A 144,179-nucleotide genomic window follows, 5' to 3' on the forward strand; every position below is an offset into this window, starting at 1 on the left:
TATTAGTTTTATATAAAATAGTATAGGGTCTTCCTTGGTGGTGCAGTGGTTAAGTATCCACCTGCCAATTTAGGGAACACGGGTTCGATCCCTGGTCCAGGAAGATCCCACATGCCACGGAGCAACTAAGCCCGTGTGCCACAACTACTGAGCATGTGCTCTAGGGTCTGCAACTACTGAGCCTGCGTGCTGCAACTACTGAAGCCCGTGCGTCCTAGAGCCTGTGTTCCACAAGAAGAGAAGCCACCGCAATGAGAAGCCCGTGCACCACAACAAAGAGTAGACCCTGCTCGCTGCAACTAGAGAAAGCCCGCACGCAGCAACGAAGACCCAACGCAGCCAAAAAAAAAGTATAAAAGCACAGCACAATAGACAAATCTAAATTCTTCTTCTTTCTCAAGGGACTTTGAATGGCTCCTGTATCACAACACAAAATAACACAGCTGAGGGGTCAAAAAGACAAAACCAACTTGATGGTTTACCAATATAAAGCAAGCAACCAATATGTTAGGAGCATATCTGAGGCGATCAAAGCCTTAAACTGTGAGAAATTTAGGTTGGAAGTCCAAGATCAAGGTGCCAACAGGGTGGGGTTCTGGTGAGTTCATTTTTTCTGGCTTGTAGGTGGCCGCCTTCTCATTGTGCCCTCGCGTGACCATGGAGAGAACTCTGGCGTCTCTTATTTCCAATAACACCAGCCCTATGGACTTAGGGTCCCACCCTTATGACCTCATTTAACCTTAACTACCTCCCCAAAGGCCCTATATCCAAATATAGTCACATTGGGATGTAGGGCTTCAACCTGTGAAGTTTCGGGGGGAGACTATTTAGTCCATAACGTCTTCCCACATATGCAATCTCACATTTATAATTCTTGGTCTTGATAAGCCATCTGCCACAGCAACACTAAATTCCTCAAATTCCCTGAATTTCTAACATTTTTTTCTCCATGTTTTTGATCACGTTTTATTTTTGCTAAGTTCTCCCTGCTTCTCTCTCTGGCAAACCTGTAGGTCGATCTCTTTTCCCAGGCCTTCCCTGACTTTCTGCAGGAAGAATGACTGTGTCTCCTACATAACCTCTCATACGGTACAGCACTATCACGTTAAACTTTAATTTATGGTAGATGCTCAATACATATTCATATTTTTCAACAAATGGATGATACTAACATTTTTACAAAATCTCCCAATATTGCTCACTATGAAGATAGTTCTCCAGGAAGTTATATTCATGGATTATTGTTATGCAATCATTTCTTTTCCCCGCAATTTTAAGGGATATCTAAAGTTAAGGGATAGGTGTTCTTGTCTCATACTTTTGGGCAAAAATTTAATTTAAAGAAATAACTAATTATAAACATTACTGTTATTTTGAAGACCTGTGACAGCTACGTAATTAGGAAGAACAGTTATGTTGTTTAAAATAAAGAGAAAAAGACAGGTGTGTCTGGGAAACCCAGGACTCCCTAGTGATGTGGAACTCTCTCCAGGTGACATATTAATCCATTGCACCAGTCATTCAAATCTGCCTATTTTCTCTCTGGACACAAACTCCATTTGCTATCAGGCCATGGCTCCAGCGTGTGTGATCATGCCCTGTATTCACTGCCTAGCACCCACAGTTAATTGGAACATATTGTCCAGATAACAAAAAAATCTAGTTGCTACACGTCCCACTAATAAAAGGAATTGTCCAGTGACCTTGATAACATCTCATTGTCATAATAATTTAACCGATCCTTTACCTACATGGATAATATTATTGCCTGAAATAGGCAGCCTGAGCTTAGAAAATTTCAATATTAGCTGTGTAGCCTCGGGCAAATTTATTACCCTGTGGTTGTCTCATCTGTAAACAGGGACCAATGGTAGGACCCACCTCTCAGGATCGCTGGCAAGATTAAATGAATACATGTAAAATACTCAGAATAGTGCCTGACATTTAGTAAACACTCAAATGTTAGTTATTATATTTACTATTATTAAAGTATCACTTAGTTGAAATTAGTCCTACTTAAGTATACTCCATTAAATGAGCTTTTAGTCTCAGAATCCCACATGGACATCAAAGATTACAACCAACCAAGTGACCATACTTCCATATGAGGGGTGCCTTAAAATTCTGTGATCTCTTGAAAATAGAACTTTTCTACTGGTGGAGGTTTATGTACTGTCCAAACTAGATGATCTGATCCAATTGCTTTGGAACATAAAATGAGTAAAGTTAAAAAAAAATGGGGATGGGTAGAGAAAGCCGTGCAGATCACCAAAAACATTCAACCCTGAGTCAGTTATTGTTGTTTTCAAGTTGAAGATAATTGTAACAATGCTATTAGGATTTAAGTTTCTTTAGAAAGGACAGTATATAACCATTTCTTAACCCATACACAGTGACGTCACATTTCTAGAAGTACAAGTTATATATAAATAAATTCTATGAATACTAGGATGTTAATTTTCAAGACCTGTAACTGGGGTCTTTTTCATGGGTGTAATCTTCCTTGACCATAACCTTGGGAACTGTTCTTGGCTTCTAGGTCCAGTTCAGCAGGGATTTGATGAGATGTCTGTGACAATCACAGTAGACAGAACTTATCTTTTCTTCTTCCTCCTCCTGTCTCTATTGACAAAACGATATTATCAAATAGTTTTACTGGGATGCTCACAAGAACTTGGGAACACTGTACTTCAGCCTAAATGTCAGCAGAATTCCGCGACTTTCCCCACTGCAATTAATGACTACTTGCTCCTTCTAAGCGTTCAAGTTAAATTTGGGGAGTCAACCTTCACTCCTTCTATGCTCATACCTCAGATCCGCTTTATCAGAAATACTGTGGCTCTACAGAAACCCATTACACTGTATAACCTCCACTTCTACTCCTGATCTAAGCCATCATAACACTGCACCTTGAATTGTTGCAATACTCAAAAATTTTTAACTCCTCTCCTAGCTTCCACCCTTGCCCACCTTATGGTCTTGTCTCAACACAGTAGCCAATATGATCCTTTTAAAAGTTGTGGCTACTCTTTTGTTCAAAACCTTTGAGTGGCTCCCTATCTTGCTCAGAGGAAAAGCTTAGTGTTTTACAAAAAGCCTGTGTAATCCTGAGCTTCTTGCTCCTTCACCAGCGTTCCTCACTTATCCTCTCTTCCCTCCTCTGTCGACCTCCCTCTGCCACGAATACTCTTCCTCCCTTTCCCTTTTCACTCATCTGTCACCTCAGTGAGGCTTATCCCATCCTATTTAAACGTGCACAGGCCCACACACACCCAGGCATTTCCTATCCCATACTGTGGTTTTCTCCAGAGCATTTATCACTGTCTAATACAGAAGTTCCTGAAGTGTGATTCCCATCCCACGTGACACTGATGCTGGGCGTCCAGGCACACTTCAGGCGAATCTTCCTCCCAGACTCTCAATCTTTCCGATGGGAGTAGGGCTAAACCACTGACTTGAGGGACCACCAGATTACAAGAAGTGTTTTGTAAAGTGTTTCTTAAATCTCAGAAGGCTGGGCCCCACCCTTGGAATTTCTGATTGGGTAGGACTTGGGTAGGGTCTGAGATTTACATTTCTAACAATTACATGTTCAAAACCACTGGTTGAATAGAATATATGATATACTTTTTATTAAGTTTGTCCGTTTCCTTCCCATTAGAATAAAACTCTATGAGGCAGGGATTTATTTTTCTTGTTTTCTGCTGTTTCCTCATGCAAAGGACAATACCAGGCACATAGTAGCTGCTCAATAAATACATGTTGACTGACCAAATGAAAACTATTTACCCTAGTGTTACACCAGAAAATTTCTAACTTTCTCCTGTCAGATTTTATATGCAGAAGCACAAAGCTAAAAAATCTTTATAGTTCAATCCCTTCATGCAAGAAAGCATTTTAAAGTAATGGGCCACAAAACAACTGGGATTTCTGCTACATCACAGCTCACTTCTCAGTGGACTCCATGGTTTCCACAGCATCTTCTCCCTTCCATGTGCTCTCCCAACTGGGAGCAACAGGTAGGGTGTGAAATGAGAGGTGACAGTTTTCTTCCTAGTGGCCAGACATGTTAGGATTTGAATTAAAATTTGCTGAACTGTATTTTACATTTATCTTTTATAACATGAAATATCACCCTAGTCATTTTTCTATTTCAATAAACTTCTATAGAACTATATCAGAGTCCTGGAATTCCAGATGCAAATGTTGAACCCTGCAAATGTTTTAAGAATTCAGCTGTGAAAGATATGAAAATGTTTTTCAGGAGGCATGTTTTTGGGGGGCTTGTTTTTGCAATAATTTAGAACAGTTTATTCTGTCAATATTCATTCTATCGAACTCTATATAAATAACATTACACTTATGCAAAGAAAAATAGAAAGACATAAGAGATTATGAGATAATGATTCATTTTCTTTCAAACAGACTGTCAGAACAGGGGTCAGCAAACTTTTCCTTAAAGGGCCAAGTAGTACATATTTTAGACTTGCAGGCCATATAATTCTGCCATCGTGGAAAGCAACCAAACACAAAACATAAATAAATGGCTATTATTTGGTTTCAATAAAACTTTATTTACACAAATGGCCAGCCCATGGACCATAGTTTGCTGACCCCTATGTTAAAAGATTCCCAATATTAGTGGAATGAATGAAATGGACCAGATAATTTCAGGTAAATCTGCCAAATTTCTCTCTTTATATTCTTATAACTAAAAATAATGACTTTAGAAAAGTGACAATTTTAGCATGCAAAACAGACTTTTGGCTCTGTGATAAACTGAATTAGTTAAAAGAATCCTTGTATTTATTTTTTAAACAGCACAAATGCAGGTGACATAGGAAGTCCATAATTCCCACGTAACTTATAAACTTAACAACTGAGAGTTTATGTTTTTATAATCTTCTGCATCATTCATAACTATTCACTCTATGGAATCCATTCCATAGCAGCAGAGGAGAACCTTAACTCAAAGCACCAAGTGTCCAGGCATTATTACAAATGTCTTGTTTTCATTCTCTAACACATGCAGTCAAACTGCCTAGGAAGCAAATACCAATTCACCTTAAGCGTCAATGAATAAGGAAAAACAGTTAAGCAACCAACATTACTCTTACGTCTAAAACTGATTCTACCTCTTTACCTTATTACATTTCCTTCCATGAACATTTTAACTTTTAATGTAGCTATATTTAATATGAATATAAATTGAAATTTGAACATAATCTCTTTCAGATTCAACAGTTTAGGATGTTTGTATCTGTTTCAGAAGTCCTGAGGAAAACAAAAACATTTCTAGAATATTCTGGCAATCTTTATTAAAAGTTAAATTTAGAATTTTATAGCAAAGTAATATGGTCTGTTTGTCCAAATTATAGATTAAAAAATTCCTTAATTTACGTAGATTAAGCTACAAAGCTAATTCCCAATACATCTTATAGAAGTGTGTTCTCATTTTTTGAACAAGCAGGGTTCAAATGGGCATTTTTAGGACCTTGCTCAAACCAGCCCTATACACTCAGAGACTACTGAATCCACTAAATGGACAATGAAAACTGGTTGAGGCTGCTGATGAATGCTTCAACAGGAATCTGATACACAGACACAGATTCCATTGTTATAGTCAATGGAACTGAAGTCTTCCTTAAAATATGCTCCTGATAGGCTGAAGATAGAGTAGTGGACTGTTAGTTCTTTAAGCCAAAAATGCATGGATGTTGTACAAAGGCTTCATTCTCTGCCTGTAGTCAGTAACTTGAGGGCCTTCTGTAGATTCTGCACTGCAGTGCTGACATCTTCATACTGCAAAGCACTGCCAGCGTATTTGCAGTATTTCTGAGCTCTAGCAAAGTCCTCTGGTGTTAGTCGGATATCTCCTAAGAGAAATACAGAATAATTAAGATATTTATAAAGAATATAGGAAGCGTTCTTTTAGGCTAGGTAAATGCTTATATTCAAGATTACAGAAAATGTTTAAGGTTATATTAAAAACTGAAGGTTGTTTCCCCAATCCCCAGTTGTATTTGAATAGTTTCTTTATGCTTTAAACTTTTAAATTACTAATATAAACCACACAGATGTCAATACATAACAACTTATATGAGCAAGATTTTCCTACCAGAAGTCGTAAACTGGAAGCCTTTATATTTTGGCAAATTAACTGCAAAAAAAATTATATTCTGTATAAAACAAGGAAAATTGCTTTGGTGTGTATGTTAGAATTGCTGAGACTCTCTTCATGGAACAATAAATACACACAGACTAAACCATTCAACCCTCATTTGAACTAGAATATAAATATAACTCAAAAAAAATTAAATAACAAACTTTATGTTAAAAAATTACATAAGTCATCTAACTTTTTTTAAGCAAGAAAATAGTTTGCATTTTTGTGCTGTCCATATACAAAACTCTAAGGTTTAACTAAGACATATTACACTACACAATTTTTAAACATGTAAACAACCCTTACCAATTATTTGTCTAAAATTTTTTCCAGCAAGTTTTCTAGTTACACTATGATTGATATGGATGAGCCCAACTAAATAATTTGGGTAAAAAAAACACACTGAAAACATTTCATTTAATCTAAGATTTGAATATACTTGAATATATATTTCTAAAGGTGAAATTAAAACTGACTTTGTGTCTTTGGAAATAAATACAATTTTCTTTAGAAATTTTTATGAGGACTCTAAGGAGAACTGGTCAGAAGGCTGGGGGCATACAATATAACGAAAAGATAATAAATTTCGATTCTGTTTCTAAATGAACATATATTTTGATCCTGTTTATAAGCTTATAGTTATAAATATAATTACTTTTTTTAGTTGCTTTTAATTTTGCCAGATAGTACAGCATTAAATGAAAACTTTGACATTCCCTAGGCAAGGACTTCAAAGTATTTAGCAATTCCAGGTACTCTGATACTAAATTCTTATCCAAATTATTATTTTCTAAAAATTTTCAAAAAAGAATACTGAAACAATGTATCCTAAAGTTTCTAGCCCAGTGTAAGTGCTGAATAACTTCAACAAAGGAATATAAAAAAGCTGTCTGTACTTTAAATTCTTTCCCACATTTTAAAAGGAATAAAAGTTCACATAGAATTAAACATTAATTAAATTTCAGATTTGAAGATAATGCACTTATGTATCTACATATAGTAACTAGCCCAGTGTGTTACACATACAAAGCCTTCAAATATTTGTTGAATTAATATTATTAAAGCTTATATTAAGAGTTGGTCCTTACTGTTGTGAATCAGAGATTACACATTCCAATTTTAACAGAACTTATTTTAATTTCCCTGAATTCTGGTCTTGCCTAAACGTAAGAAATACAAATGAATAAACTAGTAAAATGTAATTATATACTTAAAAAACAAAAAACAGTTTCTCCACAGTTCTATTTTTAGTATTTTAGTGACTTGGCATTTGTTACCCATTAAACCTAAAAAAACAACTGTCCTGCAGTTCTTTTGACAATTTAGTCAGGCACACTTCTTATTTTTTTTTTACTGAAAGATTCATCAATGTTTTTTCAAAGTATATTGAGAGGCTCTAATCACCTAGATGTATACTATCATCTAGGTGAGTGAGACATATTATCTAGGTGAGTGAGACATCTATGAAAATTAAGTTTACCTTAATACTACTCATTTTGTGCTTTAAGAGTCTATTCTTCTATCTCCAGGCAATGTTTAAATATGTAAGACATCTATCCAGAATTTACTGGACTTGCTGGAGGAAAGCCCTAATGCTCAGGACTAATTTTATTTTTTACAGCATCAGCTTTAACACTGTTTTGCTGACATATCACTTATTTATTAATAAGATAAAAATGTGTATAGTAGTAAGAACTCCATTACTATTTTAGTTTTTATAAACTAAACTTATCTACTAGTGATAAAACTATTTAAAAACACAAATATTGCATTTTTTTATGGTATAACAATTTCAATATTTATAAAATGAATATCTTAGAAAACTATAATTACAGATACATAATATATAGCTTACAGCATGTATGACAAATTATGTAACTATCTTATAAAATATAATAACTAGATGATAAGAACCAACTTAGATTTAGATGTAAAATGTAATTTACAAATTTATATAGATGTTAAGATTTATTTTTACCAATTAAATATATAAATATTTATAAGTAAATATATATTTATATAGAATATATAAAAATATTCTATATAAATATATAATACATATATATAAATATATAAAGAACTTAAAAAGCCATGTCAAATAGCTACTTTTGCTATTTTGTAATATTTCAAGCTTTCTTTCCTTTAAAAATATTATCTATAAGTCATTAATAATAAAACACATGAATTAAAATTCTAAATTAAATAAAATCTGCTTCCTAGTTAGGATTCTTTTAAATTAGCATTTAAAAACTAAATAAAGTAAAAAAGACATAACAAAGGAAAACACATTTCAGGAAGAGAACAACTGTTCAATTTCAGTTTATCTGAGTTTATATTCAAAATAGTAACTATTACTTAATGCACCTAAATGAAAGCTGTTTTTTTTTTCTATCATTAAAATTTACCAGAAGCCATAATCAGAACCAGAGAGAGCACATTGTGGACCTAAAAGGTGTTTAAAGAATTAGAAAAAAGAAAGATCACATATAGCTAATCCAACCATTTAAAAAAAAAAAAAAAGAATTAGAGAAGTTGTCTAATTTAATATCTCTTTTTTGAAATCTGTGCTTATAAGTTCCAGATGCCTTCAAGAAGACTGTCTTTATCACAGAGCTGCTTCTCCCCTTCATAGGGCAGGACAAGAACCGGGCAGAGGAGAGGTAGAGCCATCAGTTAAGTTCTCTATTCCGGGGGAAAGAGCCTGGGTCAGCACTGGATCAAAGGTAACATCATTTGGTATAAAGAGAAATCCCTGCATGCTCAGTTGCTAGAAGCATCTATTTCCAAGGTTGATTTATCTAACCTTGACAGAAGATGGAATACTTAATTATAAATATTTCCGAAATGGGTCTTTAGAGATCTTTTCCTACTTAACTAGAAATTCATGTGAAGGACCTTGGATAATCTGATCCTAGTGTACTCAATTATCCTCTGACTTGAATGGAAAGCATAGGCAAAATCATATGGGAATCATCTGATTCCCTGAAGTAAATCTTGGAGGTAAATATAAAGTACAGTACTGATCCCTTAAATCCAGGCATCACCAGGACACATCACTTAATAATGGCAACAGCAATAGTAATGATTAGGGGCAGAATATTATTATGTCACAAACCATGCTAAATATTTTTCATATATTCTATTTAATTTTTAAAAAACCTTTAAGAAGTAAGTTGTTATTCGCACTCTAATACTATCAGGTATATACAAGTTAAAAAAGTAAATACTGAACTTCAAATACCTACCTTCCCAATTCCATTTTCCTCTTCAGAGTGAGCCACAAATTCACTATAAAAGTGTTTAACCTTTTTTAATATGTGCACAGTATTCCATAGGACAGATGGGCCATAATTTCTCATTAATAGACATTTAAAATTGTTTTCTACTAATACAAGTGATGCTGAAATAAAATATCCATGTAAATACATTTTGTGCTCATGTCTAAATATTTCTCTTAAGATAGATTCCCAAAAGTGGAATAGCTGAGTCAAAAAAAATTTGCAATTCTGACAGTGACAGAATGCTACTGAAGAAGGCTTCACCAATTTATATTCCCACCAACAGCATACAAATCATTCCCTATGTTTATTTCTCTGTTTTTTTTCCCTATTGAGTTAAGTTTTATTTATTTATTTGCAGGAGCTCTTTATATATGCTCTGAACAGTAATTCTTTATTGTTCTAAGTATTGATTTCCTCCTGGTCTATTAGTTGCGTTTTAACAACATAATGGGGAGAGGAAATCTTTTGCTGTATGCAATTTATTACTTTTCATTAGTCTAACCTGTTAAGATACAACCAAATGAGATACAGGAATTAGGAGATAGTATCTAATACATATTTTTTCTAACATCAGTTTTGATGTTTTGTTTTTCTTGCCACACTGTTCCAAATGCCACTTTTGTCATTATTTTAATTCCCATATTGTGTGGCCTGATTTCTGGATTCTTTATTCTGTTTCACTGTTCTCTCTAGTCTGCTTCTGGTATTTTCACACCATATTTTAGGGAGAGCTTTTACAGGTACATGGGACTGTAGAGAGGAATCTGGAAAACAAGTTTAACAGAGGAATATAGTATTTACTGGGCAGGTTATCTGTCTACTAATAGACATTTTCCACTATGTTCTTGGGTAATTTGCTAGTTTATTATAGTTTCTTTACTCTTCTTACCTTAGCACTATGTTCCCCCATGAAACATACACAGACTCTTTTTTTTTATTTTCTTTTTTCTTTTTTTTGCAGTACGCGAGGCTCTCACTGCTGTGGCCTCTCCCGTTGCAGAGCACAGGCTCCAGATGCGCAGGCTCAGTGGCCATGGCTCACAGGCCTAGCCGCTCCGTGGCATGTGGGATCTTCCCAGACTGGGGCACAAACCCGTATCCCCTGCATCAGCAGGCGGACTCTCAACCACTGTGCCACCAGGGAAGCCCCATACACATACTCTTAAACTAGGCCTTTCAGGATTCAAAGGCCATTGCAGCTCTTGATTTTAGGTTTTAATAAAACCAGGAAAAGTAGAATAAACTTAACGTAACTCATACACTTAAATAAGTCATCTACCTTGCCCCTGCCCACTTCACTTTTGAATTATTTCTATTTTTTGTTTTCTCTAGGTTACTTCCCTAACCCCAGTTGATAAGCTTATACCACCATTTCTTGATTTATCAGTTTTTAGGCTTTATCTACTGACACTCTGCTATGAAAGGTAAATAATTTATCTTACTATCCTCTCCTGCCCTGTCTCCTTCTAAATTTATTAGTGCTTTTAAACTGCTTAGTTGCTTACTTTTGTCTTCTATTTCTCATTCCATCAACTCTAGAAAAAAATCACAACATTTCACTTCTGGACACTCATCCTAATAACAGCTTTCTTTTATTCCACCTTTCAACTTCCAGAAATATCTCTCTACCTTCACTTGTCAGTGATGATTTATATTCTGCCCTGAATAAAGTATTCTGTTTGTGATAAGCCTATGCCATTGCAAGGAGAATGTTCTTTGTGTCCAAATCAAACAAAATCCCTTTTCTTATATTTCATAATTCTATTATTGCTCAAAATCATGGCATATTTCAGTTTGCTTCTTACTTGAAACTACTTGTACGATTTAAAATGTTTTCTTGGATATTTTCGTTCTTCTTGGGAAAGGAATTCTACAGCTTCTTATCCATTTCTTTCCCATTCTACAGCTTCTTATTCTATGTATTGCATAGAATCCGCTTGATTTTTCTTAAAGGAGGGGAGCTCTGATGTTCTGTTCTAATTTTATTTTATTTTATTTTATTTTTTTTTAAACATCTTTATTGGGGTATAATTGCTTTACAATGGTGTGTTAGTTTCTGCTTTATAACAAAGTGAATCAGCTATACATATACATATGTTCCCATATGTCTTCCCTCTTGCGTCTCCCTCCCTCCCACTCTCCCCATCCCACCCTTCCAGGCTGTCACAAAGCACCGAGCTAATATCCCTGTGCCTTGCGGCTGCTTCCCCCCAGCTATCTACCTTACTACGTTTGTTAGTGTGTATATGTCCATGACTCTCTCTCGCCCTGTCAAAACTCACCCCTCCTCCTCCCCATACCCTCAAGTCCGTTCTCCAGTAGGTCTGCGTCTTTATTCCTCTCTTACCCCTAGGTTCTTCATGACATTTTTTTCCCTTAAATTCCATATATATGTGTTAGCATACGGTATTTGTCTTTTTCTTTCTGACTTACTTCACTCTGTATGACAGACTCTAGGTCTATCCATCTCATTACAAATATCTCAATTTCATTTCTTTTTAAGGCTGAGTAATATTCCATTGTGTATATGTGCCACATCTTCTTTATCCATTCATCCGATGATGGGCGCTTAGGTTGTTTCCATGTCCTGGCTATTGTAAATAGAGCTGCAATGAACATTTTGGTACATGACTCTTTTTGAATTTTGGTTTTCTCAGGGTATATGCCAAGTAGTGGGATTGCTGGGTCATATGGTAATTCTATTTGTAGTTTTTTAAGGAACCTCCATACTGTTCTCCACAGTGGCTGAACCAATTCACATTCCCACCAGCAGTGCAAGAGTGTTCCCTTTTCTCCACACCCTCTCCAGCATTTATTGTTTCTAGATTTTTTGATGATGGCCATTCTGACTGGTGTGAGATGATATCTCATTGTAGTTTTGATTTGCATTTCTCTAATGATTAATGATGTTGAGCATTCTTTCATGTGTTTGTTGGCATTCTGTATATCTTCTTTGGAGAAATGTCTATTTAGGTCTTCTGCCCATTTTTGGATGGGGTTGTTTGTTTTTTTGTTATTGAGCTGCATGAGCTGCTTGTAAATTTTGGAGATTAATCCTTTGTCAGTTGCTTCATTTGCAAATGTTTTCTCCCATTCTGAGGGTTGTCTTTTGGTCTTGGTTATGGTTTCCTTTGCTGTGCAAAAGCTTTGAAGTTTCATTAGGTCCCATTTGTTTATTTTTGTTTTTATTTCCATTACTCTAGGAGGTGGGTCAGAAAGGATCTTGCTGTGATTTATGTCATAGAGTGTTCTTCCTATGTTTTCTTCTAAGAGTTTGATAGTTTCTGGCCTTACATTTAGGTCTTTAATCCATTTTGAGCTTATTTTTGTGTATGGTGTTAGGGAGTGATCTAATCTCATACTTTTACATGTACCTGTCCAGTTTTCCCAGCACCATTTATTGAAGAGGCTGTCCTTTCTCCACTGTACATTCCTGCCTCCTTTATCAAAGATAAGGTGTCCATATGTGCGTGGGTTTATCTCTGGGCTTTCTATCCTGTTCCACTGATCTATCTTTCTGTTTTTGTGCCAGTACCATACTGTCTTGATTACTGTTGCTTTGTAATATAGTCTGAAGTCAGGGAGCCTTATTCCTCCAGCTCCTTTTTTCGTTCTCAAGATTGCTTTGGCTATTCGGGGTCTTTTGTGTTTCCATACAAATTGTGAAATTTTTTATTCTAGTTCTGTGAAAAATGCCAGTGGTAGTTTGATAGGGATTGCATTGAATCTGTAGATTGCTTTGGGTAGTATAGTCATTTTCACAATGTTGATTCTTCCCATCCAAGAACATGGTATACCTCTCCATCTATTTGTATCATCTTTAATTTCTTTCATCAGTGTCTTATAATTTTCTGCATACAGGTCTTTCGTATCCTTAGGTAGGTTTATTCCTAGATATTTTATTCTTTTTGTTGCAATGGTAAATGGGAGTGTTTTCTTGATTTCACTTTCAGATTTTTCATCATTAGTATATAGGAATGCCAGAGATTTCTGTGCATTAATTTTGTATCCTGCTACTTTACCAAATTCATTGATTAGCTCTAGTAGTTTTCTGGTAGCATCTTTAGGATTCTCTATGTATAGTATCATGTCATCTGCAAACAGTGACAGCTTTACTTCTTCTTTTCCGATTTGGATTCCTTTTATTTCCTTTTCTTCTCTGATTGCTGTGGCTAAAACTTCCAAAACTATGTTGAATAGGAGTGGTGAGAGTGGGCAACCTTGTCTTGTTCCTGATCTTAGTGGAAATGCTTTCAGTTTTTCACCATTGAGGATGATGTTTGCTGTGGGCTTGTCATATATGGCTTTTATTATGTTTAGGAAAGTTGCCTCTATGCCTACTTTCTGGAGGGTTTTTATCATAAATGGGTGTTGAATTTTGTTGAAAGCTTTCTCTGCATCTATTGAGATGATCATATGGTTTTTCTCCTTCAATTTGTTAATATGGTTTATCACATTGATAGATTTGCGTATATTGAAGAATCCTTGCATTCCTGGAATAAACCCCACTTGATCATGGTGTATGATCCTTTTAATGTGCTGTTGGATTCTGTTTGCTAGTATTTTGTTGAGGATTTTTGCATCTATGTTCATCAGTGATATTGGCCTGTAGTTTTCTTTCTTTGTGACATCCTTGTCTGGTTTTGGTATCAAGGTGATGGTGGCTTCGTAGAAGGAATTTGGGAGTGTTCCTCCCTCTGCTATATTTTGGAAGAGTTTGAGAAGGATAGGTGTTAGCTCTTCTCTAAACGTTTGATAGAATTCACCTGTGAAGCCATCTGGTCCTGGGCTTTTGTTTGTTGGAAGGTTTTTAATCACAGTTTCAATTTCAGTGCTTGTGATTGGTCTGTTCATATTTTCTATTTCTTCCTGATTCAGTCTTGGCAGGTTGTGCATTTCTAAGAATTTGTCCATTTCTTCCAGATTGTCCATTTTATTGGCATAGAGTTGCTTGTAGTAATCTCTCATGATTTTTTTTATTTCTGCAGTGTCAGTTGTTACTTCTCCTTTTTCATTTCTAATTCTATTGATTTGAGTCTTCTCCCTTTTTTTCTTGATGAGTCTGGCTAGTGGTTTATCTATTTTGTTTATCTTCTCAAAGAACCAGCTTTTAGTTTTATTGATCTTTGCTATTGTTTCCTTCATTTCTTTTTCATTTATTTCTGATCTGATTTTTATGATTTCTTTCCTTCTGCTAGCTTTGGGGTTTTTTTGTTCTTCTTTCTCTAATTGCTTGAGGTGCAAGGTTAGGTTGTTTATTCGAGATGTTTCCTGCTTCTTAAGGTGGGCTTGTATTGCTATAAACTTCCCCCTTAGAACTGCTTTTGCTGCATCCCATAGGTTTTGGGTCGTTGTGTCTCCATTGTCATTTGTTTCTAGGTATTTTTTTATTTCCTCTTTGATTTCTTCAGTGATCACTTCATTATTAAGTAGTGTATTGTTTAGCCTCCATGTGTTTGTATTTTTTAAAGATCTTTTCCTGTAATTGATATCTAGTCTCATGGCGTTGTGGTCAGAAAAGATACTTGATACAATTTCAGTTTTCTTAAATTTACCAAGGCTTGATTTGTGACCCAAGATATGATCTATCCTGGAGAATGTTCCATGAGCACTTGAGAAAAATGTGTATTCTGTTGTTTTTGGATGGAGTGTCCTATAAATATCAATTAAGTCCATCTTGTTTAATGTATCATTTAAAGCTTGTGTTTCCTTATTTATTTTCATTTTGGATGATCTGTCCATGGGTGAAAGTGGGGTGTTAAAATCCCCTACTATGAATGTGTTACTGTTGATCTCCCCTTTTATGGTTGTTAGTATTTGCCTTATGTATTGAGGTGCTCCTATGTTGGGTGCATAAATATTTACAATTGTTATATCTTCTTCTTGGATCGATCCCTTGATCATTATGTAGTGTCCTTCTTTGTCCCTTTTAATAGTCCTTATTTTAAAGTCTATTTTGTCTGATATGAGAATTGCTACTCCAGCTTTCTTTTGGTTTCCATTTGCATGGAATATCTTTTTCCATCCCCTTACTTTCAGTCTGTATGTGTCTCTAGTTCTGAAGTGGGTCTCTTGTAGACAGCATATATAAGGGTCTTGTTTTTGTATCCATTCAGCCAATCTGTGTCTTTTGGTGGGAGCATTTAGTCCATTTACATTTAAGGTAATTATCGATATGTATGTTCCTATTTCCATTTTATATATTGTTTTGGGTTCGCTACTATAGGTCATCTCCTTCTCTTGTGTTTCGTGTCTAGAGAAGTTCTTTTAGCATTTGTTGTAAAGCTGGTTTGGTGGTGCTGAACTCTCTCAGCTTTTGCTTGTCTGTAAAGGTTTTAATTTCTCCATCAAATGTGAATGAGATCCTTGCTGGGTAGAGTAGTCTTGGTTGCAGGCTATTCTCCTTCATCACTTTCAGTATGTCCTGCCACTCCCTTCTGGCTTGTAGGGTTTCTGCTGAGAGATCAGCTGTTAACCTTATGGGGATTCCCTTGTGTGTTATTTGTTGTTTTTCCCTTGCTGCTTTTAATATGCTTTCTTTGTATTTAATTTTTGACAGTTTGATTAATATGTGTCTTGGCGTGTTTCTCCTTGTATTTATCCTGTATGGGACCCTCTGTGCTTCCTGGACTTGATTAACTATTTCCTTTCCCATATTAGGGAAGTTTTCAACTAACTATAATCTCTTCAAATATTTTCTCAGTCCCTTTCTTTCTTTCTTCTTCTTCTGGAACCCCTATAATTCGAATGTTGGTGCGTTTCATGTTGTCCCAGAGGTCTCTGAGACTGTCCTCAGTTCTTTTCATTCTTTTTTCTTTATTCTGTTCTGCAGTGGTTATTTCCACTACTTTATCTTCCAGGTCACTTATCCGTTCTTCTGCCTCAGTTATTCTGCTATTGATCCTATCTAGAGTGATTTTAATTTCATTTATTGCATTGTTCATCGTTGCTTGTTTCGTCTTTAGTTCTTGTAGGTCCTTGTTAACTGTTTCTTGCATTTTGTCCATTCTACTTCCAAGATTTCGGATCATCCTTACTATCATTATTCTGAATTCTTTTTCAGGTAGATTGCCTATTTCCTCTTCATTTGTTAGGTCTGGTGGGTTTTTATCTTGCTCCTTCATCTGCTGTGTGTTTTTCTGTCTTCTCATTTTGCTTATCTTACTGTGTTTGGGGTCTCCTTTTTGCAGGCTGCACTTTCGTAGTTCCCGTTGTTTTTGATGTCTGTCTCCAGTGGCTAAGGTTGTTTCAGTGGGTTGTGTAGGCTTCCTGGTGGAGGGGACTAGTGCCTGTGTTGTGCTGGATGAGGCTGGATCTTGTCTCTCTAGTGGGCAGGTTCACGTCTGGTGGTGTGTTTTGGGGTGTCTGTGGCCTTATTATGATTTTAGGCAGCCTCTCTGCTAATGGGTGGGGTTGTGTTCCTGTTTTGCTAGTTGTTTGGCATAGGTTGTCCAGCACTGTGGCTTGCTGGTCGTTGAGTGAAGCTGGGTGCTGGTGTTAAGATGGAGGTCTCTGGGAGATTTCCACCGTTTAATATTATGTGGAGCTGGGAGGTCTCTTGTTGACCAGTGTCCTGAAGTTGGCTCTCCTACCTCAGAGGCAGAGCCCTGACTCCTGGCTGGAGCACCAAGAGCCTTTCATCCACACAGCTCAGAATAAAAGGGAGAAAAAGTAGGGAGAATTAGTAGAAGTATGAGTAAAGAAAGAAGGAAAGGAGGAAAGGAAGGAAGGAAGAAAGAAGCAAAGAAGGAAAGAAAGGAGGGAGGGAGGGAGGGAGGGAGGAAGGAAGGAAGGAAGGAGGGAAAGAAGGAAAAAAGACAGAAAGAAAGATGATACAGTAAAAATAAAATAAAGTATAATATAGTTATTGAATTAAAAAATATTTAGAAAAAAAAAAAAGGGACGGATAGAACCTTAGGACAAATGTTGGAAGCAAAGCTATACAGAGAAAATCTTACACAGAAGCATACACATACACCTTCACAAAAAGAGGTAAAGGGGGAAAAATCATAAATCCTGCTCCCTGAGACCACCTCCTCAATTTGGGGTGATTCGTTGTCTAAAGGAGGGAAGGAAGGAAGGAAAGAAAGAAAGAACGAAGGTAAAGTATAATAAAGTTATTACAATTAAACTTAATTATTAAGAAAAAGAATTTTTTAATAAAAGTCATGGACGGATAGAGCCCTAGGACAAATGGTGGAAGCAAGAGTATACAGACAGGATCTCACACAGAAGCATACACGTACACATTCACAAAAAGAGGAAAAGGGAAAAAAATCATAGATCTCGCTCCTAAATTCCACCTCTTCAATTTGGGATCATTCCTTGTCTATTCAGGTATTCCACAGATGCAGGGTATATCAAGTTGATTGTGGAGCTTTAATCCGCTGCTTCTGTGGCTGCTGGGAGAGATTTCCCTTTCTCTTCTTTGTTCTCACAGCTCACAGGAGCTCAGCTTTGGATTTGGCCCTGCCTCTGCGTGTAGGTCGCTGGAGGGCGTCTGTTTTTTCGCTCAGACAGGACGGGGTTAAAGGAGCCGCTGATTCGGGGGCTCCGGCTCACTCAGGCCGGGGGTTGGGGGATGGGGGAAGGAGGGGCACTGCGTGCGGGGCGGGCCTGCGGCTGCAGAGGCAGCGTGACGTTGCGGCAGAGGCCGGCGTGATGTTGCACCAGCCTGAGACCCGCCGTGCGTACTCCCGGGGAAGTTGTCCCTGGATCCCGGGAACCTGGCAGTGGCGGGCTGCACAGGCTCCGCGGAAGAGGGGTGTGGAGAGTGACCTGTGCTCGCACACAGGCCCCTTGGTGGCGGCAGCAGCAGCCTTAGCGTCTCCCGCCCGTCTCTGGGGTCCGCGGTTTTAGCCGCGGCTCGCGCCCGTCTCTGGGGTTTGCGCTTTCAGCCGCGGCTCGCGCCCGTCTCGGGGGCTCGCGCCCTCAGCCGCGGCTCGCGCCCGTCTCTGGGGTTCGCGCTTTTAGCCGCGGCTCGCGCCCGTCTCTGGAGTTCCTTTAAGCAGCGCTCTTAAACCCCTCTCCTCGCGCACCAGGAAACAAAGAGGGAAGAAAAAGTCTCTTGCCTCTTCGGCCGGTGCAGGCTTTTCCCCGAACTCCCTCCCGGCTAGTCGTGGTGCACTAACCCCTTCAGGCTATGTTCAAGCCGCCAACCCCAGTCCTCTCCCTGAGCTCCGTCCAAAACCAAAACCCGAGCCTCAGCTCGCAGCCCCGCCCGCCCCGGCGGGTGAGCAGACAAGCCACTCGGGCTGGTGAGTGCCGGTCAGCACCGATCGTCTGTGCAGGAATCTCCCCGCTTTGCCCTCCGCACCCGTCGCTGTGCACTACTCCGCGGTCCCGAAACTCCCCCCTCTGCCTCCCGCAGTCTCCGCCCGCGGAGGGGCTTCCTAGTGTGTGGAAACTTTTCCTCCTTCACAGCTCCCTCCCACTGGTGCAGGTGCCGTCCTTATTCTTTTGTCTCTGTTTTTTCTTTTGCCCTACCCAGTTACGTGGGGAGTTTCTTGCCTTTTGGGAGGTCTGAGGTCTTCTGCCAGCCTTCAGTAGGAGTTCTGTAGGAGTTGTTCCACGTGTGGATGTATTTCTGGTGTATCCGTGGGGAGGAAGGCGATCTCCGCGTCTTACTCTTCCGCCATCTTCAAGGTCCCCCCTGTTCTAATTTTAAAGCAATTGCTTTTCAAGCCTATGGAAAAGCTGTCAATGGACTTTTTCTTTAGGTGACCTAAGATTAATTTCACCATTTCTTATATCTCATATTTCTTTTCTTGGTTATCATTCTTTTCTTGATGAAGTAACTTCTTCTGATAACTTCCTTAGAAATGGTGTATGGTAGGCAAAACTTCAGAATCCTTACGTATTTAATAATATTTATTTTGCCTTCATACCTGACAGTTTGGTTGGGTAAAGAATTCCAGGGTTCTAGTTCTAGATGGTAGACTAAGCATACATAATTGACTATTTTTCCTTCTGAAACTATATTAAAATGATAAGGTAAAACAAAAGGAAATAAAATTCTAAAACTGAAGGAAAAGCAGAGAAAAGAGTGTAAAAACTGGAAAGGATAATTGACAAGAGATTTAAAGAAACTTCTAGAAAAGTAGAAATTAAGTGAAGGTATGCTGTTAGATAAAACAGTGTCAAAAAAATCCCAACTCAGAACATGTAATATAGGAGGCAACTGGGGAGCCTATCCAGAGAAACTTCAGAGAGGGTCTAGCTGTATGAGGAGTGGGACTGGGGGAATCTTTACTGAGTCAGTCTAAAACAATTATCTGCACTAGTTTCACATCCTTCCCCCCTCTATCGACCTCTGCATAACTGTACACCCTCAGCCTTAATGGCTTCCCATCTCTCACATGAGACCCTAGGCAAAAAAGATAGAGAATGTCTCTCTCAAATTGTGGAATTAACTTCCTGGACAGAACTAGGATGGACAAGGTATGTGTGGTACACCCTTTGCCATCCCTCTCCAAGAAAAGATCTCCTCATCCATGGCTGAGATGCAGGAGGAAGCTGAATGGCCTGTTCCCACTCACAGGGGAGAACAGAAAAATCAAGTGAGAAACAGACCTGCAGACATAGTATCAGGGGAAATTCAATAACATCTACTGAAAATAATCAATCAACATCTTCATTCTAAATATAAAAGGACTAATCTCAGCAGACACATGAAGAAAACTCTGAATAAGAATGACCAAATTAAACAAACAGAACAACCAAGTGGGGGAAAAAAAAAAGAAGTTGAAAAGATTAAAAAAAAGAGAGAGAATGCCTTTGGATTTAGGTATTTTTGATAATAAGAAACAATCTTGGTTTACTGGAGAATCTAGTGAATAAAGGCATTCAAAGAAATGTGTTTCAAATTACCTAGACATTCAAACACACTGCACTCCTAAGATAAAAGTACAAAACAACGCCCCCAAACAGCAGAAACACTATATCTCATAAAACAGCTGACTTACCCTGGGAAACTGTATTGAAAAGTGCAGGATCAATGGCCGGAATAGTCTGTGGAGTAGGCTGGATAGTGTTACTTGCTACACCTGCAAATCAGAAAACCATAAATGGGTATAAAAGTGTTACACCTCTCAATTACATTCTAGGAAAGCGCTCAAAGGATCATGGAGGAATTTCATTACTTCACTTAATTACTTTCTTGAAACCTTAATGAACTGAAATTTGATATACTTATTTGACGGTGGAGGCTGCTATAGGAAATATGCAGAAAAATACATTTTGAGTGTTTACACACATGTATTGGCCACACATTTCTTATTATGTATTTTGCATTTTCTATCATGTCTAATACTTCAAGTTGCTTCTCAAGTAAAGCTTACCTAATATCTGTAGAAGTAACAGACTCCCTTCCTACCTTTTAATTTCTTAAATAAATAATTAATTTTGGGGATAAGGTGGGATATAATTATGATTTAGTTTAACTTATGGGATGAGTCCCATTTCATCACTATGAATGAAATTATAAATTATATATTCCAGTTTATGTTTTTAAGATAATATTTTTATGTATCTAATAAGCAATTAGTTTTGACTTCCTATTAGAACCTGTCATGACTGTCATATTCAGTGGATAACTAGCATTCTTGACTAATACTAAGTAATATACTAGAGTTGAAGATTATTAATCATCTAAAAAATTAACATAAATTGTTGAAACTTCCCAAAAGAGACTTAGGTGATTCAATTAACAAGAAAGCAAATGAAGAGGAAAAGTTGATTGCTCTTGATTAATGGACTGCCCTAAGCTAAGAGGATTCTTCTGCCCTAAGCTAAGAGGTTAAATCTGAATAGGCAATCTGTAGTAAAGGTAAGGTAGGATAGACACTAGGACAAGAAGACGGGAACAGAAGAGAGGGAGAAAACAAATTGTGAAGTTTTCAGGGTCACGGATACATAGCCAATGAGAGTTATAGAGCTATGGTTTCACAAAGGTTGACTGAAGTTCTGAAATATATTCTACAGCTATGAAGTCTTAAGTGTGAAGGATCTTCTCAATCTCTATCCAAAGGAAAAAAAATGGTTTAAATATATACTATTTTATCTCATTTAAGTTTGTCTTAGGACAAACTAGTTTCACTTTACAGGCCTGGTGCTATTAAGTCATGGAAGTCTTACTTTTTAAACTAAAAATTGAACTAACAAAAATTTTAACAGTACAAAGAGGTATGGATGAAAAGTCAAGTACAAATTTTAAATAGTACAAAAAAAAAAAGAGAGAGACAGAGAAAAAAAAACGGTGAAAAGTCTGCCTCTCATTCCTATTCCAGGTCACTTGAGGGCTATCACTAGTTTTAGGATACCCTTCTATGCACATACAAACGTGTGTGTCCAGGCATGTGTGTGTGTGCAAGGAAATAAATGTACTTTGCTAAGAAATTTGTGTTCTAGCCTAAATCAAAACCCTCCGGACAAACTCCTTTCTCTATGGAGAATGCATTATTTGGTATGTATGTTTTGCCAGTGGTAATATGTCTGCATACTGTACTATTCTGTGCATTTTTCACTTAATATGCCTTAGCAATAATTCCAGATTAAATATGTTTAAATCCGCCTTTTTTTTTAAGATTATTTTTTGATGTGGACCATTTTAAAATCTTTACTGAATTTGTTAAAACACTGCTTCTGTTTCATGTTTTGGTTTTTTGGCCATGAGGCATGTGGGATCTTAGCTCCCCGACCAGGGATTGAACCTGCACCCCCTGCACTGCAAGGCAAAGTCTTAACCCATGGACCGCCAGGGAAGTCCCTAATCCTCCTTGTTCTTCTTAATGGCTACATAGTGTTCCATTCCATGCACGAACCACAATTTATAATGCTATCCATTACTGACGAACATTTACGTTGTTTCCAAACTTTTGTTGCTAAAGCTAATATTACATGAATATTTTTATACACTGTATACATATATATGCATGAATATATTTACAGGAAAAAATTACAGAAGTATAACTGCAAAGTCAGGAGACATACAAATTTAAACTGACCAATTCAATGTCTATCTTTTGCTTGATTTTGATAAATACTAACAAACTATATTAAACTGTAAACATATGACATAATTCTCCCCATAAAACTTGAACTTTCAAAGGCACATAATTTACATAACATATATTTTTTAAAGTCAGAATGCAAGATTTGAGAGGGCTCTTGAGACTACCTGGTGAAGTCCAGTGATTTGAAGCAGCTAAGCATAAAAACACAGGTAGGTGACTATATATATTCTTCACACAGATCTTTAGAAAAGAGGGTAAGCTGACAACCATCTCACAATTTGGATATCAGTGCCATTCCTTACTAAGTAATTTGCGCTTCTGCCTAAACTAAAATTCTCCTAACAAACCCTTTTCTCTATGGAGAAGGCATACTTTCTTTGGTCAGCCTCCTGCATTAATTTTTAAATGCTTATTTGTACATCTCCAGATGATTAATTAAGTAGGTAATATTATTTAACAAGAACAAAACAGAATTTACAGAGAAATAATTTACTTATGTAGTAAAATTTTACTTGAGCGATATTAAAAGAAAAACACAGGTAATCTGCATTTTATTAAGAACTCTGGTCACAGTCATTCAACCAAGACTTGAACAGACAGCACAGGCTGCTCAACACGCCTCATGCAGCAGTCAGAAGATGCTGCTTCTCATTTGTTTCCACGCCCAGGGACCAAGGCCTGTGTTCTTGGCAGCCATCATGACATGTTCTCACGGGGGCCTAGCATACAGGTTCAACTAAGTGCATAAATATCTGTTAAATCAGTAAAAATGGTTTTTAGTTTATGTTATTTATTTTTTGAAATGCCCAAATCTAGTTAATTCTCCTTCTTTCTTGATTTGGAAAGATTTCAACTGTCAATTATTGAATGGATTGCAGCCCCCTGGACTACAGTATGTTGGAATGATGTCACCATAAAAACATTCCTGGGGGAAAGCAGAACTGTGTTAGAAATTTCTTTCTTTCTACTACTTAACAAAAAGAAATGTTAACAAGTAACTTCTGGTTTATTTTTTAGTGGATGGTTGTTACACAGGCTATTTGATGAGATTAATATATATTCAAGAATTAAATGCTATATGATTTCTAATTAAGTACTAAATTGTTCTCCTGACTATGTGGTATGGGGATTCTGAAAAGGGAGAAATGGGTGTTAGTTAGAAAACTCTAGAAGATGTTGTAAAAAGTATTAATTAAACAGAACCCTGAAGGTCAGTAGCATTTGAAGAGGCAGAGAAAGAGAAAGACATGCTAACTATGAGGAACACTGTAAGCAAATGTAAGAAGATTGGGTTAAATAAATCTCAGAATAGTCATGGAAAATAGCACTGATAGAAATGGTTAGGCCAGAATATTAACCACTTTGAAAGCTGTACAGCAGAATTCAAATGCAGTACTTCTGTCACTTAAAAGAACAACAATAAAAGAGCTAAGCTTTGGATTTACTTATGAGGTGAGCTGCATTTATAATTAAAAGGCCAGCATTAATTCTAAAATAACTCTTTTAATCTATTTAGATTTATCACTGACATCGTCAATATTTACAGACTGTGAAAAGCATGTTTCAAGAGAAAGAAAAAACCATAGGCTGTATTGCCTCTATCTGATATTACACAGTGGTAAAAGCACAAAGAGGTAAACACTTGGCTGTTCAAACAATCACTATCCCCGCCCTCCTTGCACCCTCTGCTTTTCTGTGGAAGAACTAAAAACTGTATATTAGTACACACTATTCTTTTCAGCTATCTTAAGGATTTCCCTTTGATAAAAGTGCATCCTGGACCTTTATATGAGAGAAAGTAAATCATTCTTAAAGTGAGTAAAAGGGGAAACATCTGCTATATTTATAAACTAAAAATGTTATTTCACTTTCTATTAGGCAACTGTGAACTATTTTTTTTTTACTGTTTTAAATATAATAGAAAAAAAAATCTGCCAGCAAAGAGGAGATTCCCATATCTCAAGCCAACCTTAAGAGGAAAAATATTATGAGAAATGTAGGTTTTGATTTGATAGAACTTTAGTTCCTTGGAAGGGAAACAGAAGGGAGGTGCCAAAAACATGAAATCCAAAAGACTTGGATTCAAATTCTAGTACTGTTACTAATTAGGTATGTTTCTATGTGTATTTTTTTTGGATAACTGCTTAATTTCTTTAGTTTGTAAAGTAGGGATAGCAATATCTAATATAGCTCTGTTAGAATAAGTTTATGAAATATCTATGATAATTATTTAAATGCTAAGTCTATAAGAATGTACACCTGATGCCCTAAAGCAGTTCCAAGGTTTTTAGTTTTATGTCTCACTCTGAAGAACATAAGAGAGTGAAAAAATAAGGCTCATGCCAGATTTAAATGGATCAAAATGAACTGTTCATGCCAGAAAACTTCCTAACAGAAATAGAAGACTACCTCCTGATATCTATCTTCATGTGTGGATATTCTGAGCAGGAGTCTATTAGCTTGAACATATGAAACTACTAATATTTTATCACTTTTGTTGTACAAAAAGACACTTTGTTTGGTTCAATCTATTACAACCCTCCTACTACAAGCATATTTTCCCTCTCATATATACACACAGTATGCCTACATATAAAATATATGTATATGGGCCTATACCACAACTCTGCCCTAAGATACACTGTCTGAGCAATACCCTTAGGCAATCTTTTTGTAAGGTCAATGTCCTACCCCAACAGTGACACTTTTCTTGATTCACAAAATGATTTTAAGTGTTCATTAACTTCCTATTAAATACCCTTTCTTTGGCACAGAAATAGGAAGGAACATTAAAAAAAAGGAAGCACAACTAAGGCACATACCAGGCACCTGTGGAGGACCACGGACAACTAAGGGGACAGCAGGAACCCCCAGCGACCGGGTAGGACGTGGGGCGTGGGGGGGTAGTGAAGGGGGAGGAGAAGTGGAGGTGGGAGGGACTGGCGCCCCTGGGGGGGGGGGCTGGGGGAGGGAAGGGATCCCACACCAGAAGGGGGAAACTGGGGAACCACTGGGAGGGCAGAGGATCAAAAGGTAGCGTGGCCAGGTTTCTCCTGCCCACTTGGGCCCCCAGGAACCTGCTGAGATCCTGGGCCTGATCCTCTGCCCACCAAGGCCCCCTCCAGCCATGCGGGTCCTGACTGAGCTGGAGGGAGGGAAGGGGGAGCAAAAGTAAAGGCTGGACCTCTGGAACCAGCACCCCTGAGGGGTGGCTGGGGGAAGGGAGGAGTTCCTAAACCCAGTGACCCACACACGGTTAGGGGTCCCGTGGGGATGGGGGAGACCCTGGGGGGGAACGGCGGGGGGGTACTCGGAGGAACAGAAGGGAACGGGGCCAGAGCTTTCCCTGTCCACTTAGCTACGGGGGAGCCTGCTGGGCTCTTGGGCCTAATCCTCTGCCCTCGGAGCCAACCTCCTGCCGTGCAGAGCCCAAGCCCCACTCCCACACGCTCACCCAGGCCCTACCTCCAAACTCCGGAACTCCACACTCCAGAGGCCCTCCTTTGTACGTGCTGCCTCTCGCCTTCCCTTCAGGTCCTAAGCAGAGGCCCCGTCCCTAGGGCCTTTTCCAGCTGGGTCCTGAGCCTACGCCCCGCCCCACGCTCAAACGTCACCCCCGACCCGCCTAGGCCCCGCCCTGCCCTAAACCCCGCCCCTGCCTAAGTTCCACCCCCGCCTAAATTCTGCCCCATACAAAGGCTTTTTTTTTTTTATCTCGTTTAGACTGGGGTTCTGTTTCATCTTGTGGATTCAGTGTTGTTGATTCATTTACATTTCTATTTTTCCTAATAAAGCTTTTATTTTTCTAAATTTATTTTATTCTTTATAGTTTATTATTGTTCTCTCTCTTTGGCTTGTTCCCCTGACCTCCCTTTTTCTTTCTTTTTTTTTTTTTTCTTTGCTGTGCCATGCAGCTTGCCGGATCTTCACTCGCAGGCTGGAGGTCAGGCCCCAGCTCCTGTGGTGGGGGCTCCAAGTCCAACCCACTGGACTAACAGAGAACCTCAGATCCCAAGAAATATTCATCAGAGTAAGGCCTCCCAGAGGTCCTCCTCTGAACACCAAGACCCAGCTCTATCCAACTGCCTGCAAACTCTAGTGCTGGACGCCTCAGGCCAAACAACCAGTAAGACAGGAATAAAGCCCCACCCATCAAAAAAATTTTTTTTAAATGGAAATGACAAAAAAATATGTTACAGATGAAGAAGCAAGGTAAAAACCTACAAGACCAAATAAATGAAGATGATTAGGCAACCTACCCGAAAAAGAATTCAGAGTAATCATAGTAAACATGACCCAAAATCTGGGAAACAGAATGGAGAAAATACAAGAAACATTTAACAAAGATCTAGAAGAACTAAAGAGCAAACAAACAGTGATGAACAACACAATAACTGAAACTGAAAATACTCTAGAACGAATGAATGGCAGAATAACTGAGGCAGAAGAACGGATAAGTGAGCTGGAAGATAAAATGGTGGAATAACTGCCAGGGAGCAGAAGAAAGAAAAAAGAATGAAGAGAATTGAGGACAGTCTCAGAGACCTCTGGGAGGGCATTAAATGCACCAACATTCGAATAACAGGGGTCCCAGAAGAAGAAGAGAAAAAGAAATGGTCTGAGAAAATATTTGAAGAGATTATAGTTGAAAATTTCCCTAACATGGGAAAGGAGATAGTCAATCAAATCCAGGAAGCGCAGAGAGTGCCATATATGATAAACCCCAAGAGAAACATGCCAGACACATATTATTCAAACTATCAAAAATTAAATACAAATAAAAAATATTAAAAGCAGCAAGAGAAAAGCAACAAATAACATACAAGGGAATCCCCATAAAGTTAACAGCTGATCTTTCAGGAGAAACTCTGCAAGCCAGAAGGGAGTGGCAGGACATATTTAGAGTGAAGAAAGGGATAAACCTACAACCAAGATTACTCTACCCAGCAAGGACCTCATTCAGATTCGATGGAGAAATTAAAACCTTTACAGCAAGCAAAAGCTAAGAGAATTCAGCACCACCAAACCAGCTTTACAACAAATGCTAAAGGAACTTCTCTAGGCAGGAAACACAAGAGAAGGAAAAGACCTATAATAACAAACCCCCCCAAATTAAGAAAATGGTAATAGGAACATACATATCGATAATAACCTTAAATTGAAATGGATTAAATGCTCCAACCAAAAGACACAGACTGGCTCAATGGATACAAAAACAAGACCCGTATATATGCTGTCTACAAGAGACCCATTACAGACCTAGGGAACATACAGACAGAAAGTGAGGGGATGGAAAAAGATATTCCATGCAAATGGCAATCAAAAGAAAGCTGGAGTAGCAATTCTCGTATCACACAAAACAGACTTTAAAATAAACACTATTACAAGAGACAGAGAAGGACAGTACATAACGATCAAGGGATCAATCCAAGAAGAAGATATAACAATTGTAAATATTTATGCATCCAACATAGGAGCACCTCAATACATAAGGCAAATGCTAACAGCCATAAAAGGGGAAATCGACAGGAACACAATAATAGTAGGGGACTTTAACACACCACTTTCACCAAAGGACAGATCATCCAAAATGAAAATAAGGAAACACAAGTTTTAAATGACACATTAAACAAGATGGACTTAATTGATATTTATAGGACATTCCCATCCAAAAGCAACAGAATACACTTTCTTCTCAAGTGCTCATGCAACATTCTCCAGAATAGACCATATCTTGGGTCACAAATCAAGCCTTGGTAAATATAAGAAAATTGAAATCATATCAGGTATCTTTTCCGACCACAACCCTATAAGACTAGATAGCAATTACAGGAAAAAATCTGTAAAAAATACAAACACATGGAGGCTAAACAATACACTACTCAATAACGAAGAAATCACTGAAGAAATCAAAGAGGAAATGAAAAAATACCTAGAAATGAATGACAAAGAAAACACAACCACCCAAAACCTATGGGATGCAGCAAAAGCAGTTCTCGGAGAGAAGTCAACAGAAATACAATCCTACCTCAAAACAAGAAAAATCTCAAATAAACAACCTAACCTTACAACTAAAGCAATTAGAGAAAAAAGGACAAAAAAACCCCCCAAAGTTAGCAGAAGGAAAGAAATCATAAAGATCAGATCAGAAATAAATAAAAAAGAAAAGAAGAAAACGATAGCAAAGATCAATAAAACTAAAAGCTGGTTCTTTCAGAAGATAAACAAAATTGATAAACCATTAGCCAGACTCATCAAGAAAAAAAGGAAGAAGACTCAAATCAATAGAATTAGAAATGAAAAAGGAGAAGTAACAACTGACACTGCAGAAATACAGAGGATCATGAGAGATTACTACAAGCAATTATATGCCAATAAAATGGACAACCTGGAAGAAATAGACAAATTCTTAGAAAAGCACAACCTTCCAAGACTGAACCAGGAAGAGACAGAAAATATAAACAGACCAACCACAAGCACTGAAATTGAAACTGTGATGAAAAATCTTCCAACCAACAAAAGCCCAGGACCAGATGGCTTCACAGGTGAATTCTATCAAACATTTAGAGAAGGGCTAACACCTATGCTTCTCAAACTCTTCCAAAATACAGCAGAGAGATGAATGCTCCCAAACTCATTCTATGAGGCCACCATCACGCTGATACCAAAACCAGACAAAGATGTCACAAAATAAATTACAGACCAACATCACTGATGAACATAGATGCAAAAATGGAAATAAAAACAAAACTAAACAAATGGGACTTAATAAAATTTAAAAGCTTTTGTACAGCAAAGGAAACCATAAACAAGACAAAGACAACCCTCACAATGGGAGAAATATTTGCAAACGAAGCAAATGACAAAGGATTAATCTCCAAAATATACACGCAGCTCATGCAGCTCAATATCAAAAAAACAGTCAACCTGATCCAAAAATGGGCAGAAGACCTAAAGAGACATTTCTCCAAAGAAGATATACAGACTGCCAACAAACACATGAAAGAATGCTCAACATCACTATCACTAGAGAAATGCAAATCAAAACTACAATGAGGTATCACCTCACACCAGTCAGAATGGCCATCATCAAAAATTCTACAAACAATAAATGCTGAAGAGGTGTGGAGAAAAAGGAACCCTCTTGCACTGTTGGTGGGAATGTAACTTGATAAAACCACTATGGAGAACAGTATGGAGGTTCCTTAAAAAACTAAAAATAGAACTACCATACGACCCAGCAATCCCACTTCTGGGTACATACCCTGAGAAAACCATAATTCAAAATGAGTCATGTACCACCATGTTCACTGCAGCACTATTTACTATAGCCAGGACATGGAAGCAACCTAAGTGTCCATCGATAGATGAATGGATAAAGAAAACGTGGCACATACATACAATGGACTATTACTCAGCCATAAAAAGAAACGAAATTGAGTTATCTGTAGTGAGGTGGATGGACACTGAGTCTGTCATACAGAGTGAAGTGAGAAAGAGAAAAACAAATACTGTATGTTAATACATATATATGGAATCTAAGAAAAAAATAATGGTTCTGATGAACCTAGGGGCAGGAAAGTAATAAAGATGTGGACGTAGAGAACGAACCTGAGGACACAGGGAGGGGGAAGGGTAAGCTGGGACGAAGTGAGAGAGCAGCACTGACATATATACACTACCAAATGTAAAACAGATAGCTAGTGGGAAGCAGCCGCATATCACAGGGAGATCAGCTTGGTGCTTTGTGACCACCTAGAGGGGTGGGATAGGGAGGGTGTGAGGGAGACGATATGGGGATGTATATATATATATACATATAGCTGATTCACTTTGTTATAAAGCAGAAACTAACACAACACTGTAAAGCAATTATACTCCAATAAAGATGTCAAAAAAAAAAAAAAGATAACCAACAAGGACCTACTGTATAGCAAAGGAAACTCTACTCAATATTCTGTAATAGGGGCTTCCCTGGTGGCACACTCATTGAGAATCTGCCTGCAAATGCAGGGGACACGGGTTCGAGCCCTGGTCTGGGAGGATCCCACATGCCACAGAGCAACTAGGCCCGTGAGCCACAACTACTGAGCCTGCGCATCTGGAGCCTGTGCTCCGCAACAAGAGAGGCTGTGATAGTGAGAGGCCCGTGCACCGCGATGAAGAGTGGCCCCCACTTGCCGCAACTAGAGAAAGCCCTCACACAGAAACGAAGACCCAACACAACCCAAAATAAATAAATGAACTCCTACCCCCAACATCTTAGAAAAAAAAAAAAATTCTGTAATAAAATATATGGGAAAAGAAAAAGGAAAAAAGGAAAAGGAAGCTAATTTGCTGAACAATGATTTTGTGTTAGGCATAGTAGTCAACTTTCATACTTCTTCCCCTTTAATAACTGAAACAACTATGAGAAGTATGATTAATTTCATTTTCAAAGAGAGAATAACCTCAGTCGGGAACTGAGTAACAGTTGAGTTTATGGTTTAGCAAGGAGTAGAAACTAATTACTAATACTATGTGACTCCCAAGTATATTTTATTCTCACTTCACGCTTCTGTAAAGATGCTTGTGTTGGAGGCTCTTGGTCAGTTTTTAAACTTACTACCAATAGTATAACTTGGGCAGTATTTATCAAAGGCAAATACATCTAAATATGTAGCTGGTTTTGCTTACTTCATTCTACCCTGGAAATACTGAATATTCCCAAAAGATAATAAAATATTTAAAACAGTGTTCCATGAAATTTTACTTAAAAAACTAATGGGAATTGGTCTATTAATTCTATCACATAGACCTTAAAGCAATGAAAAGTCAGGCAGGGTAAAATATACAGAATGATGATACTAAAGAGATCAGTGTTAAAATTATCATGTTCATCAATATGCTTACAAAAATGTTTGCATTATTTGTAGATGATATGAAGCTGAAAGCTTTAAAATAGGAGGAAAGAAACTAATCGTAATTGCTGCTACAAGGGTCAAAACAGAAAACTCTTAAATGTTGTTCAACTCATGCAGAATAACCTAAATGGTTTGGGTAAACTGAGGCTGAAAATTTGAAAGTCAATGAAGTAATGGTGAATAACCGCAATAGTAGAAATCAAGGCGCAAAGGCAACTTTTATTCTATTTGGAAGTAAGGGTTATACTCTGTCAACAATACAAGTAAACAAGAGTATCTGCAACTTTCAAAAGTTTATATTATGACATTGACTTATTCCTGGAGACTAGTTTTGTCAGATCTTTTTTCTATGAAAACACAGACATATAGTACTAATTTATTCAAAGATAGCAGGTATCACTTCTGTGGTTTATTTTTAGACACGTTTGTAATATTAAAAAACTAAACCACCAAACCCCAAACCCCCTCCTTTCACTTGTCTGTGAATCCACGGCTATTGAGATACTGTGCTCAAAGCTTGCTCCTTCATCAATAATACCCATGTTAAGGGAGGAGGCAGGGTCCTAAGGGAATAAGTCAAGAAAAATGAATCTTGCAATCACAGTGGGAACCTGACAGACACATCCTATAATAAGCCCCACTTACCTCAGTGCTATTCTTGAACAGTGAAGGGGAAAGAAAGGGAGGGGAAGAAAAAGAAAACAGCCACACACACGAAAAGCACAGGAACTTTACTTATTAGTAAAACATAAGGTCAATAGTAACCAAATGCACATAAATATATTTTGTCATTTCTTAAAAAATTAAAATACAACTAACATTAAAACTTCAACGAAAAGGATGTAATTTTTTGGTGGGTTCAAGTGGAACTTAAAGATCTTATCATGCTTTAGGACCATCATTATGAGGCACAAATATGAGAAGCGCACTTGTTATTTATGAAAGGAGAGTTCGAATTCGTTAAGCTTCAATTTCCTACCTGTGCTATGAGGCACTTCTGCTGGGGTATTAGCTGGAGCGTGGGCACCGGGAGGAATCTGTATTCCAGTATAGCTGCTTGATGGCATGTTGCTTGGGTCATATGTTGAAGATGACGGCTGAGGTGGCTGACTGGGCAGAGAGGCTGTTCCAGCATCTTCATTTTCCTCAACATCTATTATATAATATACATGCAATGTTAAATGAGGTCCACACAGTCCCTGATTCATGAGGTTTTTGTACGATGGTGCAAAAGTGATAGGAACTCAGTAGAAACCATACTTCGAATTTTGATCTTTTCCCAGGCTAGCGATATGCAGTATAGTACTCTCCGTGATGCTGGGCAGCTGCAGCCACAGCTCCCAGTCAGCCACGCAACCACAAGGGTAAAAAACCGATACACTTACAACCATTTTATTTTTCACTTTCAGTACACTATTCAGTAAATTACATGAGATATTCAACACTTTATTATAAAATAGGCTTTGTGTTAGATGACTTTGCCCAACTGTGGGCTACTGTAAGTGTTCTGAGCACTTTTAAGGTAGGCTGGGCTAAGCTATGATGTTCAGTAGGGTTGGTGTATTAAATGTATTTTCAAATTATATTTCCAGTTTATGATGCGTTATCAGGATATAACCCCATTGTAAGTTGAGGAAGATCTGTATTTTGAAATAGAAATGCCAAATATTCTTATTTTGCTATATGGACATGACAGACATTTGAATGTAATTCTATTTAATGCAATTGATAAGCAGCTTCTCTTAAAATAATTGTTTTAATTTTTTTCCTTTTCTTAAAACACTTAGTTGTGCCTGGCAGTATGATCAACATTTCTTTAAATTAACACTTTCCAACTCTGTAAAATCTTTGCATATATTATATTTTTCTTAAAAATAAATTTTCTTTAAACCCATTCTTTAAATTTATGAAAAATAGAGGACATTTTTGGCAAAACATGTCACATTTATGCTCTCCATAAGAACTCTACTTTCTGACAGCTGCCTTTTACTCAATATTTATTGTTTACTAGCTATTAAATGATTACCTATGTGTTGTTCAACAAATTAATCAACAAAAACAAAGGAATAAAATTTCACATTGAGCTGTCTATGTAGAAAGGAGTAATAAGAGAGCCACTTTGTTGTTCCATATCCAAGTGGATATGGAAACTTAGAGTTTGAATGTTAACAGATATTCCTTCAGTTGAGCCTAAATTTTTTCTAGAACACTTTTTTGTACCAATCATATGGCTTCCTTAAGTATTTTCTGACAATACGGTGACATAGTACTGTTTTCAAAAATTAAGTATACTTCTTCTTTTTCTTACTCTAAATTAACTAAGGTATAGTATCTATTCTTTTTTTACTAGCTCTACTAGAATTAAATTCCAGAATGACAGAAAATTAGACTTTTACTAAACATAATACCTTTTACACCTAGAATATCTTATAAAATTTAAAAACACAAGAGAATATAATGCTGCATTGAGAAAAAGAAAAATCAGTTTTAAAGAAGAGTTTTTGCATACAAATTCAGATTTAATAACATCCTCTTTTAGAGCCGTAAGCCATTTCTGAGCAGACACTGTTAGATGTTATGACATTAACACCTCATGACACCAGGGTATTTTTTAAATTAACAGGTTGAAAAGTATACAATGAAAATATTCTCCTTTATATCTAAAAGGATTATTAGTATTCTATAGCTAACAATTTTCTACTACCCAGAAGCTCTATAAAAACTGAATGAAAATAATGAATAAAAATTACAAGCTCAATTTAAGCCAATTTTGGGAAAGCAAAATAAAAATTACATAGATTTAATAATCTATAGTATTATAGAGGGCTTAAAACAACCATTTCAGAACAAAAGAGATCAAGATAATAATGAACACTTTCAAGAGAAAAAGGTTAAAAAGTTTAAGATTAGAGAAAGTCACTGATGCTGAAAGAATGCCTGAAAAACAAAATTGATCATTTATTGGTATTTCAGTGTATCTAGAATGATACCTCAGAAATACTACTGAAAAGTAAAATGATATGTTTAAAAGAACAAAGATTTTTTTCATGGTGTATTTTCATACATAAGCATATATAAGCAGTGAAGTATCTTTCAAATCAAATGTTTGAGAGTAATTATGAATATTACATGTATTTTTACATTTACTACACATATGTGTATGTACCTTATATGTAATAAGATAACAGAAGTGTCTCTGCTTCAGACTCCAATGTAATATGATTACTAAAGGTGAAAAAAGGTTGGTTCCACCTTTGGTTTTAATTCTTAAGCAATCCATTCCCCCTGGGTGATCCAGCATTTTACTTTGGCTTCACTTCTTCCTTTCAAACTTACAACTCCAAAATTCTACTTTCAGCCTTGACCTTTCTTCTGAAATCTTGGGTAGAATATCTAATCGCTATTGAACTTCTTCAAGTAGTAATCACATTAGCATCTCGATGCCTTCCCTTGACTTTTCCCACCAACCTGCTCATCCTGTATTAGCCATTTCTTTGAATGGAATCACCATGCCTCTGAGCACAAAAGCCCAAAACAGGGATCATTTTCTGTTTTCTCCCTCTTGTCTCATATTAAACTGTTCCTTGATCCTATTGATTACACTTCCTTAACTATACTTCCTTCTCTTTATTCCCCCCTGGCCAATAACTTACCCAGATTTTCATTATTTATAATTTGGATTACTGCTCCTGGATTCACATTACAACCTGCAGAATTATCTTTCTCCAATTCACTCTCAAAAACATTTTTCTTCTTTTTTTTCCTTTCTTTCAGTTCTTACAGTTGGCCAGTTCTCAATCCGCCTCCCTGCCCTTGAAGATGCTGTTCTCTTCAGTTGTAGCATCCTTCCCTTTTTTCTTTACCTGACTTAATTAGTTCAATTTATCTTTTAAGACTCAGCTCAGGCACCACTTCTTACCAACATGTACTATAACTACTTATTAACCTATAGCTCCCCATGAGAATGTAAGCTCTTACAGTACAGGACCATGTCTTATCCAACCCTAGTACCCAGGTAATGCCAACAAAATGACTTTAAAAAAGAAAAAAAAAGTTTCTTAAAAAATGAATGAAAAAAATGTATAACATTTAAAAAATGCAAGCACAAGGGTATGTCCTAGGAAATGGGAGGTCATTACAAATTTGGGGCTCTATACCATGGCTAAAGCACAGAAGTGTTTCTCATAATGTTGGTACTATGTTCTCAAGGGAAGACTAGATTATGTTAAGTTGATTGGTTGATTGGGACATTTTCCTGGAAGGCTCAATGGGGAAAATATATACGTATTAAGTCTTGTTATCTGGTTGAGGAAAAAATGCATCCACTTAAATGTAGAATAAGAGCATAGACGTTAGAATGATAAAGATTTGGGTTCAAATCCTAGGTTCCATTAACTAGTCATTAGAGCTTGAATAGGGATGCCCAGCTACCAACAGAATTATATGGGGACTAAATTAGATAGTATATGTAAAATGTCTATCACAGTGCCTAACGCCTAGCATGTGCTCTATAAATTATAAATATTATCATAAATTATGAAAATACTCACTTTATTAAATATATATTTTATAAGAAACTATAAATACATAAAATAGCTCTGCAGAAATTCACATGAAGGAAGACTTTTACAGAAAGGCAGGATTCAGACAGGTAAAGAAAGATGAACATTTTAGGAGGGAGAAATGGTTTTAATTAAAGAAAGAGACAAAGGTACTTTCTTGCCGTTAACGTCTATGGATGTAATAAAGGGTTTATATAGGTGTTATGGACTGAACTGTCCCCCCAAAATTCGTATGATGAAGCCGTAACCCCCCATGTGACGGTATATGGAGACAGGGTTTTTAGAGGTAACTACAGGTTAAGTGAGGTCATAAGGGAGGTGCCCTAATCCAACAGGAATGATCTGCGCCTCTCCCCCTCCTTTGCCCCCTCTCCTTGACACTCTACCATATGAGAACAGAAGGAAGGTGGTCCTCTGAAAGCCAGGAAGTAGATTTTCACCAGAAACCAAACTCTGCTGGACCTTGATCTTGGATTTTCCAGCCTCCAGAACTGTGAGAAAATAAATGCCTTTTGTTTAAGCCACCCCGTCTATGGTATTTTGCTATGGCAGCCCTAGTGGACAAAGACAACAGGAGACAGGAGTAGGAAATAAAACTGGTCAGTGCCAGATCGTGGTGAGTCTTGCTTGGTAGGCTAAGGATCTTGGATCTTTTCTTTTGGAAAACTGGAAGTGACTAATGGTTTTGTAAACAGTAGAACTAACATAAAACATGCCTGACTGTGGTCAGTATTAAAGCAGCGAAGGAAGTATGTAAAACATTCCAAAATATTAAATGAAAAAGTGAGAAATAAGGTTGTAGCAATACACTTGAAAAAATCCAATTTCACCGCCATGCTGTAAATAACTCCAAAACTTAACCATGTCTTAGAATAGTTAACTTTAAAGACTTAATAACAACTTAATATTACAGTATTCATGCTATAGTGTTAGTAAAAAGAACAAAGGACTTTGAGTAATAATTCAACTTCTGGTTCTCCTTCTCTGTGGTTCCATATTAGGCAGGTCAAAACCCAGAACCTCAATTTCCTCTTCTGTAAAACAGAAATAACACCAACTATCTCTTGGAGATTTTTGAGGGTATGAGATACATGAAAATGATCTGCAAGCTTTAAGGCATTATATGAATGCAAGGCATTTATTATACGACTGCAAGAAGCATTCTATGTGAAAAAGGCTACCTCAAGATTAAACAAGGATATATCATGAAGTGTCCTTCAGGAATAGATAGCAAAAAATTCACTTGAAATGATGCATAAAAGCTTGCTTCTCTAGGAGAAGAGCTGCAAAAATAGTTTACACATAGTATTTATAGGTAGAACTGTAGTGTTGCTTTTTTACTGAGTGGCATTATAAAATTCTAAATAGTCCTCCAAATGAATGAATAAATCAACCAACCAACCAGATGTAGAACAGTGTGTGTATTACCAATTGTGTGAAAAAAGTGAGGGTATATATTCCTATTTACTAGTAATTTATAAAAAATAATCTCTGTAAAAATACACAAAACACTAAAAACATTATTTACTTATTTGGGTTTCAGTAGAATCTGGGAAGATAAAGGGTATGGTGGAAAGGAGAATTTCACTTCATATTTCTTATATACTGTATGAATTTTTAACCATGTGAAAGTATTACCTGCCCCTCTCTCCCCAAAAAACCCACCTCAGGTATATACAAAATAAATTCAGTGTTCTTCGTGGTTTGGAAACATTTTATAGATTAAAAAAGGATTGCCTGTCCCACGTAGGAAAGAAATCTGATTAGAGGCCAGAGACAGATATTAGAGCAGTTGACACAGACAGATATTAGAACAGTTTGGCCTTAATTTTTCACTTGTCCCTAAGTTTATAATTTTACACCTGATTTCGGACCTGATGAAGGAAACAAAATTGCATCACTCCTTCTAAAAACTCTGAATAATAATATATTGAGCAATTATGATTCTACTAAATCATTTTACTTAGATAAATACATACCATTATCTTCTTCAATTCCAACAGGCCCTGCTTGAGGAGTCTCTCCATTCTTTAAACAATTGTGAATATATGTTGCCTTCCACCTTGCATACTTTCTGTGTTTCACATTCTAAAAGAAATATTTTTATGTCAATGTTAGACTGCAGTAAAAAAGTCAAATAAAAATATACATTATGATGACAATCATACTTCTGTGATAAAACCTATTTTTGCACGGTACAGCTCTGATATATTCTGGCAATCTCCCCACTTTATCATGGGATTCTACCAACTGCCTAGGGCTTGACAGACTTCATGAAAAGCCATCTTCCTCAAGACACATAACTAGTTCTCTTTTGTGGTTTTGTGTTTCAGAAAAGGTCTATAATGGAATTATAGGAGTGTCCTTTCAGCAAAACTGGCAACTTTTATGCACAGGACAGAAATAGGCTAAATTGAATTTAAAATTAAACGTAAAATAACAACATACTAAACAATTTTCACTAAAGAGGGAAAAATTAACCTGTACAAATATATGAAAACAAACAAACAAAAAACTAAGATGCTATAGTGGTTACAGCAAACACGTGAACATTAGACCGACAGCTACGCAAACTTGACCTTTTAACTTATGTTATTTACCAGCTCTAAATCTCAGTTACCTCGGTTCTAAAAAGGGGAAAATAATACATCACTGGGTTGCTGTAAAGAGAAATGGAAAATCAGTGAAGAACCAGCTAGTTGCCTCTTCCTCTTACCTGGCTTAAAATTTATGCTACATGCTATAAAATAAGACAAAAATTTGCTTTAAAAATACAAGAGTAAAATCTGTTAGAATTTTGGATGGACTACTGATTTTCAGTTTATATTTTCATTTGACCTTTATTATAATCATGGACCAGTGGCACTGCTAACACCTGGGAGCTCGTTAGAAATGCAGACTCTTCTAGCCTACCCCAGACTTCCTGAACCACAATCTGCACTGCATCAAGGCCCCCCAGGTGATCTGTATGCACATTAAAGTTGGAGAGAACACATGACTTTATTATGTTGAAAACAACTGTAATTTGCCTTTTGTAAAGATCCACTAAGTCATCAATAACTACAAGTACTGCATACAGTCCAGATACTTAGTTTTCTGTAATGTGAGATTCTCTACATACTACTATAGATAAGTAGTACAACATACAGAAACCTAAAGAAAAGTAACCCTTCAAATTACTGAATTTGTATATTTAACTTCTCTTATAAAACAATCCTCTCATATATTCCATTTTTTTAAAAGTTCCATACGTTGATTTTCATTTTCTTCCAGGTACAATTATATTTTGCTCCACTTCCCCTTACCTGGTCCTTACCACAACCTTGAAATTTAGGCAGGTCATGTTTTACTCACACTAAGGCTCTGAGACATTAAAAGACTGACTCAATGTAAATACAGATTAACCTGGCATTCAAGGCCTTCTACATTGTGGACATGGCTTCAGTCTCATTTCCTACCATTTCCCTCAAACCAGCTGGGATTCTGCCTCACCTGCAGTCTTTCTCATGCTATTCTCCCTGTCTCATACGGTTTCCTCTTCTGCCAAAAGTCTCCTCTTCTCTTAGGTTCAGTTCAAATGTTTATTCCCGTATGAGCTACCCTGACTCCCAGCAAGTCAACAGCTATTTATCATTTACTCAAGTCAGGCACCATGCTAAGTGCTAGAGGTAATGGGATGAACAAGTTAGGCATGAGAATTGGAGTCCAACGTGAAAGCCAGGCAATAACTTCCATCACTAAATGTGACACCTGTATTATCTGAAGTCCATAATATTTTCTTCATCTTTTTCTCTTAGGATTCTATAATTCGAACATTATAGAGATGAGGAAGTGGCATTACAAAAGTAAAATGACTCATCCCATGCCACACTAGTAGTCAACCCAGCCATTCAATTTAGGGCTGTTCTGGTAAGCTACAACTAGCAAACTGCAATTTGCAATTTAGACAGGAATATATACAATAAGGGAAAGTGTGCTTTTTTAAATTATTTTTTTAACACCTTTATTGGAGTATAATTGCTTTACAATGGTGTGTTACTTTCTGCTGTATAACAAAGGGAATCAGATATACGTATACATACATCCCCATATCCCCTCCCTCTTGCGTCTCCCTCCCACCCTCCCTATCCCACCCCTCTAGGCGGTCGCAAAACAATGAGCTGATCTCCCTGTGCTATGCGGCTGCTTCCCACTAGCTATCTATTTTATGTTTGGTAGTGTATATGTGTTGATGCCACTCTCTCACTTTGTCCCAGCTTACCCTTCCCCCTCCCCGTGTCCTCAAGTCCATTCTCTACATCTGTGTCTTTATTCCTGTCCTGCCCCTAGGTTCTTCAGAACAAAAAAATGGGCTTTTAAATGTTACTCTAAATATAATCATTTTGAAAGTAAATGAATAAATTGCTTAGGAAAGTTTAAGTTACCTTCTTTTGGAGTCTTTTAAAAATGAGACAGACTTTCTTTGGTCTGAAATAATTTAACATCGTCGAAAGCCTTAATTGGGTAAGTCGTATTGTAATGACTTTAGAAGGTTCCTTCATTCCTAATTTCATAGTATGAACAGTGTAGAGACATTTAAACCACGTTGGGTTCCTTCATTAGTATGTGAAGTTTAAAAAACATTACTCTAACCTGAAATGGGTTCATTTTAATAAATAACATTTAAAAAAACTTCCCCAAAGCAGATAAATCAACACAACAGTTTAATTTTTATTCCACACTATTTCCAAGACATCGCTAGAAACTGGTGCTTAAATTCTGAGATTCTGGCAGTTGTAACTCAAAACTAATTCACCTTTTCATTGTTTTCTTTAAAACAAAGGATGCTAAATATTAAACAATATTTGAAGAGGAGAATTTCAAGATGTCAATATTTTTGAAATTTTTAAACTTATTTTGGCTGATTAGACATCCTTTCTGGGAAACAGGAATTACAAAAAGAACTTTTACTTTTGTCCCTGGCCTCTATGTTCCTGTTTTGTAACTGGATTGATGAGAGTCACTGACAACTGCAAATTTTGGCCACTGAGTCAGCAGTTAAATAAGAATTTTCATTTAATTTTTAAATCATTTGCACTCGCTACACTGAAGAATGACTGGCCAGCAAACACCAATCATACATTAAAGCAGGGGTTCTCAAACCTGGTGCATGTAAGAATCATATTAGGGTGTAATAAAAAAATAAATTCCTGGGACTTCCCTGGTGATCCAGTGGTTAAGACTTCACCTTCCAATGCAGGGGGTGTGGGTTTGATCCCTGGTTGGGAAGCTAAGATCCCACATGCCTCACGGCCAAAAAACCAAAACATAAAAAAAAGCAATATTGTAACAAATTCAATAAAGACTTTAAAAAAATGGTCCACATGAAAAAACAAAATTCCTGGCCCAAATTATAGAAAACCCGATATAAATCATTCTCCATTAGCATACCAAAAAGCCACCTTGAAAGAGAATGATTTTTATAACATCTTTATTGGAGTATAACTGCTTTACAATGGTGTGTTAGAAAATGCTTTATATTAGCTGTCTCCAATTCTTCCTCTTGAACCCATCCTAGTCAAGTTTTTATCCCTAGCATGCACTGCAACTGCTTTTGTCAAGGTTAAGGATTACTTCTCTTGCTAAATCCAAAGTTTAGATGTCATCTTACTTGCCCCCATTAACGTGGAAAGTTGAGTACTCCCTCCTCCTCGCAACCCCCTTTTCACTTGCTTTCCTGGTCTTCTGGTTTTGCCTCACTGGGTGTTCCTTTTCAGACCTTCATAGTGATTCTTTCTCATCTCCAGGGTGGGGAGTGCCACAGACTTCAGTTCTTAGACTTCTTTTCTTGTTTTCAACACTTTACCTTGACGACCTCTTCCAGTCTAATGGCTTTAAATACTGTGCGGTCAACTCCCAAATTCATATTCTCTGCTCAGACCTCTCTTCTGAACTTCAAGATGTATACATTCAACTCAGCATTTCACTTGTACATCTGATAGCTCAAAACATCCAAAGTTCAAAACCGATTTCAGATCTTCCCGCTACTCAATTCATTCCTCCACGTCAGTAAATGTCTTGTAGTTGTTCAAGCCCCAACCTTTGAAGTCATTTTTGAGCCCTCTATTCCTCTCATATTCTACCAATGAATCTTAAGTTCTGTCAGTTCTACATTCAAAATGTATCCAGTTTCTCACCATGTCTTCTATTGCAATTTCTGGTCTGAGCCACCACTGCCCTCACTTTGATTATTAATAATATACTAACGGTGCCCCTATTTCCACCGTTGTCCATTATAATGCAAGTAATAACACTTTAAAGATAGCAGTCAAATCCTGTCAACTCTATTTGAACTCCCCTTCCCCACCGTCACCTGCCAGCACTTTCCTCACTCTAGATTCAGCCACGTTGTATTCCTTGCTATATCTTGAACTTTAACAGGTACCTGTGCTGTTCACAAATCTTTGCACTTTCTCTTGTCTCTTCCTGGAACATCTGAATGATTCATTCCCTTACTTCTTCAGGGCTTTGCTAAAATGTTGCCTTCTTAGTGAGACATTCCCCAAATACTTTATTTAAATTGACCTTCCTATCCCTACCATGGGATCCCTACCATAATACTTACCATATGACATACTATACATTTTATGTGTTTATTTGCTTATTGTCTGTCTTCACCAGAGGAATGTGATAACCACGAGGGCAGGGATTTAATCCACTGCTGTATTACTACTGCCTAGAACAGTGTTTGGCATGTAGTAAACATTAACAAATATTTGGTGAATGAATGAATGGACAGTAGATTCTGGAATCCATTTTTTTTTTTTTAAATCAAGTACCACAAACGATTCTGAAGCTGGCTGTCCTAGAACGGCACTAAGAAAAATACTGAACTGGAGTGAAACACTTCTTGCCAACAAATAAATGTGAACATTAAACTTCAGTACACAGTTTCACTTAAGCTTGCAGGGAGGGGTCGGTGGATAGGGTGAAGGGTGTCCTTGAAACCCCCTGCATTATATGAAAAAAAAGCAATACACATATGCATGGGAGAGAAGCCACAGCTTTCGTAACATTTCAAAGTAGTTAGTGACACAAAAGAAAATAAGAAGCTCTAAGCTGGTGGTAACATCACAGATAACACATTTATACTCTTAGGCCCTCAATTCTCCCAAGTATATTACACAAACAAGGGCTCTATATAACTCCCAGGAACACTGGACACAGCACAATGAGAACCACTTTAAAAATACATATTCAACAAACTTACTATCATGATTCAAATATTAAAGTGTTATCACAAATAATATGTATTTCCTGGAGACTTACTCAAAATTTTTATACCTTTATATTTTTCAAAGCAACTAGAATTTTGTAAAACAAATTTTAAAAATGAGAGTAAAACTGTACCAAAAAATCTTAACTATAATACACAAATACTTAAATTTACTCTATTTTTATAATATTTGAAAGGTACACTCCAATTAGCTGAAAGATATCCAAAGAAGGTATGAACATTAACTATTTAAAACTTAATCCACCAGGGCAAGAAAAGAAGCCAATGCTATCTTCTGGGGGAGAAAAAAAAAAAAAAAAAAAAAAAAAATATATATATATACATATATATAGTTTTGTGAAGGAACTTTATATAATTTCATCAAGCTTGGAGAAAAGTTTTAACACTAGTACACGATATCTTTCACTCAGATCACCCAATTGCTTACATTTTGTATTATCAATCTACTCATATATGCATGGACTTACTATGCACATATTAATATGCAAAATGTTTACTGCATTTTTTTCTGTACCAATTAAGAGTAAGTTGGAAGTCACTCTGCCCCCTTACCCTTTCATTAATCATTTTCTAAGATCAAGGACAATCTCACACACAATGGTTATTAAAATCAGGAAATTTAACACTTACACAAGAATACCATTTGATCCACAGTCCCAATAAATTCTGTCAATTGGCCCAATGATGTCCTTGGTAGTTCCTCCCCTGGGTCTATTTAACTTAAAAAGCATACATTATTTAGCTGTCATTATCTTTTTAGCCCTTAATCTGGAACAGCCTTTGTTAGTGTTTCTTGACCTTGACATTTCAGTTTGGATTTGTCTGATGTTTCCTCATGATTAGGTTCAGATTATGCATTTTCCACAGGATTTGCACTGAAGTGATATTTGCCTTTCTCACTTCATCTTATTAGGAGCCACATAATATCAGCTGGTCCCAATATTGAATGTGTTAGGTTTGACGACTTGGTTAAAGTGGTGTCAGACAGGTTTTTCCATTACTGGCTTACTATTTTCCCCCTTTAAAATTAATAAGCAATCAGAGGGGAGACATTTAGAGACTAATGTAAATATCCTGCTCGTCACCAAATTTTCTACCCACTAGTTTTAAATCCCATTAATGATTTCTAACTTCATCGTCATTTCTCTATTTATTAGTTAGAACGCTACTGTAAGGAGCTTTCTCCGTCCTTCCATTAATTATTTATTCATTCATTTATTTATTCCATTGTATGTTTCAGTAGGGACGAATGAATTCTTATTTTATTCAATGCATTACCTATTAATATCATTCATATTTCGATAGTCAAATTGTCCCTGACACCGACAGTGGGAACCCTTTCAAGTTGGCTTCTGGATCCTTCTGACACGTTCCTGTGATTATGTGAACCATTTCTTTACTTTCTGGCACAGTAAGAAGATCCAGCTTCATTTAGTACTTTCCCTTACCCAGCCCCAGATTCAGTCCTTTCTATAAGAGTCCTGGTTCCTTTTATAGATGAAGGGTATTTAGAACCCAAAATCAGGCACTAGAGGTGCTCACTGTTATTGATGCATCATTGCTTCTAGGTTCTTTCAGTACAGAGATATAGGAACTATGTTTTATGTGCATGTGTACACACACCTATGTATATATGCTGTATATACAAATACATGCATATACTGTATATGCACACATTTATAGTATACATACATACTGTTTATAGAAATATATTTTGCCTTATTTGTATATTTAAAAGCATGAGTTAATATGGACATCTCCAACGCCAATCCAACAATATAATACAATATAGTCTTCTCCCACCCGCCGCTGTAACTTCTTTCCCCAGAAGTGAGAAATCTGGCTTCCTCAATATATTTACTCATTTGCACAATCCTCGAATATAGAGTAAGCAGTTTTAGAATTGCCAACTCAATATCATCAAGAAAAAACAAACCTACAAACAATAGTTCAATATTTAACTTTTTTTGCAGTAAAACTGATATACCTTGAGATGTATAAATCTTAAGTGTATAGTTTGAGTTTTGACAAAAAGATCTACCTGTGTAAAACATACTCCTATCAAAATACAACATTTCCAGCTCCCCAGGAAGCTCCTTTATATCCCTTTCCGGATCAATTTCCCCTTTCCATACACCAAAAAACTGCTAATTTTCTTCACTAGAATCAAGCTGTCTATTGTAGTACTTTATATGAAGGGAATCATACAGTGTGTATTCTTTTGGGTCTTTTTTTGCTCAACATAATGTCTACAAAATTGATCCATGTTTTAGGGTATATCAGTAGCCTCTTTTTATACCTTAGTAACAGCACAATTTATTTATCAGTTCCTCTGCTGGTGGACATCTAGGTTGTTTACACAGCTTTGGGATATCATGAATAAAGTTCCTATGAACACTCCTGAACAAGTCTTTTCTGGACATATGTTTTCATTTCTCTTGGATAAACACCAAGGAATTGCTGGGTAAAAAGGTAGCTGTATGTTTAACTTTATAAAAATCTGCCAAATCTCTTCCCAAACTGGTTATGACATCTAACATTTTCACCAAGCGATGTACGAAAGCTCTTGTTTTCACACATTCTAGCCAGTATTTGATGTGGCAGCCTTTATTCATTTTAGATAATTTTACTGCTTTTAAACTACTTATCCTACCATGACTGAGAGGGGGATGTTAACATCTCCAACCACTATTATGATTTTTTTCCTGTATTTTATTTTTATCACGTTTTGTTTCATAAAGTTTAAAACTGCTATTAGGTACACAGACATTTATAACTGTGGTACCTTCTTAATGAACTGTAATATCTTCTTGATAACAAAATGTCCCATTTTACCTCTGGTAAAACATCATCTTAAAGTTCACTTTATCTAAGATTAATATGGCCATCTCAGATTTTGCTAACTTAGTATTTCCGTTGAATATTTTTTCATCCTTTCAGTTTCAAAATATCTGTGTCTCTGTATTTAAAGGATGTCTCTTCTAAATAGTATACAGTTAGGACTTGCTTTCTACTTTTAAATTGGAGTGTTACTCCATTTACATTTATAGTATGTACTGATACAGCTGTATGCAGGCCTAAAATTTGCTATTTGTTTTATATTAGTCCTATCTGCTTCTGTTTCCCTCTGTTCCTTTTCCCTGCCTTTTTTTTTAGAGGGAGGGTTACCAAATATATATGTATAGTTACAGTAAGTTTTAGTTAAATGGCATATATATATTCTTAAAGAAACGAATAAAAGAGTAAATATATAGTTTTTAATGTACTTAGTTATACACTGTATCAGTGTACTTTATTCCTTCCTATAAATCCAAGTTGTCATCTGGTATCATTTTCTTTCAGCCTGAAAAACCTCCTTTCTGCTGTTCTTTAGTTCTTTAGATCTTTAGTGCAGATCTGCTAGTAATGAACTAATTTATCTAAAAATGTCTTTTATTTTACCTTCATTATTTGAAGGGTAGCTTTGCTCTACATAGAAGTCTGAGCTGTCAGGTTCTTTTGCTTGTTTGCTTTTTCTTTCAGTACTTTAAATATGCCAATTTCATTATCTTCTTGCCACAACTTTTTTAAAAAATGAGAAGCCATCCATCCTTCAAAGCATTGTTACCTTGTATGTAATGTGTCGTTTCCCAAGACAGCTCCTTCAAGATTTCCTCTTCCATCACTGAACTTTACTGGTTGGACTATCACAACCAGTAAATGCTCTCAGGTATGGTTTCTTTGTATTTATTTTACTTGAGGTTCACTGAGCTTCTTGGCTCCATAACTATTTTTTTCACTCAATTTAGAAAATCTATGGTCATTATTTCTTCAACATTTTCTTTCTAGTCTCTTTTTTGGGACTCCAATTGTACATGCTAGACCTCCAAATATAGTAGTAATAATACACAATACGCCTATTTCTGAATAAATTTATCTTAATATATGAGATTGAGTAGATGAGGATAGTTTCCATTAAAATTTTCATGTATTTTACGTGGATGTCCTCTCTAAATACAGGATATTAGAACATTATCCATCAACTAATAAAAGCAAAATTAATGTTTTTTAGGTTTACTATATGCTAGGTACTTTGTTAAAGGCTTTACATGTATTTTCTCATTTAAAATCCAAGACACCTTGAAGAAGTAGGTGTTACAATTTTCTTCATCTTACAGATGTGGGAACAGGCTTACATAAGTCAAATAACTTACCCAAAGTCACAGTTATGAAGTGGCATATAGGATTTTGAGGCCGATGCCTGCAGTATTCTGAACCACATTATACTAACATTGTATGCAAAAATACTTCATTCATTTACAACTATCTGAAGATCATGTACAAGACACTGTTCTTGGCAATTATTACACAGAAGTGAATACAAGATACATGAAATTCCTACTCTAATAAGAGAGACAATACTACCCTCATATGTTTCTATTTATTATTACAATTACTAAGAATGAGACCTTCAGTGTACAGTGAGAGCATGAAAACTTAAGGTATGGTGTATGTACAAAACACAGTTTTGTAAGTAGATGAATTTCTCCTGATCTACCATGGTTTTCTAGGCTAGCAAGAAGATGTTGCTTAATTCTGAACCTTACAGTGCAAATGAATACCTTAAATAGACTACCTCCTTTGCAGACAGCTATTCATGTATATTATTATTCCAGTTATGTTGCAGCCCTGTTTTTCGAGTAGGGAGAGTCCATGATTGAGATACAAACAGGATTCTCTGGGAGCTCCCATAGAGGGATGTAGATCAGTGCCAATCAAAATATGGTCCCAGAACCAGAGCTGGCCTGCAAACTGTTTACCACTTTTGTGACAAGACAATACAGAAATTGAGAGCATTTAGGAAACTTATAGCAAATTAGGCTTGTATTTTATATGTCTTTTTAAGGTTTTATTTTTCTAGTTAATCATTATTTATATTTTACAAAACAATCAGCTTGCAACAGAATGGAAATTAAGAAGAAAAAAACGCCAGACCTTTATCACACAGAGTTTGTTAATACTGTTCTGGGCCATAGCATCTGGGGACAAGGAACTTTTATTTTCTGATTCTGTTTTCTCACTGTAATTCAGGGTTGTGAAAGTGAAACAAGATATATCTAAAGTGTCTAAGCACAGTGCCAGGCAAATGGTAGGATTGGATCGCGTCACTGTATTTTGTCATTACTACACCATGTATCATCATACTCAGTTATTCTGCTTCCCTTTCCAAGTTGGAACACAAACCTTGTGAGGGCAGGAAAACATACCATATTCATTTGATTCCCCCAAACTAGCAGAAACTCAACAGATAAAGGCAAAATGGTATCTGCTCCTCAAACATTGCTAGAAGTGAAATAAATCTAAAATATGATAAAAGAAAGCCTATCAATACTGGCCAGAAGTAGTTAACACAAGATGTTGAAAGTAGAAAAATAACATTTATATTTTGAACATCACCTGCTTTAAAATACAAAATTAAAAATTTTAATATATACTTTTGGTGACTCTATACCTAAAACTGGGACACTGATTCCAAGACAGTTATAACTGGAATGGTAGAAGTTTACAATGACAACAAATTTAATCAAATTCTGAGATGGAATTGTATATATAAAGCACAGTTAAAAGAGTTAAATACATATAACTAAACAGATAGGAGTGTTCAGAAACAGAATAGCAACAAAGTATTTTATTTTAAGTTGAAGATTAAAGAAAATACAGACTTTAAAAATTTTTGTGAATACTGCAAACTATGAAAAATGACATGAAATTAAAAGGAAAAAATGTCAGGAAATAGACCAAGAAAAATGAGATCTATTACATTTTAGATGAGTTATGAAAGAAGTTCCATGTAAACAAGTCTGAACATCATCTTCAACTATAGATTGAAAAATGAAAAGCTAAACTATAGCAACCTTTGAAATTTCTATAGCTAAATAGCTACTAAATAGCTACTGTTTTTACTCTGAGATTTTACCCAATGTGCAAATTTACAGCTACTGCCAGAGAAGGTGTAAGAGTAAAATGAGACAGTCTCCCCTTTGAGGACTTGCAGTATAATTTACTCCAAAATACGATATATAAAACTTAAGTCAGGGACTTCCCTGGTGGTGCAGTGGTTAAGAATCTGCCTGCCACCCTGAGAAAACCATCATTCAAAAAGAGTCATGTACCAAAATGTTCATTGCAGCTCTATTTACAATAGCCAGGAGATGGACACAACCTAAGTGTCCATCATTGGATGAATGGATAAAGAAGATGTGGCACATATATACAATGGAGTATTACTCAGCCATAAAAAGAAACGAAATTGAGCTATTTGTAATGAGGTGGATGGACCTAGAGCCTGTCATACAGAGTGAAGTAAGTCAGAAAGAGAAAGACAAATACCGTATGCTAACACATATATATGGAATCTAAGGAAAGAAAAAAAAAAAAGGTCATCAAGAACCTAGGGGTAAGACAGGAATAAAGACACAGACCTACTAGAGAATGGACCTGAGGATATTGGGAGGGGGAAGGGTAAGCTGTGACAAAGTGAGAGAGTGGCATGGACATATATACACTACCAAACGTAAAATAGATAGCTAGTGGGAAGCAGTCGCATAGCACAGGGAGATCAGCTCAGTGTTTTGTGACCACCTAGAGGGGTGGGATAGGGAGGGTGGGAGGGAGACGCATGAGGGAAGAGATATGGGAACATACGTATATGTATAACTGATTCACTTTGTTATAAAGCAGAAAGTAACACACCATTGTAAAGCAATTATACTCCAATAAAGATGTAAAAAAAAAAAAAAGAATCTGCCTGCCAATGAAGGAGACACAGGTTCAATCCCCAGTCTGGGAAGATCCCACATGGCGTGGAGCAATTAAGCCCGTGTGCCACAACTACTGAGCCTGTGCCCTAGAGCATGCGCGCTGCAACTACCAAAGCCTGCGTGCCTAGAGCCCATGTTCCACAACAAGAGAAGCCAATGCAATGAGAAGTCCACGCACAGCAATGACGAGTAGCCCCCGCTCGCCACAACTAGAGAAAGCCCGTGCGCAGCAACAAAGACCCAATGCAGCCAAAAAGATAATTTAAAAAAAACAAAAATCTTAAGTCAACACATTTATAGTGTAACATTCATAAAGTTAAGATCCTAAATGAGTTGAGAGAATGGAAAAATGCATATAAGGGCTAGAATAATGGAGCTACGACTCGAAGAGCAGGTAACACTTAGACAAAGCAGGCTAAAAAACTAATGTTTACAACAGTGAAAGCTGAGCGCGGGAGGTAAGCAGAATGGTCTGACAAACATACAATGGGACTGGTAAGAAGTAGCATAGGAAGGAGTCTGGACTTGCAATGCCAGGAAAGGAAAAGTCCCTGTTAGGCTTTTCAATAAAACAATGACAGAGGAGAATAGGTTCCAGGGTAAAAGAGCCTAAAATAGGAAAATTAATTAGGTAAACTGCAGTAGTGTAGCTTGTGAACCAACGACCTTTAAAAAAAAAGGCTGGAATGTTAAATAAAAGGAATTAAATTAGAAGACTCAACATCTTTACGTACAAACGCCATAAGAAGGCCCCAGATGTTCGTCTTGCTCCCTCCCTACACTGACAACCTCTACATTGCCATGTCATGTTTCTTCTCCTTTCTTTTGACTAACTAGAAATTAGTTCTCTGCTGTCATAATTTCTGGTGGCTCTACTTTTCATTATCATTTATATAACTTAAATGGGTAATTTTTCATCCCTCCTTTTGGAGCTTCTAATCTAAAACTATTTTTGCTTCTCTCATTTTCTTTTTTTGTCTGCTTTTTCATCTTTGCTTTTTATTCTCCTTTTCCTATCTCTTCTTGCATGTTTGGAACATATAATCATAGACTGGTAGAGCTGCAAAGGATCTCAGAGATCTGCTTGACCAGGCTTCCCATTTTACAGAAGAAAAACCAAGTCCTGAGAGGTAAAATGACCTCTTGGCTTGGAGTTTAGGCTTGGCTCTGACAACCACTGTTGCTATTCTTTTAAATAAATTTTCAGAACTGACAGGAAAAAACCATACCATTTTTTAAACTTTAAAAAATATAATTTAAAAAACCCCATTATCTTGATTATAAAGATGATAAAATTAAAAGATAATTTTAAAATACACAAATAAAGGGCTTCCCTGGTGGCGCAGTGGTTGAGAGTCTGCCTGCCGATGCAGGGGGACACGGGTTCGTGCCCCGGTCCGGGAAGATCCCACATACCGCGGAGCAGCTGGGCCCATGAGCCATGGCCGCTGAGCCTGCGCGTTTGGAGCCAGTGCTCCGCAACGGGAGAGGCCACAACAGTGAGAGGCCCGCGTAACACACACAAAAAAAACGAAAGCAAAAAACAAAATCTGCCTACCTGAAATCCTTAAACTTATTCTTTTCCCACCTTTCTGTTTCCTGTCTTTGTCTCTGCTAGTGTTTTCAAAGTATAAGATGAAACTAAAGTGAAAGTGGAAAGGAGGAATGAGTTACAATGCTTTGAGCAACCCGTTATACCCAGCTTTTAAAACATGTCATATTTTTAATAGTTATTGTGAAATAAGAAATGTTCTGCTAGTTTGTGTCTTATTTTAGGCATAGAGTGCTTAAATCACAAGTAAATAAATACAAGCCTTAGATTTCCTCAGACAACAATGAGGACCTACCAGAGAGGGTTGATGCCGATGATACTCTGCTTATCTGTTTTGGTAGGAGCTGCGAAAGTCACAGCTAGAGTGCATTCCTCCCTATTCCACTCAAGTGGAGCATTATTTAAAGTTATGACATTTTAAATCATTATTTTGAAAAACTTGTATCTCAGTGATAATGACGAATATGCCACTTCTAGAAATGGAAAATGATGGAACAAAAATCAACATTAAAAGTAAGGGAAAATAGAATTTGAAACTAGGCTGATCAAACTGGCTGGCTGGGGGATTATGTTATTGCTGTATGAACAGTCTTGCCAGTATTTCACTTTCCTTGTCAGCTGCCTTTATTTAGTCAACCTTAGTTCATGGCCAAAAACCAGTTCACTAGTCATATAAGGATAAGATCACTGTATAATAATGGATATGAGAAATGTCAGTATTGTATGCCAAACAAATTATAACTTTTTTTTTTTTTTTTTTGCGGTACGCGGGCCTCTCCCTGTTGTGGCCTCTCCCGTTGCAGAGCACAGGCTCCGGACGCACAGGCTCAGCGGCCATGGCTCATGGGCCCAGCCACTCCGCGGCATGTGGGATATTCCCGGACCGGGGCACGAACCCGTGTCCCCTGCATCGGCAGGCGTGCTCTCAACCACTGTGCCACCAGGGAAGCCCATAACTTTTGATATATACAACTTTCACTGGATGTTATAAACTCTGCATGTTATAACAAGCATATGTAAGTTAGTGAAGAGCACCCACATATAATTACATACTAAATGTGTGTACATACATTTTCTAATTTAAAATGCAGGATTTACATAAAGGTCCAAAGAATAAACCTCAGCCCAATCAAATAATTATAGGGACGTCCTTTCCATGCTGGCCTTACAATGCCTAATTTCTTTTTTCCATACCATTTCAGACCCCTCCTGCTCTCTGGATCCTTTAACCACCAACACAGATGTTATTTCCTACTTTAATGCCAATGCAAGGCAGAAAAACTTAGGTAGCAGGTTGGGTGATTAGACAGGGAAAGAAAAGAGTGTAAACATTTTGGAAAAATGTCCCTTTCACTCTTGGGCTACATGTAGTCTTTAGTATCCTCAGTATCTAAACATCTCTCCCCCAGCTCCTTTTGAAGCCCTCTCATTTGTCCCATTAAGAGTCCCTGCCTTAGCTACTATATTCAAATAACTAAGAAAGCTGTTCTTTGTTAAGGATACCTGTATGTAAACTTAGATTTTTTTTCCTTCTGAAATGCAGATGAATTACATGCTAATTATGTGTGGAGGTATTTATGTGTCCCTTAAGTAAAACAAAAACAAAACAAAACCTACATTACTCACTTAAGACTTCTGGACATTTTGTTCTTTTTCCTGTATCTATTACTTTACCTTTTATCTGGGTTCCCCACTGTTAGCAGTTATAACTTCAAAGAACTGTGTGCTTGCTTCTGAGATACGTGGGCAAAAGCAGCTCCTCTAAGTAAGAAGTAGGAGAGGCAAGAAAAGCCATCTCAGAAGTATCTGGCAAACTGATCTGCTACTGTGCTTTACCAAGACCTTCTCTTCTGATATCTTACATTTCTATCCACTTCTCTAATTGTGTTTCTTTATTCACTTCTTCCTCTAGCCTTTTAAATACAGGTGTTTATCAGGATGTTTACCTGACCATTTTCTCTCTCTTTCTAAACTATCTTCTTACCTGAGGGTTTGTCTAATCTCCTAACTGAACTTTCATCTCTATTTTGCATATTTCTTGTCTTTTTATTTCCAAGAGTCTTGTGGTGATTTATTTTTGTATGCTACACCTGCACCTCACACTTTAAAATTTAAGTCTAAACATATTATTTCTCCTCAGGTCAACGACAACCCACTTTGTATGAAGTTCCACAGTAATCATTAACTAGTTCTTTTGCCAAATGACTTGTAGTTCTTTCCTACCCCAGTTCATTCTATAGAGTCTTATCATACCAAGCACCCCAAAGTAGAATTCTTTATTCAATAAATATAATAAATATAAATCCCCTAATTGAAGATGCCAGGCCTTTCATCATCTGTCTGATCTGGCTTATGACTTACTTTTCTAATCTGGTCTCATTATTCTCCTTCAGCCACCTGGTACTCACCAAAACCCTACTACCTATCTACAGCTTTCCATAATATCATGCTTAAATCACCTCTATGTCCTCTGTATGCCCTGTTTAGTATAGAGCCCCATACTAGTAAAACAGGAAAAAAAATCCAGATCAGTAGTAACAGGAGACAGGAGTAGAAAGGGAGCGAAACAGTGGATCCACAGGGCCTCTAAAATGCAAAAAAGTGAGAAGCATTTGTGGTTTTCACACTCCAGGCCTCAGTTTTCTCTGATGTTTCTCTATTTCAAGAAAAGTTAACAGCAGTGGCTCTCAATGGGCATTGCCCCATACCCTTGCGGGTGTTTGGAAATATCTGTTGGTGGTTTCTAGTCATCTGACTGGGGAATGCTGTGTGGGCAAGAGACAGGATGCTTGATGTTTTGAAAGAAAAGGGACAGTCACACACAATAAAAAAGTGTCCCTCATTTGGCACAACTTTGAAATGTCCTGCACATCTCTGCCAACTCAAAAACTCAGCTTATGATCATCAGGCCTCGAGCTTAACTACATTTTACATATAAACAAAGCATTTATTGCACAGTTTTGATGTACTGTTTTATGAACATGTAAAATATCGCATAGATAGATTGTACTTTGTTTTGTTTGGAATGATACACTGAGCTGCTCACCATTTTGAAAAAATCGTTTCATAGAAAGCAATGTTCTTCACAGATCTCAAATCACTAATATGACATGCCTCTATCAGTCTCATTTGTAACTCTCTTTTCTCCTCCCTTCCTCCCTCCCTCCTTCCCTCCCTCCCTTCCTTCCTCTCTCTCTCTCTCTCTTTTGTTCTCTTTCTAGATTAACATCTCCCCTCTCAGAAAACAAAATTTCCATGTCAATGGTAAAGCCTGCTACAGTGAAAACAACACTGAACTCGCGGCAACAAGTTTGTCACTTAGCCTCAGTTTGCTCATATATAAAATGAATATGTGCTCTACTTATCTTAGAGTGGTTATGAGAAACAAACTGATAAAATGGATAGGAAGTATCTTGTAAAATATCAAGTTCTATATGTATTTTACAATAGAGACAAATCTTTAACAATAATATTTCTGGCTAGAAACAAAATAGGAAAAAAGCAGTACTAAAAAGTCTCTGCCTCCAGTAATGTTTACCAAATAACAGTACAGAAATTTAACAGCATCCAGGATCAGTAATATTTAAACACTTAATAAAATCAAACTCTGAACCTGGGGTTCAGAGACCAATACAGTAGCTATGTACTCACTAAAGTATAAAATACATGCTGGATTTAAAGAACTTACTACAAAAAATAACATTTATCATTAAAAATAATTCCATCTTTTGTTTTCACTTTTTAAAATGTGGCTAGTAGACAATTTAAAATTATACGTTTCGCTTATACTACATTTCTGATGAACATGTTGCTCTAACTAAACAATGCAATAATAAAACTAATAAAAAGCAACAATACTGATCTCTAGCTAATAAGACAATAAAGAATGTACACTCACTTCATCAGTGAGTTCTCCAAACACTGTTATGACATCTATTAAAAGACTTGCAGTATAGAAGGACTTGATCATGTTTCTGGAAGAGAAAAGAAAAGTTCATCTAATTCAAATGAAAAAATGTAAGAATTAGTCTTGTAGCTACAAGACAAAAGCTTCCAATGTTTATAAAAGCAGTCTGAAATTGTTTTAAATAAAATCAGATTTCAAGAATACAATGGAGCTCCTTCTGTAATCTGTTATTAGGAGGAAGTTACAACACATATAACAGGTATTATGCTACAACAAGGTTTCACAGTATGCGTCTGATTTTAGAAAATGTAATGACAGTACTATCTGAATCCATATCAAGCCATGTGTATTTCTTTGTATTTAAGTCTTATTATAATAATGACAAATCATTTGAATCGGTAGGGGTGGGAATTTTAAAAATCAGTATCATTGGACCAGGCTGTTTTTGGCTAAAATCAACACAGATCTTACTAAATGGCTAGTTAGGGTATATTTACGAAGAAAATGAATCTGCCCTGGGTATTCTTCGTTTAGCCATTTTCTCTAAAAAGCCAGGATCACTCTTGTAACTCAAACTCATTCTGAGATTCAAAAAAAAAAAATCTAAATCGTTAATCAGGAAGTCTGAGAGTAATCAAGAGAAAACTGGATAAATTCTGGTTATACAGTAACTAAATTTAATTTTATCTATCTTTACTTACTTGTGAAATCGCCCAGCACGATCTTCATTATCTGCATACAAAAACATTTTCAAAGCATAATTCTCCAAATGGGCACAACCAACTATTTCTTGAGTAACAGCTTCATTATCACCCAACTGTTTCTTAAGCTAAAATAAAATGAGATACAGAACTTATGATTCTGGGCTCACAGAAGTGTATACTTAAGTATAAAAATTCCCAATAATCAAATCCAACGTTCACAAAATTTTGAAGAAAGACACTCATGATAACGTGAACGTTTAATTTAGCTCTAAATATCAAAATAATCAAGATCAATAATCAATAATCAAAATAATCAAGAATAAAAAACATCCAACTATCTATGTAAAGCATCAGACAAATATTTCAAGTGTACTAACAAGTATCCTAAAAATGGGATTAAGAAATTCTTTCCTAACCATACATAATTTAAATCTTTAATTTATTCCTATTTCAATTTCTTCTATCAAATATAGAAAAATACAATGAGAAGGACCATTATATCCTAAAAAAGTATCTCTCAGAGGACACTGCATTAGAGATCTAATTCTAAGTAAGGTATAAGGAAACAAACTTAGAATAGGATTACGGAAGTTTTAAAAATTTAGACAAATATATACTTCAAATCAACACAATTTACAACCATGTAAATTTCCAGTCAGTACATCCCTTTCCTACACATACAATAATTTAAAGTGTTTTAAAAACAACAAACTAAATTCCTACATTTTACTCAGACTGTCATACTGGAGTAAAATGACCTTCTGCAATATTAGATCTGAGCACCACACTACTGTTTAAAAATTGCTTTTTTCAAAGAACATTATAAAATAACAAATTAAATTTAGAAAAAGCGAGAGGATTTTTCATAAAATCAGCAAAGTACATATTCTCATAATTAAGGCCCAGAAGAGTTTGAATACTGGAATTTAAGGACATCTGAGCATGCTTATCCTGAACAAAAACAGAAAAAAAGCCCCACATATAACACTGGTTTACTGTATGCACACTGCAAAATGATTTAATTGTAGAGGCAATTTATTTCTAGAAAAATTTAGTGGGAGCATGTCATTTCATCTCACCTTCAGCATAAAAAACTGGCAGCAAAAACATAATATACTTGAAGTGTTCCAACTATAAACATTATAGCACAAGCAGATATGTTCTCACCATGGAATGAACTTGTTATTTAATGTAGATAATAATAAATTCCTGGTAAGTCTCTTTATAAATGTGATTTTACATTTTGCATATTATAAAGCCTGTTTGAGTTTTGTCTTATCCATAAGCTATTGTTATTTTAGCTATTATTGTTAAGCTGTAAAATTAATAAAGAGATATATTCTATATAAAATGTCTATAAGAGACTGTATTGTACAAATGTATTGCTACGTGTCAGACACATTCTTCCTCCCACCTCCTAACCCCACCCTCCAAAAGGAGAGTACTCAAATTCTTCCTGCATCCACAGAAGCAGTATTAGAAGTAGAAGGCCAGACAGGCTCCAAGGGCAGCTGAGTTGTCATCAGTGGTGCCACCAGGCTACCTTGGATGGTTAATAGTAGCAGATGACAGGATTCTGGGTCAGAAGGCCAGGCACCCATACAAAGTTAGAGAGAACACTATTGCCCGTGGCTGCTTAATACAAGTAGGCTTTGATCTGAATAACTTTCAACATTTAAAAAAAGTTCTGGGCCGACTGGTATAAGTGTATTGATTTTTAATATGTCTGAATTTTGTTTCTCTAAACAAAATAATGCAACTGATCAAATAAATATTTAGGTTTCTAATTCTCTTGAGCAGGTCACATAACTAAATAAGCAAATAAAAAGTAAGCCACAGCTATGAATATAACTGCCTTGGAGGAGATGCATTAATGAGAAGTAAACCTTGACATTGTTAAAAAAGAAACTGGGATGGCTGGGCATGGGAGGCACAGGGTGGAGCCCTGCTTACTAAGTAAGGTTACTATGGTTTAATAATGCCTTCCTGATGCACTGACACCTAATCAAATCCTTCAATTTTCCCTGGATTCGTGCTTCTACATAACCTGTGAAGTTCTATCACAGTTCAAGATGACTTATTGGTCACCTACCACATTTCTGCTAGCAGAGGAAAATGCCTAGACCATAAGAGTATCTTGTTATGGGACCAAGAGTAGGAGGAAGAAACAATAGGCAACTTCCTTCATGGCCCGTGCCTCACAGCATGTGGGATTGCAGTTCCCCGACCAGGGCTCAAACACGCACCCCCTGCAGCGGAAGTGCATAGTCTTAACGACTGGACCACCAAGGAAGTCCCCGATTTCATTATTACAAGAGCCATTTAAGAATTCCCAAATCAATCATCGGTGTGACTGCATGAAGGAAGGTTAGAAAGGGTTTGTTACTTATGAAAGAATGACTCAAAGGTCATCTACAATAACCTGGAACAAGATATAATGTATATGTAAAGATATTGAAACCGACTTATACCTACTTACAACTCCCTAAGCAGTATGATGTAAATGAAAAAAAAATGTGTCTCATTTTTCCTCAGCTATGACATTGCTGATTGCTGCCAACAGGAAGAACTAAAATGACAACACACACACAAATGAAATAAAACGGCATTTTAAACATTAAGCAGAAAATAAATTTTCAGTGTTCAACTTACAGCTTCTAACTGATCCATTAGCTTTGATAAAAATTTACGACATTCAGGAGTTTTACTATCAATCTTCATTCCCGTTTGCATCGCATACAAACGACCTACAAAGAAAAATACGATTTGAACAATTTCCAGGACTGAATGTTTAAAATATGTTTTGTCTAATTAATAATTCAAGTTTTAAGTGAATTGAGAAATAAAATAAAACTTTGATTTACTATGGCTCTTATTCACAAATATAAAGAACACAAAAATATTATCCAAAGAATGCAAGATGAATGATGATGGTAAGTTTTTATGAAGTAAGGCCTTCTCTTTTGGCATTATGTTTAAAAAATAAAAGGACTAGGTCCTAAGCTGTCAAAGGAACCTGCAATTTAATAGGTAAGTGAGGGCATGCAGAAAAACAACCATGTGTACAAGAGCACTTGCCAAGGGCGAGATAAGTAATACTGATAAAATACACAATATGGGCTGGGACAATGGGAAATGCCACTCAAGCTGAGGCTAACAGGGAGAATTTTTTTGGTCATTTTTATATATACAAATAAAAATAAGTATACCATCTCTTTAAAAAAATAGAAATATTAGAGATAAGGCTGAAGCTAAAAACCTCTCTGCTACCACAATCCTAAATAGCTTTCCCAGTGATAAGAGTTGTAAAGTTTGGTGGTAATTGTTGTTACCACTGGTATGTACATATACTGCCCATAATTTACCTCTTACATTCAACAATATGCTAAGGAGATCTGCGTAGCACTACAGTGCTCCACACTATGGCCACAACAAACTAAAGCACATTTGGGTAGTTCTCAGATTTTCATCGTTACAAACCACGTTGCGCTACCAGACCTTCTTGAGCACACATTCAAGAGTTCCCTGAGGGAGATACCAAGAATGAGAATTGCTGGCTCATAGTATATGTAGTACCTTTCTCACTTTAAGAGCTACTCTTAAAATTGTCTTCCAAAACGAATTACCACTATGCAGTTATATCTATAACACATGCAAGCACCCATTTCTCCTAAACTCACAAAAAATTGATATTAAATTAAAAATTGATATTAAACTTATCAATCTCAGAACTGTGTTACCTCACTGTTTGATTTTACATTTTCACTATTCAAAGGTATTAGAGATTTACTGGATAGCTCTATATCCTCCTTTATGAATTAGGAATAGCTATCAAAATAAAAGGAAAAAATCTGCCAAATTTTCTGTTGGGTTATTTGCTTTTTAACAAATTGCCGTGTGGCAGTTCTTTGTACAGTAGAAAGGAGGGAGATCATGTTTCCCCCACCAAATGGAATCTTGTGAACACTATCCCCCTTCCCTGATTTATTTTCTCCTCAGCAGGTAATCATCTTCAATTTTTTTATCCTCTGATTCTACTACAACTCCAACTTAAGCTCCATGAAAATGGCGATGGTAGTCTACTTGGTTTGATGTATCCCTGGCATCTGGGATAGTGCCTGGCCTTCGATAAACATTTTCTGAATAGATAAATACATGAATGAAAGAATAGCGCATTCTGCCCTACTGATTTAAATGCCACTTTTATCATTCATTAGCATACATTAAGTTTTCATGGGATAAAAGGGCCTAATTCTTTATATTGTCTATCTTGCTTGTTATTTGTTAGTCTACTGGTCTATCATTGCTTTATTTACTGCAGCTTTAGAACATGGCTTGGTATGTTAGCTACTCTCAGGATTTCCAACTCAATTATGTCAACCCAATCATATCTTCTTTAAAGATGTATTAATATACAAATAATACAGTTATGTATTCTGCATGTGTTTTTAATTTCAATAGCTGTATCTGAGGGAACTACTTTTGAAGGCTTAGGCTTTTAGAGCTATCTCATGTTATAGAGCTTTAAGCTTAATTAATTAACACATTTATTTCTATATCAAATTTAAGGGTTTGATCCATCTAGGTATTAATGAGAGGAAAAAAATGGAGTTCTAAAAGTACTGTATAGATTTACACTGACTTACAGTGTAAAAAGCATGATGCTTTCATTTTCACTGCATAGTAACCAGCACTGGATATCACTCTGACAAAAAAAAAAAATCTGAGAAGCAAAAAAAGCACTTATTATCCATTGCTTTAATCACAAGTGTGACTAAATTTTGCCTTTTCCTCTTTCTTTTAACCAGTCATATTTAACAACATGTCCAGGTCGTTTACCCATTTGAGTACCAGGTTCTAATCACCTCTCCCCACTCCACGCCTTTTAAAGCATGGCTGAACACCCTCCCCTCTTCAAACCAGTCATATCTCTTGAGTTGTTCAAGCTCTGTACCTGTTTTAGTCAGCTTTTGTTGTTATAATTGTGACTGAACTCCCCAACACCTCCTCTCTGTGAATTGTTCTGGTCTTCCAGCATTTTTGTTGCATTTTTTTTTATTATTAAAAGTGCATCACATGAGCTCTTTGGAAAATAAACATATTGGCTGCAAATACTGTGCCATCTTCCAATTTCTGAATATTGTTTTAAAACACAGAAGCTTAAAATATTTATGTACCCAAAGCGATTTTTTCCCCCAATCAATTCTAAGCTTGGAAAGCTCTTTTATCTCTAAGAAACTGGATATTCAGTTATGATTTTTCCAGTTAAATTCCTTTTTGAATTTAACTTTTAATAACATGCATCCACCTCAGTTACTGGCATCTGTCTCAAATACACTCAATAAATAATCCTTTCTTTCTCTAATGATTTGTGGTTCCTTAATATGTTTTTGCTTTTTATATGTCTTGGCTATTTGATTTCACTGAGATCACAGATTAAATGTCATCTCACATGATAATACCTATAACTGATAATATGCTTTTTCTTCCTCCAAATTTAATCTTACTATGTCATATGGTATTACAAATTTTTTTCTGAAGAATTTTAAGTGTTCTTACTCTTATTTTTAAGGGGAAGGCTTTTAGTTGAGAGTAGGGATCAATTCTGTGTTAGGTTGCTCCTATTTCCCCTAATAGTCCCCACCCTAAGCTATACTGAGGCTGCAGCCTTTGAGACCTATAAGATCCCAGGGATTGGTAGGAGTGTGGGGAAGAAGATATCAGCATTTCTATTGATACATCTCTCTCACTCTTTATAAGTTCCTATTTTTACATATCTTTTATAACACATATAGTATTTTTCTAATACATATATAGTATTAGTACATCAATACAGAAATGTTATTTATAAATAATTACATAATATTGGAGATTTGTGTTTAATTATTTTTAACTCGTGGGTAGATGGGCAAAAGGTTAAGAATCACTGCTCACTGCATCCTCATTCTTCTCAACTGTAAACTGTATTTTCTCCACACAGCCCTGTTCCTTCTACCATATTCCCTGGAACTACTGTTTCAGAATCAGCAAACTCCCCTACCTCCTCAGATTCCTTCTTCCTCTTTGTCTTAATTAAAACCTGAATGTCACTTGAAGAAATAATTTTATTTGCAGTCCTCTCAAGTAATGAGTTTTAATTCTCTTACATTCCTTCTAGTGTGTAAAAGAATTGAAAAAGAGAATTGGCAGGTATAATTGGTTTTCTCTTTGCATCCCACTATTACAGTATTCTCTCAATGTTTTCTAAATACGCTGGTCTAGGGCTCATCCACTCTCTTCCATTGGATTGTTATGCTTGTAATTGCCCATGGACCTCAGGGTCTCTCCTTGTCTTTCCACCATCTTGAAAATTTCGCTGTTCACATGGATAATCAATACTTCTGGCAAAGACTGCTAGCTGTCTACCTGCATCCTTTCTCCCCGTGTTCTTTACAAACTAGATCCCTACACATTATTAGGGAGTTGTAATGTAGCTAGCCAAAATAGTATATTTCCCAGTATTCCTCCAAGTAAAATATGGCCATGTTATTACCTAAGACAAATATCATATAACCAGAAATTGTTGGGAGAGACTTCTGGACCTTAAAAGGGGGAATGACAGCAGGGAAAGGACCTTACTAACTCCTTCCCCTTTCTCCTCTCTGCTGCCAAGAATAGAAACGGGATGACTAAAACTCTAGCAGATATCTTGGACCACAAGGCGACCTTGGTAATCGTGCTAGTTTGTAGACTTGAAATTAGAAAGAGCTTGAGTCCCTGATGACTTCATGGAATTGGCACACTGGCGCTGGGTACTGCCAACATCAGACTTTCCTTTAAATGAGGGAATAAATCCTTATTTTACTTAGCAATTGTAATTTTGAATTTTCTGTGATGAAAAAGCAAATCTATTTCTTATGCATACAGTGAGTGCTGTGTTCTCAATTCTTATCAACAATGATCTCCAATAACTGTACATACTCTCCTTTACATGCCAGTCACCCCATAACTAAATTATCATCTCAAAGTGCTGTACTGTCAATATCAGTATATCAATCACTCACTCTAAGCATAATTCCTTTTCTTCCAATTTTAAACTCTGCTTGTTACAACAGGCTTCCAGTTCATTGGTGTTGCCCTACTTCTTCATTACAACCAGTCTTTTCTCCTTTAACTTCCCTCTGCAACCAGCTTTGATTTTATGATAGATTTTTCTTGAACTTTATTGTCCTATCTCCTATCCCTGAATCTTCTTATTACATTCCTCTGGCAAAAGCACATTCATATATAAGCCCAACTATCCTCTCTCCCTATGCCTACATACTAGCAACAGAGACCACTGGCAGATCAGCATCACTATAAATACCATAATTATCAACCTCAAATGAGCTTTATACCTTTTTTATAATTGAATATTTCAGTATTATTTATTCGACCAAAGTAAAATACACTTTCTATCACTATAAACTGAGCACAAGCTACAGTTGTTTAAACATCCATATTTTTATGATGTGCCAACATTTTGCATCCAATGTGAAACAGCTGGTTTGAAAATATTAAAGTTCTCTATTTTGTTTACCATCTTCTCTCCTGTTTCCTCCATTCTCTGAAGACATTTTATATTAATTGTGTAAGATGGATTTCCTTATCTTCCCAACCTCTCAAATGACTTTTTCAAACATCTTTCAAACAAAACCTCACCCAAACACACACACAGAAAATTTAGTAGACATTAATTAATTACTCGCTATCTATATACACTATTAGTCAACACAATAACACAATAATGTGAGGAAATACAGTACTGACAGTTTCATTTCCCTAGGAGGTCTTTCTCCTTACTTTATCAAAGTAGTGAACAATATATGAATCCTACCATCTATGGAGTGTAGTTAGCTACCTAGTGGACCAACTTTGGGCATAAATGGCTATCCAGCATAGGTAAGAGCCCATTAAGCAAACATGCACAAAATTAATCAGCACTTTCTTGCTACCAAGCGATGAAGATTATCTGTATCTCCTTTGAAGCAAAAATCAAATTATTCCCAATTCACTATCACCACAACCATCATCAATCTCCCTCACAACACAAATATAAACAAATGTCAGCTTCTTGTTCTTTAAAAGTTAACCTTAATACAAATGGCTAATACTCAAAATATAGTTTAATAACAATATAGTTTAATGGTTTCACTTACATGCATTTTTTTCTTGGCTTACATGCATATTCAGTTTTCGCAATTATAAGGACATTATTATAAAGCAACACCTTTAAATGAAGGACTGAAAAGAATCATCTCAGACCCGGAAAGATTTAGGATAAAAGTTGGCCTTTTACATTTTTGAATATCTTACATGGTTTACAATTCTTAAGTTGTATCACAAGATACACTTTCTAATATTAATAAAAGTGAAAAGACATTAAACCTACTTATGAAAATTAATAAATACACCAAAAGATCTTTTTCATAATGGATGGAAAAAAGCATCACTTTCATATAGAACTCTGTTCAGGACAAGTAATTCATTGTAGCAGCAGCAGTACGACGAAAAATTAATGTCTAACATGGAAAGTTGCCTACTGAAACAGAATAAATATGTAGCTAGAATCATGTATAAGAAAATATATTTGATTTATTTCATCAAGGAAATGTTTATTTTTATGAATAAATATTATTTGAAGATGAGTAATGAGGCATATTTGCAAAAGGATTAAATACTTTCCAACCTAACTTTAATGTGAAACATTTAGGAGACAAACATTTACTAATCCTGAAGGTATGAACATTAAATCTAAACATTAACATTCTAACACACCCTTGCTTATACATGAGAAATCTAAAAATATGAAATGCATGATATAAGCACACAAAAGGTATATAAAAGCAATTGTGAAGAGTTATGAATTAATAGGTTAAATTAATGTAGCACTCAAATAGGAATCATTATGCTATACACTGATGTATAAAAGCAAATTTTATTCCAATAAATAGAACTAAATATATTACTCTACTCATAAGTATATTATAAATCCCTGCTTTTGTGAAAGCAGGGATTTTATTATCTTTTGTGAATGGACTTCCAAATCAAAGAATAAAAACAAAGTATGAATGAATATATATTAATAAAGGGTATTTACTTCACTCATTCCTTCTTAAACAAATTTTTTAGAGCTTCTGTCATAATACAGTAGCTTTAAGAAAAAGTAGCTTTAAAAAAAAGTTAGCTATTTCTGAATTCCTACTAAAAGACCATGCTGGTACTTAGCAAACACTAAGTGATGATTTGATTACTAAAATGAGAACACAGATTCTAATTCTGACCATATGGAGTAGTGAGATTTGCTATCCCACTGTAAACAACAAAAAAACTACACAAAATATACAAAACAAGTTTTCAGACAATGGAAACAAACATGGTAAGACCAAGACATCTGAAGAAAGGAAACATATGAGGTGACACCAATATCAGCCTAACATTCTGCCTGGAGGTACATCCCAGTCTAAGGAGTAGGAGGAGAGTCCAAAGCAGAGCACAGTCCTCTAGCTGAGTTGAGAAAACAGACTGGAGTTCACGGAGACTGAGGCAGCTGTAAGCTGAGGGGCAGAGTTCTGAAGAGGATGAAGCTATGAAGAAAAGAAATCCAGAAATCTGTATAGGGGTAAACTTGAGCCTCAGGAGAACCCTACCATAGTGCATGTGAAGGAGAAAACTCCACACGGCCAAAGAACGAGCAGAAACTGTGAGCTGGACCGTCCCCAGAGCACACACAGGGCTGGGATGTATTCAAGTTCCAACCAGAAGGAGTGGAGAGCCCTAGATGCTTACCCAGGATATTCAGTAGAGACCCCCAAAGGGATATGCTTTAGTGATAGGGTTAACCTGTCCCTAAAGCAAAGGCTACTTTAGACCTGCTCCCCAAAGCTAAAACAAACAAAATAAAGCACAAAAGAATCTAACTGAACAGCAATTAACTTAATTGTTGGTCACATTAAATCCCTTCAAGAACAGACATTCAAGAACTTAAAATTCACTCTGCCCTGCAACCAATCAAGAATGACTAATGATGGCAATAGCAGAAGAATGTGAACGTAAGATAAAACAATATAAGATAAAACAATGACAAAATAATGGAAATAGCAGACAATGACATTAAAATACTGGGGAACTATTATAAAGTATATTTAATGGAAACCATGAATAAAATGCACAGAGAAACAGAACATACATAAAAGAACACAAATGGACCATCCAGAGATGAAAAATACACTATCTGAAATAAAAAATTTACTGGACAGGATTAATAGTAGTTTAGACACCATAAAAGAAAAAATTAGTGAAATTCAGAACATAGCAATAGGAACTACTTAAAGCAGGGAGAAAAAGGATTGAAAAGAGAAACAAAAACAAACACAAAACCGGAGTTTCAGTGAAGTGTGGGAAAACACCAATTGCTCTAACATACATGTAATTGGAATCCTCCCCTCCAAAGGTGGGGAGGTGTGGCAAAAACAATTGACAAATTAAATTTTTTTAACCAGCAAAAATATCTTTCAAAAATGAGAATGAAATAAAAGCTTGTTTCACAAAAGAGAAGCTGAAAGAATTGGTGGCAATCCTACAAATGAAATGATAAACTTTTCAACAGGAAAGAAAATGATACCAGATTTAAAACAATCTACACAAAGGAATGAAGAGTGCTAAAAATGGTAATTATGTGGGAATATATTAAAAATTATATTTCCTCATTTTATGAATCTTTTTAAAAAGGATGGTTAAAAAATATATTATAGGGTTTATGGTATATGTATAAATAAAACACATAACAACTACAGGCAAAGGACAGGAGAAAAGAAAGTGAAGTTCTTAACTTATATGTGAAGTGTTATATGACAGTAGACTGTGATAAGTTACTGTAAATGCTAGAGCAACCATTAAAAATACTAAAACAAAGAGGAATATCTAATAAGCCCACAGTGGAGGTACAATGGACTCCAAAGTGTTTCCAAAGAGAAACAACTGGGATTAAAAAACACCTAAAGACCAAAAAACCTGGACAAGCCACAGAAAAATACACGATGAATTGAATGAAAGTGAGAATTTATCAAGCACTGAAACCTGTGCTGCTCAAGAGGATGTAAGCTTTCACTCTGAATAATCATAATTGTCATTAAAAAAAAATCTTATCAAAGATGATTTAAACTTGCATGGGTGCCAAACATAAGACAATGACAGATAAGGACAAGTTACTTGACCACACTGATCCTGTCCCCTCAACCTTAGAAACAGGTTGAAAGAGTCTAAAACCAAAATGATTTACTTTACTCAAAAAAGGAGTAATTATTGGGCTTCCCTGGTGGCGCAGTGGTTGAGAGTCCACCTGCCGATGTAGGGGACACGGGTTCGTGCCCCGGTCTGGGAAGATCCCGCATGCCGCGGAGCGGCTGGGCCCGTGAGCCATGGCTGTTGAGCCGACGCATCCGGAGCCAGTGCTCCGCAACGGGAGAGCTCACAACAGTGACAGACGTACCACAAAAAAAAAAAAAAAAAAAAGAGTAATTATTAAAATGACTATTTTACGATATAAAATGCATGTCTGCATATATGTTTGCAAAAACAAAAAGAATAGAGTACTAATGGATAAGCCAGTAGTCCAACTTTCTGTGCGTATTTATTAACCTGTCATTGCTACAGTAAAGTATCCTGAGTCAGCTTATAATAAAAAATGATAAGTACTTAGATAAGAGGACTATGGGCTCAAATTAATTGTTACAGGTTCAGATATCAGCAAAAAAAAAAAAAAAGAAAAGAAAAAAAAGCCACTGCTTATCTTCATTGGCTTAGTTAAGCTTATCTGTCATTAAAATATCCAATTTCTGTGTAACAACAAAAAAATAACAGGCAACTGATTATTAATCCACCATCAAGCAAAAAATCCAATAGTTTTCGGCCTTTAAACTAAATTAAAAATTTACACTTGTGCATCTTATAACATCTTGTATATGAAATATACCATATGTATTTACAACTTCCTGAAAACTACATTTAATTTTCCTATGATCATATAAACATGACTCTGAAAGAACACTTGTACACTTTCACTGAATGTCTATTAACTGTACAATATCACCCCCTAGAGGAAACTTTAAAAAAACAAACTTGAAACTTTATGTATTTAGTTACTTAAGCAAATTTAAAAGGAAGGAATCTTTCTACTTTTAGCTTTATCCACAACACCAAACTTCACAGAATCAAAATAGTTATCATATGGTGCCCATGTTTAGTAGAGACTCAAGTATTTTCTGGCTTCATTAAGGAAAAAAAAAGAGACATAACAGAGCTCAGAGATATGTTAATAACATCAAGCCTGTCCTCCATTTCTACCTTCCACTTATTAGGAATCTTCCAGATTACTGCACTGGCTCCCTTTCTTTTTCACCAATTTAACTAGTCCCTTTACCTTCACTCTGTAAGTGGTATTCTAATTACTACCTACTATCAACAATTTTACATATAACCATTTCTCATCTAGAATCCGTCATTCAGGTCCTGGCTCCATCACTTACTAATAAAAGGACCAGGATAACTATAAGGTTCAAATCCGGTGCTCTGAAGAAAAGTATTGTTATTAATGCCAAGAGCTACATAAATGTTAGTCATCTGGCCTCTTTATTCAGTGACAGCTATAAGGCCATAGTTCCCTGTAGGGACCATAGTTGCCTTCAAATTCAGATCAATTTAACATTTTTGGAGCACCTATTCTTTATTGTGTAAATATGTCTAGTGGCCTAGCACTACCTGGTACAGTAAATGAATAAAGAGCTCCCAGCAGGGTGCAGCCTTCTTAAGTTTACCACCCAGAAGACACAATAGGCAAATGAAAAGCAATTAGGTAAAGCCATACAAGGCATAATAAGGACACAGAGATGATGCACCTTAAAACTAGGGGTTTTAAGAGAAGGTCTCCCAGAAAAAGTGATATTCAAGCTAGTATCCAAAGGATAAAAATGAAGCAGGGATGGCAGGGAAGGGAAGAGGTACCAAGGGAGAGAGAACAATGTTGGAAAGCTTGGAGACAACAGAAAGCCAGTAAGGTTCTAGAAACAGAATGAAGTTCAGTTTGATTAAAACTACAAAAGATGATGCCATGTTCAAATCATAAGTGGTTCCTAAAGGCACTTATATTTTTTCTGATAGTCAGATGGAGCTACCACAAGTACCTTTAAAAAAATTTTTGCTTTCAATAAAGCTTTTGTTTTTTAGTATTTATGGGACATGCCCACTTACAGAATAGAAAACATTAAAAAAAAGACAATCAAAAGAAAACCATATATAAACCTAAAAGCCACAATTTCTTCTCCAAGTGTATGTATGTATGTACATATAAGAAAGTTCAAATCGTAGTATATATATAATTTTATATCCTGTATTTTTATATCAATTTTCTCCCATGTTTCAAAAGATGCTTTCTAATTTTTAAATGATTATATCACTTTCTATCTAATGGATATACCATAACTTACTTAACCATTTCCACAATGATATATATTTAGGTTGTTTTGAGCTTGCCACAAATGTATAAATAATCATTCAGAGAATTCTGCATAAAGTTCTTAATATATTAGTGATTATTTCCTAAGCACAAGCTTTTCAAAACTGGAATTACTGAACATCAGATAGTTTTACAATTCCATACACTCTGACAAAATGCTTTCTAAAACTATGAATCAACTCACACAGCCACATCAATGAAAATTTCACCATATACTCATTTGCACTGTTATAACTTTATAGTCCAAAAAAGGTATGCCATTTTAACTTACCTGAATGTTAATAACTAGTATTCTCTCCTTTAGTAGTACATACATATTCTTTGTCCATTTATCTATGGGGATCTTAGTTTTGTTTTTTTTTTAATGGATTTATATGAGTGTTTCATATATCAGGGATATTGGCTCTCATCTATTGGATCTTGGATCTCTCATCTTTGTCTCTCATCTATTGGAAATATTTTTTCCTAATGCAATGTTTTTATAAATTAATTGTACTGTTTGTGTCACACACAATTCCTAAATGTTTAGTTAACTTTATCATTCTTTTATTCTGCATTTTTTTCCCTAAGCATTTAAAGCAGAACTTTTTAGTAGCAACAGGGATTACCTGCTTGAAGTAGAAGGTAGGAAGCTATGTCAATAGCTTAGATGTAAGGTGAGGGGATGATATCAGAGAAACTAAGGAGATAAGTAAAATTTTAAATGTTTGATGACTGGCTGATTGTGACAGGTATGAGGAAAGGACGGGAAGGTTAAATTTGTAATTTTTAACTAATAAATTTGAAAATCTGACAGATATGAAAGATATTCTAGAAAACTTTAATACATCAACATTAGCTCAAGTCGAATTTTTTAAAATTTAAGAAATTGACAAATATAAAAAATAACTTCCCCCCAAAACATAAAGTTCTGGCTGTAACAGGGTAACATGAAGGATTCTTCTTAGGAAATTGCTCTCTATCTTCACTACGGTGATGGATACATGAACCTACACCTGACAAAACTATTTAGAACTAAAAACACACTCACACGTAAATGAATACATGGAAAACTACGGAAGTCTGAATCAGATTAGTGGATTGTGTCAATGTCAATATTCTGGTTGTGATACTGTACTATAATTTTGCAAGATATTACCATTGGGGCACAATGGGTAAAAGGCACACAGGATCTTCTGTATTATTTCTCACAACTGTATGTAGATCTACAATTATCTCAAAATAAAAAGTTTAATGAAAAAAAATCTAATAGGATTCTTTCCAGGAATGAGGAGATGTTCCAAATATGAGTAAATTTAATAATTTGTTATTAGTTACTACATTAAAAGGTTCAGAGAAGTAAACACTAAGCATATTAGTCAAACAGTAATTTGATCTATGGTGTTTCAACACTCATTCCTGACTTAAAAATAAAAGATCAAACAATTTAGAAATGTTTAATTCCCATTAAGGCCAGATATAAATCATTTTTGGAAATCACAAAATACTGGAAAGGAAGAGGCACAATGGGCACATCCTATGACATATCTATGACTTAATCTAATACCCACAAGTCATAAAATACTGTGTTTTGAAATTCTTTTAATTACGTTTCCTTACTGTAGTAAGAGCATGTGAAAAAACTAAGAATTACCGTATAGTTCATTTATTCAATCAACAGATATAACATGTAAATTACATAATTTACAATTATCCACCATGGCTTAGGTACTGTATTAGGAGTTAAGAGACTCAACTAAGACATACTTCTTGCTCTCACAGAGCTTACATTCTAGTAAGAATGGAATATTCAGAACAATGGCATTCATTAAATATTTATGAATGCCAATTATGTGCCAGGTGAAAAAAAGGTATCAATCCCTGTCCTCCAGGAGAATCCAGGAGACAGAAAGATAACAGTGTTATAACACAATGTGATCAAGATGAGGGACATATATGAAACAATTTCTAGACCATTCTATGAGGTCAGGAAAACCAATCTGCAAAAAGTACTGAGTCCGTAAGCATAAATTAGTTAGATTAAGAGGAAGTCAGAGGGGATTCCAAGCAGAGAGCAACATATATAAAGCCTCAGAAATAAGAGAATATGGAACTTTTATAAATCAGCAAGTACTTTAGCAAAATAATCTTGAATTTTTTTCTCACAAAAAATTCTTCATTGCTCTAGGAATTTAGAATATTTTTGTTTGCTCTAAGTTTATAGAAATGTATCCCTTCACACATTTTTCAGTTGACATCTACCACTTTTCATCAGAAGTTTAAACAGGTAAAAAAATGTAATTTCTGTACTACATCAAATATTGACATCTAAAAATTATATCACTCTTTCAACTGTAAATACCATAGTAATTTGGTATCTATTATAATCTATTTTAAGATACAAAAAGCTCTTTTTTTAAGAGTCAGAAATAATACTGTGTATTTTCTTTTAACCCATATTTCTATTTACTTATCTTATAGAATTTTATTATAAAACATGTATTTGTATGCTCAAAAGTCCTACTTGATTATCCTATCATACTGCTCTGCAACAGAAAGGATATAAAAATTGAAATTTTGACAAAATTTCCTGTGAGAGAAGCTACTATGTGTTAAAATATTTCTTCTGGAATTGAGTTTTGGCAATTATTATTATGTATAATTGATCAAGACAACATGATTATTTATTTTAATAATCATTAAGTATAAATATTACAATTTTCTTGGAAATGCATCAAATAATGAGTTAAACTGCCTATCTATGAATTAATATGATTTATCCTCATAATGAACCAGGGTAGAGTATTGGTTCTATTCCTACGTTCATTTTTATGAATTTAACAAGGGAGAAAATTCATTCATATAAAGCAGCAGATGTGAATGGAAGCTCTGTCACAGCAAAATCACTGAATTCTTTAAATTCCTTCTGGGTTATAGGCTAAAAACCACATCATCACTTATCATCAAATAATATTGTTAATAATCTCTCTTAGCTGACATTTTAATTAGGTCTGCCTGAAAATTTGTTTTAAGACTAGAAAAGAATCTGTCACCCCACATTAGAGTATTCATTCTCTCAATTCCTGTGAAGTATTCAGAAAAGATCTTATAAAGAAAGACTCATCATTTTCTTTCAAAGGCTTCTTTTCATCCTAAGACAGTGACACAGGATTGGGAAAACGGAAATACTGTTCATTTCAACATCTGCTGGCAGGAAAAAAAAATTTTTAGTATTTTAATTTTGTCACTTGTTTTAAATGTATTTCTGAAAAAACAAAACACTTCAGAGCTGAAGATTTACCTCATTTAAGGAGAATGTCCACCATTTTACATAAATGGCAAAACCAGCTGTTAAAGCCAAACCAATCAGCCACTGGAGGTTTACTTTTTTCAGAAAAATATGACTTCTCTAATTCGAATAAATATGTTAACACGTCCCCGCAAGCCCCATCTCATTTCTGAATTCTAATTCTAAAATTTTGATAACCTACAGACCTTTACATGAGCTTGTGACTTGGATGAAATAAGGCACTGCCCCACTTCAGCATTTCCCTTTTGTTTCTTACCTCCGGAATGACACTTTAGTAAGGAACAGAGAACAAAAAGGTAAGGTCATATAATGAAAACTCTTACCATTTTGAAACTTCAGAACACCTCAACACAGGCCAATTTTGAACATGAGATGTTACCCTTAATATATACATACAAGTGTAAGAGACTCTGAAATACAGAGAAGTTTCCACTGTGGTACGTTCATGTCCTTGTTCCCACAGCTAACCCTCTCCACACCATCTTGCACTTGATCTTGGTCTCACACTGTCCCTCTGCACTCCTCTGGATAAAATCCAAAATGACCAAACAATGGCTGCTAATAGCTAAGAACAATTCCTTCTTCTGAGTTTCATTCCTGACCGCTCCCCTTATAAAAAGTTATATGTTAGAATGTTCCTTTGACATCCTTTCTTTCTCATGCCCAGTATTTTAAAATAAAAGCTTACTCTTTGCTCTGACTGGTGTTCTTCCAAATAAGACAGAGAAAGATAGGAAGCTCTACCTAATACCTTAATTAATGGAGGTTTCACTAATACCAGTAATTTATTTGAACTGTCCCTTTTTTCTGGACACCCTGGAGTATTTTCCACCTTCTTCTCCAGGGCAATACACCATAAAAATGCTAATGAGGCATCAGAGTATGTCCTCCTTCTTTAAAGTAGGAGAAGGGCAACTGAGAACAGGATATGATTTAAAAAAAACGAAGCAGCATACTACTTTGCTACCTTGACCAAAGGAACTTTGTCAGGAAAGAAACATACAGAAGTTGAGAACTGTGAAAATGATTCCTGTAGAATTATTTGCATACTGAAGTTTGAAGAGCACTGGTTTAGTATGTCTAGAGCATAAATTACAAGGAAAAAAGTCATCATGAGCCATCTTCTGTTAGACAGCAGAATCACACCTAAAATATAACATGCACAGGAATTATCAGACAGCAAATATAAACGTAAATATTTTTTAAAGCATTTAAAGAAGAGTGTTTTAAAAACACAGTTAACAAAAGATTATCAGAAATGGCTAGCTGATTTAAAAACAAAATGAGAACATCTAGAAATAAAAAATGGAAATAGAAACTCAACAGACAGGTTCTACAATAGGATATGTGGAGGTGAACACAGACCTAAAGAAATTATACAGAATGTAGCACAGAAAGAAAATGGATACAAACTATGAAAGCATTAAGAGACAAAGAAGCTAAAGGAGAAAAATGCAACACATACCTAATTAAAACTGCAGGAGAGAATAGAGATAGCAGAGAAGCAGTACTTGAACAGATGATAGTAGAAAATTTTCTAAATTTAATGAAAGACATCAACCTACAAACTCAGGAAGGCAAAGTGCCAAATAAGGTACACAAAAAGAAATCAAGGCCTAGAAAATCAGAACATGAACCATAAGGAAGAGATTAATAAATTGGCCATATTTTAAAATTAAAAACTTTTGCACATCAAAGGATTTCATAAATCAAGTGAAAAATCAAACTATAAACTTAGAGAAGACAATCACAACGCATATACCAATGGATCAGTAGCTAGATTATTAAGAAAAGACAATGAAATAGAAAAATGGTCAAAAGCAATAAATAGGTATTTCAAAAGGAAATCACAAATGGTTAATTAAAATATGAAAAGATGCTCAACTTTATTAAGGCTCAGTGAATTGCAAATTTCACTCGAATGAGACATCATTTCACACTCGTCAGATCAGCAAAAATATAAGTCTAATAGCAGCAAATATGGTGAGTACATTAGCATTCATTTTACTGTTCCTTACATACATTATATATGTTCTTTAACATGCATATGTTTCATAACAAAAATATTTTTCAAGTGTCACCTGGATTTAGCAATAAAAATGTTTGTTCATGACCCTGCTGAGAGCAATTACAGTGAAATAATGGGCATGAAAACCAGACCACAATGGGCTGAAAAGAAGTTCTATTAGGTAAGGATGTAAAAACAACTACAGACAATTATTTCAAGCTTATCTTTGAGGCTGGGCAGACAGGACTGCAACTTTAGGGGAATGTCACAGTGAAAGCTCCTTTTAGTTTTTAAATAAAGGAAACTAGGGCAAGTTTAGAAAGAAATAGCAAAAGAGGGAAGATAATGACACGGGAAATAAAGGGTCTCTGGGCAGTCACAAAGGTATATAATACAGAACCCATAAACAGGGATTAGTTTTACACAGAATCAAGGGTTCCTATTTCATTGTTATAAGAGATAACCTCTTTGACTTTAATCACATCATTTTTCTCCTTGCTCTATCACTCCAGTTACAATGGTCACCTTGATCCTCTTTCAAGCAAGACTTTTGTGCTTGTTACCCCCTCTATGGAGAGTACTCTTTCCCCGGTGATGCAAAGCCTGCCTTTCACTCCTTTCAAGTCTTGCTCAGATGTGAACCCAGTGAAGCTCTCCCTGACCAGTCTAAAAATGAAATCCCTTCCTCACTTCCTACCACCCTACTCCTGGTACTCCCTATACTTTCCCTGCTTTATTTTTCTTTGTAACCTTCTAATATTCTATATAATATACTCATTTTATTGCTTAATCTCCCCACCCCATAGTATGTAAGTTCCATGAATGCAGGAACTGTAGTCACAGTTCCTGGTAATGCTCATACAGGTAGAATCTTAATAAATACAAGCTGAATGAAAGACTAATGGTCCCTACTTAAGGAACCTCAAAAACAAGTATAATGGAAAAATGCTGCTACGATTTGAACAAGCTGAGGTAAAGTCTTGAGAGTAATCAACTTACTGCCCACAGAAGTGGTGACATTTGAGTTAGACCCTGAATCATAAGGAGTTTGCCAATTGGAGAATAAAGGAAGAAGGTCCAAGACGGTGAAGAACGTGGAGGTTTGAAAGAGGCTTGCAATTTGAGAAATGAAAATGGGGTCACCTGGAGTATGGCAGGGATGACAGTGGACCATTTTTTAGCTAATCTTATAACGTTCACAATAGAGGACACGTTATATTGAGCTTCTCAAGGCTAAAAATCCTTTTCAGAAGCTTTATAGTTGCTTAGTCACGTGTTTTATTTGCAGTAACATTAGAGTATGGAATATGAAATAAAGTTTACCGGATCTACTCTCTTTACTGCAAAGGAAAAAGTGTCAACAAATTTAATCTGTGTTTTTCATCACCTGTAGATTATAAGCATCACAGTCAACCAAAGCGAGACTATTGCTACCAAATGTCTCAACCCCAGGTATTATTCAAAATCAAGACTATAAATTCTCATTGGTGGGACAGGGTAGTTTGAATGCAGAAGGGGGAATGGACAAATCCAAGTGCTTGTTTTGTAGCAGCTACTCTCCATTTATGAATTTTTGAATGCGCTTGCATGTTGTCCTAATTCACCTGCACTTATTACTATAGTTTCAACTAGTCAATCTTCCTTTTGTCCACATCACTACTGTCTTTGGGACACTTACCTTCGTTTTAGCTCCAACTCAATTACTTAATTACCCAGGTTATTATCAGGATTCCCTGGTGGCGATAGGAGCCTCTTGTGTGTACACGCAGAAAAAAACCCTTAGAACAGTGTGTTCCAGAGTTCATGAGCCAAGTATTCTGTTTAAAAATATTTAAGCACAAGACTGAGTAGGTCGTGGACACCATGGTCCTTTTGAAGTTTTGCCTTTCTGGGGCCTTCGAGGGGGCGGAGAGAAGGTGGAGATCCCTGAGGAGGGAGGGGCCCCAAGGAATTCCCAGGGCAGGTCAGAGGTCAAAGCTCAGATCTAAAGCTAGGGGAGCGGGGCCTGCCTTAAGAACCAGGGGGTGGTGTGTGGGCCCCGGGGGGTAAGTAGGGCCGCGGCGACTCGGAAAGACTCACAGTAATAGGCCACCACAGGGTCCCGCTTGTCATGCTCCTGAGCCGTCCTCAGATGATGCTGTATGCTCTTAAACTGTGGAGGCAGCGGGGGCAGCGGGGGGAGCAAAGCAAGGGCCGCCATCTCCACTCCAGGAACAAACCCTTCTTACTCGCCGGCCACCGACACTTCCGCTTCCGTCTGGGAGGGTGCGCGCACTAACGCGCAGGCAAATCCCGCCCATTTTCCCGTTGCTCAGCAACGTCGAGGCAACTACGGGTTCCCAGCAGGGACAACCTCATTGCGCCTGGCTCGTAGCAGTTACAGAGCCCAGAGGAGGTGGAGCAGCTTGGCTGTGATACCGCCTATGGCACCAGCGCTCCCTGCTGGCCGCTGGCCGGAGGGAGAAGAGATTTTGTTTTATTTCTCTTCTGTTTCCAGCCTCTACCCGCCTTTTGTGGCTGAAGGATGGGTAGAAAGGGAAACACAAAAAGAAAATAATGTTTGTTGATTGGAAGAAAAGGTAAAGACATGAATTGCCTTTGGCATCCTTCAGGAATTATCGTTTCCAGTACCTCAGATTATATTAATAGCGTCCATAGAAGCTTTTCTAATTTTAGAAACTTTAAATTCAATTCTTGCGTAAGATGAGAGATGATGTGTTTCCATTTTAAATTACACTCTTCTGTATGGGCACATTGGATAAAATAACCAGTTACTTTTTCAACATAAATACTAACACATTAAGCTTAAAGAAAATCGAGCTTTTGTTCTGAGCTGGAGAGCATATACACTAGTGAATGAATAATTTGTAGATCGTTTGTTTCTGGAGAGTAATGAGAGATTTGCAAAGTCATTTGACAGCTACTATCTTGTCAATGCACAGATAAGGCGTTCAGGTAGTAGTTCTTGCTCAATGCTGCCGACTCATACCATTGTAGGTAGGCATCAACTTTTCCTTCTACCATCAGTGACGTCATCAGTTCTTTTTCTCTCCTCTCCAGCCCATGCTATCAGGACTTTACACTTTATTTACCTCCTCCAGTAACCTTAATCTTTATTTCTTTATTTTATCTCACTCCCCAGTTTTGAGAGTTCATCTTAAAACTGGTTTTCATTGGAATCACACCATCTCCAAGAAACAAGATCTCAAGCTCTGAAATTTCCCTCTGCCTACTATTTTCTAATCAACACTCCACTCTATCCCCACCCCCAAGCTCAGCAGAACCTACTCTGTGTCCTTATGTTGTCTCCAGTCCACATTTTTGTCTATCCCTTTTTGCAGAGTACATCACCTTAGTTAGCGGGCTACATGTTTTACAAGAAACTTGAGTTCTGTATTCTCCCCAATTTCAGCAACACATTCATTACCAGTTGAGAACGTATGTACTATGGACTGAATATTGGTGTCTCCCCAAAATTCATATGTTGAAACTGAATGCCCAAGGTGATGATATTAGGAGGTGGGGCCCTTGGCATATGATTAGGTCATGCAGACAGAACCCTCATGAATCAGATTAATGCCCTTATAAAAGAGACCCCAGAGAGCTAGCTTGCCCTTCCGCCATTTGCAGATACAATGAGAAATCAGCAGTCCTCAGCTTGGAAGAGGGCTCCCACCAGAACCTGACCATGCTGGCACCTGAACTTGACCATCCAGCTTTCAGAACTGTGAGAAATAGATTTCTGTTGTTTATAAGCTGCCCAGTCTGTGGTATTTTGTTATAGCAGCTGGAACAGACAAAGATAGTATCGTTTCTTTCTCCTGCTCTATTTCCACTATCCAGTCAGAAGTTGCTAGATTGGTAGAGAAATTAATGAAGCAAAGCAGAATCATCTCTCTGTTCTTATGATGTCTCATTTATTCTTTCCTATTAGTCCTTGATTCTCAACTTTGGTTGTCCTTAAAGTTCACCCCAGAAATTTTTTTTTAATTAATTATTTATTTATTTTTGGTTGTGTTGGGTCTTCGTTTCTGTGCAAGGGCTTTCTCTAGTTGCGGTGAGCGGGGGCCACTCTTCATCGAGGTGCGCGGGCCTCTCACTGTCGTGGCAGAGCACAGGCTCCAGACGCGCAGGCTCAGTAGTTGTGGCTCACGGGCCCAGTTGCTCCACGGCATGTGGAATCTTCCCAGACCAGGGCTCGAACCCGGGTCCCCTGCATTGGCAGGCAGATTCTCAACCATTGTGCCACCAGGGAAGCCCCAACCCAGAAATTTTTTAAAAGCTCATGTCTAGGTACCCCCGCCCAGGCTTACGGATTTAACTGTTCTGAGTTGGATCCTACATACCAGTATTTTTAAAAGGTCTTTAGTAAATTGGCACACTCAAGTTTGAGGGCCAGTGCCCTAGTGAATCATCAGTACATGGCTGATGTTTTAAGCCTTCTCCACTCTCTTCAAGTCAGATCCTCTAGCCTGATTGCCTTGGTCAGAAACTGCACTTCCTGCTACTGAAGTTAAGTTCACCAAATATGAATTGTTTCAGCTCTTCCGTGCCACAACAAAGCAAGAATAACTAGCTAGCAGTTTGCCAAGTATCTACTGTGTATCGGGCATGTTTCTAGTGACTTTAAATCACTTAATCTTTACTACAACCCTGCAAAGAAGGTGTTATCATTTTCATTATTTTACAAGTGAGAGAAATGAGACACATAGCATTTATTTAACTTGCACCAGGTCACAGCTAGTAAGTGTGAGTGTAAACAAGGTGAATATTAACAACATGAAGTTGATTTTTCCGGTTGATGATTTACAATTAAGAATTTACTGATATTTTACTATGAAGAAGGACCTAACTCTCTTCCATCCAACTCTGATCAGTTGCTGAAGGACCTGATGTCACCCTCCAGGTTGGGGCTAGAATCTTGGCAAGTTAGGGGAGGGCAGAGATAGGGGATAGGAGCAACCACAGGAAGAAGAAAAGGGAGAGAGACCAGAACTGACTGGTGTTTTGGTGGGAAAAGGTAAATGTTCTGCACCATTCCCTGGACTCCAGTGTACTCATGGTCTTCTCACAGCAAAACTTTCTGTTCTAATTGTGGTCACCAATATTTTGATGGGAAATGACAGAGCTCAACCAACGTAATAATGGTAGTATATACCTATAGCTGTCTTTTTTGGGTACACTCTCTATGGTAGGAATTTGTCTTCCAGTATATGAGACTCACATTCTGATTGTTTAGCATCCCCTAAAATAGAGTTGTTTTTTTCCCCTACAGTTGCTATCAGAAGACTGAAAGAGATGACCAATGACTTGGCCAGGTCCATTTACACATCCATGGCTGAGACAGGGGTAAAGGTAAAAAAATGCTTTTTATTTTTTTCAACATGGATATCTGGTTGTTCCAGCACCATTGAATTAAATTGGAGAATTAAAAGAAACAACAACTATATATGTGCTGAACTATTTTTGGTCTCTATTGTTCCTGTAATCAATATGCCTATCTGCATACCAACCCTACTCTGTTTTGATTATTGTACCTTTTAGTAAGTTTTGAGAATACATAATGTAAGTTGTCTTTTACTTTTTCAAAATCATGTTGGCTATTCTAGGTCTTTTGTATCCCATATAAAATTTAAAAGCAGCTTATGAATTTCTACAAAAGCTTTCTGGGATTTTGACTGGGATTGTATCGGATCTACACATTAATCTGGAGTGACTGAAGTTATAAAAGATTAAGGTCTCTAAACCATGAACTTGGTTTATTGTTCCACTTATTTAAAACATCTTTAATTTCTTTTTTTTAATAAATTTATTTATTTTATTTTATTTATTTTTGGCTGCGTTGGGTCTTCATTGCTGTGCATGGGTTTTTCTCTATTTGCAGTGAGCGGGGGCTACTCTTCGTTGTGGTGCATGGGACTCTCATTGCGATGGCTTCTCTTGTTGCGGAGCATGGGCTCTAGGCACGCGGGTTTCAGTAGCTGTGGCTCACGGACTCTAGAGTGCTTACTACTCTAGAGTAGTTGTGGCACATGGGCTTAGTTGCTCCACGGCATGTGGGATCTTCCTGGACCAGGGCTCGAACCCGTGTCCTCTGCATTGGCAGGTGATTCTTAATCACTGCGCCACCAGGGAAGCCCTAACATCTTTAATTTCTCTCAACACCATTTTGTAGTTTTCATTGTACAGTTTTAGCATATCTGTTGTAAAATTTATCTCTACCTGTTTCATACTTAATGAATAATATTGTAAATCTTTTTTTTAAATTTAAATTTCATTTTTTATTGCTCTACAGAAATTTCAATCTTGATAACTTAATTACAAATTCTAGTAACTTTTAGCACATCCTTTAGAATTTTTTATTTACATGATTATGTCTGTGACTAAAGATGATATTTCTTCATTTCTAATCTGTATATCTTCTATTTTTTGTCTTACTGCATTTATTGAATAAGTATATATTAAATATATATGTAATTTTTGTTTTGTTTAGTCTTATTGGCCTTCAGTTCAATGTTAAACAAAAGTGGTAAAAGTACACATCCTTACCTTTTTTCCCGATTATATGGGAAATTATTCATTCTTCCACTATTAAATAGGATATTTCCTGTATGTATTTTTAGATGCTTTTTATCAAGTTTAGCTAGTTCCGTTTTACAGTGAGAGATTTGGGGTTTTGTTTGTTTGTTTCATTATAAATGGGTGTTATGTAATCAAATGCTTTTATCCGCATCTATTAGGATGACTAGGTGATTTTTTTCCTTTATTCCATTAATCTAGTTGAATTACATTAATTGGTTTTCGACTGTTAAAAAAACTTTTCATTCCTGGGATAAACCCCACTTGAACATGATGTATTATCTTTATATATATTGCTGGATTCCATACGTTAGACTATTTTTGCTAAGAGTTTTTGGTATCAAGGTTATGCTGGCTTCGTTAAATGACATGGCAAATAGTCCCTCCTAGCTCCTAAAAGAGGTTGTGAAGTATTATTTCTTAAACGTTTGAAGGAATTCACCAACGAAGTTATCTGGGCCTGATGTTTTTTTCTGGGAAAGCTTCTATTTTAAATTCAATTTCTTTAATAGGTGTAGAGATATTCATATTTTCTGTTTATTGTTGAGTCAGTTTTTAGTAATATGTGTCTTTCAAGGAATTTTTCCATTTCATCTATCAAACTTATTGGTGTAATATCATTCATGGTGTTTCCTTATAATCATTTAAATGTTCTGTTGTGATGTTTCTTTCTTTTTTCATTTATGATATGAGTAATTTTCATTTTCTCTTTTATTATCTCAATCTGTCTAGCTAGAAATTGGTCAGTTTTACTAATCTTTTCAAAGACCAGCTTCTCCTTTCATTGATTTTTCTATTGTCTTTCAGTTTTCTATTTCAATGTTTCATGCTCTTATTTTTATTTCCTTACTATGTAATTTGTATTTAAACTGTTTTTTAAAATAAGTTCTTGAGGTGGAAGCTAAAAATTCTTTTTTCTAACATAATATATAGAACTTTTAAAATACTGTCGAGAACCGTTTTAATTGCTTTCCACAAATTTTGATAAATTGTGTTTAAAGTAGTTTAAAATTTTCCATGTAATTTCTTCTTTGATCAATGGGTTAATAAAAATGTATTGTTATTTTCTCAAATATTTGGGCATATTTCAGATATCTTATTTTTATTAATTTCTAGTTTAATTCTATTGTGAATTAAACAAAGTCATTGAGACTTTATCATGACCCAGAAAATGAACTTTCTTGGTGAATGTTATACTTGCACTTGAAAAAAATGTATCTTCTGCTGTTGTCTAGTAAGAATGTTCTCTAAATATCAATTAGTTCAAGTTGCTTATTGGTAATGTTTGTGTTCTGTTTCCTTCCTGATGTTCTACTTTGTCAATTGATTACTGATGAGGAATGTTGAAATCTTTAATTATAATTGGATTTATTTCTCTTTTCAGTTCTAGCAGGCTTTGCTTCTTCTATTTTGGCACTGGTGGCATACACATTTATAACTGTTATGCTTCCAAATGAAATTATACTTTAATCATTATGAAATGTCTCTTTTATCCCCGTCATTATTCTTTGCCCTGAAATCTGCTTGAGTTTTCTCATATTAATACAGCTAATTCAGCTCTCTGATGCTTACTGTTTGCATGATATATCTTTTTCCACTTTTATTATTATTTATTTGTAAAAATATTAAAATGTTTTAAATATTTAAAGTGGGGTCTTGTTAATAATTTAATTAATGTGGGGCTTCCCTGGTGACGCAGTGGTTGAGAGTCCGCCAGCTGATGCAGGGGACACAGGTTCATGCCCCAGTCCGGGAAGGTCCCACATGCCGCAGAGCGGCTGGGCCCGTGAGCCATGGCTGCTGAGCCTGTGCATCCAGAGCCTGTGCTCCACAACGGGAGAGGCCACAACAGTGAGAGGCCCGCGTACCGCAAAAAAAAAAAAAAAAAAAATGCAGTCAGAAATCCCTGTTTTGGTTTGGAGTGCTAAGACCTTTATATTTAGTGTAACTGTTGATATTTTTAGGCTTAGTTCTACTACCTTGCTATTATTTTCAATTTGTCCCATCTGTTTTTTTCCCTTTTTGCCTTTTTGGTCATCTTTTGGATTAATTGAATGTCTTAATTTCCTTTGTTGGTTTAGTAGCTAAAATTTTGTTGTTTTTCTGGTTGTCTTGTATTTAATAGTATACATCTTTAAATTATCACAGTGTACTTCAAGTGATAATATATAACTTCATATATATTATAAAATCTTATAAGGATATACTTCCACACTTGATTTGATATGCCACACATAGTTTTTTCAAGAACAATTTTGGATTTATCCATCGTATGCTGTTTTTTTTCTAATTTATTACTTTCTGTCTTTATTCTTATTATTTTTGTTTTCCTTAGTTTTATTTTGAAGTTCTTACATTTGCTGTTTGAATTACATTTATTGTTTATTTTTTAAAAAGAAATGTATTTTCCACTGTCAATTGGCCATGCACTACAATTTTGACAATATCTTATAGGTTTTAATATGTAATATTCTGACTGTTGTTCATTTATAAACAAACTGAAAAACTTCAGTTTGAATTACCTTATTTGACCCAACAACTTTTTCTGGAATAACTTTAAATATATTTTCAAGTGGTTAGTTATTTGTTTAGCTTTGACATTCTTATTAATTTTTGCTACATTTGCAGTTTAGTTAGAAAAATCAGTTTTTATATTTTAACCTGTATTACATATATTTAAATATCTTCTATTTTATAAATGCTATATTTTTATGTAGCATTTATTATCCAGGAGTGTACAGCTGTGTGCTAACAATCCTGTTATACTTACTAACAAAATGAAATCATAGAATAGTATAGATCATTAAGGAATTGAAAGACTGTCCAAACCAACTCTCACAGGATCTGTATCTTTACACATAACAATATGGACTGTTTACTTAAAAGAAGCAGAGGTGACCAGCGTTCCTCTAGTGGCTTAGAAATGCTATCCTTCCTCCTTGTGAGTTGAGGAGAGAGAGTCCAGGGCTAAAGAGGCTAGTTTTCATAGGACAGACTACCTTAGAGGGAGAAACTACAAAGCATGAGAGCTCCAGAGGTCTGTAAAGGGTCTTCGACTGAGTCCTGATCAATGCAACATCTTTAAACATCTTTGCAGAAAAAGAGCTACCTGAAAGGATTAAAAGGAACAATACCCAAGATTCACACAGAACTGAGAATAGTTACTTTTTCCAACAGCTAGGGTAGAAATCCTCTTAAAAAGGAACATACTTTGACAATGTCCTAGGATGAATCAGCATAAGAATAAATCAAATTGTTCACCTGTGAATGGGCAATGATATTAAGGGGAGGTCTGTTGGTTTTTTTAAAAAATGATCTTCCCTTAGAAAAATCCTGAGGGGCAAACAAGAAGAACGTCTTTTTGCCCCTTCTCCCTTCTTTCCCTGGGCACAGCAAAAACCTGCTTCCTGTAGCTACGGCAATTTCTGTTGTAACCATGAGTGCAATGGGCCAAATGTTGTGTCTCCCCAAAATTCATATTTTGGAAATCCTAACCTCCAATGTGATGGTATTAGAAGGTGGGACCTTTGGGAAGTAAGTAGGTCATGGGGAGGGAGCCCTCATGAATGAGATTAGTGTCCTTATAAAAGGAACCCTAGGGAGCTCTCTGGCCTTCTTTCCACCATGTGAGGATACAATAAGTCTGTAACACAGAAGATGGCTCTCATCAGAACCTGAACATGCCAGCACCTTGATCTCAGACTTCCATCCTCCAGAACTATCAGAAATAAATTTCTTTTGTTTATAAACTATCCAGTCTAGGTATTTTGTAATAGCAGCCCAAATGGACTAAGACAATGAGCCAACCAGCTTGAGGAAGGAATTCAAGAATTTGAGAATGGTGGAAAGATAACATTTCCAAAGCACCAAAGAGGCATCTCATACAGCACTCAGAAACGTTTTGCCTTAGTAACGGGGCAAAATTAGCCCTTCAGTAAGGGCTACACTGGTCCCATCTAACAAAGCTTAAAAGGAAGTACAAAGGATCAACTGTTTCCAAGTAATTTAACTGTGCCCCAGAATAAAATTTAAGAATTATTTATGGGAAGACAAAAATATTCAGCATCCGACAAGGTAAAACACACAATGTCTGGTATCCAATAAAAAATTACATGCCTTCTAAAGATGCAGGAAAATATAAACCATATTGAAGATGTATGTGTTTGTGGGAGAATTGGTTGGAGGAGTCCACCCTAGGTACAGGCAATAAAGGGTATATTATCTACAGATAATTTAAAAATAAGAATAAAACATACTAGACATTGTTGCTGCTTATTATCACTAAGGGCCAGTGATTCTAAACAAAAACAGTGAGCAAATAGTCTTTCCCTTCAGAGGGGGCTATTTCCAACAGCCCCCAGCCTCTTGTCATGTCACTGTGCCCCTCACTAGAATATGATCTTATAAAGGTACTACATCTTGTTTATCTTTGTATTTGAACTTTTAATGTGGTACATGTTTAATAATCGATACTATGCAGCTATTTGTTGAATGAAGGTAAATTGGATTTTTTCTTGTGCTTTTCTGTGGAGAAAGCCTCAATGATTTAAAAATTAATGTAGAAATTCATGATATCAACCATAGGTTGAATAGTGCTTAAGAAAAAATTGAAAACCTCAGTTTTTGACTGACTATACTTATTTCCCTAATAAAGCACCAGTACAAGGCAGTCATACATAAAGTTTTTAAATGATATCATGTGGACATGATTCTTGGTAAGGCAGGCAGATAAAAAGAAATGCACTGAATTAATATAAAATTACCTTTGACAATGCTATGTGGCAGCCTGAATGGGAGGGGAGTCTGGGGGAGAATGGACACATGTATATGTATGGCTGAGTCGCTTTGCTGTGCTCCTGAAACTATCACAACATTGTTAATCGGCTATACTCCTTTATAAAATAAAAAGTTTTAAAAATTGCCTTTGAAATCATTTCATAGCTATTTAGGAAGTCTAGCTTAGCATAAATATAACTTACTATTTCAATAATCTTGAATATAGAAACTATTGTTGTAGGATATCTATGAGCACAGAGGGGTTTTTTTTTCCAACAAGCAACAAGGAAAACATGCACACTATTTTCCATAGCATTTTTTATTTATTTGCTGGCCACATTACCATATCATTTAATATTTAAAATTTCAAGAGAACAGTATGAGTATAATATTAAAAATGTAAGTGATCCATTTCTTCAAGTTAGTCATCAAATTATAGAATGACGCTTTTAATAATTAATTGACAACTTTTGCACTTAAATAAGTTTTATTTTACATGAATACAACAATAATTACATCCTCAAAGTTTATGCTGCATAGTTAAGTGGAAAGGGAAATAGCTTTATAGTTAGGAAAGCTGAATTCTAGGATTGCATATATTAATCTCCCTGAGCCTCATTTTTCTACTCTGTGTAAAAGAGTTAATAAAAGTTTCTCTGGCCATAAAATACTGTGATTGATTAAGATGTTGTATATGAAAGAACTCTGTAAAAGTACTATTTAAAAATGAGTTAACATTAGTTCCATGTATGTTTCCTAATGTGTGACAAAATTAAAATGGAACAAAGGTTTTGTTCAAGAATCCCTTTCTTTGGGGCTTCACTGGTGGCGCAGTGGTTGAGAGTCGGCCTGCTGATGCAGAGGACACGGGTTCGTGCCCCGGTCCGGGAAGATCCCACATGCCACGGAGCGGCTCGACCCATGAGCCATGGCCACTGAGCCTGCACGTCCGGAGCCTGGGCTCCTCAGCGGGAGAGGCCACAACAGTGAAAGGCCCGCGTACCGCAAAAAAAAAAAAAAAAGAAAAAGAATCTCTGCCTTAGAACTGAGTATTGTACTTTATACTAGACATAAATTTTAGACACACTGAGATTAGTTTGAAGAACAGATATTTATGTTTGAAATTGAGATACTCACTGAATGAGGTAAAACTAAATAAAAATGGTTGATAAATAATTGTGGCATGACAGTAGGTAATCAACCTTTTGGTCATTGCTTAATTAGAAAGCATAATCTTCTAAATATTATCTCAAAAATCTCAGCAACACATAAGACTATTGTAATTACAGTAAATGTATACATTGCAATGAGAAAAATGGTCTTCTCAAAGTGTTCTGGCACCATGCATTTTATGGTAGTAAATTTTTTCCGAAGAGACACAGCATCACACAGGTAGAGAGGTTTTACTTGGAAACCAAAGAGGTGAATCTGAAGCCAAAATGCTACCACTTCTAGACTAATTCTTAATAAAACAGAGAGGATATAAATCACAGTGTAGATGGGCTTTTGAAGAATGCATTCTTGATTGATGCTTTTACATGCAGCATAAAGATGAAAAATAGCTCCAGGAACCAGGACAATCACTAGTTGTAATGCCCAGAACACCTAAAGTATGTCAGAAATATCTTAGTCAAATCAGTCAACACGTAATGAAAAAACACACTAAAAAAACCCATAATTCACTGACCCTCAATAGAGGCTAATTTAAAAATTCTAAGTTTTGTAAGTCTTATGAGGATAAAAATAATATAACGAAGGTGGTAATGCTGGACATAATCTCATTTAATTACCAAGATGTTTAGAGTTTAAAATTTTAAACACTTAGTAATTGTAAAAAAGTAGTTATATTTTACTGTCATCACCTACCAATTACTAATAATGATGGAATACGTTATTTTAGTATCTACTCAATTTCCATTTCTAATTACAAGCCTGGAGTATAATTCTAACATCAATGGATAATAGGATGCTGGACTTGGAAGAAACTCTTGACCAACTCAAATTAATTTACCTGAAATATACAGCTAATATTTTAAAAAGGTAATTATTCTAGAAATAATACCTGTTAGAATATTCTTCATCTTATTATGACATCATTTTACATTTAAAAAGAAAACAATTTTATCTGGTGTGGAGTAAGGTTTACATTTGTGCACACAGAAACACTTACCTGTGGAGTGATTGGCCTGAACTGATTGTAACAGATGAGGTTTATTTCTCTCTTGTCTGGATCACAACTGAAGTGCAAAGCCTCATTCCCATAGACTGCAAAGCCTAACACCCCAAGGAAGAACATTCGGACCGACCCAAAGAAAAGGGTGTGGAATTGACCGATCACGGTGGGAGGCTTCATCTGTTACAGTTTTAGGAGAAAAAAAAAACTTTTGAAAACAAACATTAAAGGGGGATATTTTAAAGAATGTTTTCATTATCACATTTAAAAAAATTTAAGATTCATAAAGTTTCAAAGAAAGACAGGAACTTAGAGATCATCAAGCCCAATTCAAATCCTGCATTTTGAGATTTCTTACCCTTTTCACTTTGAAAATCTGAAGTGCAACAGTCAAATAGGGACTTGTTGCTAATGACATAAATAATTTTGGAAACTTGTAAAAAGCTTTGAATTTAATTAATATCCCTTACCCCTGTAATCCTTTTGCAATAAAATCAAGGTAATCTTAGTATATCTAGTACCTTTTTAAAAAATTGGATAATAAATCCAACATTAATTCATGAGTATACACACTATCTTAATAAGCAAATAATGTTTATTTAGTTGTCATTACAGCTTCTCTTCTCAATTATCAAATTGAGAGAGCAATCAGCTTTAAAGCACCAACAGCTAAAAGTACTTCCTGAATTATTCTACTTACAATTATTTAAATTCAGAATATGTTGAAGCAAATGGTTGATATTTATATCATTCTCCATACACGTAGAGGACCTTATTCATCAGCACTCATGCAAGTCAGGTTAAAATAACAGGACTCATACAATTGTTGTTGCTGCTGCTTGTATAATACTTACACATCCTTCATAGAAGTTTTTGATGTAATTTAGAGACATGTCTCAGGAGATGTTATCCCAGCATCCCTGTGGGTTAATCCTTGACCCACATTGCCAGTTTGTTTCTGCCAGAATCAAACTCTTATTTTCCGTCATAACTTTTACAACAGAAAGCACTTATCACTGCACATTTCTCTCCCCTCCTCCTTTTCTTTTTTTCTTTTTTCATAGATCTCTGGGGCTCCAGTCAACTTTCCTCTCTCCCTCCCCAAACAAAACAAAAACAAAAGACTAGGGCATGTGGTCAATCTGATAATCCCTTGATTTACACCGTCAGCATAGCCAGCCAGCCAGACAGGAGTGCCAGTAAAGCAGGAGGCCAGGCCGGCAAGGGTTCTGACACTCAGTGCCTCTCAGTTACCTAAGAATTGCCTGCGTGTAAAGCAGCGGACTCTTTAGCTTAGAGTTTTCTCTGAAATGTCAAGTGATCTTTTTTTTTTTTTTTTTTTGGCTTCCTTTTAGGTATGTCTGAAAAGATAGGTATGTAGGAAATATTCCTGATTCTTTCTTGTTTACTTCCATGGAATAAAACTGATTTCTGGGAAGTTTAAGAAACTGTAAAGCAGGTTATGATAGCTATTACATCACTGAATATTACTAATTTGTTACTATCTTTGTCTTTTTGATGAATACTTACCACAGCCATGGAAAAATCTGCAGTTAGATCTTGATTCTAAGGAAAAAGCTAGGATACTGCTAACCAAGATAAGACCTGGATCTAGCACAAATCATGTGAATAATCCCACCCTCCCTTTCTCTTGTCCTCAGTAGATACATCATCTGCTAGACATGGTTATGGGTACGGAGAATGAGCAGGGGCCAAGAACAAGTGGCTGCCTTCTAACTGATAATACATCTGCTCGCTCTCTTCCAGCCGCCTATAACACTATTCAGCCAATGGCTGATCAAACTTGATTTCTTCACTTGCTTTTCTCATCTTTGTTTTGTTTGCAATCTGTGAAAGTGATAACTCCAATTGACTTCATTGCTCTTGTCAGCAAGTGGAGAAGTGATTGCATAACACATGTAGTTATAACCAATGAGCAAGACGCAGTGGCCTTTTGAACCAGACTGTTGTATTGGATAGGAAAAAATTAAAATGGGCAATGTAATCACCCCTCAGAACTGTTGAGTAGGAGAAATTGGTATATATTCTCATCTTCTGTGAAACAGAATTCTGGGTTCACTGTGTGTTGATTCCTTCGAAGGGGTATCCAAAAGCCAAAACAATCATTGGCATGAGAGGAATCCTGCTTTGACTTCTACCATTGTACAGTAGTAAATGTTTTTGTTTAGACAAATATATTCAGGTGTCAGACTTGTAAAAATCATCAAAGTTCTTCCTGTGTTTTTCCAGAGATGAATGAAATTGTCTTGAACCTTAATTGCATGTGTAGAAGAGGAAAATGCAGCATCATTTCATTGTTGGGATCTATGAGAGGCAAAATAAATAATACTGGTCTTCCTCTTATGGGTTATGACCTGACTGAATCATAAGACAAAGGAATAAGGCAGATGGGTGCCAAAATGTCACCTTTGTTACACTCTTACTACCATAAAGATTTGGTTGGAAAAGGGACATGGCTTAACTCTTTGGGAAAGTGTGACTTTCAGGCAGACACAGGTGCAGGCCAGGTCAATGCTGTATCATGGCTGCCTTTCCAGCATGGAGCGGCCCCCTCCTGTATAAGATTTATGCATGAAAAGAGCAGAATAGAACTATTGATCTCTGTGGGCAACCTGCTCCCAAGGGGAAGATGCTAAGAAATGAATGATGTATGCCAAGTTTTACTTTCCAAATGTAAGGTGAACTCAGCAGATAAGATAGTGAGGTTGGCCTCACATGTATGATACTTGGTAGGGCTGTTAATTAGGGTGACAACATAAGCTTCCTTACATGTTAATAGTTGCAAGTTTCCAAAAGCAGCAAAAGAGGGCAATCCCCAGTGTGCAAGCATTGTTTAGGCCTCAGCTTGCTTCATGTTTGCTGATGTTACATTAGGCAAGATGAATTACAATCCCAACCCAGATTCAAGAAATAGATTCTATGTCTTGATGGACCTGCAAAGTCATGTTGCAGAGCTGTGGGTACAAGGATAGAAAAAAATCTGTGGCCAACTTTATATTCTACCACAGTGTGCCCTATGATCACATATATTCATATCTCTCCTACATGTCTTCACCTTAATCCCAGGATGTCAGAACTCTCATCTAATTATAGCATTAAAGTTTGAGTCCAGGGTTCTGTGATTTGTCTCATGTGCAAATCTGGCTGTGGCTCAGAGGTGACTCTTGGTGATCCAGAATCTAATGAAACAAAAGGAAAAGTTATTTTCCATACAAAGTCAATATACAATGATGACAAGGGGTAGGATGATTCCAATAGATGCTTCCACTCTAACAGAGGCACATCACTGTCACTGGTCCATAACAATTTTGAAATCTTGCAGGGGAAATGTTGCCAGTTCTTCTTATTCTGGAGTCAGAAAATGCCCGTGATTAAGGTATAGTACTATTCCCTGAAAGTTGCTCCCTAATTTACTGTACTCTACTGCTTAATGGAAGTGGGTCCTTGGCTGAAAATATCTTCCCTTTTGCCTTTAAAAGAATGGCTATATTCGAAGCTGATCATCTTCCTCAAACTGCTTCTTGTTAGAAGAAAGTTGGGGCACCAGAAGTCGTTTCTACAATTTCACCACTATTTTATTTTAATTGAAATTAGTAGTTCTTTTACTTGTACAAGTCTCTTAATCACTTTTTGAGTTTTCTATGTATTAGATTTAATGCAGTTAATTTGGAAAAAAAAGTTATACCCACAATTATTTTACAGATATTTATTTATTTATTTACTGCTATTTTTGGATTAAGCTTCTCTGAGACCATGCTTTTAAGATTTTTAGAAAACTCTTGTCTAATTGATTGAGATGATCATTAGTCATGCCTTAAGTATTTGAGTCTTATCAAGGCTGTTATAGTCACATGAATGATTTGTTTTTTACCCTCAAACCATGTTTTACATGAGAAAGTTTTACTGGCCAACACTAGGGATAAAAAGAAAGAAAGAAAGGAATTCCTGTGTAGCAAGTCCTGTTCCCTCTATATTTTCCCCAAATTTTCTTTGCAAACTCATCTCTAGGCTCCTTCACTAGGTAATCTCTCTCTTCTTATACCTTATAAAATGTGGCCAGTAGTACCAAACTGTTACCTTTAGTATTCTCTCTGGGATGTTCCTTAGTCAAATCCAACATTTAATTAATCATTTTTTACCTTCCAAGTTATTTCAGGTGACTGTTGTGCTAATTGTCTCACTACATATAGTAAAGGTTACCATATTTCCAGCCTGTCACAGTAGTTTCCTCACTGCTTTTCCAGCTTTCACTAATAGTTTCTCATTGCTTTCCCTGACATTAGTAATAGTTTCTTTGTTACTTTTCTACCTTCTGCCTCCTGCCTGGTCCCAAAGATGATGTCATGTTTTTTTAATGTATTTGTTATAGTAGCCCCTGATCCTTGGTACCAATATCTCTATCAGTTAAGAATTGTTTTCATAGCAAGCCACTCAATTAATGGTCAAACAGCAAACACTTACTTAGCTTATGGTTTGGGTGATTATTTTTCCTTGTCTGGGCTGGCTCAGTTGACCTCTGCTGGATTCTCACGTGTATGTGTGGTCAGTATGCAGATAAGCTGCCAGAAGGGTTATCTAGAATGACTTCACTCAGGTCAGGTGGTTGGCAGGCTTTGGGTGGAGTGATAAGGGTGACTATGGCACATGTTTCTTGTCATCTGGGGGACTAGCCCAGGCTTATTATGGTGGTGATTGCAGAGTTCCCAAAGCAGCAAGTAATGGAAAAGCCCAAATGTGCAAAAAGAGCTTTTCAAGTTTCTGCTTGATTCATGATTGCTAACGTTCCACTGGCCAAAGCAAGTGTCACCGCAAACTTAGATTCCAGCTTTTAGTGGGAAGATCTGAAGTCACATTCCAGTGGCATGGATGTGGAAAGATGAAGAATTTGCAGTAATTTTACAATCTATCACATGACTGGGGGCATGAATCGAGTAAATCTAATATTCAAGAATCTTGGCTGTTTCAAAATGCAATTTGAGAATCATGGATATGTACTTTCTTTCGTAGAGCATCCTAGAATCGATTTATGAGAACTAAAGTTTGAGGTCAGGCTCGTGTGCTGTTACATTGAACCCCTACTTCCTGGTGTGAAAGGAACATGAGAAGGACTAGAACAGATGGGAAAAGAACTCTCCTGTAGTTAAAAGCTAATAATAATGTATTACACTTATTGAACGGTTTCTATTTGCTACTAAGTGTTTTAAACAAATTATCTCTCTAAATTCTTACAACTCCGTAAAGTACGTACTCTTATAGATCTATTTTGCAGATGAGGCTTAGAGGGTTTAAGCAATTTACCCAAAGTTACAGTTAGTAAGTGGCAAAATCAGGTAGGGACAGACAGTGAATGAGTTACTTGTTGTTAAATGACAAGCTAAAGGATATTATTGAGGATATTAATAGGTTGATTGCTAGGATCCTGAAACACAGGGAATGAAGGGGAAATAAGCTCAGACATTCTTATTTTCTCTGAGAAGAGCTCAGAGAGTTATCAGGGCACACAGCAGCTGGATGGTTCTGCAGAGCTTGGCCCTTATCCCATGCTCCTGGCCAGATCTCATTGTGAATATGAAAGGCCATGAAGAGAGCTAGCCAAGTATAATACATGCTGGGGGAGTACTTGAGAAACATGAAGGACTCCACAGAAATGAATTTAGCTAATGTTTCTTTCCCATTTGGCCTCAGTGTAAGGCGAAATGACCACATGGTATCTGGGATCAGGGGCTCTGGAGTCAGAAAATCTACACCATTTGGCTAGATTTGAGATCTCAGGAAAATTTACTATCTCAATCTCAGCTTCCTTACCCGGGGATGACAATAGTATTTACCTCACAGGGTTGTTGCATGTGGATTATTAAAGCGCTTGGAGGACTATTCCTCCTGTCTTTAATGAGAGCTTGAACCATCAATCGTTTTCTATTCATTTTTCCTTGTTGTGGAGACTATAGGATATTAACATATTAATAATCTTTCTTAAACAAGGAAGAACCACTACTTTCTTCAATGTAAAGAAACTTTGAGTTGGCCAGAGTAAGAATGTTTCAGGGAAGGATAAATAACATGCAAATGCCATGTCTATTTTCAGTGTCTCTCTCTTCATCTCTGTTTAATCTATTTGGGAGGCGTGTCTCTTCTGTTAATGTCTATTACTAAGATGGCAAGATATGGACTTTTGCTCAGCAAGGACTAGTGGGATTGAACCCCAGTGGGCTTTGAGTAAATTTAAACACTAAAAGCCACCTCTGCTCCCCAAGCCTCAAAGATTTAAAAAAATGACCAGGACACCTCTATCAATTTCCTGACTAAATGGCCAAAAATTTGAGGCAACCATACCAGCTTACTTGCTCAAACTTGCTTAAAGCTTTTAACTTCGGATAGCGGGGTGAAGACAAGCTCAGGTTTAGCACTACGACCGCTGCTACTACTACTATACACATACACACAAATTGCTGGCATTTATGGATCGCTGTTATCTTCCAGTACTAATCTAAACCCTGGAAGTCACATATAATCTTTGACAGATATTCTTGATGTCCTAAAATTTCTGAGATTAAAAACGTTTAAGACCTTTGTGGTCTAACCCCGAAGGGGGATAAACCTTTAATTCTGTGCAGAACCCAAGACAGTATTGAATAAATTAAAAGTGTAGAAAAGCACTATTCCTGACAGCTTACACATGAAAATCAATCCATACGTTACTTATTATTACTATTTAGTAATCTGCTCTAAATTAGTACTTTAAAATTGAGTTATATGTATTGCTCTAGATCTATGCTTTTCTATGCGTTTGTGCTTATTCACCCATTTTTCTCATTCATACAATAAATATTGAGCACCTGCAGTATCAACTGCTGTGTAAGGTATTGGTAATATGTAAGAACGTTGTGGCCCCTGCCTTCATGGGGCTTACATAAGAGCATGTGTGCTTGTGTTGTATGTATGCACGTACATATGTACATGTGTATACATGCATGTAGTTGACATGTATACTCCTGAGAACTTGCTTAAAATGAGGCATGACATATTAAATCCTTCAGAGTAGTGTCGTAAATTATCTTGGGTTATTTTATATCTGGCAAACAAGAAGAAATGATCTCTGTATAAGTTTTGCACCGTTGCAGTATTTACCCTCCTCCACGTGCGCTATCCAACGACTGTTGAATGGGATGGAATAGAGGTCAATTTAGGTGCTCACAATAGTGTGCTTCACAGAAGGACAGCTGAGACAAGGCAATCTGGATAGCTGCCTCAATTCATAAGTCACAGTCCTTAACCAATTCACATCTCATTGAAATCTCTGACCTGCCAAAGTTGGGTTTATCCTTCTGCATGAATAATTTATATTTTCTGGAATGGAACTGGGGATGGCTTAGAATAAGAGGTCAGTAACCAATGATGTTATTTTAGGCAAGTTATTTAACCTTCTGGGGTGTGTTTCCATTTCTCCAAAATGAAAAGACTGGATTCTATGATTTGTAAATAAGTTCACAATCTATGTTTTTTTTTTTATTCTAAGTCTTATAACCATACTTGGAGCTATTTTACTAGCTCTGAGATTTATTGTCAGTAGTTTTTATGATGCCAGTAATTACTTGACCTAATGGTTAAATTGAAGGCCTTGTTTTCCATCTTTATCAATGAGTTTGTATTTTAAATATTCCTAAACTACATGGTTTCTAGTTATATAATACGTATGCTTTATTTCTTTTTTCAGATACTCCATCCATATAGCCAAGCTCTATAGGAGAACACAGCCTGTAAATCCAGAAGACCTGAGTTCATGTCTTTTTCTACCATTACTGGTTGTTATTTAAACATTCTGTCTTAACTGTGAGTTTTAGTTTTTCCATCTGTAAAATGGGGAAAATTATTCTTATCTAATAGAGATACTGTAATTAGATGAGAGAATATATGCGATAACATGGAGCACAGTTCTTGATGCATATTTGGCTTCTCAATAAATATGACCTTTGCTCTTATTGTGGAGACTAGAGTCATTCTATCAAGTTTGAGAGGAAGCCTACCAAATAAGTAAAATCTTGGGTTCTTTAAACAGCAAACATGAATTTGAATCATAGCTTGTAATGAAAATACATTGGCAAAATTATCGAACAACTCTAAACCTCAGTTTCTTCATTTGCTTGGAATTTGTTGAGCTCTCTGTATCTGTAGACTTGTTTTCAACACATTTGGAAAAACAAATCAGCCATTATTTCTTCAAATATTTTTTTCTTTCTCCTTCACCTCTTGTTCTCGGACTAAGAATATGTATATATATCAAGACTGCTTGATATGTTGCCAAATATACCTGATTCTCTCTATAAATCATTGTTCTCATGGTGTTTCGTTGTGAATAGTCACTATGTTAATTTCCCTGATCTTGTACAGAATCTTATCTGAAGCTAATCCTATTCAGGGCATTTTTCATTTCTGATATTTTTATCTCTAGGACAGGGGTCAGTGAACTATTTATTGTCCATAGATCAGCCCATTCCTTTTGTAAAATAAGGTTTTATTGCAGTGTAGTTATGCTCATTCATTTATGTGTTGTCTGTGGTTGCTTTTGTGAGAGTTGAATATTTGCAATAAAGATCATATTGCCCATAAGCCCCAAATATTTACTATCTGTCCCTTTAAGAAAAAAATTGCCAATCTTTCCAGAGCCAACCCTGCTCTAGACGTTTTTTTTTTTTTTTAATGTATTTATTTTACTTTATTTTACTTATTTTTGGCTGTGTTGGGTCTTTGTTGCTGCACATGGGCTTTCTCTAGTTGTGGCGAGCAGGGGCTACTCTTCGTTGCGGTGCACAGGCTTCTCATTGCAGTGGCTTCCCTTGTTGCGGAGCACGGGCTTTTGGTGCGCGGGCTTCAGTAGTTGTGGCTCGCGGGCTCTAGAGCGCGGGCTCAGTGGTTGTGGAGCACGGGTTTAGTTGCTCCGCAGCATGTGGGATCTTCCCGGACCAGGGATGGAGCCCGTGTCCCCTGCACTGGCAGGCGGATTCTTAATCACTGCGCCACCAGGGAAGCCCTGCTGTAGAGGTTTAATTTGGGTCTTTTTTTAGCCTTCCATTTCTCTGAGCGTCATGTTCATATTTTTCTCTACCTTTGTAAATGTAGATGGAATATATATATTTATTTCACTTTTTGTCTTAATTGACAACATTACATTATTTTAGTTTCAGGCATACAGCAGAGTGATTTGATATTTTTGTATATTGTGAAATGATCACCACAGCAAGTCTCCTCAACATCCATCACCACACATAGTTACAAATTTTTTCCCATTGTGATGAAAACTTTTGAGATTTACTGTCGTAGCCACTTTCAGATATACAATACATTATTATTAACTACAGTCACCATTCTGTACATTAAATCCCCATGACTAGTTTATTTTATAACTGGAAATTTGTACGTTTTGACCCCATTCACCCATTTCACTTACCCACCACGTCCCACTTCTGGCAACTAACAATCTGTTTTCTTTATCTATGAATTCAGTTTTTTTTTTTAATTTAGATTCCAGTTATAGGTGAGATCATATCATATTTGTCTTTCTCAGTGACTTATTTCACTTAGTGTAATGCCCTCAAGGTCCATCCATGTTACAATTTCCAAGATTTCCTTCTTTTTTTATGGCTGAATAATTTTCTATTGCATATATATTCTGCATTTTCTTTTTTCATTCATCCACTGATGGACACTTGTTTCCATGTTTGACTATTGTAAACACAGATGCAATGAACATAAGGGTGCATATATCTTTTCAAGTTAGAGTTTTTGTTTCCTTCAGATAAATACCCAGACGTGAAATTGCTGGATCACGTGGTAGTTCTATTTTTAATTTCCTGAAGAACTTCCATACTGTTTTCCATAGAGGCTGCACCAATTTTCCCACCAACAGTGCACAGGCATTCCCTTTTCTCCACATCCTTGCCAACACTTGTTACTTCTTGTCTTTTTATGATGGCCCTTCTAACAGGTGTGAGGTGACTTCTAATTCTGGTTATGATTTGCATTTCCCTGATGATGAGTGATGTGGAGGATGGAGTATATTTTAATAGCTGTTTAATGTCCTTATTTTCTAGTTCCATCATTTCTGTCATTTTTATGTCTCTTTTTAATGATTGATTTTCTCCTCATTATGGGTTATATTTTCCTGGTATATATATAACTGATAATTTTTAATACTGGATGCTTGACTTGTTGGTTGCTGTATTGTATTGTCATACTTTCAATAGTGTTAGAATTTGCTCTGGCATGCAGCTAGGTCACCGGAATCAGTTGGATACCCTTGAGGCCTGATCAAAGCATTGCAAAGCTGAGTTTGGATTAACTTGTAGTATATGGCGTATTTAGGCTCACAACTCAAATAATATGTTTCTAAGTACTCTACAGGGTACACATTGCTTTACAAGGTCTTTCCACTCGCCTGTGGAGACACAAATTACTCTCAGCCCGGTTTGTACTTTAAATCTTAGTGGGTGGTTCTTTCTCTAGCCATGGGAAGTTTCTTCTCATGCATAAGCAGATCAGTACTCAGTCAAAGCCTTAAGTGGAACCCCCTGCAGATCTCTGAAGTTCTCTCTGTTTAGCTCCCACTTCAGTAGTACGCTGCCCTCCAAATTCTAGCCATCTCTGCCTCCTCACATGCTGCCTCTGGTTCCTAAATTCAGTGAGGACTTTGGGCTCTGTTAGGGTTTCCACTTCCTGATCAGTGGCCTGAAAACTACCTCGAGGAAGTAAGTTCTTCTGTTCAAGGCTCCCGTGGTTTGCTTCCCTCTTCTCGGTGATTATAGTCCTGTGCTGCTTGTTTTCCAATGGCTGTCTCATATTTTACAATGATGGTTACCTTTTTTGATCCAGTTTTCTAGTTGTTGTTATGCAGAAAGTAGAAAAGAATACCCAATCCTCATTACTCCATTTCTACCAGAACATAAAACCTTTTACACTGGTTTCATGGTTCTTGACAATGTTCCAAAGAGTTAAGATCATATAGCTTTGAATAAGTATAAAGTCAATTTTGCAATCTTTGTAACGCAGTAGATCTAACTTTACATTTAAAATTAAGAAGTCGGGCTTCCCTGGTGGCACAGTGGTTGAGAGCCCGCCTGCCGATGCAGGGGACACGCGTTTGTGCCCCGGTCCGAGAAGATCCCACATGCCGCGGAGTGGCTGGGCCCGTGAGCCATTGCCGCTGAGCCTGCGCGTCCGGAGCCTGTGCTCCACAGCGGGAGAGGCCACAACAGTGAGAGGCCCGTGTACCAGAAAAAAAAAAAAAAAATTAAGAAGTCAACAGAGTTCTTTTCAAGTGTCAAGTAGTATATGGTTAGTAATAAGTCAAGTTGTGTCGATAGTTTAGTAAAGTTCTTACAATGATGGAGTGTGAAACCCTAAGTTCCATGACTTATCAGTCATGTGATATTAAATACATTTGTCAGTTTTTTTTCTGGGTTTCAATTTTCCATCTGTAATATAAAAATAACAGTACACATCTCATAGGGTTGCTATTAAGATTAAGGTAGATTAAATAGAAGTATTTAACATGGTACCTAGCACTGTATGTACCAAATTAACGTAAAATACTATTTTATTATTGTTGTTGATGGGATTGTTATTGAGAAGTTGTACTGAAGATGAGTCTATAAACATTTAAATACCCATTTTGCTAGAGTCCTTGCTTTATGTTTTGGGTGAAAGCAGGCCAATTTACTTGGCTTCAACAGACCGAACAAGCTCTTAGGACACCAGCTGAAACTGGCCATGAGTAGGTATAGTAGAGAAGGCCATGCCTAATGACGTGTTCTTACTTAGTGGAAGTAACCTGATTGAGTCAGAGCTCTCTTCTTGGGGTGGTGAACGCTATGGCACTTTGCCTTTGCACCATACCCCCGCTGCTGGGAATATTGGCTGGTGGCAATGCATATATTCTTCACCGAACACAGCCCTCCATTGCAGGGAAATGCCTCACCCAAGCTTGTGTCCCTTCCCAGAGCAAAGGGATATGTGGCCAGAAACTGGCTGATGCAGAGCTAAAAGGCCTGCTCCCATCCTATTTCAGAACAACTCTAAAGGGCCATTCCAGCTCTGGAGCAACCCTTGGGATTGATGGAGACTTCAGTTGCAGCGACATTGCAAGTGTTTCTTCATCTGCTCAGTCCTACTTTCCTCATTTCCTTACAGTGTCAACTCCTGAGAGCACTCTTCAATAAACCTTCTGCACACATGTCATCATCTCAAAGTCCATTCTTGTGGAACCCAATCTAAGACACTTGGGGAGCATGTATATGAGACATACCCAAATGAAAGAATGGTAATTTGGCATATAGATGATCCATTGCTCTGGCTCTCTCTGAGACCAGACATAGGCCTCTGAATCAGGAGTATCAATTTGCTGTAATTTTCCAATGTTGGACACAATGAGAAATTGTAAGTGCTTTTGTTGCATGCTTTAGAGTGGAGAAAAGTATGATTCTTTTATATTTGGCAAAGCAGTATACTCCAACAGTTTCTTAATTTCAGTATATACTGAATCATATTTTGCATTGTTGAAATACATAGCATTCCTTTAATTTATGAAATGCTTGTAGTATCAAACTTTGGTGCATATAATCAGTCTTATGTGCATAAACTCCAGATTACTGAATTAAAACCCTGTTCTAAATTTCTGGGCTATCATTAGAACTTCCATTCTTTATTCCCTTTGTGACATGTTACCAGGGAAAATTCATTGCTTTGAATAATAATGAGCTTGAGACAAATTTAGCTTTTGAAAGCTGATTAATGACTTTCCTGCTATGAACACTTAATATATAAACCATATTTTCTCCCTTTTAGAAGCAAATTTTAGCATCCATTTTTCTATGAATTCCTACTTATTAAGTATTAGGATATGCTAATGTACTTTTAAAATGTTAATATAGATCTCAGGATGCAAATGTACTGGAGTTGGTAAAATATGAAACCATATGTGAGATGATTATATAAATATGCTACTGACTATAGTTATTCGAGTTTTATGAGTCAGATGAACTAAAACCACCGCGTAGTCTCTGATAGTTTTAGAAAGAATGATTTATCCAGCTTTATATGTTCAGGGTACATACTTTTCAAGATGTAGTGAAAGGTTTTGTGGATGTCTAGTGACCTTTAGTGACCTTATCATCACAAGATCCTTGTACACTGCAACGAATGGAAAACAGTCCCATCATTTGTTTTTGAGATACAAACAATTTAAGGTGAGTTTATGGGCTGCAAGTTCCTAATAACACTTTTTATCTATAAAACGTATGTAAGGGCTTCCCTGGTGGTGCAGTGGTTGAGAGTCCGCCTGCCGATGCAGGGGACACGGGATCGTGCCCCGGTCCGGGAAGATCCCACATGTCACGGAGCGGCTAGGCCCATGAGCCATGGCCGCTGAGCCTGCACGTATGTAGCCTGTGCTCCGCAACGGGAGAGACCACAACAGTGAGAGGCCTGCGTACCGCAAAAAAAAAAAAAAAAAAAGTATGTAAGACAACTTATTTTGGGTGAGGTGGCAGGTTTTTAATGATGATGTTATAAGTTAATTTGTTTAAAGCAATTATGTTAACTACAAAGATAATAATTATGGGGTTATTTGCCTCACTGGATAAAATTTACAATAACAATAATCTGAAAAATGTTTTTATGCCAATAGATCTTAAATCTATTGAGATATGTAACAGTTATGAATGGAGATTTGATGGATAAGAAAATAAAGGAATGACTAAGTCACACCTGGCTGAAAATTGCTTATCAATTGTCAAATGACACAAGGAGATCTTGTGAAAAAGCAAGACCCTGGAGTTGGTAGACAGAGTAATTTGGAATCAAGTGGTATCACAGATATGATATAGAGACCTTCCCCTGATTCCTGCTATGTCACAACTCAAAAGCATCAACAACCTTCTAGAATTTCAAGACTGTTAGTGGAAGTACCGTTTGAGCATGAGTTCTTCATAAAAGGTTCTAAAAATAGAACCCCTTGAAGAACTTTATCTGCATTCAAACAAGGTTTTAATAATGCTACACACCCCCTTTGAGCCAAATATTCTGTGCACAGCTTCCTATAGTAATTGTAGGCTGAAGATATGTTTTTGTGTAGGTGTGGGTGTATGTGTTTGGGTAGGTATATGTTTTTGTGAGATTAAGAGAATACACAGAACAATGGGTGGATCCTTTGCATTTTCCAAAAAAATGTCCTACTTTACCTTCCCACTCTTCATCTTCCTGGTTAAAATTCTATACTTTTTGTCAGGCTAAGTTTAAATTTTATGTGTATGATCCTATTTCTGATCAACTGAGCTAAAAGCAAACTTCTCCCTGAAGTTGTAGAACATTTGCCACCACATGGGGCTGGTCCTAGATCCCTGGACATTTCTGTATAAATGAGAAAGAATCACTCAATTTGGGCAGACAGTCCCACAGGCGCACAGCTGGGTGAACTGACTCTGATTCTAAGTGAATTAGAAAAAACTGTTTCTTAATCCTATCACATGTAGCTCCTTGCCAGGATGCATTTTTCCTAGTGAATGGAGATTCACTAGACTTCAGTTCTCTCTTCTGTCACTGTCTAGCTGGATGACCTTGGATATGTTAGTTTACCTCTCTAAATTTAGTTTTCTTCCTGGTAAAACAAGCATAATAGTATGGAGTTCATAGTGTTGGTAAGAATACGACATGAGATAATGAATGTAAACTGTCTAGCAAGTTATTTGGCATAAAAACCCTAATCAGTAAGTTGTACTGACCTTTACAAATATTATGTTTTGTGCCACCATCCTTAGTCTCAGGACTGGTCTATTTTCTCCTTGAATTAAAGTTTCTGCTATAGAAATTAAATGTATTTGTAGACACAAGTACATTTTTGGTTTTTTTGACTGAAATGTTTTCCTGATGATCATTATCAAGTCAGTACCTCTTAAATAAATATTAACAAGACTGCATTTCTTGAAGCATGTTGTTATTTTCTTCTGCTGTTGACATTAGCTAGACACAGACTGACACAAAACCTAGAGAGAGAAAATAAATATGAAGAAGGTAGAAGTCCTATTCATACCCTGACCTTGATTTAAAGTCATGATGGATTTTGAGAAAGACATTTGTTATCGTGATCAATCATTTCCATTCAACTAATGAGAACCCTTTCCATTTTTTGAAAGACAATTTGTGAAAAAATAGCAGATTACTGACCATAAACCACCCAGTTATGTGGAGAAAAAAAAGTGGTAGAGATAATTCTCCACACAACACCAAAGAAAAAGGTCTTAGCCTTGACCTAAGGAGATTGCCTTCAAGGCAACGAGGTAATTTATTTTTCCAACCTATGTGCATTCAAATTCTTGTCTTCTCTAGCAATATCACTGCAGGTTATATTCAGTGGACCAAATTCTTATCAGTTTTTTAACCTCTCCAGAGCACTTTGTAACTGCATGTATAGGCTTTGAGTGAGCTTTTCCCATTTCATAATTGGGCTCTTCATGCTGAGAAACCTCTGGGGCATCACCAGAGGTTTACAGCCAGAAAAATGTGAATGTAGGAAGGAATTGAGCCAAAGGAAGATTTCTGCTAAATATTCATGTATTTACATTTGGACACTACTAGTGACTTCAATATTTTGGTTATGTTTATATTTTCAAAACATCAAAGGCTCTACGTGAAAAGGAAATGTTCAGACAAAATTGTTGAATATCAATAAACTTGACACTTAACCAGTTTAAGTTCTTCATGTGCTTCCTGACTCTTTCAGTTGTTTCAGAGAAGTCAGAAGTTTGAATTACCACTCCATTTTCATCAATTGAGTCTTAATACACCATGTTCAGTGTGTACGATTCAATGCATTTTCAAAACTGAAAAATAAAATATGACTTTAGGCTATAAAAATACCCCCCCTTTATTTTTAGATATGAGAAAATACTAAGAAAGGGGTTTAAACATCAAATATGGAAAATCTCTTTCCAGTGAAATGAAATATTTCAGCTTTCCCAAATTTTTTGATTAATCAAAGTTAAAGTAACAGCCTAGCTTAGATCATAAGTTCAGTTGTAGCATTTTAAAGTTTTTTGAAAAAAATTAAAACTGAAAATGGCATTCCATTATGGGTTAAATTGTATAGAATGTTTTAAATTTTTTAGTGTTTTGTGGTTTGCAAAGATTTTTCACATGGATTTTTTATATAATTTTTATTATAATTCTGATGAGTAAGGCTGGTATGGTTTAATATTTGCTTTTGTCAAATATTTTAATCAAATTAAGTGTCATACTTATATAAATGAAATTTAAAGATAATTCTTATTTTTTTTGACCTGACGGTCACTGCTCTGGCTACTGCATGTCTACTCAAATAGCATGGATTAAAAGAAATGCTGAGATACAATCATTCTATTGTCATCCTTCTGTTACTTTGATTTGGTTCCTTTCGCATTTACTTGTAACTATTTCTGAAATGTGACCAGCACTCAGTAGGTGGAGCTAATGAGACACAAAATATTGAATTGTCAACTCCTATTGCCCATGAAGATACATTATAGTTTAGTAATAAGAATTTAGGGGGTAAAGACATGCTAGTCATCCTGTCTCTTATTTGAGGAGTGCTGATGCCACATCCAATGATTTTCGAGATTTATTCAATTCTTACTTTATATTGAATTTGAAGATAATACTTATTCTTTGATGTTTACTTCATAATATTTGAAAAACATAAAGCACCTTCTACTGAAAACTAAGTCAAGTTGTTTGCCTCTATGAACTACTTTCCAGTCATATGCTGCAAGAGGGGAAAATGTTGAATCACATTGTGGTGATTCCTTTAAGCACAAAATTCAGAATTCAAATGAAATTCTTGGGAGCTACTAACTCCCAAGAAACTATAATCCTGCCTATTTTTGAAAGATATGAGGTTACCATGAGGTTTGTGTAAACTGTCTCATAGATAAAATAGTCCTTTTTCTGCTAATGGCATCTTATCTTCATTTGCCTATATGGGTTCCATGATTTTCCTCTTCCCCATTTTTGATTTTTTTGTCTCAAATTATCCCTTTTCCTGTTGTGAGTTTGTTACCAAATTGAAGTAGTTATAGTACTATCACTGCTTTTTTCCCTTTAACCTTTGTGCTACAATTAAGTTTTTAACAAACTATCCCAACAGAGTTGCATTTTTCCTGTATGTCTATTTACCATCTTACTCAAAGTTTTGTGTGCTTTTCCCTTTTCGTTTCAGATAGAAGAGCTTCTTTCATTATTTCCTGTAAGGCAAGTCTAGTGTTGATGAACTCCCTCAGCTTTTGTTTGTCTAGGAAATCCTTTATTTCTCCTTCATATCTTAAGTATAATTTTGCTGTGTGGAGTATTCCTGGCTGAGAGTTTTTATCTTTCAATACTTTCAATACTTTGAGTGTGTCATTCCACTCTCTCCTGGCCTGTAGAGTTTCTGCTGAAAAAATCTGCTGATAGCCTAATGGAGGTTCCTCTGTAGATTACCATTCTTTTTTCCTTGGCTGCTTTTAAAATTCTTTCTTTGTCACTAACTTTTGACAGCTTTAATATAATATATCTTGGAGAAGTCCTTTTTGCTTTTAGGTAATTTGATGTTCTCTTAGTTCCATGGACTTGTATATTCATTTCCTTCTCCAGGTTTGGGAAGTTCTCTGATTTTATATCTTTACATTAAACTCTCTGCTCTTTTCTCCCTCTTTTCTCCTTCTGGGATACCCATTATTCTAACATTGCCCTTCCTAATGGAGTCAGATAACTGTCATAGAATTTCTTCATTTTTTAACATCTTAATTGTGTCTCCTCTTCTACTTGTCTCATTTCTATATTTCTATCTTCGAGCTTGCTAATACTCTCTATCATATGGTCTTCTCTATTTCCAATGCTTTCTAATGTGTTCTTCGTCTCATTTATTGAGTTCTTCAACTCCAGAATTTCTGTTTGGTTTGTTTTTAGAATTTCAATCACTTTGATAAAGTATTCCTTCTTTTCATTAATTTTATTCCTGAATGAAATTATTTTATTTTATTATATCTTGAATTCTTTATCAGTTAGATCATAATATTCCATGACTTTAAGTTTGGTTTCTGGAGAATTGTCTTTTTCGTGTGTCTGTGATATCACATTACCATGGTTCTTCATGGTGCTTAATGATTGGTTTCTCTGATGGGGGCAGAAGGAGTCTTGTGTTCGTTGCTGCACCCACACAGAGAGGAGATTTTGTCATGCAGAGCTAGCAGTGTGGGGGATAGAAAAAGAGGATCAAGTCTCAAATGTCAGACTTTGGATGTTTTCACTTAGATTTAGTAGATAATATTGAATAATATTTCTTCAGTTGCTGTATGTACTTTGGACAATTTCTAGAGACGTTAAATGATTATTTATGTTTACTTATAATTTTCACCAATTATGGTTGTTTCACTAGGGAGAATGTATGTGGACTCCTTGCACTGTCATTCTAGACATTGTCCTCCCATCCTGGGCTACTTCTGCTTCTATTTGTAGTAATATATCTAACAGCTCTTTTTGATTCAGAGTACAAGCTCCTTCCTACCATTTTGTTCATTTCTTCCCTTTGGAAGACATTTAGTTAAAGCTTCTTTACCAGACTAAGAAGCTTACTCTCATTTGCCTTCTCCCTAGAATAAGATATCATGGGGCACCATACTCTTGCAAGAAGGTTTTATCCTCTGATTGTCCTTTGCATTAAAGGTGAATTCTGTTTGTGTTGATTTACCTATGTCTAGTCTCATTTCCCTTGATGGTCTCTTTGACCTGGTAGTCCAGTTTTGTTTTATCTACCATATATGTTGTATCCATTGTATTGTAACTGCCTGAGTGAAATTAGGAAACACATTTGCACAGAAAATTTTTCCATTTCCCAAGACAAACTCATGTGGGAGTGGTTACCCCTAAATATACCTTTATATACCCAGTATACCTATGTGGGTCTCCCATAGGCCACCTTGATTGCAAGTAACGTGATCTCCAGTATCTGAGCCCAGTTATGTTCCCCATGGATTCATCTGCTTTAATAATCTCAGATCTAGTACATATTTTGTCAGATTTATACCTAAGTATTTTATTTTGGTGGGTGCTAGTGTAAATGGTACTGTGTTTTTAATTTCAAATTCCACTTGCTTATTGCAAGTGGACTTTTATTGCAAGTGGCTTATCGACTTTTATAAATTAACCTTATATTCTGCAACCTTGCTGTAATTGCTTATTAGTTACAGGAGCTCTTTTGTTGTTGTTGTTGATTTTTTGGATTTTCTACATAGACAATCAGGTCATTCCCTAACAAGGAGTGTTTTATTTCTTCCTTCCTAATCAATATACCTTTCATTTTCTTTTTTTTTCCCTATTGTAATCCTAGAACTTGCAGTACAATGTTGGATAAAAGTGGTGAAGAAGGACACCCTTTCCTTTTTCCTGACTTTAGTGGGAAAACAGCTAGTTTTCAATCTTGGTAGAGTTTTCTTCATGTTTCTTCTGCCTGGGATTTGCTTTCATCAAATTTGTAAAATTTGGGGCCATTTTTTCTTCAAATATTTAAAAACCTTCCTTTCTTTCCTGTCCTTCAGGGACCTAGTTACAGATATAGTGCCCTGATACTCTGTTCATTATTTTCAGTCTTTTTCTCTCTGTATTTCATTTCAGATAGCTCCTCTTACTATATTATCAAATTCTTTACCTTTTCTTCTGCAGTGTTTGATCTGCTGTTAATCCTGTAAAGTTTATTTTTCATCACAGACATTGTTTTTATCTCAATATAAATTCAATATATTTAATTTTATATGCTCCATGTCTCTCCTTACATGCTAATGTTTTCCTCTTCCTCCTCAAAATCATGAAATAAGGTTTTGCTAACATTTTTAATATCCTTATCTACTTATTATATCATCTGTGCCATTATTGGCTTAGTTGAAATTGACTGATTTTGTCCTTATTTTTGGTTGTGGTTTCCAACTTATTTGCATGAATTTGAAATAGCAAGAAATGTTTATATATAGTTCTGAAAAGCATTTGTTCAGTTTAAGGCAATGAAATGTATAATGTATATTTTATAAACATTGAATGCCTTAGTACTAAAAATATATCCTTCAATTATATAGAAATCACATTTTCCCAGGCACTTTTATTCTCTGAGAACAGTGAGATACAATGGACTTTGAAGTCAAATATAATAAGCTTTAAAATGCAGTTTTTCTGATGTCTTTATAAAATTAAGAAAGTTATCTTGTCTCTATGAGTTTTGATTGTCTCATATGTAAAATTAAGATTCAAATACCTACTTCATAGAATATTTATAAATGTTAAATTAGACATGATGCTAAGGAATCTAATGTAGTGTATGACACATTAATTTCAAAAAAAGTTTGTTCCTTCAATAGATATTTATCTCTGATGTATATTGTTCCTATACAAATGTGACAACACTCGTGTACCTGTATGTAACTTGGTGATGTGTCTACATAACACATACATAGTGCCAATAACTTTATAACATATTTTAATAAAATATCAGGAAGGCCATCATTAACAACACATTTATTATACTCTCCACTCCTACGAGCCCAGGCCTTTCAATAAATGCATATGGATTCACTTGAAATGGAAAAAAATCAATAATTCAGATGCCTTATTTCTACAACGCTAGGCAATTGGATATTTATTAATCCAGTTTTAGATGAGACATTTTTCTTATCTAAGTCCTTAGCATCATCCAGACACAATCAGAAGAGAATACAGCTATGCATACAGCAATTTAGACTAAAATATGTTTTCATATAAAATAGGTTAAAATGTATAGTTGCAGTTTGAAAGGCTGAGAGATTTCAGAATTTAGAAGATTGCTTTGTAGTTAATTTAGCTTGCATAATGACATTGGATGCTAAAAGTGAAAACTTAAATAACTTTGAAGTTAAAATTCCTAGAGACGGGCTTCCCTGGTGGCGCAGTGGTTGAGAGTCGGCCTGCCGATGCAGGGGACTCGGGTTCATGTCCCGGTAAGGGAGGATCCCACATGCCGCGGAGCGGCTGGGCCCGTGAGCCATGGCCACTGAGCCTGCGTGTCCTGAGCCTGTGCTCCGCAACGGGAGAGGCCACAACAGTGAGAGGCCGGCGTACTGCAAAAAAAAAAAAAAAAAAAAAAAAATTCCTAGAGACATTTTCAACTTATATGTAATATTAATTGCCTTGATATCTGTGATATATAAAGTTCATTAACATATATTCAAATGTATTATATAAGCATTCTATTTAGCCAACCTCAATAACAGACTATTTTAAGTAATGAAATCCAAGAAGAGTATAATTAGCACTTGTAATTGTGTTAGAAAAACATAAAATTGATTACAATGCAAATGTTTACCTTGTCTAATTAAATTATGATAATTAAATGCTGTTCTTGGTCAGCAATATCTGAAAAAATTACTTAAATTTTACAAATGACTTGGCACTTTTCATCAGCTTATGATTAGATCATTGTAGGCAGTCCTTGACCAATTTTCTTGTTATCATACAATTTTATCCTTTAACCAAGAATTAGCCAGATGTTTTTTCCTAATGTAAAAAGTGTTATTTGGCTAACTTCAGACCTGTGACACTCCTGAGAGGTTTATATTAGACTCAAATGGTGTTAATTTGGAGAGTTATTTTGTTCTTAGGGACATTCTATTTAAAAAAATGTATCAGATATATATTGAGAATATACTTAGGGGTGGCATTGCTCAGTCATAGACATGCATATGTTCAGCCTTAATAGGTATTGTCAAGCAAGTTTCCAAAAGAAAAAAACTTGGAATTCACTTTGAAAAATTGTTAATTTCTGCTCAAGTTTAACATAATCATTGTGACCTAGCAAATCCACGTCTGGAATTCCAATGTGCACCAGAAGACAGGCACATGGATATTTACAGAAACATTACTCAAATTAGCTAAAGCTATAAAGAATCCAAATGTCAATCAACATTAGAAGAGATACCCGAACAGTGATATATTTATACGGGAATAGTATACAGCAATAAAAAATACTACACACAAAAATGTGAGTGGATCTCACAGCTATAATGTTGAGTAAAAGAAGCTGGACACAAGAGTAAACATTTTATAATTTCATTTATATGATGCTCAAAAGCAGGCAAACTAACCTTAGATGATAAAAGGCAGAATGAATAGTGGTGACATTAGGGGATAGTGGTTAGATTGTAGATTCTGAATGGTGGTTAGACTGAACTTACATTTAAGAATTGTGTACCTTATGCATGCTATATTTCAATAAACTGTAAGTTAAAGAATAATATGCCAGCAGTAGGAAAGTTTCTATATTTGGGGTGAGAAAAGTGGATCAAGGAATAAAAGTAGGGAGGGAATTCCATTCATTTACTTCCTCTTTTGTCACTCCTTTTCCTTCCTAAATTCAGCGAGAGCCTCAGGGACTCACCAGCTCAGCCCCCAAATCTTCAGAGGTTCACAGACTTCTGTCTGGGGCGTCTCCTACTCGGATATGGGTAAGAATAGATCTATATAGGGAGGCAGTGTGCGAGAGAGGACGAAGAGCCTCTCCAATCCCACACAATACAGCAGGAACTGCAGAAACAAGAGCAAAGCTGTGGGACCAGCAAGGTGCCAGCTGCCCCACGCTAGTTCCTAGCGTTTCAGCGGCGGTTCACTGGACAGTGACAGGATGACTTCCTCCCCTCCCCGAGAAAGGTCTGGCAGGTTTTTTTTGTTGTTGTTTTTCTTTTTTGTTTGTTTGTTTGTTTTGCGGTACGCGGGCCTCTCACTGCTGTGGCCTCTCCCGTTGCGGAGCACAGACTGCGGACGCACAGGCTCAGTGGCCATGGCTCACGGGCCCAGCCGCTCCGCGGCATGTGGGATCTTCCCGGACCGGGGCACGAACCCGTGTTCCCTGCATGGGCAGGCAGACTCTGAACCACTGCGCCACCAGGGAAGCCCTGGCAGGTATTTTAATTAATTCCAGAGGGATAAATCTTTGTTCACAAAAAGGCTGTTCTCCGCTATCTATAAGCGAGAACAAACCATTGAGGACTGGAACAAAGACTCAACTTCTAGCCAGCAGGAGCCAATGTTCGTGCCCCTTCTAAAAGTGAAAGGTTGGAGCCTGTGGCCAGTGTTCTCACCCGGCCCGGTCCTCCTCCAGACAAGGTGGTGTGACGCGATCCCCGCGGGAGGTAAACTTGGCAAGAGGGAAATCCATTAAGCCCAAGAGTGCGTTGCACTTTTCAAGGCACCTGGGTGCAGGAAAACTCCACCGAACTCTCCTGGGAAAGAGACCATGCCCTCCCCCCGAGTCTCTTTCCAACCTCTCCCGGACCGCGGGCGTGAATCAGAGCGGTTTCGTTCCAGAGGTCTCGGAAAGGGATTTCCTACCCGCCCCGGACGGGACCACTGCGAAGTTCGTGATCCGCTGTGTGATCCCGTCCCTCTACCTGCTCATCATCACAGTGGGCTTGCTGGGCAACATCATGCTGGTGAAGATCTTCATCACCAACAGAGCCATGAGGAGCGTCCCCAGCATCTTCATCTCTAACCTGGCCGTTGGGGACATGCTGCTGCTGATCACCTGCGTCCCTGTGGATGCTTCCTGCTACTTCTCTCTTTTTTTTTTTTTTTTTTTAACATCGTTATTGGAGTATAGTTGCTTTACAATGGTGTGTTAGTTTCTGCTTTGTAATAAAGTGAATCAGTTATACATATACATTATGTCCCCATATCCCTTCCCTCTTGCGTCTCCCTCCCTCCCACCCGCCCTATCCCACCCCTCTAGGTGGTCACAAAGCACCGAGCTGATCTCCCTGTGCTATGCGGCTGCTTCCCACTAGCTAGCTATTTTACGTTTGGTAGTGTATATATGTCCATGCCACTCTCTCGCTTTGTCACAGCTTACCCTTCCCCCTCCCCATATCCTCAAGTCCATTCTCTAGTAGCTCTGTCTTTATTCCTGTCTTACCCCTAGGTTCTTCATGACCTTTTTTTTTTTCCCCTTAGATTCCATATATATGTGTTAGCATACGGTAACAAATCCCGCTACTTCTTTGACGAGTGGGTGTTCGGGAAGGTGGGCTGCAAACTCATCCGGGTGATCCAGCTCACCTCCGTGGGGATGTACGTGTTCACTCTCACTGCCCTCAGCGCCCACAGGTAAGGGCATAGGTAACTGTGGGTGGCCTAGAAAAGCAGTGGAGAGGGGCAGGGAGTGTACCTGGGGAGAGGAGGGAGAAAGGAAGGGCTGAGAGGAGGAGGGGAGAAGGAGAGAGACTGTATCTGGGAATTAGAGTAAAAGGAGTTAAAATTGACTGATGTGATGCTTCAAAAAAATATAAGAAAATCATTATTTTAAAAATAATTAAAACTGCATGAGAGGCTCCCCTCGGAAAGGTATTGAGGCTGGGGGCTGCTTCTGTCCCCTGGGCAATGAGACGCATCTTTAGAGAACCTCAGAAGGAGACTTTATCTGCTTGTTATGTAGCTTGAAATATTATGAATTTTTAGAATATCAGACTAATTCAAATGTAAATAAGGAGAAGGTACAGGGTCATGGCATGGTTAATATCTGCTAGGTGCCAGGCATTGTAATAGGTGTTCTATATAGTTTTTCTAATCACAAAACTTTGAGGGTGGTGTTTTTATCCCCACCTTACAGATGAAGAAAAAGATCTTAAGTGATTTTCCAAAGGATATCAGAGATGAGATAACAGTGCAGACTTGTCTGACTAAAATCGCTTTCTGCTGTATCTTGTTAACCTCCTAGGTATACTGTAACCTGAAATACTTTTAAAGACAGATATAAGTAATGTGAGGTTTATATACAATTTTGCTCGGTTTGTATTTTTATTACCTTGCTTAATAGTCATGTGTAATTGAGTGAGGTATAGAGGCTTGGATTGTTTAAGCCATTGCGTCCTGGAGTGTGGTTCATTTACCACTACGATGGTGTTAGGTGGGAGGAGAGAAGACTGCGTGAGGTCTTGACATTAAAGAAATTTGAACTGTAAAGACAGAATGTTATTCCATTTTCAGTTCTTTTCGTCCTTATGACTGAATTAGGGAGAAAATCCCAGTCTGGATTAATCTCTAAGATTTCTTAATGTCCTTAAGAAAAAAAAGTAGGAGACCCAGCCTCAGAAGCTCTAGAAGAGTATCCAGGTAAATTTTAATAATACTATTTTGTGAACATTTTATATTTTATGGTTATTGTATATTATATCAATTTCAGTAGTAATAGATTTTTTGGAAATAAAAGTATTTAAATAAAAATATTCAATATACAATGATACTTGTAGTACGTGTAGATTTAGAAAATACTTGTGAAGGAGGTAAGCAAATTATTGCAATTTGGGAAATGACAATTTAAAATATTTGTTTTTCTCTTCATGTCTTCTGTGCTAATAAGCAGTGGAATGACTTGTAGACAGAGAGACACCAAGGATCTTAGTTATTGCACACATAACAGCCTGGGAATAACGGGGTGTTGGCACCTCTCTTTTAGTAAGATCTCTCTCTCTCTTTTCCTTTCTCTTTTTAATTTTTCTTTCTTAAGAGAGTAATTTGAAATGTATTATCTGTCCAGGTACAGAACCACTGTAAACTCCATGGATATGCAGACATCAGGGGCGGTGCTGTGGACCTGTGTGAAGGCCGTGGGTATCTGGGTGGTCTTGGCGCTGTTGGCTGTTCCAGAAGCCGTGTTTTCCCAAGTGGCGCACATCGGTGGCTTGGATAACGTCAGCTTCACGGCGTGTATACCCTATCCTCAGACTGATGAATTACATCCAAAGATTCATTCAGTGCTCCTCTTCTTGGTCTACTTCCTTATACCACTTGCTATTATTAGTATTTATTATTATCATATTGCAAGGACTTAATTAAAAGTGCACATAATCTTCTGGGAGAATACAATGAACATTACCAAAAAACAGGTAAGCTTGGTAGGTGTGTGTGTTGGGAGCAAGATGGGCAGAAGCAGTAGGTGCTATTTTGAGTTCTCTTTCATAGGTTTTCAATATCAGGAATGATTAGAACAGTCAGAAGGGCACTGGAACATGCACTAGCCTGAACTGGAAGGGATGTTGGGCGTTCTCTAATATGTGGCCATGTGTTAGCTCTAAAAGCCCACTGAGGTCCAGCTTATCTGACATCTGGGCCTAGGCTCATTTGAAATTAATGTCTCTGGTGGCTTTTCTTTATGTGCAAATGTTTATGCAAAGAAACACATAACAAACCAGAAAAGAATTTCACATTATAAGTATATATTTATTCAATTATTTTTTCTTCTCCCATTAGCTCACTAAAGATGACAGAAAGTCTGGGGGAAGGACGCATCAGGAAAGGACTGTAGGACACTGCTGGGGTCTGGGGATGAGGTTTGGCTAAGATGCCAAAATGAGAGACTGGGAACAGAGGGCAGCAGAGCAATAGTGAGAGTGATCAGAAGGTGGGCTGCTGCTGAAGTAGGACTTGGTCTAATTCAACTTTATAGCTTTTCCGATAAATAAATATTATATACTAATTTTAAAACTACGACCTGCACCTTATGTACTTTTTCTTCTCTAAAGAATACATAGTACTAATGTAAGGTAAAACCAGTTGCGTTAATCTAGAAAAAGATGGAAATACTGCAGTTATGGGACAGTTTCAAGCTGTACATTTGTGCATTCCTAGTGAGGAACTTCTGCCAAAGGGTTCTATAGGTATGGGGAGGTCATGGATGCCTGCTCCCCAGTTTGAATGAAAACGAGTTGAATCACAGATGATTAAAATTTGATGGGCTGGAGATGGAGGCACAGGCTGGGTCTTTGGGCACTAAATCTGGTTAAGGTTTTTCTGTGCAGATGGTGACCTCTATTTATTGATGTCCATAAACATCAGTGATCCACATCTGCTTTAAAGGCTTAAAAAATACAAGTCATTAAAGTAATTATTAGAAAAAGTAATATATTTATTACCTCAATACCTGGCATCATTGAAGCAAAAATGTCTGGGTCACAGGCTCACTTTACTTTTCCCTTCATGTACAATCCTTTTATTCAGAGCCCTGTAATCCAATTTGTATCTCAGTTTGGGTATCTGAGTTTTTGCTTTGGCTTCTAAAGTTGAGTTCCTCTGACCTTCCCCACCTCCACATTTTTGTTTTTCAGTGGCCTTAGTTCTGACTTTTGTGTGTGTGTGTGTATGTGAATTTCCCTATTGGGATTTATAAACTCTGGCTGGGTAACTGGGCTTGACATCTTCCAAGAAGTAATCTCAATGCTAACAGCCTACCTATCCATTTGAATCTCCAAGTATAGACTGCTGTGAAATTCTTGCACCTATGCTCCACCTGCTAGGGAGGACTGTGCTTAGTAATGTAAATTTCACATCCACCTCATTTATAAGGCCAAGTTGCCTAATTTATGCCACTGGGATATATCTGGAGTACCACATTCTGCTTCTTGAACTAGATTCCTTTTCACTTGCACCTTTGTTTACTGTCACCATTCACTACTACTTACTCCCCAGTGTCAGATCTGTTTCAGTCCTAAACCTTTCCAGACTTCTCTGGTATATTCTAGTTAACTACCAATAGTTTTAGCTCAGAAAATATGTTATCTACTATAAATATCTTAGTAAATTATGTTTTCACTTTCATGTTGCCTTATTTAAATATTCAAACAAATTAGACAAATGTGAGCTAAACTTTGGACTCTAGATGTTAGAAAATGACTTTTAGATTTAAAACGATTAATGTCCCATATTTGAATTTTGTCGATTTATCACATTCCTGAAGACCTTCTTATAAAACAGTAAACATAGGAGGTGAATTTCATGAAAAGATAGAAAATGTTTTTATTTTTATTTTAAGGTTAGGCAGCCGAACATAGTAATGTTTATAGAAACGACAATTATGTCAGGTTATTTTGATTTATGAGAGTCAGAAGTTTAAATTAAATCTCAAGGTTGTTTTTTTTTTTTTGTGGATAAGGGTTTTTAAAAAGTCATGCCCTTTTTCAATAGATCAGTATTTCTTATTTAAAATAGTCTGATTTAAAAATTTTCTAAGCTTGAATATATTCTGTGGTTTATTAATTCAATGGATTTAATACAAACAAATGATTTATATTTATAGTGATCACAGTAAGACGTTAAGCAAAGGAAAAAGAGTTAAAAATAAGAAATTTTTCAAGATCACAGTTTTAACATGAAGACATACCCATTTATAAACTGTCAAATATTTTAAAGTGAAATTAGTATAGTGACCAAAATAGGCTTCATCAAATCGTTAAAATCATTACTTTGACTAGGAAAATCCTTTTTGTGCTTTTGGGTGCATTTGCATGCTAAGTTTTACATCTTTTGTACCATGATGTGTTTTAGAATGTGGCTGCCTCTGTTTTCATTTTAATCGGTGGGACTATTTCCTTATATTTGCGGGTGGAAACACGGAAACGCCTGGCCAAAATTGTGCTGGTCTCTTTGTGTGTTGCTTTGTCTTCTGCTGGTTTCCAAATCACATCCTTTACATGTATAGGTCTTTCAACTATAATGAGATTGACCCATCTCTAGGCCACATGATTGTCACCTTAGTGGCCCGGATTCTGAGCTTTTGCAGTTCTTGTGTCAATCCATTTACTCTTTATCTGCTCAGTGAAAGCTTCAGGAGGCACTTCAATAGCCAGCTCTGTTGTGGAAGGAAGTCCTATTAAGAGAGATCAAGCACCTACCTACTCAGCTCCTCCGCGGTGCGTGTAACATCCCTGAAAAAAAATGCTAAGAACATGGTGACCAAATCTGTATTACTTACTGGACACAATGTGAAGTAGGAAATGGCACTGTGATTTTGGCCATTCAACTCACTACCTGAAAAGAACTTACTCTCGTATCTCTACTGAGTAAAGCAAAACTAAACAACGTTTTCTTTCTTACTATATCTCAGCTAATTCATTAAACAGTTTCATGATTGACTCAGAAAAGGCAAGTCAAACAGAGTTACCATTTTTCACTGAACAAGACTTTAAATGACATTAAAAATATATGTATTACTCACATTAAAAGTGATTCAAAAAGCAATATATGTGTATTGCTACATGCGTATAAGTCAATATTGCTTCAATATTGAAGTTGTTCCTAGAGCCAACCTAGCACATTTATCTTAAATTTGTTTTATTCAGGAGCATGAAATAAATTTCTTTATTGACTCAGTGATTCAATGAGTATAATATTCAAACTCCAAATATCTGAAATACAAGTCATATTTTCCTGGCGAATTTTATTCATAACTAGTGCCTGTATATATCTCCTTTGTTTGAATAAACTAATAGAAAATTCAAAAGGTGGAGCAAATCGTTTTATGATTAATCATAATTTATAGAAATAGTTTATATCTGTAACTTCTCAGTATGTGATTAAAATGTATGATGACATTTGTATTATGCATAGTGAAATAGATATCATCTGAATATGATCTGAATGTAAAATAGGTATCTTATGTCCTAAACTGTAAAACTATGACTCAGAAATTGTCATGACCATCTTTGTATACATTGCTAAATCCCTGGATATTTGGGTCATTCTGTGTAGCTGTGATGAGCTATACATAATTCTGCTGAGTCCAACCATTTAATGAGTCCAACCATCCTTTTTTTGCAATAGCACCTGACAAGTGTATCTAAAATCTACTTGGGAAGTTTACTCTGCATAGTATCACAGTCATCTCTGAATAATTTTGGATTAAAATTTTTAAAAAACGAACATTTAAAATATTTACGATGGTCTTTCAAAAAATACACAAGGTAATATGTCGCACTTATACAGTGTAACATTAGTAGCATTTGTCAAACATTAGTAGTAGTCCTAGTTCATCCACTATTACCTAACAATTACATGGAAGGAAAGACTTAAACAAAACATGAATCCCTAATGTTTTCATGTCACCTGTAATTTGATGAATAAGTTATAATTTATTAATATATTGTCAATATTTAATATTACATTAATGAGTTCTTACTTGCAATATTGCAAGATTTGGAATCCAAATAATTAACAAAACATTTTCCATTTTAATAAACATCAATTGTTATTAAAATTAAACAAAAAATAAAGAAACCTAAAGAGGATTCCACAGCCATGTGGGAGAGGTAGGATTTAAAAACCAGACACCATACCATGGTGCATGCACCCACTATTCCATCATCTCTCAATTTCTTTCTTTCTCTATTGACTTTCTTCTAACTCTGATAGTTGTTCTTAACCTTTAGGAAAGTTGGAAAGCCACTCATCAGAGAGGTGTAAAATATCGCACACAAATTTTATATTGACTCTGGGTGTTTTACAAATCTTTCAAGTCTCATCCCTTAAAACCTAAAGAACCATGGGTTTCTGGGTGAGAATCCTTGGTCAATGCAGAACCATTCTCCTTGTTAATAATGTGATGGTAGAAATAGGTATATATGAAAAACTACAAGATACATGCATATCAGATTACATAACAATATTATTTTTTCAAGCTCTAAATTACCAGGACCTTATAGTTAAGATGTGCCTATGTCCCTTTAGTTTCAGATATATGGAATACATATTATACAGTATATATTCACTATATATATAAATATATACTATATTAGACTGTATATATGAATACATACACAATACATTGCATATGTATTTAGTTTCACATATGCTATATATATGAGAAACTAAAAGGACATACATACATCTTAACTATAAGGATACAATAATTTAAAGTTTAAGAGAATAACATTGACATATACTCTGATATCTGATTTGTTTTTAAAGAATGAAAAAATATTTATTTATAAAATATCTAAGAAATTTTTTATTTTATTAAAAAACATTAAAAATTTTTGTTAAAAATGTTTTTCTGTAATGATACTAATGGAGTAATAATGGCACCACAAATTTCAATTTTCCTTTTTTTTAAAAAAAGAATTTTAACAATAGCCACATATCTGATTACATAATGTTATCAATATTATCAAACTTTTGACTGCATTTTAGAATTTTCTTTCTGGTTACTATTTATATTAATGCTGAAAATCAGACTGTCTCTTAATGTTGAGCCCTGCTCTTTGGAGACATGCTCAATACTTAGAGCTCTCTTCATGAATTAAGCAGTTTGAGGATTATCTGTACAGACATTTTTGTGAATCTGACTGTTGCATTCTACAACTGGGTTCTAATTTTAATTCACTCACTAAACTTTTATGATTTCTCATTTTCAAGGAGTTCTGTGAATCGCACAATTTTTTCAAATATTTCCGTTCTTTGGAATAGAAACCTGAGAGCTACTATATTAGTATATATTCTATGATATATGATCATACTATATATAGCATGATGAAGTAAATATTTAATGTTTACTTTTATCATATATTTTCCAAGTCAAACAAAACTTCATGCCTTATACACACATACATATACTCACACACGTGAGATTTGGTTCATATTAAAATTAGAGTTTTAACTTTGGCCTTGATCAGATCTATGTATATTTAGCTTATTTATAGTTATTGTACATATATTGTGAAATATTTCAATTTATTTCTGGACATTTAAATCTTTTATTGTTATTATTATTAAGGAATGAAGTTAGAGGACATAAGCTTCAAATTTATCATCTATGAAATCATACAACAGAAACAAATCAAACCGATTATTAGCCAGAAATGAAACAAAAATGTCAGATTCCAAATCTGTTTAAAAATATAGGGTGAAATAGATCTTTAAAAAACACAATCAATGAATTGATTTATATAATTTCATCTAGTAGTATTGTAATTCATGGAAGTATTAGGAAAAAAGCTATGTCTAATGTGGTAATATCTGCCATAATGGAGGGAAATTTCTCACCAAATTATTATTTTTAACGTAGATATAGGCTATGTCTTTTTCTCTGAATCTCCCCTTTAAGCCTAGAGTAGTTCAAAAGAGATTAAAAAATATATAGTATCTTTGAAATGCTTGGGACTAGAGAATGTCCCCCCTTAATTGTTTTGTCTGTAAAATGGGTTAACAAGGTTGTAAGGGTCAAGTTAGATAATGCATGTAAAGTACTCACATGGTGCCTGGCATAACAGTACATGTTCAGGAAATATAGTTTCTATCATCATGTTTTAAAGTCATCTTTCCGCATGTAGTAAAATAATGATAAAATTTATTAAACATTTACTATGTGGCAGATCTTGTAGTATATCCTTTGCAGGAATGCCTCATGTCAGCTCATAAGGAAGGCATGATTCTGGTTCCCATTCTATGGGTGAAGGAACTGAGGATTAGTAAGCAGATAAGTAAAGGATGGAAGAGCTTGGTGTTGAACTCTCATCTATCTAACTTTAAATTTGTGTAATTTATCTATAGTCAATACTGTCAGGAAACTGGAAATCAGATAACTCACCGGAAGAAGAAATAAGCATGCAAATTTTCCTCCCTGGAATGTAGAGCTTCCCTGACAATAAAGGACAAAAAAGAATAGTTCTCTGAGCTTACCTTTCTCATTCTGGGGTAAGGATAATAGCTTAAATTCTGGTCACCCATGTGAATACTTTTACAGAAATAAATTTCATATAAAACAACGTGGGAACATAGTTTCTGCCCCCGCATTTCTTTCTCCGTTTTGTGTATGTTACACAAAAAAGGGAGAAGAGAAATAGTAAAAATTAATGGAACACCTTTTGATACCAAAACATATATTTTATTGGACTATTTGCTTGTTAGAACATATCTTAAATGTTTATAATTCTATAGAGGTATAAAATAGTTAGTGGATTTTGAACAAGTACAATTTTCTACTTACTCATATTTTATTACTGTCTTCATTGCACACTGAGGAACTATTTCCACTAAGTTTCTGAGAAATGAAATGCATGTGCATTTCAACTTCAAATAAATTAGCATGTGTGCATGTTTTCCTTAGACTTTTTTGAACAAGGAGCAAGTGAATAGATATGAGCAAGATGTGCCCAGTTTTAGTGCAGAAAGCCATTTTTGTAATGTTATAACAGAATAAAATGAGTGCTAAAGAAAGTCGGATTATAACTGTATCTTTAATGGTTATTGGAGGAAACCTTACTTATATACTGTGGTTACAGCATTTTACACCATTTCATTTTCTAAATTATTTTACCAAGTTACTTTATTTTTTTCCATATGTTGTGTCTTCCCAAAATCTCAAGCCGGAAATTTTCTTATACACAAAGCCAAGTCTTAATCTGTTGTGGGTAATTTGTACTTGAAGTAGTGTACAGCAAAATTTAACCAAGATTTTATTTCTGGGAACTAATTCTCCTCTTGGGCAATAAACAGATAATAATTATCCATTATTACTCATTGCAGAAGAATAATATAAATGTAACCCACTTAGGGACCCAAAAAGTATTTTACAAAATATTTAGTGGTACTTAACAGAATTAGTTGAAATGGGAAACCTGTAATCATTTGAGGTATTTTGGCATTGTAGATAATCAAATCTGAAAATCAAGCACTTAAATGTTCAAATTGTTGTTTGCATATGTTGCAAAAATTTAATGGTAAACATGAGTCTAGGCTTAACATTTCTAATTTTCTTATGAATTTTATCTGTTTGTTTTGAGTGTGTGGTATTCTGCTGCATTCTTCAAACCAAGAAGTGTAAGCCCTCATCAGTATGATCCTTTTTTCCCCCATTTTGCATGTTTCTTTGCGTGCATGTGTGAAAGAAAGGAGAGTATAAAAAAGCATGGTGTTATGAGAGTGCAGAAGTAGGAGGAAAAAACCCACAAATTATTTTAGTATTACTGCTTTCTCCATTAGACTTACTCATCCACATAAGTTCATGGTTTTCAATGGCTAAAACTTCTCCACCTCAAAGCAGGAAGAATTTTGTCAAACAAATATGTGGTATATTGCAGATACTAAATAAAATTCAATAGGAAATTGAATTTAGTGTAGACTTCTAGCTTATTTTAAAAACATAAATTTACCCAAATAGCCAGTTACGAAGAGCAGTGTTATTTCTGCTTATGTGTTTAATCAAATAAATCTCTTGGAATCAGTAAGGACCATGTAAAACTGCATGCTGAATTTCAGGAGTACTTGATCTCCCTGCATTTGTTTTGTATTTCAGCCTAGGCTATAATAAGCTGTCTAGAGTATTTAAAAATTAGAACTTGTTTCTCCTCTCCAGGCAATTTTCCAAGAAGCATATTAATGAAATGTATCATGTTTTAAATAGAATGATTTGGCATACCTCGCTGCACAGGACAGGAGAATACATTTTCTTTAGGATAATTTATTATTAGTGAATGAAATCAAGACATAGAAAATAAAGATAAATGTTTGAACACTTTTAATGCTTTTTAGTTCATTTTATATTGACCTCAGATTTAGAATACCATATTGACTTCTCTTTAATTAATAAAATATTACTTAAAAAACTCAGGGTGCAAAGTTACACATATGAAGACAAAAATCACAAAGTTCTGGAGTCAAGTTCTACAGTCTTCTTAGAACACTGTTCTAGTGTCAAGTAGGGACATTTCTATTTAAATTATCTAATAACTATATTCTTTCCTTTATTAATATTTCCTTAAACCACTCAAAATCTAAATATCACTATATATACAATTTTCTGTTAAGGTAATTGTATAATTTTTCAGTTAAAACTAAAATCCTGTTAAATATATATATATATATATATATATTACATCTTTATTGGAGTATAATTGCTTTACAATGGTGTGTTAGTTTCTGCTTTATAACAAAGTGAATCCGTTATACATATACCTATGTTCCCATATCTCTTCCCTCTTGCGTCTCCCTCCCACCCTCCCTATCCCACCCCTCTAGGTGGTGACAAAACACTGAGCTGATCTCCCTGTGCTATGCGACTGCTTCCCACTAGCTACCTTACGTTTGGTAGTGTATATATGTCCATGCCTCTCTCTTGCTTTGTCACAGCTTACCCTTCCCCCTCCCCATATCCTCAAGTCCGTTCTCTAGTAGGTCTGTGTCTATATTCCTGTCTTACCCCTAGGTTCTTCATGACATTTATTCCCCTTAAATTCCATATATATGTGTTAGCATACGGTATTTGTCTTTCTCTTTCTGACTTACTTCACTCTGTATGACAGACTCTAGGTCTATCCACCTCATTACAAATAGCTCAGTTTCGTTTCTTTATATGGCTGAGTAATATTCCATTGTATATATGTGCCACATCTTCTTTATCCATTCATTCGATGATGGACACTTAGGTTGTTTCCATCTCCAGGCGATTGTAAATAGAGCTGCAATGAACATTTTGGTACATGACTCTTTTTGAATTATAGTTTTCTCAGGGTATATGCCCAGTAGTGGGATTGCTGGGTCATATGGTAGTTCTATTTGTAGTATTTTAACGAACCTCCATACTGTTCTCCACAGTGGCTGTATCAATTTACATTCCCACCAGCAGTGCAAGAGGGTTCCCTCTTCTCCACACCCTATCCAGCATTTATTGTTTCTAGATTTTTTGATGATGGCCATTCTGACTGGTGTGAGATGATATCTCATTGTAGTTTTGATTTGCATTTCTCTAATGATTAATGATGATGTTGAGCATTCTTTCATGTGTTTGTTGGCAATCTGTATATCTTCTTTGGAGAAATGTCTATTTAGGTCTTCTGCCCATTTTTGGATTGGGTTGTTTGGTTTTTTTGTTACTGAGCTGCATGAGCTGCTTATAAATTTTGGAGATTAATCCTTTGTCAGTTGCTTCATTTGCAAATATTTTCTCCCATTCTGAGGGTTGTCTTTTGGTCTTGTTTATGGTATCCTTTGCTGTGCAAAAGCTTTGAAGTTTCATTACGTCCCATTTGTTTATTTTTGTTTTTATTTCCAATTCTCTAGGAGGTGGGTCAAAAAGGATCTTGCTGTGATTTATGTCATAGGGTGTTCTGCCTATATTTTCCTCTAAGAGTTTGATAGTTTCTGGCCTTACATTTAGGTCTTTAATCCATTTTGAGCTTATTTTTGTGTATGGTGTTAGGGAGTGATCTAATCTCATACTTTTACATGTACCTGTCCAGTTTTCCCAGCACCACTTATTGAAGAGGATGCCCTTTCTCCACTGTACATTCCTGCCTCCTTTATCAAAGATAAGGTGACCATATGTGCTTGGGTTTATCTCTGGGCTTTCTATCCTGTTCCATTGATCTACATTTCTGTTTTTGTGCCAGTACCATACTGTCTTGATTACTGTAGCTATGTAGCATAGTCTGAAGTCAGGGAGCCTGATTCCTCCAGCTCCGTTTTTCGTTCTCAAGAATGCTTTGGCTATTCGGGGTCTCTTGTGTTTCTATACAAATTGTGAAAGTTTTTGTTCTAGTTCTGTGAAAAATGCCAGTGGTACTTTGATAGGGATTGCATTGAATCTGCAGACTGCTTTAGGTAGTAGAGTCATTTTCACAATGTTGAGTCTTCCAATCCAAGAAGATGGTATATCTCTCCATCTATTTGTATCATCTTTAATTTCTTTCATCAATGTCTTATAATTTTCTGCATATAGGTCTTTTGTCTCCGTAGGTAGGTTTATTCCTAGATATTTTACTCTTTTTCTTGCAATGGTAAATGGGAGTGTTTTCTTGATTCCATTTTCAGATTTTTCATCATTAGTGTATAGGAATGCCAGAGATTTCTGTGCATTAATTTTGTATCCTGCTACTTTACCAAATTCATTGATTAGTTCTAGTAGTTTTCTGTTAGCATCTTTAGGATTCTCTATGTATAGTGTCATGTCATCTGAAATGGTGACAGCTTTACTTCTTCTTTTCCGATTTGGATTCCTTTTATTTCCTTTTCTTCTCTGATAGCTGTGGCTAAAGCTTCCAAAACTATGTTGAATAAGAATGGGGAGAGTGGGCAACCTTGTCTTGTTCCTGACCTTAGTGGAAATACTTTCACTTTTTAACCATTGAGGACGATGTTGGCTGTGGGTTTGTCATATATGGCCTTTATTATGTTGAGGAAAGTTCCCTCTATACCTACATTCTGCAGAGTTTTTATCATAAATAGGTGTTGAATTTTGTTAAAAGCTTTCTCTGCATCTATTGAGATGATCATATGGTTTTGCTCCTTTAATTTGTTAATATGGTGTATCACATTGATTGATTTGCCTATATTGAAGAATCCTTGCATTCCTGGAATAAACCCCACTTGATCATGGTGTATGATCCGTTTATTGTGCTGTTGGATTCTGTTTGCTAGTATTTGTTGAGGATTTATGCATCTATTTTCATCAGTGATATTGGCCTGTAGTTTTCTTTCTTTGTGACATCCTTGGCTGGTTTTGGTATCAGGGTGATGGTGGCCTCGTAGAATGAGTTTGGGAGTGTTCCTCCCTCTGCTATATTTTGGAAGAGTTTGAGAAGGATAGGTGTTAGCTCTTCTCTAAATGTTTGATAGAATTTGCCTGTGAAGCCATCTGGTCCTGGGCTTTTGTTTGTTGGAAGATTTTTGATCACAGTCTCAATTTCAGTGTTTGTGATTGGTCTGTTCATATTTTCTATTTCTTCCTGATTCAGTCTTGGCAGTTGTGCATTTGTAAGAATTTGTCCATTTCTTCCAGGTTGTCTATTTTATTGGCATAGAGTTGCTTATAGTAATCTCTCATGATCTTTTGTATTTCTACAGTGTCAGTAGTTACTTCTCCTTTTTCATTTCTAATTCTACTGGTTTGAGTCTTCTGCCTTTTTTTCTTGATGAGTCTGGCTAACGGTTTATCAATTTTCTTTATCTTCTCAAAGAACCAGCTTTTAGTTTTATTGATCTTTGTTATCATGTCCTTCATTTCTTTTTCATTTATTTCTGATCTGATTTTTATGATTTCTTTCCTTCTGCTAACCTTAGGGTTTTTTTGTTCTTCTTTCTCTAATTGCTTTAGGTGCAAGGTTAGGTTGTTTATTTGAGATGTTTCCTGCTTCTTAAGGTAGGATTGAATTGCTATAAACTTCCCTCTTAGAACTGCTTTTGCTGCATCCCATAGATTTTGGGTCGTCGTGTCTCCATTGTCATTTGTTTCTAGGTATTTTTTGATTTCCCCTTTGATTTCTTCAGTGGTCACTTCGTTATTAAGTAGTGTACTGTTTAGCCTACATGTGTTTGTATTTTTTAGAGATCTTTTCTTGTAATTGATATCTAGCCTCATAGCGTTGTTGTTGGAAAAGATACTTGATACAATTTCAATTTTCTTAAATTTACCAAGGCTTGATTTGTGACCCAAGATATGATCTATCCTGGAGAATGTTCCATGAGCACTTGAGAAAAATGTGTATTCTGTTGTTTTTGGATGGAATGTCCTATAAATATCAATTAAGTCCATCTTGTTTAATGTATCATTTAAAGCTTGTGTCTCCTTGTTTATTTTCATTTTGGATGATCTGTCCATTGGTGAAAGTGGAGTGTTAAAGTTCCTTACTATGAATGTGTTACTGTCGATTTCCCCTTTATGGCTCTTAGTATTTGCCTTATGTATTGAGGTGCTCCTATGTTGGGTGCATAAATATTTACAATTGTTATATCTTCTTCTTGGATCGATCCCTTGATAATTATGTAGTGTCCTTCTTTGTCTCTTGTAATAGTGTTTGTTTTAAAGCCTATTTTGTCTGATATGAGAATTGCTACTCCAGCTTTCTTTTGATTTCCATTTGCATGAAATATCTTTTTCCATCCCCTCACTTTCAGTCTGTCTGTGTCTCTAGGTCTGAAGTGGGTCTCTTGTAGACCGCATATATATGGGTCTTGTTTTTGTATCCATTCAGCCAATCTGTGCCTTTTTGGTGGGAGCATTTAATCCATTTACATTTAAGGTAATTATCGATATGTATGTTCCTATTCCCATTTTCTTAATTGTTTGGGGTTCATTATTGTAGGTCTTTTCCTTCTCTTGTGTTTCTTTCTTAGAGAAGTTCCTTTAGCAGTTGTTGTAAAGCTGGTTTGGTGGTGCTGAACTCTCTCAGCTTTTGGTTTAAAGGTTTTAATTTCTCCATCAAATCTGAATGAGATCCTTGCTGGGCAGAGTAATCTCGGTTGCAGGTTTTTCTCCTTCATCACTTTAAATATGTCCTGTAAGTCCCTTCTGGCTTGCAGAGTTTCTGCTGAAAGATCAGCTGTTAACCTTATGGGAATTCCCTTGTGTGTTATTTGTTGTTTTACCCTTGCTGCTTTTAATATGTTTTCTTTGTATTTAATTTTTGACAGTTTGATTAATATGTGTCTTGGCGTATTTCTCCTTGGATTTATCCTGTATGGGACTCTCTGTGCTTCCTGGACTTGATTAACTATTTCCTTTCCCATATTAGGGAAGTTTTCAACTATAATCTCTTCAAATATTTTCTCAGTCCCTTTCTTTTTCTCTTCTTCTTCTGGAACCCCTATAATTCGAATGTTGGTGCATTTGATGTTGTCCCAGAGGTCTCTGAGACTGTCCTCAGTTCTTTTCATTCTTTTTTCTTTATTTTGCTCTGCAGTAGTTATTTCCACTATTTTATCTTCCAGGTCACTTATCCGTTCTTCTGCCTCAGTTATTCTGCTATTGATCCCATCTAGAGTATTTTTAATTTCATTTATTGTGTTGTTCATCTTTGCTTGTTTCCTCTTTAGTTTTTCTAGGTCCTTGTTAAATGTTTCTTGCATTTTCTGTATTCTATTTCCAAGATTTTGCATCATCTTTACTATCATTATTCTGAATTCTTTTTCAGGTAGACTGCCTATTTCCTCTTCATTTGTTAGGTCTGGTGGGTTTTTATCTTGGTCCTTCATCTGCTGTTTTTCTGTCTTCTCATTTTGCTTATCTTATTGTGTTTGGGGTCTCCTTTTTGCAGGCTGCAGGTTCGTAGTTCCCGTTGTTTTTGGTGTCTGTCCGCAGTGGCTAAGGTTGGTTCAGTGGGTTGTGTAGGCTTCCTGGTGGAGGGGACTAGTGCCTGTGTTCTGGTGGATGAGGCTGGATCTTGTTTTTCTGGTGGGCAGGTCCACATCTGGTGGTGTGTTTTGGAGTGTCTGTGGACTTATTATGATTTTAGGCAGCCTCTCTGCTAATGGATGGGGTTGTGTTCCTGTCTTGCTAGTTGTTTGGCATAGGGTGTCCAGCACTGTAGCTTGCTGGTCGTTGAGTGAAGCTGGATGCTGGTGTTGATATGGAGATCTCTGGGAGATTTTCGCCATTTGATATTATGTGGAGCTGGAGGTCTCTTGTGGACCAGTGTCCTGAAGTTGGCTCTCCCTCCTCAGAGGCACAGCACAGACTACTGGCTGCTGCACCAAGAGCCTTGAATCCACACGGCTCAGAATAAAAGGAAGAAAAAGTAGAAAGAAAGAATTAGTAGAAGTAAAAGAGAGAAAGAAGGAAAGAAAGGAGGGAGGGAGGGAGGAAGGAAGGAAGGAAGGAAGGAAAAATAGAAACAAGATAAAGTAAAATAAAATAAAGTAAGATAAAATATAATAAAGTTATTTAAATAAAAAATAATTATTAAGAGAAAAAAAAGAAAAAAAATTAAAAAACAACAACCAAAAAAACGGACGGATAGAACCCTAGGACAAATGGTGGAAGCAAAGCTATACAGACAAAATCTCACACAGAAGCATACACATACACACTCACAAAAAGAGGCAAAGGGAACAAAATATATATATCGTTGTTCCCAAAGTCCACCTCCTCAATTTGGGATGATTCGTTGTCTGTTCATGTATTTCACAGATGCAGGTACATCAAGTTGATTGTGGAGCTTTAATCTGCTGCTTCTGAGGCTGCTGGGAGGGATTTCCCTTTCTCTTCTTTGTTCTCACAGCTCCCAGGGGCTCAGCTTTGGATTTGGCCCCACCTCTGCGTGTAGGTCGCCAGAGGGCGTCTGTTCTTCACTCACACAGGATGGGGTTAAAGGAGCCGCTGATTCGGGGCCTCTGGCTCACTCAGGCCCGGGGGGAGGGAGGAGCACGGAGTGCGGGGCAGCCTGCGGAGGCAGAGGCCGGCATGACGTTGCACCAGCCTGAGGCGCGCCGTGCGTTCTCCCGTAGGATTTGACCCTGGATCCAGTGACCCTGGCAGTGGCGGGCTGCACAGGCTCCCCGGAAGGGGGGTGTGGATAGTGACCTGTGCTCGCACACAGGCTTCTTGGTGGCGGCAGCAGCAGCCTTAGCATCTCATGCCCGTCCCTGGGGTCCGTGCTTTTAGCCACGGCTCGCGCCTGTCTCTGGAGCTCCTTTAAGCAGCGCTCTTAATCCCCTCTTCTCGCGCACCAGGAAACAAAGAGGTAAGAAAAAGTCTCCTGCCTCTTCGGCAGGTCCAGACTTTTCCCCGGACTCCCTCCTGGCTAGCCGTGGCGCACTAATCCCCTGCAGGCTGTGTTCACGCCGCCAACCCCAGTCCTCTCCCGGCGCTCCGACCGAAGCCCGGGCCTCAGCTCGCAGCCCCGCCCGCCCTGGCGGGTGAGCAGACAAGCCTCTCGGGCTGGTGAGTGCCGGTCGGCCCTGATTCTCTGTGCGGGAATCTCTCCGCTTTGCCCTCCGCACGCCTGTGGCTGCGCTCTCTGCTGCAGCTCCGAAGCTTTCCCCCTCCGCCACCCGCAGTCTCCGCCCGTGAAGGGGCTTCCTAGTGAATGGAAACCTTTCCTCCTTCACAGCTCCCTCCCACTGGTGCAGGACCCGTCCCTATCCTTTTGTCTCTGTTTATTCTTTTGCCCTACCCAGGTATGTGGGGGGTTTCTTGCCTTTTGGGAGGACTGAGGTCTTCTGCCAGCATTCAGTGGGTGTTCTGTAGGAGTTGTTCCACGTGTAGATGTATTTCTGGTGTATCTGTGGGGAGGAAGGTGATCTCCACGTCTTACTTTTCTGCCATCTTCCCGGAAGCCTGCTGCTAAATATTTTTGAGGAATATTTTATTTCCTCTCTGAAATAATTCAAAATATCAAACTAGCAATAAAGTCACAGATGAACCAATTTCACTACCCTCAAGTCCACCTGCCTCTCAGCTTCAAATATAAAGAACATTTTTCTTTTGTTAGAAAAGAATGAAGTTTTTGAAGTTTACAAAGTGGTATTTATTCCATTTTAATGACATACCATCCTATCCCAGAATTATTTAGGGCATTAGTGTGATTGTTTCAATCAGAATCTGCTGTTTAGATTTCTAAGGTGCATATTAGGACAATTTGCCTATGATTTTGAGCCCTTGGCTCAAAGTAGGAAGCTATTCTTTTCTTCTGTTTTATGTTTTTCATATTGATGGGGGTAGATGAATGCCAACTTGAAGTATTCGTTCAGAAAAATAATACTATAAGTAAAAAACCCATATAGTGATCGTTAGAATTTTAAACACCTGATTTTAAGATGTTTGCTGTTACTATTAGTTGATATTCATTCTATTGTTTGAAACTTTAAAGAATTAGATGTCATGATAAAGGATATTATGGTAATTTTCTTTAAATTTTGAGTTATGATTTGGCCACATACAGATTGTGGGAATGTGCAGAATTGGGGAATTAATAATTCCATTTGATATATTAGTATGACTGTTCACTGTTATTTTAAAGGGATAATAAATTTAATGCAAGTTAAATTAGAATCAGTTCTAATGTGAGTGTTTTTTTTCCTTTCTATCTCAGAATCAATGACATAATTGAATAAATAATCTTGGATTTATTTTGAACCTTGTGCTTTTAGTGAGTGAATTTTCACTGAGGGACTGGCCAGAGATTATTGATTGCAGTTATTGTATCTCTTTAAGTATGTGTGATTACTTTTTATATTCTTTGACTTAATAAGCAAAAGAAGTCAGTGCATCATGAATAAATTTATTTTTTATTATAATAGCATTTGTTCATAAAACTCACTTGTGAGCAGTATTATCCAAGAGAAAACACATAAAAAAAGTATAAAATATATAGCTGCTTACAAAAGGGAGGATGTCAAATGTCAGAAACTTGAAATCTATAAGGGTTACAGAGAAATGAAATAAAGTTGAAGTTGTTATTTCAGACAAAAATACTTTGACTGTAAAAAACTTGGGTTTAATTTCAAGTGTGTATTCTAAGAAAAGAGAAAATCTTGCCCTCTCAATATACTTGTTGAGAGTTTTTGCTTCAAAGTTCAAGATGTGAGAAGTCTCTTTGGCTTTAACAGCTTAATTGGTCGGTGCATCATGATGTCTGGTATTTAAATTACTTGCATGGTTTTCTGTTGCAGTAACCTGTGTTCTGTACCGATTGAAACCACCATTAGAGGAAGTGTTTCTGGGCACATACTCTTCAGAACTGTATTATAAGATTTAATGCATATTAGGATCTCAACCCCTCCTAATAGAAAGACTGCAAAAGTGGTGACAAATGAGAGGGTCTTAACTCAAATTTTCGTAAAGTAATGCATTGCAAAGTGAGAGATGGGTCTGGAATCTTGAAGCAAAAATTGCTGCACTTGATTAATCTTTAAAGGGTGTTTTTCATTCCTTTTTGCACATGTATTTTACGGTTGGATAGCATTCTTGTCCACTAGAAACATACAAACCAATGGTATTTCAACAGAGTGCCAAACATCTGGATGGAAAATGAAACTTCCACACAATCACCTTACTGTTTCTTATTATTTGGTGTTTAGATGAAATATCTATATGATTATGTCAATCTTTCATCTTGTTGCAATATTTTAGTGTTGTTACAGCTTAAACTCTTGTAGTAGATCTTAGTGGCTAGGTTAACTATAAATAATTTCGTTAGTATAAGTTTCTTATGTTTTTCTTACATTGAGTCAGTTACCTCAAAGTATATGAAGTCAATCTTTTTCTTAATGTTTCCACCTACTTTTTAGTCATGATGAAAGAAAAATTATTCTTTCATAGTTTCTTTATCTAAACAAATGAGAATTTTGTCCTGAGCTCTTAGCAACAATAATAACCACTGCAAATATTCAGTGAAAGCCTCTGTGGATTTGCTTATTAGATATAGAAAGTAGGAGACAATAACTAGGTCAGGTGTAGCAAAAGATTTGCCTTCTTACATATAATTTCTTATGAAAAGGTAGATATTGGCTTTTTTTAGCTAAAAATATTCTAGAGTAAGACAAAAATCAGAAATATAATTAATGGGAGCTTATTTTACTGGGCATTTATCAGAGAAACAGAGTCAAAATGTTTTATGATAGCTTTTATGTGTTTCAGAGAGCATTCTCTGTGTCGATATGGACCATTTAGACATCTTTAATGCATTCTTTTATGAAGGTTCCAGAAAACTTTAAAAACTGCTCTTTAATGTTGCAGTCAATAAATTATTTCATAGGATGCCCCAGAACTTGTGAAACAAATCGAGGGGACATTGTTTATTACTTTGTAGTGAAGACTTTGAAGAGGAACCTAGACTTCAGTTGAATCGGCCCACTAAACTAGAGATGCGGTGGGTAAGGGTTTGATTTGGAAGTGGCTGTCAACAGTTGGTGCATTAAGGGGATTCTGATTAATGAGGACTCACCATCAGTCATTAGTAAGAGAGCAGAGATAGGAATAAATTCTTTTGGTAGAGTGGGTATGTTTAAGACCAAATACAGAATCGTTTAAAGTCCCAAAGCTATGCTGAAGTGTGTTACAGTGTCCTGGGATAAACAGTTTAACTCTTGGGAGTAAGAAAAGGAAGAGTTCCAAAAAGGATGAGAAAATAAAAGAGAAGAAAAGGGGAGGGCTTTTTGAATAACTGTAAGGCTCATTTTCAAGTTTTAGCTCGGAGACTGATTTGTCCAAGAGCAAGGGACATAGGTTCTGGACGGGCCTTAAAGAGGGCAACAGCTATGGTCCAGACCTGCAAATCACACTGTCTGCATGAATATTTCAGAGTCATCTCAAATGAATGTGTCTGCATCTAATTCATCATTCCTAAACTTGATCCCTCTTTCTTCTGCATTTCAGCAAATATCATGACTTCCACACTTTACTGAAGGGAGATAAACCCAGGAGTGTCTTAATTCTTTCTTTGCCCCTCCACATCAGCAAAATCTGTTGATTCTACTTCCAAAATATATCTTGAGTCTTTCACTATCTCTCCATTTCAATTGTTACCACATGCTCTAAGCTACCCTCCTCTTTTGCCTAGATTAATGCAGTAAATGCTTAACTAATCTCCGTGTTTCACTCTAGTTCACATTAAAGGCATTCTCCACGCTGCAAACAGAAATCATGGTAAACTTAAATTAGGCCATGTCACACCTTTGTTTCCCAATAGACTTAGAATAAAATAAAAACTACTTGCTTAGACCCCATAATCTGGTCTCTGACTACCATTTCAAATTCACTTCCCACTTAGCTCACTGAACTTCAGCCTCACTGGCCCTCTTTTTTGTTCCTCTAGCATACAGGCAGCTTCCCACTTCAATGTCTTTGAACTTGTGCCTTTTGACTAGAAGTCTCTTTTCTCAGATATTCGCATGGCTGACTCTTGCCAGAGAGGTTGTCTGTCACCAAACAATGCATAGAGGCCACTATCAGATCATTTCATTCCATTACCTTGTCCTGATTTATTTTCCTACGGTATTTATCTGGTTTCTTTTTTTACTCACTTGTATGGTCCTTTTCCTTCATCTTAAATAAAAGTCCTATAAGAGCAGGCACTTGTCTGTGTTAATGTGTACCATATCCTCAGGGCTTAAAACAGTTCCTGGAATATAGTTTAATGTAGTTGGTTCTCACCAAGTAACTACAGACTGAATAAATGAAGAGTTGAATGGTGCTGGGCTGGAAGATAAAGAGGGTCCCTGGAAATAAAGAATGGAAGCATTTTGTACAACACCTCAAGGGATCATCCTGTAGTTCTCTTTCTTACCGAACTAAATGGAAACCTTCTTTCAAACAGGAATTGGAAGACAATTGATCCAACTCTATGAAGTATTGGGTTCATCATAATGTTATACTCTATATCCTCTGCACTACTATGCAGCCATAAACATGGCTTTCCTCACGTCAGGCAAAGCTTGGAGTGTCTGACAAAGTATCATTTGGATGATACCTTTCAGGGGAAATGCCAAGGGCATAAAGCATAATTGAACCCTTTTTTCTGAAAGCTTCATGCCTTTAGATTTGCCTTATTTTAAAATGTCCAGTAGTTTGAAATGAGAAGAAAGCTCACAGTTGGTCATCAGGAAACAACTTTTAGGGTACCCAGAGAACTCTTGCAGGTTAAAGCAGCCACTTTATGGCTGTGGGACCATGATTCTACTATAGCTGGGAGGTAATCCACTGACTTCCATTATTATCTGCATGAAAATTTACTTCCATTTTTAGGGATTTATAACTAAAACCTGACTGCATTCTGTTCTTTTTGAAGGTTCCACTAAGTGAAAAAAATGAAAGAAAGGGTCATTGTATAATATAATCTTAGATAGTATTCTTAATACTATAAGTAGTACAGATAAATGGTTTTCTAATACAACGTGTAAAATTCATGAAATATCTGTCAAATATTTTCCAATTTAAATGATTATGGTTGGATATAATTGACTGGTTAGGATGAAAAAGCCAGAGACTTTGCGTGAGCTGTGGGCATTTGCTGTCGTGAGTGTCTGCTTTTCTGATCTATTTCTTGTATTGAAAATTCTGAACTCCTGAATGCTATAAATTCCATACTTTGTATGATTTACCACCCTCTCGCCCCTCCAGATTTGGTTCTCTTATCCACTGGGATGCAAGTTGCCTAAAAAGGCTGAGGTGTAATGTAGTAAAAGCACTGAGAAAGGCTAGACTTATAATTCTTGGTTTTTTTCTCCAGCTGGGTGCCAGATGTTTTCTTGATTGAGAGAGACTGTTTCATTGACTTATATTTTCATTTAAAATATAAGTGTGGATAAACATGGCTGGTCTTTTTTTTTTCAGTCTGTGGTTAGTAACAAAAATGAAAATAAAGTTGCCCAGGATGTATTTTACATTGGTGAAACACTAGTAAGCGGGAAAAATAATCAAACTTGGGACAAATGTGAAGTCTAACACATCAAGATGACCAGGTACTATACTTTGCTGGTCCAGTGTAGGTTCTAATCCTATTCTTATCTCTAATTTTTGCATGGTAAAATGGCATTTAAACTGTAACTTTGATGAGCAGTTTCAAGTATGTGGTTTCTTACAGGATTATTGCACTAACTTCTGAACAACCGTAGATCACTAGAATCATAATCTGTGCCAAAGCTTTATCTGCTGTAAGATGACTTCAAAACCACTAGTAAGAGAACTGTGATATCTCATCTTTAAAATCTCCATGAGAAACACTGCACAGCTTTATTGGTAATGTATAGAAGTGTACAACTTCAGTGTCAGAATATTTTTCTCAGTAGGTTACCCTTCCTTTTCTTTTGTTATGGTTCAATTAGAGATGAAATAACTTTTTTGGCATCCTCAAGTTTAAGTTTCCCAACACAGCATTTTTGCACTTTATTGTGATAACTACTCAGCAGACCCAAATAGTAAAGAAGACGTGTATAAACCATATATATATGTTTTTTTAAATATTTATTTATTTATTTATTTGGCTGTGCCGGGCCTTAATTGTGGCATGCGGGATCTTTTTAGTTGCAGCATGTGGGATCTTAGTTGCAGCACGCAGGACTTAGTTCCCTGACCAGGGATCGAACCTGGTCCCCCTGCATTGGGAGCACAGAGTCTTAACCACTGGACCACAAGGGAAGTCCCACCTTCAACTATATTGATTTGATTACAGTTCTTAGACCTGTTTTTTCTTCATAAAACAGCATAAAATTTTATTTGAACAAATGTTTATGTAGCATCACTATGTAATGGGTTCCCTGTTAGGTCCTGGGTATACAGTGTAAATAAATCAGACATGGTCAGAGAAATCTTAATTGTCAGGAACGGACACTAGCTAACTCGAACAGAAGGAAAATCTTGGGGAAGAATATTAAGAATTCCCCCAATTCATGGAAACTGGAAAGTTAGGCAAGAAACATTGGCAAAAACAAATATTTATGCGGGATGGTCAGGTAGCTAAAGTGGGCCTTATGGGTATTGTTGAGTCTTATAGATAAGTGTGGGAAAGATACAAGAGCAAAGAAAACAAAACAAAAAAATCAATATATGATTATAATACAATGCTGGTGCTGTTAGAGAAATAGAGGGCTGAGACAGAGAACAACAATGTGTGGGTGGGGATGAGAACCGACCTCTGATGTTTAAGCTGAAAGGAAGGATGGAAAGACACCTCATAGTAGGCTTGTTTTCAAAATTATTTTACTATTAATATTGTTTTATTACATGTACCTGAAAGAGATCTGACTGATACCTCGGAGGTTAAAGGGTGGGTTTGTTGGGCAGCGGTGATTAGAGGAGTGTTCCAGGCAAAGGAAATAGATGTAAAGTCTTGATGGCAGAAAGAAACCAGGATATTTTTGATGGGCTTAAAGGAGGCCAGTGTGACTGAAATAGAGTGGGTGAGGGGGAGGGAAAAATGAGATGAGGTTTGCGAGTTCGGCAGTGGTCCTAACTCCAGACTTTGGAATCTGTTTGAGGGGAAATTGGAAGTTTAAAAGAGTTTTAACCAAGCCGATGTATACTTATTTCTACTTACTGAAGATTATTTTGGCTGCTTTGTGGAGACTAGAGAGAAGTTGGGAGATGAGTAAGGAGTGTACTGCAATAGTACACAGGACAAAGACATGTAGTCACTGATGTCTTGTATCAGCATGGTGGCAATGTATATTGGGGAGAAGTGGTCAAAAATCAGATATAAACGGGAGTATACATGTAAAGAGTTGTTGCTGGATTATGTATGAATTTTAATAGAAGGATTTTCAGTTCTTGAAAGGAGAAGTTTACGTATGTGTGTGATACTTATATATTATTCTAGATGCTTTTGACTGCAAATGACAGAAATTGAATTAAAATTAGATTAAGAAAGAAAAGAATGTATTGGCTCATATGATTGAGGAATCTAGTGGTGGATTGGGACGTTAGGCAAAACTGTGTCCAAGCCCATGGATATTCCTGAACTTTGTATGGACCTCTTATCTCTGTTTCTGTGCACAAAAAAAGTGTTTCTCTTGTTTTTTCAAGGCTCAGGGCACATTATCTCAGGCAGCTCGAAATTAAGAACATCAGAGGAATCAGAGAAATTTCTTCTTCCACCTGCCACATATTGAGTCTCTGAGAAGGATTCTGATGAGCTCTTCTTGGGTGTCTCATGCAGCAGTGACTAAGCATTTGTCTAAGGCCTGGTACACATGTCTATTTCCAAGGGGGCTATTACCCTATGGAAGTGTCGGGGAAAGTTTACTGTGCCTACACAAACAAACAAATAAATGAAGCCATGATAATCTACTACAGCTATATAGAATAACCTGTGAGAAAGACAAAAACAGTCCCTGACATCCAGAAGCTGGCCCTGGCTCAAGCAAGCCCTTAGTGTTCTCCTGTTGAACATAAGCAATTTTGCAGAACATTAAAATCAGATAAGGCCATGCTGTAACTATGATGGACCATGAAAAATATGTGCCTTGTCCAAGCCACAGAAATTACCTGACAGCCCCTTATCCTGGCTAAATATGAGTAACTACTGCTTCTTTACCAGTTATGGTGTTAGACTGGGTTTAGCTTATTACAATGCCCAATCATAGAATTATCCTCAATCCCTGAGGCGTCCAATCCACAGCCAGGTCCTGCTTCCTTAATTCCTCCCCACAATCATCTAACACAAGCTCACATCCTATCATAAGTCTTCTCTAGCACCCTGTCACTGAGCTAGCCCATGGGTCCCATGATGTGTCTTCATCCTCACAGCACAAGCGAAAAATCAACTTGTTCAACTATAGGGTCATTCCTGGTGGTCTTTGGCTGGAGGGCATTGACATCAGTGTTTTTATCATTAATAAAAACAAAATGAACAACAATAACAACAACAAAAACTTCATTCAAGTTTAAGTTGCAACCTGTAAACTTCATTCAACCTTGCCCGGCAGTCTCTCTTTCTCCCTCATATTTTCATTTTGGGGATTAATAAAAAGACTGCAATAGTGAGGAGTTTAGAGACAAGTAATGACCACGACATTGTTATCACAGTGATGCACTTGAACTGTTATGGGATATCATGTCACTCCTCATGTTCTACATGCACTAACTGACTCCATTGTAACACAAAGCCTGTCCTGGTTCTTTGATGAATGAGGAAGCCGTGGTGCTTCACTTTAGCCATCAAGCTAACATAATACCATCAAGCTTCCTTTGGCTTCCTCTGATTTTAATCATTCATGGTTTTCTCCAGATTTTTCTCTAGGACTGTACCAGCCCCAAATTGGCCAAAGTATAGAAAAAAAAAATCATCTTTGCTTGTGACTATTTCCTGGCCATTAAAGCAGGTTGAAGATATAGTGTAAATAAAGAAAAACATTTTTTTTTTGCTGCTTGGAAATGGGATGAATAACTTCAATATGGTCTCTGTTGAAATTATTGCTTCTTCTGTATTCTTTTAGCAGCCAGCTATGCCTAAACTCTACAAAGATTGAATGATTTTTATGAAAGTCTCTATCTTTCTTGAGGGAGGGAATTTATTATTCAACTGTAAGTTCTCAATAACTATCATTATTTGTGACATAAAGTGGGTACTTAATAAATGTTTGTTGAAAGAATGAAAGGATAAACATATAAATAAACTTTCAGTCTCTTCACATTGCTCCTAAAACAAAATCCAAACTCTATCCATGACCTTCATAGTTGGCATGATCTAATGAACTCTCCAAGTTGATCTCACACCCCGCTATACTCTCCATCTGGACTTTAAAAAAATGTACCAAACTATTAATATCCAGGATTTCTTCAGCTGGAATGACCATCCTGAATGCTTCATAAGTCCGTTTCTTCTCATTCTTCAAGTCTCAGCCTAATTTTCTTCTCAGTGTAGTCTTCTCTACTACCCTAGGTAAAACTATCTCTCACATTCATATCACCATATTTATTTCCCTTATAGAATTTGTCCCAATATCTAGGCTACTTATTTATTTACTTATTAGCTTGTGTACAGTCTGTTTTCCTATTGGAATGTGAGTTCCTTGTGGCAGAAATCTTTTCAGTATGTGCATAACTCTATCCCCAGTGCTTGTCATGAAGACTGGGATTTAGTAGGTCCTCAACAAATGTTTATTGATGTTATGAATAAAAGAGTGAATGCAAATTAATTTTATATCTGACTTAAAGAATTCATCTTTAGTGTGGACCTAAAAATAAGAACAGATAATTATAATATCTTGAGAAATGTATTAGATATTGTAGGAAATGTACAAAAGATGAGAGTTCAGGGGTTGAGAGTTTCTAGATGCTGGTTATCAGAAAAGCCTTGAAGAGCTGGTAGTACTTAAGCAGGGCCTTGAAAGATAGTTAGGATTTAATAAGTGGAGATCTGGGATGAGATAGTATCAGGAGGAAGGAATAGTGTATAATAGGTAAGTCTTAAAAATAGTAGTCGGGGGCTTCCCTGGTGGCTCAGTGGTTGAGAGTCCGCCTGCCGATGTAGGGGACACGGGTTCGTGCCCCAGTCCGGGAGGATCCCACATGCCGCGGAGCGGCTGGGCTTGTGGAAAAAAAAAAAAATAGTAGTCGGTCTATTTGGGCTGGAGCATAAACTTGCCAGATGAAATTGTTGAAGCAAGAGTTAGGAAGGTAAATTGATGTCAGACTGTGCATGGTTTGAAAGACATGCCAAAACTGGATTCTGTATTGCAAGCTAAGGGCAATCGCTGACTTTGAGCAGAGACGTTTTAACAGAGTTGCTTCTTCAGGTAACTTATATGAAAGTAGCATGGAGGATGGTTTGTGGAGGGGAGAAATTGTCAGAAACAAGTTGGAGATTATTGCCTGGAATAGTGCAGATGAAAAATTGTGAAGACCTGAACTAGAGTTTTGGAAATGGGAATAGGAAGAAGATAGTGGGTGTAAAAGACAATTTAAAGGTAAATCGCGCTCACAGAGTATTCAACAGGGTACATGGAGTTGTACTAGGTATTTATTCTGCACTTTAATAATTGTCCGTACATGAGACTTTTACTGGTACTATTAGCTCTTTTATTGAGGGAACCTGTGAAGTGGAAAATTACTTGATCTGGAAAGAGAACAAGGCACTCTGACCAAGACTCAAATTTCAGAGAGAAACTTAAAGTCTACACATCACAGAGAAATTCACTAGCATTAGCAATTCCAGAGAAATGTTTGTAGTTGTGCAGGGTGAACTGACCAGTTACAGTCAGAAATGGATCAAAGTTGGGGCTTACTACTGGGACAGAATGTCACACTGATTATAGAGCCAAAAATCAATGACTAATTATAATATTGCAACTCTTTTCACAACGGTATGATCCAGGGGTAAGTGCTTTAAACCCCCATTTTGGTCTTTTTGAGTCAGTTTTACTTGAGGCAAGTGGTAGTAATATTGTTCAAATAATATTTTACTACTATCATTGCATATTATAATGTTACATAGCTATCTCAGTTAATCTATTATTGATGAGCAGACTCTAGCTTACATTTGGGACAGTCTCCAGATAATCTTTCAATTTATAAATGAAACGCTTCATGGAGCCATTTTTACTTTGTGACTCGAACTCCACAACTGCACAGGACTTAATCATGGAGAAATATATTCTTTTAAGAGTGGTAGTGTCTATCAATATTAGGATAAGTAAATCATTTATTCAAGTAATTATTTATTACGCCTAGTATTATAAAGAACTGATATTGCAACAATAAACTATTCTGATAGAATAAATATCTGCCTTTGCATTTAAAGCTTAATTTACTATTACATCAGTAATAATAAAAAGGTGTTGTTGAAATATACACAAATCCTAAATAGATTACTTTTTAGTCTCTTTAATCTTTGATTTGGCTTGCATCTTAACATTTTGGACTGATTATTATTTCTCACTCACAACCTGTATTTAGTTTAAATGACTTTATCAACTATGCGTACATTTTAATCAGCTCTTGTTCCATGTTGGAGTATAGTTCAATTCTATTAAATAATTCACTTTGCCATTAAATTCACCTCTCAGTGGTGTTACCTGTTAAATATGGTGTTTTGGAGAAAATCCATATTCCTGAACATTCACTGGTGACATGAATTATCTCCTGAAGATGGTGTTGTGATTCAGTGTCATAAGTTATTTGGACAGCTCTTACGGTAACTCTGTTTTACTCTGTAACACCTCATAACTCACTGCTGTCAGCTGAAAAGGGTGGGAGGAAGTCCGCACATCCTATATGCCCTCGTCCATTTGTCCTCCTTCCTTTCTCTCCTAGAAGAGAAAAGCTCTGTCATAGTAATCACTGGTAGAATTTCCTTTTGAACCACATGGTTTATTCTTTTAATTGTTCTGAATCTGAAACAATTAAATAACCTCTTGAAAGAAGGGAGAAAATTCTGATCCTTTCAGTAACAGTGCATTTATTGTCCAACTTTCTGGAACAAATAGTTGCATTGAGATATCCTCTCTTCTTCATGTTCCCTGTGGGGCAGAAGGCTTATTTGCAACTTGATGAGGTCACCCAAGAATCATCTGAATGTTCCATGTTATTGTGCTGGGTTGGCAACAGCAGGAGGAAATATGGGGGGAAAATCTGACGGTTAAGATGCAGAATTGGTACAACATCTGTCATTTCCGACAAATGCCAGAAGACGGCAGTCCTATTTGTTCAGGACTTTATGAATTTTGCAAGACCCGTGAGTCCTCTTTGGTTTCAACATGATCATAGCTCATGAAGAAAACCCAGAAATTAAGTTTTGTTACTATAGAAACCCGATGGAATGACTGAAATGTTTTTAAAGAAACAGTCTCAAAAATCAGAGTACTAGGAAAGAAAATGTGCTAGAGAAAACAAAACACTTATTTTTCCCCCTTTATAGCAGCACTGAGAAACTCTTGAGCCTTTAAAATTCTTTTGCTCCTTTTCTTTTTTTTTAAAACAGAAATATAGTGAAGTTGGCTTTTGAGATCTATTGCTTTAAAACAAATTAACATAATTTGTATTGTTGTAAGTACAATAAACATACAAGGAGGAAACTGAAAGGATTTATTTCAGTACAAGAAATAGATCAGGGTACTTTTCATGCTTTTTCGTTGACTATAAAGGAGTTCAAAGCAGAAATGGTCTAAAACAGTGCTAGATTTAGAAAACAAAATTGTCTTGCTTTCTCCTCCTCCTCAAGGTGTTACTAATGCAGACACTTTGCAGCTGCTTTTGCCTTGAACTGATTTACTATATGAGCTACCAGATACAATGATCATTTTTGACTACTCCAGTTAGCACATGTAACATTAGGGCACTCAACCTCTCTCCTCATATATAGGATTTGATGGGGCCTGTTTTACTGCATTTTAATTTTGCATGGAATCTAACTAGTGAGCATAAGCAATACATAAAAAAACTGCATTTTAAGAAAGCACCTTTATTCTCTATCCTGGGAGTAAATAATTATATACCCATGGGCAGTGACCATTCATGAGGAAGAGATGATCTTCAGGATAATGGAGAGGGGCTAGTACAAATAAGCTGAATACTATTATACCCTGTGTGATTCCCATACTGTAAAACCCTCCTTTTGCTTCACCTGGGATGTATAATCCTCTCTTAAATGTCATAGACCTTATGGGCTAGCATGACCCAAGGCCCTGAACCACAGCTGGATTTCTGTTAAGAGCCTGTTAACTGATCGTTGACCCCTGCTATACCCATTGTGACTCTGCCTGTCTTTCCACACCTCTCCTCCGCATCTCTTGAGACCCATGCCACTATGCCATGGTCACCCATGGGCTCATCTAGACTGTGGTCTGGTGTCACAAATAGATCCTTGCGTCTATTTTGCGTCTGACGGAAACCTACAGCTGTCCTTACAATTTAATATACTGCTAAATTGTGCACACAACTTAGTTCCAGAATTTGGCTTTGTATCTCTATGTTGGAAATGCTACAAAATGAATGTTACTACATATCTCTTCCCTATTCTGTGACTTTACCTTGGTAGCTCGAAATGAGCTACAGTGGGAGTATTTACCCCACGTAAATTGGCAAGCAATATAAACTAGGGCTTCCCTGCAACACTTCCCCAGGAGAACAGGTGTCAAGCAATTATCAGAACATCACTACCCCTCAACGTAGAGATGCAAGAACACAATTTTCCTTTTAAAAAATAATTATATAATGAATGAGAATCCAATTTATGTGGAAATGTACGCATTGGCAACATAGTAACATAGTTTTGGGATTTGTATTAAGGTATGACAAGAAAAGGAAAACATTAGCTGAGATTCATAGTTTAAAAATAGAAAAATCACAAACTGAAGAATTTGGAGCGGGTGTGAAAGAAATGGGTGAAGGTGGTCTAAAGGTACAACTTCAAATTATAAATAAGTTCTGGGGATATAACTTATGGAATGATTACTATAGTTAGCAATAGTGTACTGTAAAAAATAGAATTTGATACGAAGAAACAAGACATAACAGAGAAGGAGGTGCTGTCTCCTTATCATATTGGAAAATTTAATATGTACAAGGTTTTCAAAATTTGATTTTTAAAATCATTGTACATTCTGGTGAATGCTTTTGAATGTCTTATGTCTGTTTTGAAGTACTTGTTTCAT

The 144,179-nt window shown here is 36.5% G+C and overlaps 3 protein-coding genes across 4 annotated transcripts; 1 reads left to right on the plus strand and 2 right to left on the minus strand.

The window, feature by feature from the left end:
- Nucleotides 1-4,778: 4,778 nt before the first annotated feature.
- On the minus strand, nucleotides 4,779-77,246 carry VTA1 (vesicle trafficking 1). Of its 2 annotated transcripts, XM_065888869.1 has the most exons (8): nucleotides 77,072-77,246; nucleotides 58,817-58,911; nucleotides 56,162-56,289; nucleotides 55,452-55,527; nucleotides 37,905-38,013; nucleotides 32,343-32,516; nucleotides 20,412-20,492; nucleotides 4,779-5,876 (listed from the first exon to the last, which is right to left on the minus strand). In XM_065888869.1, the coding sequence occupies exons 1-8, from the start codon at nucleotides 77,190-77,192 to the stop codon at nucleotides 5,731-5,733; spliced, it is 930 nt and encodes a 309-aa protein (XP_065744941.1). In that variant the 5' UTR covers nucleotides 77,193-77,246; the 3' UTR covers nucleotides 4,779-5,730. The 2 variants fall into 2 exon arrangements, with proteins under 2 accessions (XP_065744941.1, XP_065744942.1); XM_065888870.1 differs by lacking the exon at nucleotides 58,817-58,911 and having other exon boundaries at nucleotides 77,072-77,221.
- Nucleotides 77,247-87,556: 10,310 nt separating this feature from the next.
- Nucleotides 87,557-89,413, minus strand: GJE1 (gap junction protein epsilon 1). Its single transcript, XM_065889227.1, has 3 exons — nucleotides 89,375-89,413; nucleotides 88,518-88,700; nucleotides 87,557-87,952 (listed from the first exon to the last, which is right to left on the minus strand). The coding sequence occupies exons 1-3, from the start codon at nucleotides 89,411-89,413 to the stop codon at nucleotides 87,557-87,559; spliced, it is 618 nt and encodes a 205-aa protein (XP_065745299.1).
- A 24,756-nt stretch (nucleotides 89,414-114,169) lies between these two features.
- Nucleotides 114,170-117,391, plus strand: NMBR (neuromedin B receptor). The gene is given in 4 exon segments (XM_065889070.1): nucleotides 114,170-114,437; nucleotides 114,440-114,491; nucleotides 116,984-117,026; nucleotides 117,029-117,391. Coding segments are annotated over 4 exon segments (726 nt in total).
- Nucleotides 117,392-144,179: the final 26,788 nt, after the last annotated feature.

The sequence above is a fragment of the Phocoena phocoena genome, chromosome 12, assembly GCF_963924675.1.
Source record: "Phocoena phocoena chromosome 12, mPhoPho1.1, whole genome shotgun sequence".
Classification (NCBI taxonomy): domain Eukaryota; kingdom Metazoa; phylum Chordata; class Mammalia; order Artiodactyla; family Phocoenidae; genus Phocoena; species Phocoena phocoena.

Excerpts from the sequence above, each read along its gene's own strand:
- GJE1 (XM_065889227.1), bottom strand. The coding sequence starts at position 89,413 with ATGTCTCTAAATTACATCAAAAACTTCTATGAAGGATGT. Across the intron at positions 88,701-89,374 it reads AAAACTTCTATGAAGGATGT|ATGAAGCCTCCCACCGTGAT; the intron begins GTAAGTATTATA and ends AAACTGTAACAG. Across the intron at positions 87,953-88,517 it reads TCAGGCCAATCACTCCACAG|GTGTTCTGGGCATTACAACT; the intron begins GTAAGTGTTTCT and ends GACATACTTTAG.
- VTA1 (XM_065888869.1), bottom strand. The coding sequence starts at position 77,192 with ATGGCGGCCCTTGCTTTGCTCCCCCCGCTGCCCCCGCTGCCTCCACAG. Across the intron at positions 56,290-58,816 it reads TAATGGATCAGTTAGAAGCT|CTTAAGAAACAGTTGGGTGA; the intron begins GTAAGTTGAACA and ends ATTTTATTTTAG. Across the intron at positions 55,528-56,161 it reads CGTGCTGGGCGATTTCACAA|AAACATGATCAAGTCCTTCT; the intron begins GTAAGTAAAGAT and ends TTTCTCTTCCAG.